General features: G+C 39.3%; 7 protein-coding genes across 9 annotated transcripts; 4 read left to right on the top strand and 3 right to left on the bottom strand.

Moving 5' to 3' along the window:
- Nucleotides 1-10,398: 10,398 nt before the first annotated feature.
- On the bottom strand, nucleotides 10,399-13,970 carry blcap (bladder cancer associated protein). 2 transcript variants are annotated; one of them, XM_079241888.1, is made up of 2 exons: nucleotides 13,886-13,970; nucleotides 10,399-12,299 (listed from the first exon to the last, which is right to left on the bottom strand). In XM_079241888.1, exon 2 carries the CDS (start codon nucleotides 12,072-12,074, stop codon nucleotides 11,811-11,813), a length of 264 nt encoding a protein of 87 aa, XP_079098014.1. In that variant the 5' UTR covers nucleotides 12,075-12,299; nucleotides 13,886-13,970; the 3' UTR covers nucleotides 10,399-11,810. The 2 variants fall into 2 exon arrangements, with proteins under 2 accessions (XP_079098014.1, XP_079098015.1); XM_079241889.1 differs by having other exon boundaries at nucleotides 13,893-13,968.
- Nucleotides 13,971-20,026: 6,056 nt separating this feature from the next.
- On the bottom strand, nucleotides 20,027-40,599 carry podxl2 (podocalyxin-like 2; the record flags this gene model as incomplete). Its single annotated transcript, XM_079241980.1, is given in 15 exon segments — nucleotides 20,027-20,086; nucleotides 20,224-20,385; nucleotides 23,394-23,573; nucleotides 23,987-24,048; nucleotides 26,051-26,207; nucleotides 28,587-28,676; nucleotides 28,678-28,693; nucleotides 28,695-28,798; nucleotides 28,800-28,926; nucleotides 29,010-29,178; nucleotides 29,301-29,514; nucleotides 30,908-31,017; nucleotides 31,767-32,121; nucleotides 32,224-32,567; nucleotides 40,569-40,599. Coding segments are annotated over 15 exon segments (2,181 nt in total).
- Nucleotides 40,600-42,182: 1,583 nt separating this feature from the next.
- mcm2 (minichromosome maintenance complex component 2) lies at nucleotides 42,183-51,613 on the bottom strand (the record flags this gene model as incomplete). Its single annotated transcript, XM_079241979.1, has 20 exons — nucleotides 42,183-42,293; nucleotides 42,425-42,580; nucleotides 42,777-42,959; nucleotides 43,078-43,152; nucleotides 43,232-43,396; nucleotides 44,376-44,488; nucleotides 44,607-44,733; nucleotides 44,814-44,985; nucleotides 45,217-45,295; nucleotides 46,212-46,305; nucleotides 46,711-46,902; nucleotides 47,237-47,371; nucleotides 47,534-47,741; nucleotides 47,869-47,990; nucleotides 48,643-48,740; nucleotides 48,828-48,966; nucleotides 49,042-49,172; nucleotides 49,422-49,594; nucleotides 49,669-49,862; nucleotides 51,608-51,613. The coding sequence occupies 20 exons, from the start codon at nucleotides 51,611-51,613 to the stop codon at nucleotides 42,183-42,185; spliced, it is 2,673 nt and encodes an 890-aa protein (XP_079098105.1).
- Nucleotides 51,614-53,663: 2,050 nt separating this feature from the next.
- On the top strand, nucleotides 53,664-69,680 carry lmcd1 (LIM and cysteine-rich domains 1). The gene is made up of 7 exons (XM_079241883.1): nucleotides 53,664-53,782; nucleotides 60,895-61,001; nucleotides 62,541-62,796; nucleotides 66,445-66,594; nucleotides 66,804-67,046; nucleotides 68,646-68,864; nucleotides 69,321-69,680. The coding sequence occupies exons 1-7, from the start codon at nucleotides 53,756-53,758 to the stop codon at nucleotides 69,429-69,431; spliced, it is 1,113 nt and encodes a 370-aa protein (XP_079098009.1). The 5' UTR covers nucleotides 53,664-53,755; the 3' UTR covers nucleotides 69,432-69,680.
- Nucleotides 69,681-73,847: 4,167 nt separating this feature from the next.
- On the top strand, nucleotides 73,848-88,710 carry abhd6a (abhydrolase domain containing 6, acylglycerol lipase a). The gene is made up of 9 exons (XM_079241885.1): nucleotides 73,848-73,893; nucleotides 75,701-75,831; nucleotides 80,082-80,241; nucleotides 80,490-80,603; nucleotides 85,947-86,079; nucleotides 86,158-86,318; nucleotides 86,410-86,464; nucleotides 86,938-87,038; nucleotides 88,170-88,710. Exons 2-9 carry the CDS (start codon nucleotides 75,713-75,715, stop codon nucleotides 88,347-88,349), a joined length of 1,023 nt encoding a protein of 340 aa, XP_079098011.1. The 5' UTR covers nucleotides 73,848-73,893; nucleotides 75,701-75,712; the 3' UTR covers nucleotides 88,350-88,710.
- An 874-nt stretch (nucleotides 88,711-89,584) lies between these two features.
- On the top strand, nucleotides 89,585-94,384 carry rpp14 (ribonuclease P/MRP 14 subunit). Of its 2 annotated transcripts, XM_079241887.1 has the most exons (6): nucleotides 89,585-89,679; nucleotides 91,213-91,305; nucleotides 91,452-91,536; nucleotides 92,463-92,539; nucleotides 92,622-92,700; nucleotides 93,614-93,795. In XM_079241887.1, exons 2-6 carry the CDS (start codon nucleotides 91,214-91,216, stop codon nucleotides 93,668-93,670), a joined length of 390 nt encoding a protein of 129 aa, XP_079098013.1. In that variant the 5' UTR covers nucleotides 89,585-89,679; nucleotide 91,213; the 3' UTR covers nucleotides 93,671-93,795. The 2 variants fall into 2 exon arrangements, with proteins under 2 accessions (XP_079098013.1, XP_079098012.1); XM_079241886.1 differs by lacking the exons at nucleotides 89,585-89,679; nucleotides 91,213-91,305; nucleotides 91,452-91,536; nucleotides 92,463-92,539 and having other exon boundaries at nucleotides 92,626-92,700; nucleotides 93,614-94,384.
- Nucleotides 94,385-95,836: 1,452 nt separating this feature from the next.
- pxk (PX domain containing serine/threonine kinase) lies at nucleotides 95,837-121,529 on the top strand (the record flags this gene model as incomplete). Its single annotated transcript, XM_079241978.1, is given in 19 exon segments — nucleotides 95,837-95,938; nucleotides 98,869-98,919; nucleotides 99,563-99,610; nucleotides 105,498-105,684; nucleotides 106,211-106,288; nucleotides 107,142-107,215; nucleotides 107,614-107,688; nucleotides 108,673-108,777; nucleotides 111,316-111,417; nucleotides 111,506-111,667; nucleotides 112,291-112,408; nucleotides 112,537-112,615; nucleotides 113,377-113,425; nucleotides 113,511-113,588; nucleotides 113,767-113,853; nucleotides 113,972-114,035; nucleotides 115,976-116,019; nucleotides 116,021-116,036; nucleotides 121,333-121,529. Coding segments are annotated over 19 exon segments (1,716 nt in total).
- Between the last annotated feature and the right edge of the window lie 1,699 nt (nucleotides 121,530-123,228).

Below are 123,228 nucleotides of genomic sequence, written 5' to 3'. Positions count from 1 at the left end.
ACCACCAGATGTGATGATAATGCAAAGTTTAGCAGCCAACAATGCCAAAGAAAGCAGTGGTGTAGTGGTCCCCCAAGAAGTAGGTATTCTCTTAATTTGTTGCCCTTTTTAAAAAAAAACAGAAAAAAAAAAAAAGTAGACCAGAAAAATGTTGTTTCTGAAAGTGACATGTAAGACTACTCTATTTAATTTTCCCCAAAAATCCATCAGTATTTTTGCTCATTGTCACATAATATCTGCTCTTCTGTTTAAGGGAGGAAAAGTTATGAAATGACTAAACCAATACTGGCACACAGACTAGTAAGAGACAAGCTTATAGACATATATACATATATCTTTATTATGTCTGTGTTCAGGCTAAAGTTAACTTTGATGGCTAACTGCACCAGTATAGGATAGCTAACCTTAGTAAAGCTACTGGGTGACACAGGTACATGTGGAGGGATGTTTATTGTAAAAGCAGCATCACATGGGGTTTGGAATTGGGTATGCCAACGCTGGCTGAAAAAGAAGTAGGTATAGTCCACGTATACCCACCTATACCCCGGACTGTACCATTGAAAGAAACATTGATAAAACTTGTGATTTGATGAACTAATTAAATTTTGCTTAACTTTTTACATCAGGTGGCAATGTTATTGTAATAATCAGTCAATTATTTTCTAAATCCCAGACCATTTTTGTTTAAATAAAAGAAAAAAAACAATACCTTATCTTTGTTTCCACTCACAGCTTTCTAGAAAAGGTTCAATACTTTCAATCCTTCTTTTCACTACATTCATCTGCATAATCAGAGTTGTGCCAATAGGTTTTTTTTTCACAAGCATATTAAAAGGTGATTTCATATGTTTTTACATGACTTGATTCCTTCCTTTCCTATATCCTTAATTCAGTTATTTTATATTTTATTATGCTAATGCACAACAATGCTTACAACTAAGTTTGCGCAGCTGCATCACAGCTGGTCGCTGATTCGATGGACTGGCGACCTGTCCAGGGTGTACCCTACTTCTCTCCTGCTAATTGCTGGGACATGCTCCAGCTAAGTAGTACTAAAAATAAATAATTAAAACAAAGTCATCCCAAGTTTCTTCACAGAGTCCAATTCAACACAATTCATTGGGTTGAAGTTATAATCCATCTACATTAATCCAGTTTATAATTACTGTGTTTGTGTAACTTCATTTATAAAACAAAAATAATTGCCAGCTTAGAAGAAAACTAAATTCAGGTTTATGGAGCGGAAGTTTATCAGCAGAAGAAAGCCCACCTTGCCCATCAGAGATACAAACAATGTCCTCTAAAGCCAGAGTTCCCATGCATGCAGCGTCCGTGTCTATGCTGAAGTTTGAATCGAAAATCTTGTTGCTAAGACATAACAGTGCTTACCACCTGATTACTGTGCTGCAGCATAACAAGACATACAGTGTATATAAAATCTACATACTTCAGAAAAAGAATTGAATGATGATCTAAATCTATTGGTCTCTTTAATTACTTTAGGAAGTATGTTTTACAAAACCACAAAACTCATCTGTCAACTAATATAGTTATTGTCATGTATGCAACCAATTTATATGGATATGACTACATGCTAGATAAAAATAAAATCAAATGAAATTAAACGAAAAACACTTTACTGATTTGGAGACACGCTGTGGAAAAAAATAAAGAGTAAAAGGATGAGGAGTCTGGACTGGCGTGAACAAAATTAACAAAGTTTTTTGAACAGAGAAGAAAAGGAACAAAGAGTTACAAATTGCAACTGTCCAGAAGTCTTATAGAGCACAAGTCTGGAGGAGTTCTGAAGAGATATGAACCTCTTTTAAGCCGCAGTGAGAAAGACATCAGCAGGTCGTCATAAATCTATGATTTCCACACCAATGTATGGAAGTTTTCATCCAAGGTTGACACTTCAGACTCTCTGGCATCTCTCATCTCATAGAGGGCCCCTCTTCAGATTGAAGAGGTTACACTCCTTATACATAAACAGTCTCTATCTGTATAGATTAAGGCTAGTTGCTTACTATCTAAAGTTCACGTATGCTTTACGTCAGGGAGGAGGATCAAACAGATAACTGATAGACATAGTGTTCATCTAAAAAATACTGCGGTCGACCTGACCTTTGCGTAGGGATGCACTCAAACAAAGGCTTTTATCTTGAGCAATAAAACAACACATAAAGATTCATATTACCATATAGGATAACACATGTGACTGTAAATAACATGAAATACAATAAAATACTATATAAAATTTTCACTACAGACACTCCAGGGTATGCGGAAAGTAAACAAAGAAGGATAACTTTTCTATGTGACTTAATATGTGACTTCAATTTGTATAATGATGTGAGATTACAACACACATGTGTAAATGTACATGTACGTATATTTATCATAACTTCTAGAGATTAAAAAGATTACTCTAATCATAAGGTAAAATAATGGATTTTTTACTTTCAGAAACCTTTTATAGATCCACAATGATCTGGAAGCTGTATGAATGTGTAAATATGTAAATTTAATCAAATATATTTTTTTTTCAAAAATAAAGTGAAAAGGTTTATCTAAAAATATAAAAGTAATGTATACAACAGAATATATGTTATGTATCTGAAGTTAAGCGAATTTAAGTAAATATTAAATTGCTTAATTTATTAATACATTCTAAATTTTAAAAAAATAAGAATTTGTATACATTTGCATATATATGTCATAAAAATATGAAAATGTATTGGATTTAATAGGTTTATATAGAGAATTTATGGTTATGAAATAAAAGAAAATAAAAATAAAACATGTAAGTAAATACAATGACATAAGTGTGTAATTTCAGGCTGTTAATAAAGGATTGAAAAACGGTGGAGATTTCATCATTTATTAGTGATCATGCTTTTCTTTTTTACTGGTCTGACCCTCTGGAGATCAGTTTGCACTGCATGTGGCCTTTCGACTAAAATGCAAATTGACATAACAGATACTTGGTTCAGAAATTATTATACAGGGGTCCATTGCTGAAAAATAGATCAGAACCCCTTGTGTAGAGGATGTAAAAAAAACATCCAATATCTTCAGCAGCTTGTGCAGCATTCTTCTCTGGACAATCAGTTCCAGCAGCTCTGAACCAGCCGCCTTGATCTGCTTTTTAAACCTTTAAGTCTATAGTGCTGCTGCCCCAGCAGATGCTGCAAAGCTGATTGCACTTTCCAGAGCAGACTCGAAGATATAAAACGGTGCAAACTTTGAAAGTTCTCAAGTTCCTTGAGAAGTAGCATCTGCTCTGTTATTTAATCTAGAGGCTTCTGTGTTGCATTTCCAGTCTAGTCTTTTGACTAGTTGAACTCCAAAGTATTTTTATTCCTTCGCTACCTCAACCTCTTTTCCCAGGATGTCAATCATCTTTTTTGTGCTCAAGATGAGTTGATTGTTTCTGCACCATCTCATAAACTGATCTGACCCTGTACTCTGCTTTATCCCACACCTGCAGAGTATTTCTGAATATGACAGAACTCAGAGTTGTAATGTATCAGTTGTAAAATAGGAGTTAAAGATTTTAAGCCATATTCACAGCCAAAGAAAAAAGATATTTACAAATTTATACAAACCCTGCATGTAAACCTGACTGAAAAGAGAATTGGAAAAAAAACTTCTAAATGTTAATACAAAAACATAAAAATCTGTTACCATATTTCAATTTTGGCTTTAGCAAATTATTGAAGTGTGTTAAACTTTTTATGAAATGAAAGAACATCCTGTGTATGTACCCATTTCACTCTGCAGAGAGAAATAAGTCTTAAATATTTTTACTCTTGACCTATTTAAACCAGAGCTTTATATGGGGGAAATGATTGAGTAATATTCTGCACAGTAAACTAAATTAACTAAGCCTGAGACTTTAGGTGATGCACCTGAAACGGGCTTGAAGAGAAAGGCTTAATTATAATTGCAAAAATAATGATGAAATTATTGCAGTGCATAAGTTTCCTGCTTTTCTTGGACGTTCTGATGAAATGGCACCACAAACACTAAAATATTCTGGTGTACAGATTAATGATTGGAGAGGTTTGTATACTGTGTTCTAAAAATAAAACATGATTAACTAGTTGCAATTTATGAGTGTTGCAAACGTCAGAAGTCTGTAAAAATGGCTGTGAAACATTTCAGCTCAGACTTTTTCTGCTGTGTAAAAATAAGATTGCTCACTCCTATAATGCAAACAACATATTTCAATGTCATGAAAATTATCTCATGGCTTTCTGTGTGTTGGCTAAATAGCAAAAAGGGTCCTTTAAAAGTTGCTCTACACAGAGTTAAAAGAGTGGGCCTGCTCTGTGTGCTCCTGCTTCTCATAGGGGGGAAATCTGCTGCAGTCGAGAAAGCGTGTGTGTTCCATCACTGCCTGCCTCCATCTCAGCCACGTCGTTGCTGTTGGGAAGCATAAAAAAGGGCTAAGAGACACTCTTCCTGTAGGGGGATCCAGCCCATCCAAACACAACAGCTAAATGTGTGGTGGACAGAATTTGCATGGAAAGATATCCTGAGATTCTTCACAACCCCAAAGATCAAAGGGTCCCAAAGCAACAGAACTGAGCTTAGTCGCTGTTGGAGAATGTGTGGTAAAACATCAGCTGGCTACTTCCACATTTTCTGGGAGTGTCCTACAGTTACTGTGTTTTGGGGAGATGTCATTAAAGAAATCAAATTGATTGTAGGCTCAGAAATAGACTGTTTTTACTGTATTTTATACCTGAGGAATCTGCCAGCCAATTTAAAGAAACAAGACAAATACCTATTACTGAGTTTATCAGTCAGTTGCAAAAAAGCAATAATTAGAAAACGGCTGATTAAAGAGCCTCCATCTATCTTAGAATGGAAAGAGATCATAGGGGACATAGGTGTGATGGAGTGTCTGAACTTCTCTCTGAGCTATGCAAGAATTAAGTTTGAGAGATGTTGGAAACTCTGGACAGCCTATATGAACTCAAAGTAGCGAGTGTGCTCGTTCTAACCCATGCAGTTGTTTTACTTTGAACTTTGAGAATTGAAATCTTCCCTTCTGCTGCTGCCAAGATCCTCTCTGGATAGGATGTACAAATTACTGTATTGCAGCCATGCAGCCTTTGATCTACAACTTCATCATCATCATCATCTTCTGCTGCTTATCCGGGGTCAGGTCGCAGGGGCAGCAGCCTAAGCAGGGAAGCCCAGACTTCCCTCTCCCCAGCCACATTTGCCAACTCTGCGGGGGGGATCCCAAGGCGTTCCCAGGTCAGCCGAGAGATATAATCCCTCCAGCGTGTCCTGGGTCTTCCCCGGGGTCTCCTCCCAGAGGGACGTGCCTGGAACACCTCACCAGGGAGGCGTCCAGGAGGCATCCTGACCAGATGCCCGAGCCACCTCAACTGGTTCCTCTACAGAGGAGCAGCGGCTCTACTCTGAGCCCCTCCCGGATGACCGAGCTCCTCACCCTATCTCTAAGGGTGAGCCTGGCCACCCTGCAGAGGAAACCCATTTCAGCCGCCTGTATACAAGATCTCGTTCTTTCGGTCACGACCCACAGCTCATGACCATAGGTGAGGGTAAGAACGTAGATCGACTGGTAAATCGAGAGCTTTGCCTTCTGGCTCAGCTCCTTCTTCACCACGACAGACCGGCACAGAGTCCGCATTACTGCAGATGCTGCACCGATCCGTCTGTCGATCTCGCGCTCCATCCTTCCCTCACTCGTGAACAAGACCCCGAGATATTTAAACTCCTCCACTTGAGGCAGGACCTCACTCCCGACCCGGAGAGGGCAATCCACCCTATTCCGGCTGAGGACCATGGTCTCAGATTTGGAGGTGTTGATTCTCATCCCAGCCACTTCACACTCGGCAGCGAATCGCTCAAGCAAGAGCTGGAGATCACGACCAGATGAAACCAACAGGACCACGTCATCTACAAAAAGCAGGGACCCAATCCTGAGGACACCAAGTCGGATCCCCTCGAATCCGACTTACTACCAGCAATGCGGACCAAACTCTGACACCTGTCGTACAGGGACCGGACAGCTCGTATAAGGGGGTCCGGTACCCCATACTCCCGGAGTACCCCCCACAGGAGCCCCCGGGGGACACGGTCGAATGCCTTCTCCAGGTCCACAAAGCACATGTAGACTGGTTGGGCAAACTCCCATGCCCCCTCCAGGACCCCAAAGAGGGTATAGAGCTGGTCCACTGTTCCGCGACCAGGACGAAAACCACACTGCTCCTCCTCAATCCGGGATTCGACTATCCGGCAGACCCTCCTCTCCAGGACCCCTGAATAGACCTTAACAGGGAGGCTGAGGAGTGTGATTCCCCTGTAATTGGAACACACCCTCCGGTCCCCCTTCTTAAAAAGGGGGACCACCACCCCAGTCTGCCAATCCAGCGGTACTGTCCCCAATGTCCACGCGATGCTGCAGAGGCGTGTCAGCCAGGACAGCCCCACAGCATCCACAGCCTTAAGGAACTCCGGGCGGATCTCATCCACCCCAGGGCCTTGCCGCCAAGGAGCTTTTTGACCACCTCAGCGACTTCAGCCCCAGAGATAGGAGAGTCCACCCCTGAGTCCACCAGCTCTGCTTCCTCATCGGAAGACGTGTTGGTAGGATTGAGGAGGTCTTAGAAGTTTTCCTTCCACCGACCCACTAAGTCCCGAGTTGAGGTCAGCAGCTCCCCACCTCCACTGTACACAGTATTGATGGAGCACTGCTTCCCCCTCCTAAGACGCCGGATGGTGGACCAGAATTTCCTCGAAGCCATCCGGAAGTCTTTCTCCATGGCCTCGCCAAACTCCTCCCATGCCCGAGTTTTTGCCTCGGCAACGGCCGAAGCCGCATGCCGCTTAGCCCGTCGGTACCCATCAGCTGCCTCCAGAGTCCCACAGGCCAAGAAGGCCCGATAGGACTCCTTCTTCAGCTTGACGGCATCCCTCACTGCTGGTGTCCACCAACGAGTCCTGGGATTACCGCCACGACAGGCACCAACGACCTTACAGCCACAGCTCCGGCTGGCCGCATCAGCAATAGAGGCACGGAATACAGCCCATTCGGACTCAATGTCCCCCGCCTCACTCGGGACATGTTTGAAGCTCTGCTGAAGGTGGGAGTTGAAGCTCACTCTGACAGGGGACTCAGCCAGACGTTCCCAGCAGACCCTTACAACACGTTTGGGCCTGCCAGATCTGACCGGCTTCCTCCCCCACCATCTGAGCCAACTCACCACCAGGTGGTGATCAGTTGACAGCTCCACCCCCTCTTCACCCGAGTGTCCAAGGCATGTGGCCGCAGGTTCGACTACAAAATCGATCATCGAACTGCGGCCCAGGGAATCCTGATGCCAGGTGTACATATGGACACTCTTATGTTGGAACATGGTGTTCATTATGGACAATCCATGACGAGCACAGAAGTCCAATAACAAAACACCATTTGGGTGTGCAATCAGGTGCAATGTGAGCTGGGCGGCAGCAAGAGGCGGGGACCCTGGCGGTCCAATCCCCAGCTGCAGAAGCTGGCTCTAGGGATGTGGAACGTCAACTCTCTGGTGGGGAAGGAGCCTGAGCTTGTGCGCGAGGTTGAGCAGTTCCGGCTAGATATAGTTGGACTCACCTCGACGCATGGCTTAGGCTCTGGAACCAGTACCCTCGAAAGGGGCTGGACTTTCTTCCACTCTGGAGTTGCTCATGGCGAGAGGCGCCGAGCAGGTGTGCGCATTCTCATCAGCCCCCAGCTTGGTCCCTGCACGTTGGGGTTTCCCTCCGCCTCCGGGTGGGGGGACGGGGCCTGACTGTTGTCTATGCTTATGCATCGAACAACAGTTCTTTCTGGAGTCCTTGGAGGGAGTGTTGGAGGGCGCTCCTTCTGGGGACTCCATTGTTCTGCTGGGGGACTTCAATGCTCACATAGGCAATGACAGTGAGACCTGGAGGGGATTGATTGGGAGGCATGGTCCACCCCCTCTGATCTACAGCTTCATGATTTTATTCATGTCAAACCTGTACGGACTCCGTCTATTACTGCTATTCTTATACGTCTAACAAAGCATAATAAGAAATACTGTATTTTGAGGTTCAAGATACAATTTGTACGTTGTGATGTGTGTAAATAATAAAGTGAGGCAAAACACTTGAAACTGTGATCACTTTTCTGAAGAAATCTAAACTTGTTCATACACTACTCACAAAAAGTTAGGGATATTTGGCTTTCAGGTGAAATTTATGGAAAGTGCAATATGTTCATGCTACAGTGATATAATATCATAAAAGTAAGACATTTAAGTAGAAGGATGCACTACTGATTTCCTCATCTCAAAAAATTCATTCAACACAAAAGGTAACAACAATGGTAGTTACACCACAACAAAAAATTTGAACGTCTCAATATCTCGTCATGTGCCCTTGAGCATCAATTACAGCTTGACAACGACGTCTCAAGCTGTTCACAAGGCAACTTATTGCCTGCTGAGGCATGGCATCCCTCTCTTCTTGAAGGGCAGCCCTCAGGTCATTGAGGTTCTGGGGTGCAGGGTTTCGAGCCTCTACACGACGGCTCAGCTGATCCCACAGGTTTTCAATGGGATTCAGGTCTGGAGAGAGTGCAGGCCATTCCATTTGAGGTACACCAGTCTCCAACAGCCGTTCCTTGATGATGCGGCCTCGATGAGCAGGAAGATGAAGATGAAATTAGGCCTGTGCTGTTCATGTAGGGGCACAATCACTGGATTAATGATGTTATTCAGGTAGTATGGGCTTGTCACTGTACCATTCACAAAGTGTAGGGCAGTTCTGTACCAAGTGGACACCCCTGCCCACACTGTAACACCGCCACCACCAAAAGCTCACCTGGTGACAACAGTGGCTGATGCATAGCGCTCTCCCTGACGTCTCCAACATCGTTGCCGACCATCATTTCTGCTCAGTGTGAATAGTCTTTCATCAGAGAACAGCACTGAGGCCCACTGGTTCCTCGTCCAGCGTAAATGCTCCCTGGCCCATGCAAGACGATGATGCCTGTGCCTGGTGGTGTGGTCAGGTACCCGTGCAGGTCGTCTAGCATGCAGACCACGCTGATGGAAACGGTTTCGAATGGTCTGACATGACACTTGGGTGCCTCTCACCTCTCTTAAACGTGCCTGGAGTTGAGTGGCATTCATCATCCGGTTTCTCAGGGCAGCATTTACAATGTAGCGGTTATCAGCACGGGATGTGGCCAAAGGACGTCCACTTCTAGGCCTTTCTGTGACTCTTCCAGTCTCTCGATATCTCTGTTGCAACCTGCTGATGACACTCTGTGACACTCCAAGCTCAGTGGCCACTTCTGTCTGAGAACGTCCTGTTTGAAGCATCGCAATGGCAAGGGACTGTTGTTCCATTGTTAGGTGTCGTCTTGGTCTCATGATGTCAAAATGTGAACAGCATGATGAGGACAACTGTTTAAACACCAGCTCTAATTGAACCAGGACATTTATTGGTCAATTCAAGGATCACACACCTGCCGTGATTTTTGCCGTTAAGCTCCTTGTTAGACAACAGCAACTTGTGCAAAATTTATTGAAACATATAAGTTGGACATGTGCATTTAAAAGCTTAGAGAAGATCACATTAAGTTCACCTGTACAGGTTTGAATGCATTTTAGGCTTGTTAAATTTCACCCAAAAGCTAAATATCCCTAACTTTTTGTGAATAGCGTATATGCATTTTTATTCAATGAAAATCTCTTGAAAGAGCACTTTGGATTGAAACAAAGAGAGAAATGTGGATTTTTATTATTTATAGGTTATAATGTTTTTTTTTTTACTGTCTGGTCCAATAATTAATAAAATTGCGCAGTATGTGGCCCTTAAATATATTAAAGTGTATAATTATCCAGGTGCATTTTGAATTAAAAGGTAGGGCAGGAAATGTTTTGCATGAGTATTTTATTTGACTACACTGAGAGTGAAGAAAGGACTTTGGACTCTTGAATTGTATATTTTCAAGTGGAGCTTGTTCAAACGCCCTGCGATGGACTGGCGAGCTGGCCAGGGTGTACCCTGCCTGTCGCCCAAAGCCGGCTGGGATAGGCTCCAGCTTCCCCGCGACCCTGAATTGGAATAAGCGGTTCGGAAAATGAATGAATGAATGAGCTTGTTCAAACAGTTTTTCCAGACTCTCCTACCTACCTTTAGGATGTAAAAAAAAATGTAGTAGTGCATCTGCAGTGTATCCAAAAAGTCCTAGGTAACATTTTTTACTACCTGTAGAGTTCTGAAGAAATAAACAAACAATCTGTGAACAAAACAAAAAATCTGCAGGAAAATAAAATCTGAAATTTCACTATTTAGAAAGAATTTAATCACAAAAAATTGAAGTCAAGTTAAACATTTAGAGGAAAAACTTTATTTAAATTAAAACCAAAGCAATCATGTTGCAGTAAACATGTTCAATACTGCAACAGGAGGCTGCTACACACACACACACACACACACACACACACACACACACACACACACACACACACACACACACACACACACACACACACACACACACACACACACACACACACACACAGTTCTCATACATGCCCATAGTTACACACTATAAACATCTCAGGGTGTCTCTGACAGCAAAACATTGTATAATACTAAGAGCATTGAAACAAGGAAACATGATTAACTGGTAAACATCGTGCTGCGAGTGAAAATCTGACACCACTTCTTTGACCAGCTCTCCGTATTGCTTACTGTTGTTACGCTGATCATCTCCTGTTTGTTTCCTTTAGTTTCACAACTATGAAACTTCTCAGCATGTCAAGATCACAAAAAAAAAAAAAAAAAAGAAAAAAAGATGCACGCCTATCGCACATTACAGAAAAACCTTTCATTCAACCGACACACATCCACGCATCCTGGATTTTCTACCCTTTGGAAACTTTCAGCATTTTGTTTAAATTCATTAAAACATGTTTGTGAACTTAATGCTTGATAAAGAAAGATAAAGACACACCATGCACAGAAAATGAATTTAAAGAAAAAAAAAAAAAGGGGGGGGGGGATTTAAAGTTGGGATCACAGGGTGGTTGGGGACTTTCAGAGGGGTGAGGAGGAACGGGAAGCTGTGGAGCACAGTGGGTAGCAACAATGTCACAGTTCCTCAGCATTATTATAGCTGTGTGAGGCGTTTGTGTCGAGATGTGGGGAAAGGGAGGGGGGGGGGTTCACAGCATGGTTACTGATTGTCCAGTGTCAGTGTGCTCTCCTTGTTGAGGGGTGGCATGTGCAGAGCTAAAGAGGCGACCGAGATTTGGACTATCGCTACCGAAGGGTTCATGTTTGTCCAGCCTGTGTGCTCAGTGTGATTGTTTCAGGAATAAAATATTTTCTTTCTAAAAAGATGAACAACAATGAAACGTATCGTATACTGTATGTGGTTTTATCTGCTTGTCATTCAAATGCTGGAATCAAAGTTGCTTGGAATTGACATTGGAAAAGTCTCTTCTCAGCGCCGGGTTCACACTTATCCTTCCCTTTGCATCGAGTTTGGATGTCCAGTCTTTCCCGCATGTTACATTACAGCACACGCCTGCTTAAAGTCATCTTTGCAGTGTCCTCATTCTTCCAGAACTGGCTGGACTCCTGAGCATTCGTGTTATTCTGCTCCAGCATTGTTTCAGCACTGCCTCTTCAATACTCCACCTTTATAGTGTGGTCCAACTCCCTCTTAACAGCATGGCAGCATCATTCTACAGCAATCAGTCTCCACACCTCCTCCTCCTCCTCTCCGGTGTACCCCTCATCCTCTCCTAGGTCCCAACTATCGCCGGGTTGTGTGCAGCATCCGGCAGTACAGCATCCTGGCAGTGATAAAGGAAGCAGTTGCCCCAGCAGCTATAGCAGATGAGGAAGAGGGCAGCCAGGAAGACCAAGGCACAGATGGTGCAGGGTTTCCTTTCCAGCAGGAAGCTGAGCAGGTAGAAGCCCATGAACATGGAATGGTTGAACCACAGAGCTGGGTTCAGCGGCTTGGGAATGAGCAGCACAGGGAGTAGCCACTGTAGACAATACATTGTCACTTTTGTTTTTGATGTTTTAGAAGGGGCTTGGCAGAGGACTTTGATGTGACTGAGGCCGTACAGTCCTGAGTTGACAGAGGCCTGCGGAGGGAAAAAAAAAAAAAAATCAAGAGTCCTGAGCAGATGATTGAGATGTAAAAGGAGCTGGTCTATCCAACTGAGCTGGGATGATGCAGGAAGAGATCAGAGCAGCCTGATGTTTTAGTTGTCAGGTCATACCTGGAAAAAACAAAAGGATGGAAAGAGATGATTTCACATTCTGAGTAATGTCTGGTCAAATCAGAGCTAAAATGAACTATTATACTCATAATATTATAATAATATATCATTATTATTGCCACTATGACTAAAAACAAAAAGAAGAAGCCAAGCTTAAAAAAGGAGGATGATTTTTTTAAAAAAAAAAAAAACTACTTACAAATCCAGAATAATAAAAACAACTGTGGGGTAACAGTGTGTCATGTAAAACATCTTATCTTCCACTGACAGTACCATTTCAGATCAAACATCCCTTAATTCAGCAGTACTACTGCTGAACAGAAATTACTTCTGCATGCATACAATGAACTAAGAGGCCTTCCACAGACAGCACATCTTAATCCAGTTACATATTTTAAAATAGCTGCACAGTAGAAATAGGCTGGTGTGCAATCTCCCGTGCACTCCAGTCACTCCTATAATAGTTACATAAAATTGCATCATAAAAAATAACCATTGATTTGATAACTGATTATAGTGTGTTATTAAAAAATAGGAGTGGCTGAGTAAACAACATTGTCCCACACTGAAACTCAGTTTAAACTCATAACTTTGGGTGTTGTTCATGACTTCCTAAAGTAAACATTTAACCAGTTAGCTACCAGGAACGTCCTCGGATGGGCCTGATATTAACTCACTTAGCTAACGCTGACTAGCTGCCCTGTTTCTCCAACATATCTAACCCGATCAACAAGACTTACTCCACCCGAATATATCCAAATAAACTTGTACTTAGATCACAATCTGGGTGTCTGGTTTCAAAAGGGAAACAGGATGCTAATGGCAGGAGGACAAAGACTGAGTTATTAGTGTCAGAAGCAGCTGCTGGCTTTTCCTGACGGCCACATGACCACCTAACCTGAAATACACCCCAGTGGACCAATCTGGCGTGCACCAGTGCCAACTGGTCAGCCAGCTTGCTGGGTAAACGACAAAGTGTAGACTAGTTTAATTTAACAGTGGATGTAACCAGAGTTACATTAAAAACAGTAATGCCCTGCTTTATTTCTCCCCGGACAAGATGACATGACTGACTAATCGAGCCTAGTTATTTGTAAAGACTTCTTAATACAGAAGACTGAAGACTGAAAACTACTATTCCAGAATAAACCGATCTAATGTTACCAGCTTTTCAGGTGAAAACAATGCATGATTAACTATCTGGCAGTCAGTTTTGGTAGACTGTGTAAACACGCGTTGTTTATAAAGGTCTCTGCTCATTTAAAACATTGCCTTCTTTAAAGATACATCACAGTGGGCTGTAACAAAGGTTGTCTAAGTACGGTTCTCTCTAATAGAGCTTGTAATGGTGACTTAAAGTGCCACATTTAAGCACAGGTGTACATCAGGTCTGAAAGCTGAAGGCTTGTAGGCCACTTCATCAACATCGTCAAACGAAACAACAGCATGTAGCGGAGGCTAACTGGTTAGCTTAGCTTAATAAACAAAAGATTTCTCGAATTTACTACCTGAATAAAAACACGGCACCTAATGTTTGTAACGGTCCGAGTGTGCCTCGATGAAATACTAAAGGAATATGAACAAACCTGGCACCTTTACGGTTCATTCTCAGCGAAGACGAAACATCCAGGAAGAAATGTGTCATCTGCTGACTGCGTACGTAGCCGCGAGCTAACAGGCTAACATCGGCTTTGGTTTGATGGAAGGACCCATGCTGCAAAGCCGAGCAAGATCTAGGTGTTTGTGCTCTGCCTGAATCCAATTAGCCTCACTTTAAAGAGGTTTTTTTAGTGCTACCATAATGGGGGGGGGGGGGGGGGGGGGGGGGGGAATCATCTGTTTGTTTTTGTTTAGTTTGTTTTTTTAACCTTGTTTACATTTTCAACCTTGTCCCCTTTATTTAAAACATTAGTTTAGTAATTATACTGCCTTCAGAACTTGTTTCTAGTGTAACACAAGGAGGTTGATAGTATAATGACACAATAGTCAGGCAATATTTAATCATTTTTGCAATACTGCCAAACAAACTGAGTCCTTCAAGTCCATTTTTGACAACTTGAATTATTAGATACTTAGTAATAATTTTAGCCCATATATTTATCATTCCAAAAGAAATATAGAAGCTATACTGCTGATAAGGTCATTAAATAAATTTTATGCATCAGAATCCAACAATACATCCAATATTCAATATTTATATTATTCTGAAGTTGTTCCATTTTGAAAAAAGACTAACCCAAAGAACATTATGTTAAAGCCACAATAAGTAATTATCTAACTTTAAAACCCTTTGATTATCCTTCATTGTGATGGCAAACTGACATCTATTGTGCAAATTTCTGGAGCCATCGTAGGCCTACTGCATCCCGAGGCTAGGAAACCACACTTTTCAACTTCTGTTTTTTCCAGCCAGAGTATCACTCAGCAGCTGCAATTGGTTTTACAGCACTGTAACTGTGTTACACGTCAACAACTGCATGTCAACACACTGATTGTTAACGCCCACCACTGCTGATTGAGCAAAGAAATGGAAGATATTACTGGAGGGAGCAAGAAAATGAAGTATAACAGATGAGATAGAACAAAAATAAATATTGGACTGAGCTTTAGTGGCTGGAGAGAGTCCTGAAAACAGGATGTAAGATGGATGCTTAATCCTAACCTTAACCATTCCTTATGGGGCACAAACATGAGAAAATCTGTCAAAGTACAGTATTGGGGCTTCAAAAGACACTGTTTGAGTACAAATGCAATCCTTTTATTTTTTAAGCTAGTTCCAACTAAAGAAAAAAATTAAGCCATAACATTCACCCCAGATGAATTAAGACAGTTTGCCTGTTGTGCTGTTTACAGACCAGTGAAGGGTCTTTTTGTTATGTCCGTTCAGACACTTCATCCACAGTAACAGTGACACATCAGCTGCAGAAATGTTTTATCTGGACTAAAATACAAAGGTTTGCTTTGTGTATAGAACCTAATGGTCTGTTGACATGTCTTCATCCCTTTTGGTTCATGTTGTGCCTGTGACGGTTAAGTCACGCAAGCTTTTTCTTTTTGGTGGGGTTTTGATGTAGTTTCAGATCTGCACTGGGCTTCCATTTTCTATGCTATTCTATTGCTGCAAGATGTTTTACTGATGACTGTTTTGTTTTGAGTTAAAAGCTAATATTGTAGTCCTTATTTAAACACAGTCTCTGAGAGACATCTGACTTTACCTTGTCTTAACTCTGTTTAAACTGTAGTTCTTCTCTCATTGTATTGCAGGGTTGATGTGGGTGGCCTGGAGGAAGCTGGTAGTGGAGCTGTTCCCTGTGGTTGCGGTCCCACCTGTTTACTTTGTAATCAGGTGGAACAGCAGTAGCTGTTGCATTATTTACTTTATGCATACACTTGCCACTGGAAAATATAAATCTTAAATAGAAATGTGCTCAAAAGGCTTATTAAAGGACAAAGGACTATTAAAAACACTCACTAAAGTGAAAGAAAATAACCAAAAAACTAATAAACACAAGTTAATGTTTGAATAATAATTCAAAAACTATAAATAGTAAATAATATAAATAACAAACAAGATAAAAATATAAAATTGTAACACAAACACTCCCTTTATTTTTCCTGCAGTTAAATGACCAGTGATTCCTACTGGAGCAAACGTCCAGTAGCTTTCCATAAAAGGAACAAGTCACAATATAGTTTCCATCAAAGGCTTTTAATAATCAAATAAAGCAACATTAGCTGTATGTTTTGTTATTTTGGTATTCGCTGCAATGCTGAAAGCTGCATGCTCATCTGATCTGTGTCCCTGCAGATAATAAGGGGGGCTGTCTCTGCTATGTCTTGTGCTCTAAAAACAGACATCTAAGCTAGTCATTTCAATTAGTCATGATACATAGTTCTCAGTCCTTATGAACCCCTAGCAAATGCTGTTAAGCAATCAGGATAGTTCATAGTGAAGCCATAAGCATTGTTGAGAAGTCAAAAGACTAAAGTACAGGCAACATCTTGATGAAATGTAGATGGGCACACTACCTGCAACAGGACTGGCATAAACAACTGCAGCATTTAAGTCATCATCAAGAAAACCAAACACAAAACCATGTTCTGCTCTTTTCTAATCTGACAGTAACAGTGCGTGTCACTGTCATGTCTGAATGAACATCCTGCTGCTCTAAATATTGTAATTTTACTCCATGAGTTAATAACATGAGCAATTTCTCTTTTGCAGTGTAATTCAACAGATTATACCTTTTCCTACTACATGATTTTCTTCATCTATTTTTATGTAACTACAAACGTGTTCACAGCAATTAAGTCAAATGAACATGTTAAAACCTCTGATGTTGCAGTTTCTCTTTAACACACATTGGACAGTAGACAAGTAGAGTATCTTCAGATGCAGTTATTGGTGATTTTCCTCCAGAGTATGTAGTCAATCAGAGTTTTTGTTTACTGCTGCTGAGTATGCGTAAACATGTAGAAATAAATATGTCAGCTGCCCTCATCTATGGCTGGTATGTCTCACACAACCCCAAAATATTTGGTATGTTAACATGCAAGTTTTCATTAGTCACTAGAACGTTACTGTAATGAACAGGGGACATATACTGCACCTTTTAAACACTCCAGTTAATCCAATGTCATGACAACAATTCGGACCATAGACTGTACGTAAGAGGTGAACGATATCGCATGTTGGTTTGTTAGTAAGATCAGCATCATCTGGAGGGTGTGATAAAACAAGTAGGGAATCTGACAGGATTGACAACCAAAACTTTGCTCTACGTAAAAAGATGCCTCGTTTTTATCCTCTATTGTAATCTGATTAGTTTTAAATTTTACTGTATGCACATCATGAGATCCTTCCCCAAGTAGAGGAGTTCAGGTGTCTCAGGGTCTTGTTCACGAGTGTGGGAAGAACAAAGTAGAAAAAGTCAGATTGGTGCTGCGTCCACAGTGACCTGGACTCTGTATCGTTCTGTTGTGGTGAAGAGGGAACTGCGTTGGGAAGTGAAACTTTCGATTTACTGGCTGATACATGTGCCTACCCTCATCTGGTTAGGATGTTTCTTGGACGCATCCCTGGGAAGGTGCTCTGTGCATGTCCCACCAAGTGGAAGCCCCAGAGATGACCGAGGACATGCTGAAGGGAATACATCTCTCACCTGGGAACGCCTTAGGATTCCCCAAACAGGCTGGAAGAAATGGCCATGGAAAAAGTCTGGGCTTTCTTTGCTTAAGCTGGATGGATGGATGGATCAATTGAGACCCATTAAAAAGTCTAAGATATTAAAAAATATATCCTAAAGCTTTGCTGTTTTAGTGGCATTTTCTTATAAATTTGATCAAATTGCTCAGAGATTTCAAGTGAAAAGTGTCCTTCACATTATTCCTACTGCAGCCTAAAGTCTTGAGAAAATCATGAAAATAAATTAGTTAACTTGCAAGTTAAAACCACAGTAAAACAGATCCCAGCTGAATGGAGGAAGTTTGCTGCAGCTGCATCACATAAACAAATTATGCTTTAGAATGTGACTGCTGTGAAACAAAATCTCAATTTATAAGTCTGACTTGTGATTGCAGCTTCCGCTCCGTAATTCTTTAGCATGCCCAGACAGTACTGGGTACTATCAAACAAGGCCATTTTGGTGGATAAAATATCAGCATGGTTCTTTGTTAAGTTTGTTTATCAATATAGTAGAAACACAGAGGAATGGGAAAGGGAGTCTCAGTGTCCCAAAAGTCTCAGGATAATGTTCCTGCAATTAAAGCACACCTATAGAACCAGATGAATTGCCCATTAAAGAAAATGCAAGCTTACTATTAATTTCATGTGGGCTTCACTTCCCACATGCAGGCGCTCCATTCATCTTTCCTATACTGTCTATGACACACACATTGTTGCTGCAACAAAGCTTTGAATATCATTATGACTTGTTGACAATGATTTGTGAAACAAATATCTTTGCTGACTCAGCTATGACCACAGTGAATGTCACTGAAATTGCTCAGAAATGAATGGCTTCTAACTGCAGCCCCAGACATATTCATAGCGATTAGTCCTCTTCATTCTGACTCCTGCAGGTTCGCGAACTCAAACACAATCATAGTGAAATGACAAATATTCATACATGACCAAAATGTTCCCTGTACCTCTGACTTTTATACTAAAACACTTAAATAGTAGAAACTTGGGGCTCGACTTGGACCGGGCTTTGGTGACTCGACCTTAACACTATACGTATATATTCATGCTTTTTTTTTTTTTTTAGTTTTGAATGTTGCCCACGTGTCATAGCCTCAAGATTCAGCCAGGAGCAAACAGCAGCCATTCCAGCACTATTCAAGAAAGTCACATTAGGCTAACAGCGCACAATTTTAGCTTCACATGATGTGTTGAAGAGTTCACAGTAAACATCCTCAGCAGTTACAACCACTACTAAAAGCAAAATAGAGATAGCTCAGTCACTGTATGTAATACATTTAACAGGATGCAGCATTTCAGTGATAGTCACCATTTCCAAAGGGAATCAATAAAGTGCCAAAACTTTACTTTCACAGTTGCTACAGGCGATACTTTCTATTCAGTTTGTTGGAGGAGTCGCTGCTGTCAGTGTCATCACATAAATAGATAAAACTATGGACAATAAAAGGCTGTAAAATCTATCAGGATAGTTTTGATTAGACATTGTTGCTGCTAAATGCAACACTCTGGTGCAGCTGCAAGTCTTATATGTAAGACTGCACAGCAGTGGTACATTATAAATAATGCTCAATTACAAAATTAACTTCAGGGTTTTACTAAAGTGACTGAGGTTTTAGAAAAAATACTGAATTATTGTGAATAAAGTTATTTTTTTCATGGTGGAAAAAGCATGTGAGGATAATTTCTCCTTTACTAATTGCAAAGGTGATTAATTTTAGCAATTAGCAAAGTTAGCAAAACTAGTTGGTTTAGCTAATTTCCTTGTTTTGTTTATACCCACTGGCTTTTATATGAGCCAGACCAGACGTTAAGGAGGGTCATCTGGGATTGTTACTTGGTTTAAGTTGTTGTGTTAATTATTGTTGCTTTATAAAAGGTTGGGTATCAATAATAGGCTAGTAGATGATGATATTGTGTTTTGTGAGATTGTTGTGTTTATATGTAAAACACAGATCTCTAACAATACAGTATGCTTAGATATATTTCCTCTCTGGTAATAAAAATAAAACATGTCCACGTAAATATTTGCTGCAGAAATTGTTTGTCTCCAAGGTCTGATCTTTTGTCAAATTAGTTTTGACCCAAAATGACAAGAAAACTGTGAAAACGTTTTCACATTCAAATGTTAAAAGTCTACAAAGATGCTTCAAGCTATCATTTGTCGCTTGTATTTAACTGTCTCGTGCCGCCTCAGTACAAAGCTGAGATCATAAGGAACACTAAACAGAGGTGTCCTGGTGCGATGGTGACACTCTGTAACTTCAAGTAGGGTTTTCAGATGCATTTCTCAGCTTTGTGTCTACATCTCAAGATAAAGTTCAGTTTCTCATGTTTACCCTGGTTGCTAATCACAAAGATGACATCAATGACTCCTCCAGCTAAGCCCCTCCTGTTCTTCACTAGTTGCACTATAACTGCACATGGCATCTGACATTTCGCTCTCCTCGTTTTCCTCTCTGGCATCAATTATCTTCCTGTTTTCTCCAAACTCCTCTCATAATCTTATAAGACACCCCTTCATCAATCAGAGATGTGTGTCCTGCTCCTCTTCGTCGTCCTCAGTCGCTGCTTGATTGACAAACACCTAAAAAAACAAAGTGGAAAAAGAATTGCTCTTAATAAAACAAGCAGTTTCTGAATGTCATGTATGCCAAGGTCACTCAGTCAACATTCATCTGTTTATCCTTTTCTCTCGTTCTTAAATATAAACCATCTAATCACCTGCCAGCGACTGCTGTCCTCCCCGCCTCCTTCTCCCACCCCTGTGAGTCCATTGGTACTTGGTTTCTTCTCTCGCATCTCAGCCTGGCTGTCATTGGTCACATCCAGCGTGGGGTTGTCATGGTACCCATTCTCCACAGAGTGAAGCTCCTCAGCCCGGTACTGAAATATGAAATATGTTGAAGAACTCTTTAGGAGATTAGCAGTCAGCAAAATAATTAATATGAGAGCAAGTGAGGAAAAATCCTATGTGATTATCTTGAGCTATGCGCATTAGGGCTGTGACGATATGTTTTTGTCCCGATTTAATTAGATTCTGATTTTTTGGGTGCCGATTTGATAAAAATTGCAGTTCTCACAATTCTTCAATATTGCAGATTTTTGTAGATTAAAAACAGAAAAAAAAGTCCTTTTTCTTTATATAAATTCGGAAAAAAACAACACAGTAGCCAGACCATCATTCTGCTGCTATAATGTCCAAAAAGACAAGTAAAAATATCAATAAAACAATAAAAATGTCAAAAATTTTATAATAGATTATTTTTATTTAGTTTGAAAAAATCGATTTTTTTTTACCAAAAAAATTTTTTAAATTGTGATGCAAAAAATCCCGATATTCGATTTTTCAATTTGATTTTCCCACCTCTAATATGTATGGTCTGACTGTCCCATCTCTGCTAAACATGTAAACAAGGCCAGCAATTTCCCATCAGTATCAACCCCCAGTTATTTTACTTCCGTTGAGAACACAATTATTCCCTCCCTTAGCCAACAGATCTAAAAAGTTTCATCATTAAGGTCCATAAATAGACACTTTATGACAACTTTAAAAAGACCCATCTCTTTTTAATGGCATTTAGTTCGACTGCTCTCATCGACAGAATCAGCTCCCAGTTTGTGTTCAGGAAGCAGATACCTTCAGTACCAGGGGTGTCAAGCTCCAGTCCTCGAGGGCCAGTTTCCGGCTGGTTTTTGTTGTTTCTCTCTACCAACACAGTTGATTCAAATCAAATGGATCCAGCAGCTTCTTGTCAACCTATTTATTAATTTCAGTCAGGTGTGTTGGAGCATGGAGACAACAAAAACCTGCAGGAAACCGACTCTCGAGGACTGGAGTCTGACACCTGTGAGATTAGGCTTCAAAATTTTCTGATATATCTTATACTTGGGTTTGGCTTGTTTTTGTTTTTTTGTTTTGTTTGTTTTTTACACTAGATAATGACACTGTTATTGACTCTGACTCATGTTTCTCTTTTCTTTTTTCTGCACTCAGTAGACATCCCTGGCTTAGAGTTATGGCGTTTGTTAACTCCGCTCTCCTGTCCTCTCCACTCCCAACTGGTCCAGATAGATAACTACTTTTCCTAGTTCTGGATCTGCTTCCAATTAAAAGGAAGGTTTTCCTCTCCACCGTCACCTCGTGCAGTAGGCCAGAAGTTCAGAGCATATGTAGAATGTATCAGAGTGTGTGTGGCCAGTATCATTTTGACTTTCTGAAAAATGCCTTATGCTTGCATTACTAGGCTGTTATAATGAATCAACTAATGAAACCGATAGAAGTTATATCAGGGTTTTCATGTAGCCATAATAAAGAGAGAACAAGCCAAAGATGGGATGGAAAGATGTAAAGAAAAGGGGGCTTGTGACTCTTTCATTTGGATTAAAAAAGCAGAGTTTAATCATGTCCGAGTTTGCAGTGATTACTTGGTTTAAGGTTCTTAAATAATTTCACCTCAGTTGGTGTGATGGCCAGACCAATGGCCACACATATAAAGGCGGTAAAAGCACCACATTGTTAGTTTTCTTTATATTTAAACTTAGTTTAAATGCTTTGGTTCCTTTTGTTAGCATGCACATTAAGGACCCACTGTATTTTCAATTGTTTGCGTTTTGGTTAATCTTGTTTCTTACTGGTGCTGAAGGGATTAGCTTGGGCATTGGGGGGCAGGAGTGTGCACAGGTGGGAAGCCAGTGAACAGGAAGTGCCACGGGCCTTTGGGAAGACCTCATCTTCAGAGGGGGAGATTAAAAGTTTAGTTTAGTTTCTTCAAATGTTTATTCATTTTCTTTCCCACTTTTGAGTAGTTTGGGTTTACCTTTTGTTAGTTTAATTATTCTTAAATAAACTACTAACAGTTAGGTTCTGTTTCTTTGTCTAGTTTGTTAGTATGTTTAATGTGTTACCCCATATGTTTTGTAACTGGTCTGATCAGCCAGTATTTAAGTTCTCCTTTGTTTGTTGTTTGTCAGGTCAGTATGTTTTTGTGTTGATTATGTTCTCTAATCTGTTAGTTTAGTTATTTTCAGATTTTGATTTAGGTTTTGCTTAGTTGACCTCTTTTAAAGGCCTAATTCATTTATATTGTTTGGGCAAATAAAACCCTTTTCTTTTGAAGCCACCTGTGTTCCTCTTCCTTCGCCAGCTTGGTCCCTCACAGTTGGTTTGAGTCCTTCTCTGTTCGCTTCTGCTATGCTGTTGCCTGAATAAATCAAAGCTTTATGGGGAGGAAACGCTGCGTTGTCAAGATGGTAGTTGACGATCTATGACAAATAACTGTTTTTATCTTAATTACCAGGATGTCTGAGAACTCATCAGGATGAAGATGACTACAACAGACTGAAACAGTCGGTCATAGTTTGTAAATAACCAAATACAATGACACTTTAAAAGACTCCTAAATGTGAACTTACTGAGCAGGAACAATGTTTAATTTGTCGTGAAGGGTTTTGATCCTAAAGGCTGTCCTCCATGCACACACGAAAATGTTACAAGCTTCCCAAGCTTTCCCATGATTTCATTTGCTTGGCTGTGCAGACGCTTGTCCGAAGAAGGAGATTCAACAGATATCGGGGAACTTGACTAATGTTTAAGCAGCTAAACCAGCTTTTTCATTACACAACACAGTAGACTCTCATCTAAATGTTAAAATACTCTGACAATGTTTCCTCTCTTCCTTGCATATCAGTTGTTTGACCACCTGTTCAAGACCATGGACATACAAAAGTCATTAGAGACATTGATGGTGTGTTTAAGAGCAGGTGGATGTGTTTTCCTGGGATCGGAAAATAATCTGTGGAAGTAGTGATACACCATTCTGATCCAATAATATAACATTGTGTATGGATGTAATGTGTGCATTTCAGATGAGTGTGTGTGAGTGTTTATCTACCATGGTCTTGGTTGCGGGCAGTCGTCTCTGCCAGCAGATGTAAATGACTCCAGAGGTGATGATGACCATGCAGATGGAGCCAATGATGACTAGAACCACAAACAGTTTGCCGTAGTCGCTGCGTGTTTTGCTGGGCCGAGACTGACAGCTGCTGGCTGCACTGTAGTTCTGGATGCCCACCTGACACACACAAACAGACTTACATATTAAACTTCACAACAGAACAAACACTGCGATACTGTTCAATGAGCAACAACTGGAAAAAGGCTCAAGATAATCTTACAGAAAGTCTCAGACTAAGTTTTTTTTTCTGCAAAACCCATTGCATAGCGTATGTCATTAGCAGGTGTTTTAACACTTTCTACATGCTTTGCATGTGATTCTTTATCTGTTGAAGTATTGGCAACACATCAGGGAGGCTCGTAGTTTAGAGACAGCAGTAGATGCTACTACTGTTGCCTCATAATGAAGACGGCAGGACGAGTGGACGTTTATATAAAACATTTAGATTTGTAACATTAAAGGATTAATTCATTTGATGTGTTTCAGAAGATGTTTTTATTTCCACTTGAAATTATCTGAATGTGGCGCACCTTACTGAGGCTTTTCCTAATTTCTCCCAGCATGTCCAACACATCTTGGGTAGCGATAACTCCTGCAAGACAAGATGTGTTCAACAATGTTTGCAAAAGTCAAACATTACCAGTGTCTCTGCATGTTTGAAGAATGTATGTGTGGATGTTTTGTTGTGTGTGTGTGTGTGTGTGTGTGTGTGTGTGTGTGTGTGTGTGTGTGTGTGTGTGTGTTGTGTGTGAAGAGATTAGTATGTGTTTGTTTTTAAATTAATTCTTTGGTGTGTGAAGGCTTTGTTTTAATATCCAGAAATCTTTTTTATTGTGTAAAGCACTTTGTGTTGGTGGCTGCATGAAAAGTGCTTTATAAATAAAGTTTGATTTGATTTGATTTGATTTGATTTGATTTGATTTGATTTGATTTGATACCAGGAAGAATTTGGCACAATATTTAGGACTTTTTTAGGACATTTTTTTTAGTCTGACAGTGAAGCTGGTATTTTTTTTTGGCTTTAAGCAATTAACGGTTTTCGGATTTTCCATGAAGATGCATTGACACAACTTCTGTCCATTTCCTGAAGGGAAGCAACTGCAAGCATTAAGTTTTATCAAACATACAAGGTGTGTCATAGACACACACAATCCTATGATATCACCCGTCATGTGACATCACAACCTATCTGTGCTTCATAGAGACATACACCCTTCTTGTTCTGTTATGTAGACATACTGTAAACCCTACCTGTGATGTCATGTAGACACCTCTCCCCAGCAATATGCTCTCATTAAGACACACCTCCTCCTGTAACATACTACAACAGACCACTTCAATGATATCAGAGGCGTGCACCTGCCTGTCATATCATAGACACACATATACTGTGTTGGGAGTAACAACGTTTAAGTGTAATGACATCACTAGATGGGTCATTTTTTATGGCAACAGAGCACTCTAATTACATTTGCCATTGTTGCAACGTTGTTGCCATTACTAAGAATATAAAGTGTCGCGTTACTATAATGTGGGTGAATCTAGGTTTCTGGCAGCCACACATCAGCTGCGAGGACAGCAGGAGTCTGTGATGATTGATGACACCCTTACAAATGCAATGATGACTGGCTGGGTGGGCGGATACCAAGAGTGCTCTGCTTAGGCTGGCTGGTTCTCTGCACGCTACAAACACAAAGAAACAGCGACAATGGCGACATTCCAGGGAGATTCCAAAGTAGCTAAACTTAAACTTAGAAAACTTCACTTCCCCTGTTACAACCAGTGGTTTAGACATAAGACGAGGAGTGAATCATCCAATGAGAACAAACAATGTGTTTTAATACACATTTAAGAGTTGGATAGTGCTCTGTTAATTGTGCATTATTACATTTACGGGCACAGTGGAATAGTGGTTAGCACTGTGGCCTCACAGCAAGAAGGTCACTGGTTCAATCCTTGGCTGGGGAGGGGTTCAGTCAGTGGCCTTTCTGTGTGGAGTTTGCATGTTCTCCCTGTGTATGCGTGGGTTCTCTCTGGGTACTCCGGCTTCCTCCCACCATCCAAAGACATGCATGTTAGGTTAATTGATTACTCTAAATTGCCCCTAGGAGTGAGTGTGAGTGGTTGTTTGTCTCTGTGTGGCCCTGCGATGGCGTGGCAAGCTGTCCAGGGTGTACCCTGCCTTTTGCCTAAAGCCAGCTGGGATAGGCTCCAGCTTCCCCACAACCCTGAATTGGATTAAGCGGTTTAGAAAATGAATGAATGAATATTACATTTACAGAGATTTGTACTACTTAATGACCAGATGTGCCTTTGATTCTTTTGACCCAGGTTTACATTTGTGTGTATTAGTTTTTTACTTCAATGCAAAGTGTGAGGATATTACATTGTTTTCTATATTTAATTTGGTTACCTTCCAGAATATTTAATAGTAGGATAGTGTTGAGTTCATTTGAGTAGTATTACTAATAAACAGTTAAAAGGGTATGATGAGTAAGCAGAATGAATGTATCTTTTCTGTTCGTAAACTGGAGAAATATAGACAGTGTGTGTATGGTGTGTTCATGTGTTTGTGTGTGTTTGTGTGTGTTTACCGTGTCCAGATGCCACATTCATCAGAAGCTGATGTTCCTGGTGTGTAGGTTTGCTGAGATAGATGACCCATGTTCCTTCAGGGCTGTTCATTCTTCGAGCAAACACTCGTTCGATGATCTTCAACAACCGTACACCCTGCCATGCACGAAACTCCTCCTGTTTCACACCCAAACACACACACACACACACACACACACACACACACACACACACACACACACACACACATTTTTCCTCCTGATTTCCTTCCAGAACAGCATGATCATGTGTATCATGTTGCTGTGACAACCAGTGACTTCCTGCAGAAGAGCTGAAGGTTTGTGTTGCTGCTATGACGACAGATGCCGCAATAAGGATCCTTCCTCACACACACAAGAAAACACACACACACACACACACACACACAGGCAGTCTCCTGTAGCTCCTTATCCAGACCTCAGCAGGAGTCCTACATCTCTTCCTGACAGACAAAAGTCTGCCTTTTATTTGTGAGGAAACTGCCTGAAGGACCGGATGATGGATGTTGATTTTAGGAGAATAAATGGATAGCGAATCATTTCTATTTGAGGATGTTGTCACACCTGAGCTCTTTGTTTCGTTTCAGACGCACTCTAGTTTTGACAATCCTGACAGCTGTGTTTTGCATTTTGCTGCAGACTGAGCAGAACCTCCTGAGACGGAGGGTCTGGCTCTGCCTGCAAACACACTGAGCTTCACTGCTGTGTGAAACTAAAGCAGGGCAACCACTGGACTGTATGACAGCGTTGCCCTGATTGTTTAGCCAGAACTGAGCTTCAACCTCTTACGGTTTTCATTCAGTTTCATGTGATGACAATGTTTGAGTCTCTGTTGTTAAACCTGTACACTGTGGTTTTGTACTGTCACAGAAGAGTATCTGTTTAGTGACATAACTGGGACAGATATGATTCCTTTGTTAGAACAATTCTTGCATTTTGGCCTTTAAAGTGGATTACATTACATGATTCTCACAATCCATGTGTGTTAATACATTTATTTAGTGCAATAAGGGGCCTTTTCTTCATGTAGGTGGCTCAACTCTCTGCATGGCAGAATAACCTCCGGGCTAGGAAAAAACTTACCAGCCTTCATCTGATACTCCTGATCTCTTTTTTTTTTTTTTTTTTTTTTTTTTTTGCAGAAACCATAACATAAATATCTATCCATCCATTTTTTAAACATTTAGTCCAATTAAGGGCCACAAAATTACTAAGAATAAAATATTACATGGCAGAAACTTCTACTGACATTTTTGATAATGATATTTAAATTAGTTTCCATAATGAAATAAATAAACTGCAACCAAAAAGCAAGTCCGCCGGGTGAAGGTGGATATGAACCATCGATGATTGGCTTTATTTTTTACAACCTCAAAAGTTGAAACACCAGATTATAATGATTTGTAAAACTCGTAAACTCATTTTTATTTCCAACAGAACATAAAAAACATGCCAGATGATGAAAGTGAAACATTTTACCATTTCATGGAAAATATTCGCTCATTTTGAACTTTAAGGCACCATCACACCTCCAAGAAGCTGGGACAGGTTCAACAAAAGGCTGTAAAGTAAGTTGGCACAAATAAACAGCTGGAAGACCAATTTACAATTAATTGGCTTAATTGGCAAAATGTCAGTAACATGACGCATGGGAGGTTAGGGTTAGACAGATCTGAGTCAAACTGTATCAGAAAATCATGGAAAAACTTCAGAAAAATATGTTATTAATCATAAATTGCAAAGACTTTAAAGATCCCACAGTCTGCAGTGTTTAATATCAAAAGATTCAGTATTGCATTGAAACCAGACATAATTCTCTACTGGAAAACATTGCATGGGCTCAGGAAGATTTCCAAAAATCACTGTGTGTGAACAAGTTCACCATGACATCTACAAATGCAGGTTTAAGATCTACAAGACAAAGAAGAAGCCTGGATATGATCCAGAAACAACTGAAAATGGTCTGAGGCAAAGTGGAAAGTCTGTTCAGTGTCCTGCAGACAGCGTGACCATCCAGCTCGTTATCAGCAGCTAGAATCCTGCATGAGACCAGAATGGGACAAAGTTCTCACCTCCCAGATGTTTGCAAACAGTCTTTATAGATGTGATGCTTCGCTCACATTCAGAATGAGCCAATATTTTCCATGGAATGATAAAATGTCTCCGTTTCAACATCTGATGTTTTTATGTTTGATTAGGAAACAAAATATGCGTTTATAAGATATTTTAAACAACTGACAGTCTGCACATTTGAATGCACTGCGACAGATCCGGGTCTGACTGATTTGACTGGACGTCAGAGTTATTCTGATGAAAATAAACTTATTTCTAAAAATGTTGGATCTTCATATGACTGGAAGATTCATGAGTCAATAAACATCTGAATAAATATCATCAGGTGGTCTTCCTTTTTTACATCAATGTAAAGTTTGTTTAATTGATTAATCCATTGTGGTTTGTTATTCTAATCCTGATTAAAACAAAAAACAGCTTGTTAATATCGAGTCTTTGTACTCACGCAGTTTAAGTTTTGTGTCATGTTGAGAATGACATAACCACGTCCAGCCAGCTCGCTCCAGTTTAAACACACCACCTGAAACATTCCCCGTTAGGAAACAATGATCACATGATTCTCGCTAAACTATTTAATTTATTCTGAGTTTTACAGTGATGTTCCACAAAGTTCTTGTTCATATACCTGTCGCGGCTCCTCCAGGTTAGGTTCCAGCTCCGGCTCAGTGAAACCGATGGTGGGCGACGGATCTGTGGTGAGTGGGATGATGTGTCTGAGTTTTGTTTCCTCTCTTTCTGTCTTTCTCCATTTCTCTTCCTCTACTTCTTCGCTTTTGTCTTCCAGACTGAAACCTTGAGTGAAGCCAGAAAGTTTACAGTAAGTTTATAGTAAAAACCTACAAACTCTTTATGGGCTTACAATGATTACTGCGCACCTTTTAGGTTGTGTTTGCCCTGTTCCAGCTGGTCCCCTTCCTCCACACCGGGCTGCAGAGGCTGTCTGCTGGGAGCCATGCCAATCTCTGGTGCAGTGGGATTCTGGGTGAATACACTAATCTGCGTCAGCTCTCCGTCTTCCTCCTCATTTTCTGCCTCATCTGCAAAAACAAAATCAGAAATAAAGCAAAAATAGCAGAAATGATCAGTCTTTGGTTCAGATTGTAGCTTTTAATAGCTGTGTTTTGTGCATCTTCAGCAAATATTCTTAGGCAGGTAATACATTTTGAGTTCTTAAAGCACTTGTTGCTACCTTTTGTAAAACTTCCCAACAGCCCAAAATCTGTTCCTGTGTCAGTCTCTGGTGTGGCCGTTCCCACAGCAGCATCGGCTGTAGTAGGAGTCGTAGTGACAGAGGAAAGAAAAGCTCCATAGCCACTGGACTGGACACCATCCTCCTTCTCTGCCTCCCACAGGTCTCTTCCTAAAGGACCCATCTGCAAGAGAAACACCAAGTAAAACACAGATGATGCACGGCTGTTAGTTAACATTTTAAAAATCCTGCTTTCTACAAAGTATGTCTTAATAATACCAGGGAGGTCATTAAAAATCCTTATAGGTAATTAAAAAAAAAAAAGAGTATTTTTTTTCCTCTAAACTTGTGTAAAGCTCAACATTTGTCATTAAGACTCTTCTGTTTCTGCAGTTTTTAGGCAAGAAATGAGATGCTGATGAACCAGAACCGTAGGATGTGTCATCAGATACAGTTTGTCTTTAACAATTCTACACAGTAAATTTGTCACTGTATGTTCACTATAAAACAAAGAATTAAAATCTAGTACATGGTTCAACAAAGTTTACATGAAAGTTTTTAACCCTTTAAGATCCTGGTTTACCATTTGGTAGAGGTAAAATTGTCGGGACTATGATGAATTTCCTTATGATATTATGGAAATAAACCTGCCTGAGCCATCTCTACAAATTATTTTCTTTGTGTAAAACCAAAACTAATGACTTCTTTTAACACTACTGTTTCAAAATGTGACCATTTCATTGTTGTTATGTTCTTATTAACTTTCATCTCAACCATTTGCTAAAAAAAAAAAAAAAAAAACATTTATTCTGTTTATTTTTGTCAGTGGGAAGTTACAGGTTTAGCACTCTTAGTGGCCAAAAGTTACACGGTATCTATTTAATGAAAGTCCAACTGCAAATGATTCTCCTACATTGATTTCTTGATGAATAGTGTCTCAGCAAAGTTTTTGTATTTTTTTACGAACAACAAACACGTTGAAATTCAGAACAAAGTAACGTTAGATATTTTCTGGCTGATAGATAAACACATGACAAGTGGAAAACTTGTGGGGAATGTATCAACAACTCACTACAACATGCAACAATTTGTTATATTGCCTTAAATAGTAGATTTATTTCTGAGTAGCAGAGCAAAATATATTATGATTTCATTATAGTTTAAATTGAGACTAGCCCCAAGTTGGACATATAGTGTTATGACTTGTATTTGCAGTTCATCTATTCAAATTTTATTGAATAGATGAGTATTTTCTATGATTTTTTAATAAACACTCATGAACCATGTAATGTTTTTGGCGTATTGTTATTTCATATCTTTTATAAGATTTGGTTGTTTTTTTGTTTGTTGTTTTTCTATAAACTGAACAATTCTATAGCTGAATCTGTAAATTAAGTAATACATACACACACACACACACACACATATATATATATATATATATATATATATATATATATATATATATATATATATATATATATATATATAAAACAGTGACATTTTAATAAGCAATGAGGGCATCATAAAAAAGATTGACATTTGGGGAATACAGCAATTAAATTCTTTGTCCTCACCTCCAGGACTGGGGGTCCACGGTGCTCTCTTAGCCTGGAATCATGTCCCTGATCGTGGGATGAGTTGCTGGGCTCCATGGAGCTGGAAGGATGGAATGATGAAGAATAACCTGTGTAAAACAAATAAGCATGTCAAAAACATGTATTTGTATGGGTTTATCTAATGCTAATGAACATTTCTGTCAAAATAAGTAAAAGACAATCGTATCTGGTCAGATGGAGAAAAACCACGGTCCTCCAAAAAGTCTATAAATGCGTTGCTAGTCTCCATGTTAATAAAGCTATAGGGTCTGAACGTTAAGTCTGGTGCCAAAATCGGCAAGCTGCCAAGACTCATGGTGTCGGTCTCTTCTCTTTGTGCAATACTACCAGTTGTAACTTTATTTTTCACAGTGTGATGAAACAAATTTCTGGCCAAAAAGTGTCAAATGTATAAATATCACACTGAATGTTTGAGGCCTGAGAGTCCTGTAAATGTCTGAACTCAATTACTACACGCACAATAAGAAATTTGACATGTAAAAAGTTGCATCGTTACAAGAATCCTTAAAATCTGTGCCACTTAATAGCTGTTGAGGTATTTCAGCCTGAACTGAATGAATGGATCGATACAGATCAGACAACCTACACCCACATGGAGGGCTTGTTATTACTTTTTCTCCCATCCAGTGATTCAGCAGAAGACTGTGTCCTCTCACAGACACAGAAACATTCTCTTAGAAAAGTGCATAAGCACACTCAGTAGAAAAGTTAGATGAAAAACTATATTTGGGAGGGCACATATGGGACCAACATGGTTACCTACATGGTTACCTAAAGGTATGTTTTGTTTCAAAAAGGGGAAATGATTTCTACAAACCAATCAGAGCATCCAGATCTGGTGTTGTGTGGTTGACCTCTAAAGAGTCTCTGTCTTCTTGTCCAAATGTCCCTCTTGCTTTTTCATCTCCCTTTTCTTTTGTATCTCCCTCCCTTCTGTCTCTGTCATCCCCTATGTCTCTCTCCCATTCCTCCTCTCCCCCTCTTCTCTCCTGGTCCTCTCCTCCCTCTTCTCCTCTGTCTCTGTCCTCCATGTCCATTCCATAAAAGCCAGAAGCCTCCTGGGATGCATCGCCAGCTCTTGGCCCACCAATAAGCTCTGGCTCCGGGTCAGTGGATTCTGAATGTGCCCTGTAGCCTGCTGCATCCTGAGGGATTGCCATGTGAACCATACGCTGAAAGTGGAAAGATATTCTGGTCAGCTATACAGGCACATCCACACTGCTGAGTCTAACACACAACCAGTCAAATGCAGAATGAATCATCATGTTCCTCACCTCCATTTCATCCTCCACATCCAGACTTTCATCCTCAGCAGCGTGGGTCCTGGCTGCATCCTGGTCAGCAGAAGGTGGTGCATTTAAATGAGAGGAGTTAGCTGACTCCATCTTGGCCTGTGCACGGGACGTTTCGTGTATCTCCGGCCAACCCATGTCATGAACCAAATGTGGTTGAGCGCGTACTAACTCACTGACCGCATGGCGTTTGGTTCTGACTAATTCCTGAATGAAATAAGATTGGGCTTTTCCTTCATCCTGGAAAAGAGGAGCCACTGGAGGACTGAGGGGGATCACCCGCTGGGACGAACCCAGTGTGAGAGCTTCACAGCTGGTCAGTAGAGCTGTGGAAAAAAGGGGAAAGTCTTTCTTAAGACAATACAAAAAAACCAAAGTGTGTACAACATTAGTTATGTCATGATGTGTGTTTTGTATTTTTAGTTCTGGTTTCCAGTTTTGGTTTGTAGTCTTCCCTGTTTAGTTTACTGGTGTCTTGTTTCTTGTGTCGCCTTTTTTCCTGTTAGTTAGATTCACCTGGTCTTGTTAGTTTTATCCATTTCACCCGTGTCTTGTTTGGTTCCCCTGTATTTATACCCCTTGGTTTGTGTTCCCAGTGCTGGTCCATTGTGTGTGTCTGCTTCCTGTGTTCACATGTCAAGTTTTTCTGAATAAAAAGTCTAGATTCTGCATCTCTGGCTTCTATTCCTGCATGTGGGTCCTCACCTCCACCACAACCTTGACAAGGTAGATCATTCAAGCACATTATTCAGTCTAAAAAAAAATTCTGTTAATGACTCAAAGAAATTTAGAATCCCATGTAGGAAAAAATGCTTAAAAAAGTCTGAAAGGATGTAAATCAGATTATAATATCTTAATTATATTATACTTAATATATTATATTATACTTAATTATATTATTAAGTAATTATCTTAATAATTTAATCAGTTTTATTTTTATTTTAGTTTATCAGAGGTTTTTTAGCAGGCAGTTCAAGCTTTTTAGAGTAGAAATCTAAATATTTTGCTTTATTGGTGAATTTGTAAGTATTTAGTTGCCAGTATGTAAAATATTTTAATGTAGTAGTACTTGACAATGTACTTCATTAAAACACATAATGAGGTAACACATTTGTGCTAACATAAAACATGTCCACAAAGGATATAAAAAATGTCTAGGTCATATTGCTATGTTACAGAATGTTCTAAAACCATCAAGTGGTCATCAGTGGTCAGGAAGGTCCATCTCTTAAAACTCTGCAAACAAGCAGACCTTGAATGATCTGATGTCAGTAAACAACCAACAGCCTAAAACAAAACTTATACAGTCAAGCAGACTTAAATGAACTGACAGAGAAACATACTTATGAGATTTAAAGTTTTTTTTGTCTTGCTACTCGGGGAAGAGTTTATATAAATAAAAAAAATCAATTTTCTGCATTTTATATGAAAAGTTTCCATTTACTATTAAATGGAAGGCATGTGGGATATGAATGTGAGAGAAAGAAGACAGTACTTAGTATATAACCACAGTGCGAGATGAGAGTGTGTGTGCGTGTAATTGCGTGAATTGTGACAAAGTGCTTTGAGTGGTCAACATGACTGTAAAAGCACCATATTAGTACGTCCACTTACCATCTCTGGTTCTCTTTCGCATTCATGTGTCCACTGATTCATGCACAGCCTACATTGTTTACCAAAATAACACCCCATTTATAAATTTATAAATGGTCTACAATCATTTAATAATCAGTTAATAAACTATGAAACTGTAAAAACAGATGAAATTAGGATCCAAATACAGGACTCGTGACAGTTGAAACCAAAAAGGCTCATATATAAGCAAACTGGAGGTCAAAACCAGGTAATCAATCAACAATACAGTAATGTGAGCGAGACAAAAGAACCAAGAACAAGAAGAAGTTACACACTTACTGGAAGAAGTTACCCACTTACTGGGGACAATATGGAGAAAAAGTGGTGAGCTAGTTGTAATGAAAGGAACAAACTGGGAAGAACATACGCCTGAGAAGTGGCGAGTCACAGCAGACAGGTGTGTACTCTATGAAAAAAAAGTCATGGTGTGATCAGAAGAACTTATAACACATGCAGGTGAAAGCAGGAAGAGGACAAAAAAACTGACTGAAATGAGAGAAATTAGAGGATTTTCTAAACCAGAATTGATTCTCATTTATGGCGGATCTGATGCATTGACCAGGAATGGGTCTGAGCATGTTGGCTCATTAACAATCACTCATTAATTCAGTCATCCCTTCTTTCATCTAAATTAAGTTCTAAAAAAGTTTGTCCAGCCAAGTCATTATTGATCTACCCCGTAGTTCATCCATCACTAATCCCCCCACAGAGCCAGACCTGTCTTTATGTGGTCACGTATCCTATGACGCTCTGTCTGGGACCCCAGATGGCTGTCTGACCTCAAAGGCTAACTGAGCAGATTATCATATCATGTTCAACAGGTCTGAAACACGCCTAAAGCATGTTAAGCTCTGCAGCCCAACACAACAACCCCCACAGGCAAAGGAGACTCAGATCTATCGTTTCCACTCCTGACCACGAGCATCTTTAAACGTTAGTTTATTCAGTCTCACCAGAAATGATGACGAAGAGGTGTGTGTACTCATGTCAAATAAATCCTAAATTTTACTGTTCAGGCATAAAATTCATGGGATGAAAAAATTTGGGTAGACAGTTGTGTAATTCATCTCCCAAACCTCTACATGCAGTCACAGATTGAACCGAGTGACACAGCAGCTTTTGATACACTTGCATTTTGGGGGAAGAGGGTGTGGGGAAGCAAATAAGCAAGCTGACAGTAAAAACTGATCAAATATATTGTTTAGGATGCAGAAGAAACTAAACGATACGCGCCAGACCTCCTGAAAAGGAAAACTCAGGGCACCTTCACCAAGTTCATCCTCATAATGTGTTTCAAAGGAAAATCAGAGGCCTAAAAAATATCCTTCTAGCTCAGAATCACTGATCCAGGGAGCAACTCCAAGGACAGAGACAGAAGATATGTGAGAGAAGATGGAGGTGTGGAAGGAGGAACAGGAAGAGAGAAGGATAAGAAATTCATCACCCGGCGGAGGAGAGCTCTGATTGTGTTGTTTTAATCCCTCCCTTCCTCCTAAAGCCCTGAGTCAACACTGTACTGAATCCACAGATATGTCCCTGCTCTAATTTTAGTCCTGGAGAAGATAAAAAACCAGAGCGTAGACATCAGACTACCTCATTTGTTTCTTATTGGCATTTGAATGCTTGTCTGAATCAGTAAAATCACAGCTTAGATTCTAGACGTATCTGTTTTTATTCATTCATTTAGGAAAAAGCCGTCAGTGGAGATTAAATGCATCTTGTTTTCTGTCTTCTTGTAGATAGACTGGCCTCGAGGTAAGAGGGACACTGCTGAACCGCACCATGTTATCCATTTAGACACCTGGTTTTTAATTTAACACTTTTGTTTGGCACCAATAGAAATTTAAATGTTTGTTAAAGATGTTTTTATTCCTCCTTTAAATTGAAGTTTTTTAAGGTCTTGCTTCACTTTCGTCCACAAGAGTAAAGATCGGGCAACTACAAAATGTCCAAACCAAACCAAACCAAAGTTTGCTAACATTTAGATAACATTAGCTTGTTTACTCAACCAGAAAGGGGTGAAATGTCCTCTCTGGGTCGGGAGTGAGGTCCCGTCCCAAGTAGAGGAGTTCAAGTATCTCATGGTATTCTTCATGACTGAGCGAAGGAAGGAAAGTGAGAGCGACAGCAGGATCGGTGCAACGTCTACAGTCAGTTGTGGTGAAAAAGAAGCTGAGCCAAAAGGCTAAGCTCTCGATTTACGATCAAAGTTCCTACCCTCACCTATGGTCCCGAGATGTGGGTAGTGACCAAAAGAACCAGAATGTGAATATAAGCGGTTAAAATGAGTTTCTTCTGCAGGGTGGCTGGGCTCTCCCGTAGAGATAGGGTGAGAAGCTCGATGCAAAAGGGCTCAGTATAGAGTTGCTGATCCATTCACATAGACAGGAGCCAGATGAGGTGGCCCGGCCATCTGGTTAGGATGCCTGCTAAACACCTCCTCTGAGAAATTAAATATGTTATTTGTTTATTTGTATCCAGGATCCCCATTAGATGCAGCTAAGGCAGCAGCTAGTCTTCCTGGGGTCCCCACATAAAACAAAATTCACAAAATACATGAATTAACGTGTTCCAGGCACATCCCTCTGGGAAGATATCTGAGGAGGACCCAGGACCGATGGAGGGATTACATCTCTTGACTGGCCGGGGAACCCCTCAGGATCCCCCAGGAAGAGTCGGCAAATATGGCCATGGAGAGGGAAGTCTGGGCTTCCCTGCTTAGGCTGCTGCCCCCGTGACACGACCCCGTATAAGCGGCAGAAAATGGATGATGGATAGACTGTTTTTCCAAAAGTCATTGAGCGGCATGAGCGAGGGCCAAGGCATCTCCACAATCACTTTCACATCTCCATCTTTGGCGAGAAAATACCTTTGGATGAGCAGCTCCAAGATGTGGCGGGATCATAGGGTTTACATGTGTGCTGAGATGGGGAGACTGGTCACCTAAGGACAAATAAGATCTGCAAATGACTAAGCTAAATATTTTGGGGTTCCGTCATGTAAAAAAACACAGCCTGTGCTCATTTTCTGGTCAGAAGATAAAGTCAAAAAACAAATAAAGGACGTCTGCCGTAATGTGGAGATCTTAAAACACAGAGCGAAGCCGGACCTGCAGCACACAACCATGGACCTTCAGGATATTGCACCTGATGGACACCATTATTTTCATCAACTGTTTCGAGCCAATTCATAGCAAAAGCTATCATAAAGTTTCACTGTGTAACTTTCTAACCTTAAAAATATGCATTTTTGACTTGCTTTGTGGCACACTGACATTCATTATGAACATTGTTATGAATGCAGACATACAACCATCGGAAGGGGCAAAGAAGAAGAAGCTGGTGTGTATAAAATGGCCACATAGACAGGCTACTGTGCTGCCTATTTTTTTACATGTCTTTTTTGAGAATGTATGTGATCTCTGCCATTATCACCATGTTTGCTTTTATCTGCAGCAGATGTTAGATGATGGAGGTGAACTCTGAACTCTCCTCTGCCCTCTAGTGGATGTGTGTCATAACAGCCATGCAAACATAGAGGACGTATGGGAGGGAGTATGTGGACAGGGATGTTTGACGGCGTTTGACATAGACGTACTTACTTAGGTACATAAAGGGACATAGATGACCCTTAAATGTATCAAATACTATATTCTCATGTACATGAGGTGACAATAAGAGTTAAACTCCATTTAAACACAAATAAGCCTCTGACACAACCTGATGCAGAAGCGGACCAATCTGCATCAACCAAGGCATTGTCCAGACAAGGAAGTTCTAGTTCCACGACACGATGGACATGTTGGACATTATCAACAACCATCAGAAACTGGAACAGCTCAAAACCACATGGCTCCAGTGTCAGACTAAAAAGTATCTGACGATATCTGATGATATCTGACAATCTCATTCAATCTCATTCCACAGCACTGAATCTGATGAATTCTTCTTTCGCTGTGTTGCTTCTGAACAACTCCGCAAACTCTTGAGGAAGATGAAGTGGAGACATCACTTCAAATGGTGGTTCTGTTCCATGACACAGTAAAACCAAGAAGACCCGCCTGCTAATATTCATCTCCTTGGCAACTGCCAGGATGTGGAGACACAATTGCACCATTGACACACCTCTCCTGGAAGCATGTTGTTGAAGCACCGTCAAGCACCCATCTGTGAACTAGTTCCGCCATCTTTGGCCATCTTGCTTTCTGTCAGTGTTGAGCTTTGTTGTTTTCTTCACAGAAGCAGCCTCTGCTTGTTGCCAGTCACGTACAACTTTTCCCAAAACTTTCTTGCTGCTGTTCGATTACCGTTTTCTGCTGCATATTTTACAATCTGCAGTTAATAAGATTTTCTTTTTTTGGGGGGGGGGCATTTTGTTTCTGTTCAGTCTTTCTCAGTTGTCTTTAAGTTCATGTATCAGGCTGTTTTTCAGTGGTACAGAAGCAGCATATAGTTGTCACCCGCCTCCAGCGCCCTCTCGCAACACTCCAGACCAAGATATTTTGTTACAAGTCTCACCTGACTAGAAGTCGCAGGACCTGCCAAACTTAATTAAAAAAGTTCGACCTCTAGTCAGGAAAATACTGAAACAGTTTCAGACCTGTTCAAGAAATTCAATTAATTTACTAAAAGTAATTAAACCCTCAAAACTGATAAGAGACCAGTCTAGTTTGTGCAGACAGGTTGGTGGCTTGCTTGGAAACTGGGCAACTGGTCATGGAAATAATTACAAGGACATACAGTATCTGCTGCAACACCTTATTCCCTCTAGTCAGCTTCGATGAAACATTTAAATTAAATTAGATTGTTTCCCATACAACAAACTGTAGCAGCCATTCTGATTTTAATAATTACTGGAAAAGAGTCATTTTGACTTTCTTCTCAGAAACTGCCTTATCCTTTTTAAACAAATGTATTATTTTTCATACTTTTAATAACAACAATATGAGATATCAGCAGTTTCATAACTACAATCAAGCATTTAATTCTGCATTTTTAAACCCTATATTTACTTCCTACATTGAGTACACATTTATTTTCAGCTCACATGGCTCAAACATTCATTCATTCATGCAGTTGTTCACTTATTTTCTTTCCCACTTTATCCAGTTCAGAGTCATGGATAAACTGGAGCCTATCCCAGCAGTTAGCAGGCGAGAGGCAGAGTATCTGCCGTCAGTCCATCACAGTGGCTGAAACATGACGGGTCATTTTACACTCAACTGAGCATTGTGTTTTAGGGGGAGTGGGGAGGTCAGCCTTAACATTCTACCTCATCTTCATGCTGTAACACCTCTCAGATCAGATTATAAAAAGCTTCAATCCTCCCCTAAATCCCCCTCGACCCCCCAGAGGGACGCAGGAAGATTCTTTACCCAATTATCTCTTCCCTTCTCTAATTAGACCCCCAAACGTTCCAAAATTTGTCGTTTTTCATCTCGAGAATTTGAGACTAAATTAACTTTTTAATAATAAGAAAAAATTAGCTTTGAAAAAAAACAAACATTTTAATGTGAATTTGGCTTCATACTTTAAAGATTTGAAAGATAAAAATCCATATTTGTGCAAAAAACAACATGAATGTGTCTTCAGACAAAAGATTAAACTTATTATAGTCTAGTCTAGAAACTGCTAGATGTTCATACAGGAGCAAATTCTGCTGCTGGCCTTTTTAAAGTAAGACCAAAATTTCCTTTCAATGGAAATATTGCCATAAAATTCATTAAAAACTATGATAAATATCATGTTGTACTAGAATTCATTGACTAAATAAGCCAGATGTTCTGAAGATTATTTGCAGCAAAAGCTGAAAATATCAAGTGTTTCTGACATTTTCTGGATCAAATGATGAACCAACAGAGTAATCAAGATGAAAAACTGTTCTGCAGCCTAATTATCCAAATGTTAGTCTCATGTACCTCCTGTTTCTTTGAGCCTGACTGAGTATTTGGAGGACATTTTGAGTTGTTTATTTATGTTTTTTGTTTCAAAAATCATTCTACAACCAACACATTGCTGTTTTTTTATTGGTTCATCACAGGGCAAAAATTACCTTTTAATTAAAAAAAAAAAAAAAAAAGCTGAACTATTATTCTCTAAAAACATAAATAAAAGATAACTCATAAATAAAATACACTGTTTTGGTTCATAATTTCTTCATAAAATTTTCCATTTCCTATCGATGTTGATGTGGGACTACTGATGGCTTCTATGAGTAGCTAATTTATTTCTTGTAGGTATTTATGATGAAGATGCTGCCTTTTGACTGCTGTGGGTATGTGTGTCAGACACTGCAGTGTGTGTCTGCTGACAGCCCTCACACTGGCCTCCTGCATCAACTTTGCTTCATTAAAACACTGCATGCAGGCTGCTGGCTACACCCTGATTTATAACTGTTATTAGCTACAGCAGTGGTCGACTGCAGCACAGCATGGCCAAAAATAAAATGAAAAAAAACTAATTTCTGTCTGGAGTTTCAACTTGCATTTGGTGCTCTGTAGTGAGTTTACCTTCCTGTCTGGTGTTTTTCAAAGTCTCCAAAGATTTTTCAGCTTCATTATATCTGGATGTTTGTAGTTTTCTTGTTTAAAAAAATAAAAAACATGTTCCCTCTTCAAAGTATCGTCTAGCTGCTGCTCTGTGTGGTCAGGGCAGGGTGAAATGAAAACATGGTCATATTAAAGACAGACTTACCCGTCAGTGTGATGAGGAGCAGGCCCGGCATGTCTACTGCAGTGTTCCCCACCTCCGCTCTCTGCTCGCACAGTTATCAGCTGCAGATGCTCTCTGGATGTCTGACAGGAAAACGCCGCCTTCACGGCCGCCTCATGTCCCGGAGGTGTGCGTGTTCACCAGCTAACAGTCTGCGGAGTCCGAACAGACAGACACACAGACGGACTGACAGGCTGTGTGCGGGGGGAGAGCTGCGGGTGGTCCTCTCCTCACCGCTGCCGCAGCACCGACGCTGGAAAGAAACGGGGTTGCGGCTTCCTGCGCTTCCCGCTGCTGACCACTAGATGTCGCAGCAATGACCGTGTTCAGATCTGCTTTACTGCCGCGTTCAAGTGCTGCTCGTAAAGTGCAGCTACTTTAATGTACCCTACCAATTAAAAGAAATCGATTGTTCTGAATAAATTAATCAAATAATTTAAAAAAAATTTACTTTTTGGCCACGTTGAATTTAAAATAGCATTTTAAATGGCACATTGTTTATTGAAATGCTTGAACTGAAATCTAAATCTAATATATTGCATAAAGCATTAAAAGGCTGTCAATTGGTTGGGGATGATTTAAGTAAAAATAAAAAAATAAAGTGCTTAAATTTAGCTAATTGATATCTTAATATGCTTCACAGAGGTGATAAATATGTGAATTAGTGACAAGCACAAGTTCTTCTTTCTCAGTCAGCTATACTTACCAAAATACCAAATCAAATATTTCATTAACCAATCAATATTTCATTAACCAATCACATAATGGATCCATGGCCATCTGTTTCCACCAAATCATGACCCTATCTGAATGCGGCTCTGAAATTGAGTCTTATTGACTAAACTAAGCAACATAAAGGAGTGAAAAATCCCAGTAAACCAGGTCTATGAAATACTCATCTATTCCACAATCAAAAATTACTTAATAACCTTTCTTCTTGATTCTGATGTAAGCTTCAGCAAGTTAGCTCGATGTCTAGGTAGCTAAATTCATTGGGATGCTGCCATGTGACTGGCTGGTAAGTTATTTGCAATGACAGATGGATCCCATAGTCACCAGTAAGTGTAAACAGCTTGGAGACACTTCTTACAGGATGTACATGAACTAAGTAAATTTAATAAAGATTTACACAAAATGAGTGAATTCCTTGTTTAATATCAGGTCATAGCAAAAATCCAACATGAAGAAAACAGTAACAGTTTATTTTAACCTCTTTAAAATTGTTATTTAATTATCAGGCATGGACCTCAGAGGCTTCAGCTACAAAATCCAACAAGCAGAAAAGCTGCAAATATAACATCTACAGTCAGACATGAAGCATCAAGTCACAACCTTCAACAACATGTACATTTATTTACAATCGGCTACAAGCCTGAGCATAAGAAAACACCCCGTCTGGGCTTGTTCACCGCCACTGACTATGCAGTTTCTTCTCAAACATTTAACTCTGATCAGATGAACTGAGCATTTAAAACTACAGCAACCACCATCTTGAAAATAAGAAGCTCTTTACACGTCCAGCATGCTGGGCTCTCAAAACACCACCCACCATGGAGGCTAAATGGTTGTGTTTGGGGAGGGAGAGGAGAAGTGGGCTCAGAACTGCTGCAGGATCAGTTTCTTCTTGCCGTCGTGGTTGAACTTGTTGGATCGGAAAAGGTCGCTGTCGTAGAAGGCCGACAGGTTGTGGATGTTGATCTGTCGAGCCTGGAAGAGGAGGCAAATACAGAAACACAGAGATCAGGTTTTAATTATCTTTAAAAACAAACTGAACAATTTCACCATAGGTAGAAGCACAACTGGAAACATAGATGCTGAATGTCATATTTTCTCAGCACCTTATCTTGCAGATCCTTCTCAGGGATCTCAATGGTGTCGTTCTGGACTCCGTATCTGTTCCTCTGGTAAGCCACCTGCTCGGCCACCAGCTGTTTAAGGATGAAGAGCAGCAGCTCGTTGTTGTCCCTGCGGAACGCCAGGTAGCGGGCAAACGTCTGAACACAAACAAAATCAGGACAAGTTTTAAATGTGTGAACTTTAAGGTGTTCACAGTTCTGAAGGAGGAGCTGCAGACAGTATCATCATTCAGGGAAACGTAAGAAGTAAAACCTGCTTGACCCCAGAAAACCGATTTTAATGAGAATCTTCACCATGAGACATTCTTTGTGTTTGATGTTTTCAGTCACACACCTTCCTCATGCTCCTCATGACGCTGAACTTCTGCGTGTCGATGAAGCTCTCCAGCATCACTCTGATGGCCATGTTGACATCATCCTCCAGGACGTAGTCCCTCAGATGCATCTTGGCGTGGGCCTCCGCCATGCGGATCATTGACTCGATGTGGCGAACAGTGATAGGGATGCTGCCTGTAGCCTATTGAGACGACAAAACCAGCATGAATAAATCTATTGAACACTAATATGTTGCTTTGTGAAAAGTTGAAAGCTTCTTCAAATATAAATAAAAAGGTGCATCAGTTGTGAAGACTCACCATGGACTCTCTGCGCAGGTCGCTGTAGATGCGAGCCACCTTGTCCTGATCCATCTGGTTCAGTTTTGGGTGAACCTGGGATTTAAAATAAAAGGGTTAAAGATGCTGTCGAAATTACAGATAGTGAGGATTTGTGCGACCGAAGAGGCTTTACCCGTTCTTTGGCGTAGATGATGTACTTCCTCAGGAGCTCCTGAGGAATTGGCGGCACGTCAGACGAATTGGGCAGAACCATCTCTTCTAAAGCAGCACCCCCTTCCTTGCTGCTAGGGTGATGCTTGATGTGGGAACCAACCACAAAGCGAGCCAACATCTCATCCTGGTGGTGAAGAAAGACCAGATCACTGAATTCATTCCTCATGTTAGTTGATAACGTGCCTAACTGACAGCTTCAAGCAGTCAAACATCAAAATATTGGTTTTTTTGGGTTTTTTTTTTTTTTAAATAAATTTATTTATTGAGGACATACAATAGTAACAAACGTCGAGTTTCAACTTATCCTTGATACATTTTTCTTTCTTTTTTTCCCTTCAAAATGATAGACCTATATTACACATTGAATCAGTCAACAGACATAAAATTAAGGCCATTGTAGCCGATTGCTTCAATACTGGATAAACAAAAAAAAAAAGTTTAAAAAATAAAATAAAATAAAGGTAACTTAGAACAAAATAATAATAATGGTAATAACAATAAGTAAATATAATTAGAACAACAGCAGCAACAACAAAAAAGGTAGGGCAAGGTAAGTGGGTGGGGGGTGGATTAAATATTGTATATTTAATCCAACACAGAATGCCACTAATCAGTTTTTTATTATTGTTAGAAATACGTCCTATTTTTTATATTTTCTTATGGCTTAATTTTAGTTTAACAAAAACTGATATTCAATTTCTCTTCTTTTTAAATCTGATTTAAATACATTTAGAAGCCGGTTAGTGTAAAATATGTTTCGTATTGGAAACATGCCTCAATCGTATCGCCTCCATGTCGTCCATTAATTTCTGATAAATGGACACGTCGCCGGGCTCTCTTATTTCAGTTTCTTAAGCTGCACATTTAAAATTAAACTACTTAAAATGACATTTTACAGATGGAAATAATTTTTGATCAACATAATCAGATTAACGTATTTCCTCTAAATGACCAGATTTCCTGCACACTACATGAAAGTGCTGGTTTCAATTTAAAGCTTTTGGATTAAAGTGGAATCAGACAAAAATCAACTATAATGCAGGAAACGACTTGTAAATCGAATCTGATAAATATCTTAAACATCAGTGATTACAAGTGTGTACCTGCACAGGGTCGACAGTATCCCGGACAACGCACAGCACGTCAAAACGAGACACGATGGGCTCCGTCAGGTCCACATTCTCAGCAAAAGTTAGAGACGGGTCATACCTGCCGCCTGCAACCAAACCAGAGAGGACGCAGTGAAACAAATGCTACGGAAAGGCAAACAAAGCAGATGACCACAGCACCTCACATTCATTTACAAATAAGCTATATGTTTTTGTTCGACGTACCGATGGGGTTGGCAGCGGCCATGACAGTGCATCTGGCCTGCAGCGATGTGACGATGCCGGCTTTAGAGATGGAGATGCTCTGCTGCTCCATGGCCTCGTGGATACTTGTCCTGTCTGCATCGTTCATCTGGAGGAAAAAGTCCACAGTTGCATTTAACAGAGGAAAACTACTTTGACTCATGAAGATCCAGTCGGGTCTCGGCTCACCTTGTCGAACTCATCGATCAGACAGACTCCTCGGTCAGCCAGCACCAGCGCTCCGGCCTCCAGCGTCCACTCACGGCTCACCGGGTGTCTCTGCACGTAGGCGGTCAGACCGACAGCAGAGGCTCCCTGACCAGTGGTGAACACAGCACGGCTCGCCACCTTCTCCACATACCTGCAGAGGAAAAACACCTCAACCATCTGTGTTTCTGACCATTACTAGATGTGAATATTGTCATATGGTTTATATTTTTTATTCTTCTTTCATATCTATTAAAAGTGCATAGAATTGTTGTGCCTCCTTGAAAGCTTGATTTGCTGACTTGACAGTAAATTCAAGGAGAATTTAAGTCCTAATTTTATTTGAATAAATGCAGTGATATCTTTGAAGGGCTTGGGCTCATACTTGAGGAACTGGGACTTGGCGGTTCCAGGGTCTCCACACAGCAGCACATTAATGTCCCCACGCACCTTATGCTTTCCACCTGCAGGAGAAACAGTGAGTTAATGAAGCACAGAGTGAAAACAGAACAGACTCTGCTCACACACAGACAAGTTTAGGCGATTATGCAAAGTTGTGTATCAATTGTACATTTTATCCACATTAAACTGGCAATTTCAGGGTAAAAAAATGTCCACACACGCTGCATTGCAGTGTTACTAAGAACAAGTAATAAATAATCTTCAGAAAGTAAAGAAGGAATACATGACCATCCTTCCAACTACTGCACAGCCACCATCGCAGCTATAACCAGAAAAATTGAGCAAGTTCCTCATTCCCCACCTGGTCTTCCACAGAAGATGACAGGAGAACGACTACGGACTACCAGTCAGTAACAAAGTTCAGCTCGGCTAATTCATGTCGATCAAACACTGGTTCACTGTAAACACAAATGCCACTTTGTTGCTTGGCAACCAATTTAACTTTCAGTAGGTTTATGTTAGCTTCTGTTGGCATCCTAACATCTCACTAAATTCACTCAGTTGTCTAACTATATTTGTTTTTGTTTTTTTTAGGAAACCGGAGGATATAATGAGGACTGATCACTTCATCATAAACTTTCAGGACCAAATCTCCAAGATGTTTGTTTACTTCCACAGAGTAAAGTCCTCCCATGCTGGTTCTGGTAAAACTGGTGTGATTGTGGAGGCAGTTCACCAGTCTGAGCTCTGGGGTTCCAAGACTCCCGAATGAGGTCAGTGCCAGAACGGTGTCTGTGTGAAAGCACTTGTGCCGACCCTCCCTCTTCTTCTGCTGCTTCTTTTTTGCCAGTGATTTACATCTGTGCTACACACCTCTCTGGACAAGCTGCCATGTGAACAAGAAAGCCTTTTCTTTTTCATTTCAAAAGTTGGTGTGGAAGTAGCCACACAAGAAGAGTCACAATTAACCAAGTTTACCTGGATTTTTGGGCTCGCCTCCGAACAGCGACAGAGCCAGCGCTCTCTTGATGTCCTCATGACCGTAGATTGACGGTGCAATGCTGGCGAATATCTGAAAAAGGGCGAGCCAGAAAAATAGCAATGAAGAGATCAAAAGATTCAGGACCAGAGAAGGAAATAAGAGATCCAAGCAATTTGATCAAGGTTAAACCACTTGATCTTGCTGCAGTTTATGAGCTCACTGGCTGCCACAGATGTCTTTTGCATATGAAAAGCCAATTAGGCCAGGCGTGAGTCGAAACGTCTCCAAAATGCACCACCCGAGCATACACCCAATATGTTGTGAATGTACTCTGAGAGCACAGCCCAAAGACCCCCCAACACATGCACTGGGTCAAATCGGCCTCCCACATTCTGGGGCTACCTGGCAGCCAATGAGTTAATCTTGTTCCAGACCAGCCACTGTGTGATCACAGTATCTGAGTGTGTTTCAGTATTCTGATGCTTTATAACTCACCCTCTCTCCAATGCGCTCATCCTTCGACAGGGCAACGATGGCCTTGATGTCTTCATCTGTCAGCTCGGCTACAGCAACACCTTCATCCCTGCGGGTGATGTGATTGGCCAGGATGACCGTGGCAAATACTGGGAAGCCATTTGCTGTGTTTAAAGAGCCGTCATAGTTATTGTGGTAGATGCCCGTCAGCTCCTGAGGAGGGGCAGAAAAAAAAAAAACCTCTTAGAAATGAAAAAGGTTGGTGTTATTTAACTGTGTCAACATCCTTTAAGATTTCAGAGATGCTGCAAAAGTTACACACAGGAACTATTAGTGTGGATTTTATGAGTTTGCTCAGCTTGCTGTCAGTTTCTGCATCCTTCACAAGCGCTCATCTGGAGAGCATTTCTGGCTAAGTTTTGATGAGAAGTTAAGAAATTTACAGATTTTTTTTTTTTTTTAATTAATGTAAAATTTGACAGATTTATGCTCAGCCTCCTAATCTTCGGTGGTTTGATGATGCGTGTGAGACGCACGGACGACTCACAATTTCGTCTCCAGGTTTGCAGCTGTCCACCAGGTCTGCGAGCAGGATGGCATCTTTAGAGCGAGGGAGGCGTCCAGCTGCCACTTTACCAGGACTTTCCTGGATGGTGATCCTCTGGTAGTTCTGGTACACCGTCTGTTGGAGGGAGACGACTAGTCAGTCAGCTTACATAGTAACCTGGTAGCTATGGTAACATGCTAAAAGGCACTAATTAAAGCTCAAATGTGAAACCCCTTTGTGTGTCCTTTCAAAGAAAACCCACTGCGGGTTTGACTCCTAAACTAAACCATTTCTCACCTCCTCCATGTTGATCTCAAAAGGCCCTTGGGACTGACACTCTGGACAGGAGCCCGGCTTCACCTCCTGGTTCTGGGACTGGAAGAAGGGTCCCAGCACAAAGTTACACTTGTTACAGTTGTACTTGACCATGTCGAGCTGAGGGAGGACACCGGTGCAGCTGCTCACTACGCCACTGGTCCGGATCAGCTGGTTCAGATGGAGCTGCCTGAAGAGAACAAAAGAAAAAAAACAGGTGTAACAAACTTTCACAGGTGAACGATGTTCTCTTCTCATGAATAAAGTCTCTGTCGTCCGCTTCATATGGGATCAGTGAGTGATGAACACGGTGATACCTGAGCGATCGGATCTCCTCCACCAGTGGCAGGTTACAGATGCGGACGTGGATCTCATGAGCAATGCGGTCGTATTTCGGGTACATGGCGAGGACAACTTCTTTAGCTGCTTCATCAAAAACCTTAAAAAGAACAATGGTTGGTCACAACACATTCATGTTTGTTCTTTTAGATATTTTTCCTCAATATTTGGCCGTGTTACCCCATATGGGATAACTATAAGAAAGCGTTACTCCTGAACTTTAAAATTCCAATTTTCTTAAAGGTCAGCAGGACACCAGAGATAAATTTACCACCCTTTCTGTTTATTAGGATGATAAGAGTAGCCTCCATAAATCTAATATATAAAAAGATGTCAGTTGTCAGATTATGTGGCTAAAATTATGTAAAATTAGTAAATCAATAAATATTGTACCATAAAGGTCAATAAGGACAACAAAACACAATTTATGACTAACAAAACTTTGCAGAAATAACACACAGAACAGTGACCAAGCCTTTCAGAGGAAAATGATCCTTTTCTCCACATAGCAACAAATCCTTTAAAGAATTCCTGTATCCAGGCGGTGATCTGAATCACCCCAAAACTAACTGGTTGTCCCTTTATCCATTTCTAAGATTTCCTAAAAATTCAATCAAAATTCATCTCTAACTTTTTGTGATATGTTGCTGACCAGAAAGGGTAATAAACTGAAGCAACCCACAAGGTTTAAAGCGCCTTTTCTTTTTAAATAATGTCAGAGTTTGACTTCCTTCAGTGTTGCATATACTTACCTTCAACATCTCAGTCGGAGCCTCTGGCAGGAAATAAGCCAAAACATGCTCTCTGGCTGCGAGATCCTCATAGTTTACAACCAGACTCTCCTTATTCTCTGAAGTCACAGGATCATACAGGTTCATTCATTTACAGCTGACAACAGTTCACATCAAAGAGGTTCATTAAGAGAAAACTAGACTACCTTTGCACATGTCGCTGATCTTCTCTTTGAAGACGTTGTGTCCGTTTTCATCTACATGGGTTCGCAGGAAGTTCTTAAAGCGATTGTAGATCTCCAGTCGGGGAGCCGCCATGGACACCCATTCCCTCACGGTGTGGCCCTGAACGTCAGAAAGCAGTTACACATGATAAGCTGCACAAAAAGGCTTTCAGACGTCTGTGAATGCTTCACAAACCTTCATGTCTTCCAGGTTCTCAATGCTCTCGATCATCTCCTCTTCATCACCATCTGTGATCCCCTCTGCTGCACGTTCAGCTAAGCGCCTTCGTCGAGCAGCGGGGCGCTCGTCATCCTCATCTTCGCTGTCTAAAAGACAGAAATTACTCATTTATTGCACTCTGCTACCGATTCAGAGCAATCAGTGTCTGATACCAACGCTGAAGGACCTGTTTCAGTCAGTTACAGCACCTAACAGCAGATACTGATTCACAATCCGTCACATCATAAGCTGAACTTTTTATGAGGTAATCTGATTGTGCTTCAGATTTCTAATCAGATCCCTTTAAGTAAACCTACAACAGGCTGCAAAGAATTATCCAAACATCTACTCCTCACCGTAGAGCAGTCCCCTCCTGAGCCGTCCACTGAGCCCCTGCTCCCTGTCCCTCCTCCTCATCGCCTCCTCAGCAGCAGCTCGGGCTCCAGGAGACATCTCTGACAGATCCTCGTCATCCAAGTCCAGACCCTCTGCCTCATACTGATCCAGAGCTGGGATGGCACGGTAATCCCTGAACACAGAGAAGGACTTGTTATTAAGCTCTGAAACACATCTTGCATTCTGGTATCCAAAACTGGGCCTTACCTCTCCATCCCATCCCCAATCAGCTCCTCCCCATCGCCATCTTCTTCCTCCTCTTCAGGCAAGGGTCCTTCTCCCAGCAGACCCTCAGACTCATCCTCAAAGGGAGGCAGGTCTCGTCCAGGGCTGGAAGTCAGGTCTCCTCTCCTGGAGGCTCGGCTGGGGCTTGTGGCCATGTGGAATGACTCGGAGGAATCCTGCAACACCAGGAAAAGGCCAAATTAATTTAATCTTTAACCAAAACCAGCATATTTCTTTACTGATCTACTCTCTTGATTATTTGCCCCATTTCTTAATTCCATTTGACTTAGCAAACACTGCAAGTCCACCCAAATAATTCAATTATCTGAATTTATTTAATGAAAAGCCACTTTGCTGTTAGTCTGAAAACAAGTAGAGCAAACTGCTACTGCAGATGAAACTCTCCACAAATGTAGACACTTAAATCAAGGTTAAAAACTTATTTTCTCATGCTTATGTATGAAATCTGCACAGTAACTTTTAACCGATATTGCTTTTAACTAGCCGCCTGTATACGAGATCTTGTTCTTTCTCGTATACAGGCGGCTGAAATGAGTTTCCTCCGCAGGGTGGCCGGGCTCTCCCTTAGAAATAGGGTGAGGAGCTCAGTCATCCGAGAGGGGCTCAGAGTAGAGTCGCTGCTCCTTCGCATCGAGAGGAACCAGTTGAGGTGGCTTGGGCATCTGGTCAGGATGCCTCCTGGACGCCTCCCTGGTGAGGTGTTCCAGGCACGTCCCTCTGGGAGGAGACCCCGGGGAAGACCCAGGACACGCTGGAGGGATTACATCTCTCGGCTGGCCTGGGAATGCCTCGGGATCCCCCCCGCAGAGTTGGCAAATGTGGCTGGAGAGGGAAGTCTGGGCTTCCCTGCTTAGGCTGCTGCCCCCACGACCCGACCCCAGATAAGCGGCAGAAGATGGATGGATGGATGGATGCTTTTAACTATTTTGATTTATCGTTTTATAGCCAGTAAGTCTTTTATGCTTCATTACACAATCTTTGCTGCTTTTAATGTTTTATGTAAAGAACTTTGAATTGTTTTGCACATGAAAGGTGCAATACAAATGAACTTGCCATTACCTTAAAAAAAAACAACAAAAAAAAACTTAAGAACACACATTTTTCATGGCAATGTTCCACATTTAAAGCCCTTTCTGTTCTTGCATTGTAACTGGGAAAGATCTTATTTGTACTTATAACAAGTACTGGTTTCAAATGCAGTTGTGTAAATGTAACATATGTGATTGGAATACACCGAAAATCCCACATCATAATTTTATTTATTTAAGTGGTGGCATTGTTTCTGGGGGTGGGGATGTGTAATTATTTATTGCTTTAACTTACCTAACTCCACTTCTGATAACAAATATAGAGGATTAAGGCGTATTTTCTCCATAAAAAGGATTTACAACCATAAAGATTAAAGTGGTTTTAATAATGCAGTCAGTAGGTTGTATCACCGACAGTAGCATTCAAATAAGATGTATAAGAGATTGAAAAAATCCTGCAGGGATCGCCTGGGGCGGACTAAAATAATATAAATACAATATGCTAGGATAAATTATAGGATAGCAACTAAAGTTACACATGGCAATATACTGCCTTAAAGACAAAACGATGCTCAGCAGCCACATGGCATCTCTCCTCAACGATATAAGTCAACAAACGTTTACATATCATTATATAAGTAAGCCCACAAGTGTCATCTGACAATCCTTTTGGTCCTTAGGTCAATTAAACTAAGTTGTGGATTAATTTGTTACTGTTGTGACGGATGGACTTTAATGACTACTAATAAAAAGTAGTTAAAACTTAGACAACAACAACAAAATACGTTTTAATAAACTTCTTCTTTTATACGTTTACAGTCAAAATCCCCCCATGAAGCGTTTGTTTTTTGTTTTAACCCGTTTTTACTCACCGCCATTGTTATGCTGCTGTCTGTCTGCCTGTCTGAAGACGTTTCTTCTTCTTCCTGCCGGGACTCACTTTTCGCGCGAATGGACCACGTGACTGACAAAGCCCGCGAAAATATATGAATATTCACAAAACTGACTGACGTCTGGTTTTCTGACTGGTAGATTTGCTGCAAAGAGGCGGGATCTTCATTCTGGGTGAGTTCGCTTTCCTAAAGAGGAATAAGTAAATCGGTAAATCCTGATGTCTAGTATGGGGACAAATGTGTTCGATGAAAACGGTGCAAGCTGCAGAACAAAACCAACTCACCTTTTTTTCTTGCCGGGACGTCAGCATGACGCAACATTTTTCCCGGGAACATTTGGGCCGTCAATTCAATTTTTTCATTACACTTGACCAAATTGAATGTCCAAAGAAAGAAACGTGGTGTATTTTTCTCCTCTGTATATAGTAGCATCAGTAAACAAGAAAAAATTAAACATTTTCTGTTCAAGTTTCATGAAACAATATTAGTTATGGGGACTACCTTTTTTACAGTAGCTCTCTCGTTTTCCATATATCTTCACACACACACACACACACACACACACACACACACACACACACACACACACACATATATATATATATATATATATATATATATATATATATATATATATATATATATATATATACATATATATACATATATGTATGTATATATATATATATATATATATATAGATAGATAGATAGATAGATAGATAGATGGATATAGATATATATATATATATATATTTGAGGGTTTTTTTTAATGTATATGTTTGCATTCCTGCAATGGACTGGTGAGCTGTCCAGGGTGAACCCTGCCTTTCGTCCAAAAACTGCTGGGATAGGCTCCAGCTTCCCCACGACCCTTCCTCGGACTAAGCAGTTAGGATAATGAATGAATGATTGTCACTCTCCTATCTTCCTTCCCCCTTCCTTTCTTCCTGGTCCCTCAATTATTTGCATCTTGATTTTATTCCCTATGTTTTTCATCACTGCCTGATTATAGTCAGGGTGAGAAAGACCTTCATAGATCAGGAATCTCTGGTAGAAGGCAGCAGATGAGACTCAAGAGGCATTAATTTCCAAATGTTGAAAAAAATGGATGAAAGTGTCATAAAAACAGAAAAATCTTGAAAAACAATATTATTAAATCATATTTAATGCAGATCAGTTGTCAACCTACAAAGGTTGCCATTGTTTTCCAAACCTGTGTCATGTGCTCATCATTATTATCCCCTGGCTTTACAGCCAGGTGTCTCACTACGGTCGATGTCCTTCTGAGCCAGAGACCAACACTGCAGACTGGGAGGAGGAGGAGGAAATTCTGATCTTATTGGATGTGGAGCTTTTCAGGTTTACGCTGATTGGCTGGAAGAGTGTATGCAGGGAAATCCTTGGTACCCCCCCCCCCCCCCCCCCCCCCCCCCCCCCCCCCCCCCTCTCTCTCTCTCTCTCTCGTTTTCTCTGTCTTTGTATGCTCCAGCCTCACTGATCCAGGTAGTCCTATAATCCAGGCCAGGACTGATCCAACAGCCTGCACTGGAAACAGTACAGCTGTTGTTTCTAAGACCTTAACCCTCACTGATTAGTGCCTATCTGTTGATGCATGGTTTTCAGATGTAACTTTGCAAGTAACCCCTGTATTTAAAGAGCAGAGATGATCTCACTGCTTAGCAGAGAGTGAAACTTGTGTTTGGCAACAAACCAGTTTCCTTTCAGCAACATGTTGCAGCAAAATCTGAAGGTGAAGGAACCTCCTCAGTTCATGTTGCAGAGGGTGGAGAAGTGCTGGCATCCAGACAAATCAAATTGGGGAAAAAAAACTACAAAAGAGAGCAAAAGGAGAAGACAGCATGTTTAATTTTTGCTGTTAGTTTTAAAAAACAGATAGAGATGATTGAGAGCAAGAAGAGAGGACAAAAGAGAAAGAGGTGAATGAATGTGTAGACTGCTGAAGCACTGAGGGCAGCGGGGAGGCAGTGGAGCGACTGTGGGCGGGAAGAGAGGAAGTGTGGTCGACAGGAGAGGAATTTTAACCCAAGTCTCATTGTTCTGAGAGAGGAGAGGCAGAGGGAGCCGAGGAGCAGAGGAGTCGATCTGCTGACAGACGTCGGACAACATGGACGTGAGCTCAGCCATGGAGAAGGTAGAAACATCTGCATGTGTGTACAGACTTACAGATGTTGAGGTCAAAAGGCCAGAGGTTTTTTTTTTTTCAATCTGATATGATGTAGCACCTCTTCCTGTTGGTGGAGGTCTAGGAAAACCTGTTGCGAAACAAGGAGCCTTAAATTAAATCAAGTTCAATTTAGTGACTTTTTATTTACATGCTCAGACAACAAGTGTAACTAATGTTGATTAAATGGGAGGGGCTTATGTGAATTTAACTACTTCATGGTGCATCTGTATGGAAGTAACTTTAAAATGATACTTTAAAATAAAAAAAAATCAATCAAATCCAGAAAATATTCACCTTAAAAAACATGGAATACGTACATTAAATAAATCATCAACCTGAAAAACAGATTTATTTCCTTTTTTTTTTTTTACAAGAATTTTACAGTTTGTTTCACATTGAGACTTACTAAGCTGCTAAATCTTGTCAGTGACTCCAATTTAACACAAAGTCTGTGAAGTACAAATATAAGGCAACATAATGCCTACAACCCTGTGATGTTCAGAGGAAGAGGAGACCTGTCAGGGATGACAGGTCTTCAGCCGACTGAGATAAATATTTAAGGCTACTCAAGCATATTTATTTAAAGTACTGAACAAACACATCATTCTTCATCCAAATCCAATTCTTATGATTAGTTTTGTTTCTGAATGAGATAAGCATGTCTAAAAGTCGACTGTGAGGAATTGAACTTGCATACACCGGGGACTGGGAGACAAAGATGCAGACATGCACTACACACAAGACACAAGTTTTCAGCATGAGTTTTGTCACATGGGGAATATTCATTGGCTGACTTCATTGAGATTTTCTTAACATGGAGTATTTTTGTAGACAAAGAAGTGACAAGACATGCTTCTTATCATTAATATTTTCTGAATTGGAGGAAAAGAGTTCATACAAGTGGTCCCAACTCATCATGTTTATGAAAAAAAATATCCTCATTGCTTAAGGATTCATTGCCAGACACAGGTAAATGTGTTTCTCTGTTAGAGAGTCGCTTGCTTTTTAGACAGGATTTAAAGAAAAAAGAGCCTTCATTTGTCTACAGGAAAAAAATGCACTATGTCAGGGTGAAAGACGATCCCAACACCTCCCCTTCACTTGACCTCATCTTTTGTTTGTGAAAGATAAGCAGTCCTTTTTAGAGATAAAAGCGCAATGGTCATCTGGTAGACTTTACGGGATATTTGAATTCGTAGATAAACACTTTCTTTTCTGTCATCCTTAAGTGAGCCAACAACTGTTGGCCCCTCATCCATGATATATTTGCTCCCCAACCTGCTGACTGAGACTTGAAGTTTTGCAGTCAAAGATATTTAGAAATCAGGCAATCTTTTATTCAGTCAGTTATAAATGACTGACATGTTTACATTGTTTATCAAACAGAAGACGTTCCCCTTACTGTCTGTGATGGCACGGACCTGATCCGCCTGTAGGATCTGTTCTGGCAGCATATTGCCTCCCACAGATCCTGCTGTAATTTAGCTGGATGTCCCTCCAGAGGTCACATTAGACCAAGACTGATAACCTGACAGATCAGTGCCACCTGTTGAGGGTTTGATCCCTGCAGTAATGCCACCAAGCTGGAAAAAGTTCCATCACCAGGGTGAAAATAACTCAACACACACAAACACACTCGTACATACATATACATATACATATACATATACATATACATATACATATACATATACATATACATATAAATATACATTTAAATAATTACAGTGTATAGAGGCCCCTCTATGACCAAAATACAAAACAAAAGTTCAGGTTAAAACAGTTTACAAACAACTAAGAATTATCTTCATCATTAATCAACCATTCATTAATTGTTTCAGTTAATTAACCCCAGTCTCCAGTGCTTTTTTTCTGAGAAAGCTGGCATTTATTTAGCAAAACAGTTCATTTCTTGACAAAACTTTTAAGTCCTTTTTAAAAAGAAAGAAAAATGTTTTGTGTGTGTGTGTGTGTGTTAAAGAATGTAGAAAAAACACTTCAGGAGAATAAACTTGAAGAGGACTGGTTTTAGCTGAAGATATACCAGGGATGAATGTCATGAAATGCTGTTAAAAAGCAACTAATACAGCAAATGTCTGCTTTTCTTTCCCTTGTCTTGTAGCTGCACAAATGTCTAACATCATCTACACATTTGCTGCAATAGCAACCATTTTAGAGCAGTTCATATGCCTCAGGCTAACTTCTTGAGTGGTTGTACAATAGTAATGTTTTGTTGTGTCTGGTGTCAAAACAAAGACAAAGAGGTTTCTAGTGCATGTGTTTGCTGTTTCAGTGAACAATCAGTTTGACCTGAAAGCATCAAATATGTTCTGTGTGAATCTAACCAACCAAAACCAGTGAGACTTTAAGTGACCATCAGAGCAGGAAGAATAGAATAATAGAGGGTGTAATGCCCCAGCTAAGAAGATACAATAAAGCCACGGATTATGACACATTTGATATTTTTGGATTTTGGACTCAATGATCATTTGTCCATTAATTCCCCCAACAGATTATCAGACAAATGCAACTGTATAAAATACCAAACTCATGGCAACTCTTAATACGTTGTAGAGATGTTTTTGACTATTTAAATGATAATTAAAATAAGAATTAAATAGATACAGTCATAGCATGAGAAATTTCAGTGAAGTTGTTCGACTTTGTCTGGATTTATTCTAAAAGCAGGCCAAAAGAAAATGTGGAGGATGGCATGAGTCACAGTTTCTTGCTTGGACTCAGACTCAGAACCGTAATCAAAACTTGTTGAATTATGTCCTGCGACCTCCAGCCTCTTATCTTACAGCGTTTCCTGCACTTTGCATTTCACATAGCTGACATATTCTAAATAACTTGGCGGGACTTCGACCAGTTCCGATCCACCTACAACATACTCGCCTTATCGGACTCCTAAATATAGAGATGTTGTGCATTTTCCTCAGAAAGAGGGTTTTCTTCTGTGCATTGTTGTGTTTAAAACCCTCATTCAGAGTGGCTTCTAACACTGTTTGTTGCTGTTGTGTTTTTTTACTGTGAAAAAAGAGATGGAAAAAAAAGCTGCCTGATGTGTCATAAAAAGAATTTAAAAGCTGGAAATGTCAACCCAATAATAACTTGTTTTAATTCAGTCTAGAAAAGGGTAATTAGTTGAATAAATTAAGTGATTAATCAGTGATTTTCTACATTTTAATCCGCTGATAATAAAAATAAGACCTTATTGCAGCCTTACATCAAAACAGCTCAGTATTATCACAATGAAGACACACTTCCTGTCAGTCGATGTCTGACTCCAGATATTCCTTAGTCTATCCTTTTCTAGCTATCATCACTCTGACCTTATTAACACAGGCTGATCAGAAGTCCTGCTGTTGTCACACGCTCTTGCTTCAAACCTATAATACACTCATCTGTCAACTGTCATTGTAATGACACTTGTGTGTGTCTTTTTATAACTTTTCATCTGTCACGCTGGCTCATAATTAAACCCTTTAGTAACATGAGGAATGAAAACAACATCACAAGGCAACAAGTTTGTTTTACAGTCTGGAGCCTGTCATTCCAGCAGTGGAGGAGAAGAGTAAAGGAAAATATTGTTGCTGCATTTTTACAGTTTAAAAAGAGGGGAACAAAAAGCCTGACTTTGCCTTCAGCTGATAGGACACTTTACACACTCACTTTACACACTCAACATCTTTTGTTTTTTTTTCATTGTTGTTTTTAAGGTTTATTTTTGATGTAAGTAACTAACCACTTGATGGTGTACAGAAACCTGCAAAGACTGAAAAAACAAACTTGCTTTTCCAGACCAAGACATGTTGATTTTATACTTGTACAGATTAACCTTTTAAAACCTGAGCTTCTCCGACGAGGAGACTTTGAAAACAGGAGGCCCAACTCTGCACAAATGGCCATGCAGAGACATGCTACTAAATCTTCTTTAACTTTGTTCTATTTTACTTTATTAGAGTTTGCAGAGATAATTTTCACATATTGCACTATGATCTGCTAGAGGTTTAATACTGTAGCTGCATCAGTCCAAAAGATTTTTCACTGCTATTATGAAAGTGATTGTTGTTTAAGTTAGCAACTTTTTTTATTCACGCTGTGTGCCATCTTCACTTATTCTTCAACATATGCTAATATTTACACAGCTTGAAAGATTTTACAAATCAACTTTAAAAAGGAGATAAATACCTTGTGTTTGCAGAGATACACACATTATATTATTAGCATGTAATTTTCAAGCAGCGGTCTAAAAGACAGCCTGAAAAGGTTAAAACAAAGATAATTATGTTGAATGATTATATCTAAGGCTTTGTCCACTCTGAACACCCCATTCAGGGTAGGAATACCAGAAAAATACAATCTGTTCTTACTCCATTAACATTATTTTTTGGGTGTTTTGTCAGCACACTCTAAGCAAAAACTAAGATACAAGGTAAATGTTTGCATCTGCTTTCTAAGTGCCAGGTAAACATAATGTTACATCATTAGAACATTGAGTTGATTTAATAGAGTAGTGTGTTTTACATCTCATAACTGTCTTTCTAAACCTGACTAAGTGTATTTAGTTCCTAAACTCTACAATTATATTGTACAAACCTAATAAAACAGAGAGTGAAACTGAAAATAAATAGAAAAATAATTGGGAAATTGCTTTTTAAAATGTATATATATATATATATATATATATATAGATATAGATAGATAGATAGATAGATAGATAGATAGATAGATAGATAGATAGACAGATATAGATATAGATATATAATCTCACATTTTGACTTTACCCGGCCAACATTCCAGCTAACAAGTATCTTTGTATGAGTTTATTAATTAACACTACAAAAGGAAAGATGGAAGGACATTTATTTATGTTGCACTTTTCACAGATAAAAACCTCAAAGTGTTTTACAATTGGAATAATAAAAATAAAGACATTAAAAAAAACATAAAGACAATAAGAAGACCAACAAGAACACATACACACAGTCATAAAAACACTTTTTAATTAAAAGCCAGCTTAAATAAAAATGTTGTCAGCTACAACAGAATTAGTTGTCTGCATCGAACAGGGCAGTCTCTCAAAGGGAAATACTCAGGAGTGGCGCCATTGAACAGGATGGAACATATACTGTAGAAATCATTGTTTTGTTTACAGCTTGTCTAAATGGCAGATGAGGCCCTCTAGGAAGTGTAAATCACAAGTTTGAGTACATTATCTATTTACATAAGCTGAATGGATAATAATTTAATGTTTGTCAATATGATAAATTAAATAGTAACTACAATGCAACTTGATTTATAGCCATGCCAGTGTCATTGGAAGGAGTAAATAAATAAAATGTCTAATTTCTGTGGTTGCCGATTATGAAATGGCCTTTTTGACTATAACCTTGTGTCAGCTCTCTTCTTGTCTTCGCGTGGATTTTTTCCCAGAAACATAGACCTGTTTTCCCTATCCTGATGAATGCTTTCCAGTTTTAAATTTGGAATAAAAGCAAATCTGGTTTAGCATTCATAATCTACTGTTACATAAAAGCACATGCCTCTCTCTGTAAGTAAAACGTGTATGAATACCCCTAGCATCACCCCCACCAGCAGGTATGGCCTTGTTAATACCTGGTGACAGATGGACAGCTGGACAGTCTGTCAAAGAGCTGTAGGTTATTGTAGCTGTCACATATCCTGCCAAAGGCTTAAAAAAGCCATTTGTCATCTCATTTGTCAACACATTTTCTTCTAGGGTTGTGTTGACAAAATGCAACAACAAAACCCTTCCTGCCACCTTAAAGATAACAAATTACTCCTGACCTGTACTCGAAAATCACGTGTGAACCCTAAAACCACTGTTAGGGTGTAACAGAAACTAACAGCCTGCCAAAAAAGCACTCATTCCTACATTTCAGCTCTGCAAATATGTGTATAAATGTAGCTGTCAAGATGCTTTATTCTCACCGTTACTACTGTATGATGTGTTTGAGTTAAAGCTCCAGAAATGGACAGAAAATGGACCTAAACTTAAAACTAGTTCCTGAAGTTCAGTAACTGTAAATTTCCAGTTACTGATGATTTATCATTGAGACAAAAACATAAATTCATCAGAGTAAACAGTTTAAAGTGCAGCTGAGTTTAAGCGGAGTTTGTAAAGACGGTGATGATGATGATGCAATAGGGAGGGACGGTGAGATCATCTTTGTTGCTTGTGTGTGTGTCTGTGTGTGTAATGCCTTCTCATCCTTCCACACCCATTGAGAAATGGTCAAAAACAACTTTTCTTGTTCATCCAAATATGTCAGCACACAATGTAGTCCTTAATACCATGTCAGCTTGTCAGTATACTATTCTCCTTATCCTCTCCACTTAACTCTAAAAGCTTTGAATGACTTTGTACTGTTGCAGGTGATGCAATGTTTTCATTAAACCAAATGCTGCCATGATTTTTCAGTATAGTATTTTTCTGTGATGTTTTTGTTAACTTCATGCTACAAACTAACTTTTTTGCAAAGTTTTAATCAACAAATCACAGTACTACTCATCATGGCAGAAGATAGTTAAAATAAAAACAGCAATGATTATTGTCAGACTAATTTTTGCTTGGCCTGTTATTGTACTTTTTTAATGTCGACTCATTATAGATAATCTTCTTGCTTCATAAAGAACATTATTTATAAGTTATTAATATTCAGGGTTTTTCATACATTTCATTATCTCAAGTTAAACGAGGAAGCAGGCTCTGATCTGTGTTCAATCCAGTTAACCCCCAAAAGCTAAAAATACAAAAGATAAGTCGCTGTGGAATATTTATAACTAATAGCTGTCAAAATACAAAGATTTAATGGCTTGTTGGCAATAAAGAAGTCATTAAGAGGCAGAAAGAAAAGCAAGCAAACAACCTCTTTATCTTGACGCTAACAGCTCTCTGAGAGCTAGCTATGACAGTTAGCAAGCTACTAGCTTGTTGCTAGCAGCAATCTGAGCTTCTCAATAGTTTTTTGAGCAGTAAGAAGGCTCTCTAAATAAGACTTTTATAAAAGCATGCATCCGTTATTTTGCTATTTTACTGTGTTTCCTCACAGATGTCTATAAGAGCGACTGCAGTTGGTGCTGGGGGAAGAGGAGGAGGTGTACCAGTATGTCTCATGTGTAAGGAGAGCTGCTCTGGATATCAACCACATTCTTGGAGGTATGGCTGTTTTTTTTTTGTTTGTTTGTTTGTTTTTTTTATTTTTTTTTTAATCTTTTCTCTGTCTAAAAACAAAAGCAAAATAAATTAAAAGTTCCTGTGGTTTCACCAGTTTTCCTTCTCTTCTCACAAATCTTGCTCAAAAAGAACGTAGTTGTGTTTCTGGAACATCAGATGGTTATTCATTAGCTGACAGTGCAACTTGCTTATAAATTATATGGTAAAGAATGAACATAGCTATTGTGAAAATGACCCACAATTTCAGCATCTGTAGTCTTTAAGCAGGTCTCTGATGCAAACACATTTTGATTATTCCTTTCCATGTGGCTACATTAAAAAAGTCTGTCTTGTTGACATTGTAATTGATATTTTTTTGAAAGGTCAATGAATTTAAACCAGGGGTGTCAAACTCCAGGCCTCAAGTGTCGGTATCCTGCAGGTTTTTGTTGGCTCTATGCTCCAACACACCTGACCGAAAATTATAAATAGGTTGATAAGAAGCTTCTGGATCCATTTGATTTGAATCAGCTGTGTTGGTGCAGGGAAACATCAAAAACCTGCCGGATACCGGTCCTCAAGGACTGGAGTTTGACACCCCTGATTTAAACACACTAAAGCAGAGGTCCTCGGGGCCGGTGTCCTGCAGGTTTTAGAGCAAGGGGTGGACAACTCTGATCTTTGAGGGCAGTTCTGCAAGTGTTAGGAGTTTCCTTTGCTGCAGCACACCTGACTCAAATCAATGGGTAATTCGCAGACCAGTGCAGTCTTAAGTATGCTAATTAAGTCTGTATGGTCTGAAATAAAAACAAGACTTATGAAGAATCCTTTGAAGCTTCTTTAACACAAAATACACAAAGTACTTCATTTTTAGTTTTATTTGAGAGCCTTTTTTTAATGGAAAATATAATAATAGCGAAAAGGAAAGCTAATAGCGCACTATTACTAGTACTTTGGGGAAAAGAGTTGAAGTAACATTTTGAAAAAAAAAAAACCATCAATAAAATATGACCATTTAAATGTTTCTCAATAGATTTGTTAAGGCTGTACATGTAACAACCGTTATTAGATGTCATGAATTATAATCCTCTCACTTTGGTTGCAAAACCAGACATAAGCATAGCGTCAAGACAGAAGCTCTTAAAGGGTTGACCTGTAAGTCTCGCTTTACAGACCACATAATAATCTCTTTCACTCATGCATGAGCACCACCCCCTTCCCCCTTTCTATTCTAAACAGACATGAATTTCCATCCTTAGGTACTGCTTTTTAACTAAATGTAGACTTTAAATAGAAATAAAAATAACCATCTGGCTACTCTTGTCTTAGCAGTCTTACTTCATATTTACAGTATTTTGGTGCAAATGAAGACAAACTGAACTGCATTACAGTTGTTCTGCAAAGGACTTTTTAAAAAGAAAAAGTTATTATTACAAACTCTTGCACAAATAAATAAGAAACACCCTTTAGTAAGATAGTAAAAAACATGACCTGACAGCCTCTAACTCTTCTGTCATCCCTCTTGGGCTGTCTTATGTGCAGGAAAGCTTGCATGGCGTGCGGCTGCAGCACTTGCGACCATGCTCCTGGAGACGACCTGGAGGATGATCAACGAATGGGACGCCTGCTTGCTGACTCACCCAGCTCTCACTTGACAGCAAAGGTCAAAGGAGGTGGAGGCCTTCGTATGTATAAGAGAAACCGGATGATCGTGACAAATCCGGTAGTGTCACGCAAAGATCCAACCTTCAACACCACGACATATGACTGGGCGCCAGCCGGCCTCAGCCAGAAACTGGTGAGGATCTGTGTGGGGAGCAGGAAAGTGCTGCTGTTCTTCTTACTGTAGACAAGAAAGCAAGAAGATAAAGTTGTTTTTTTGTTGTTACTTTAAACTGAACTGTCAAGCTGTAAAAGAAAAAGAAAGATTGATCAGAAAATGAGAACGCGGGGGTCATGTTTCTATTTTTAAAACTATGAAGATAGAATATTGTCCATATATAGTGTGATTTAGTTTAGTTTAAATTCAGTACAGCCTGTGCAGGCTTTGTTGTGCCAATCAGTTTGAACTGTCTGGTCTCCATTAAAAACAGGCTTGAATATGTTTCAGGCTCTACAACCTATAATTATAATGATGACAGACATAACTGTGGCGAAGCTTGTAGAGACAGATCCAAATCCAACAGAGACCATTCTCCACATGTGCCTCAAAAAAATTTTAGCATCTTGGTTGTTTCAGTCAAGACTTTGTTTGCCTGAGTTTGCTAAAGCAGCTCCAGACAGTTAGTCACTGTCTCTCCGCTATTAGTAATCTGACAACGCAGAGATGTGTCACTGAAAACACCTGGACACTGTGACAGCAGAACTCGATGCTCAGGTTTCAGGTGGTGGGAACTCAAAGTGTCAAAATGATAGAGAAACACTGCAGAGACCATGACACTCTTAGAAAAATTCTAGAGATGTCAGTATATGTATATGAAATTATTTTACTATTAAAAATATGACTAACTAACAATAAAAGATTAAACAAGTACAAAACAAAAATCTTTGCATTTAAGTACATTGAGGTGAATTATGCTCCACATATGGGTATTTTTTGTAAACTGTCATTCAGTAAGTCAATGAAAGAGGTTTTATAATATGTTGTAAATGTTTAAAATCTATTTTATGGTAAATGTTTGCTTTTCATGACTGATTTAAGTGTAACTTGGAGTTTCTGCATTGTGCAGTTGCTGTAACACAGCAAGATCTCTCAGAGAAACAGTCAGTTTTTTTGCTCAGAGGAGCAAAGAAAAATAAAAAACCACCTGCTTGTTCCAGTTCCTATACATATAAGACAGAAACTAAATTTAATTTTGGAACAGTGAACTCCAAAACAGTAAGAAACACATGTTTTGATGATAGAAATAAAAGTTCATACAAAAAGTACAAGAAAACAACAGGATGAAATGGTAAAAAGAGATGATTAAATGATGATGGCACAAACCTCTCCTGCAGGAGAAATACACAAAAGAGAAGGGAAACAGGGGTCTAAGGAATTTAGAAGGGGGTCAAAGGCAAAGAAAATAGGTAGAAGGGGCTTATAAATTTAGTGAAATGCAGTGATTTCTAGCAATTTCTTCAGGTATGTTAACACACAGCTTTAGTGTAAAACCAATGTTATCCAGATGGACCCTAATGCAATTTCATTTTTATTATTCAATATTTATATATAAGTACTTAAAATATGTGGTTTATGTGAAAGAATGAAACCATTCAAGTCCTATTACAGAATCACAGGAGGGACAAACTAAACATGGCTTGAAAGAGGATAGTTGAAAGTTTTGTCTTTATAATGACAATTACAGTATTTCCTACATGTTTAAGTCAGATTTAAACTAATTTATTAATACCAGAGAAATATTAATGTTCCCCCCTAACCTGCTGTACTAAATCTTATTGTGTTATGTAATAGAAAGCACTGTGACAGGAGGAATAAAGGACTTTAGGAGTACTTCATGATGTTGGCAGTGGAAGAGCTGGATTGACTGCAGTTTTTACTTTATTATGCTAGATTACATAAAAATTAAATACATACTGCAATGATATGGTAACTGTTTGTTTACATAAAAATCTTACTAATTGTTTAGAAGATAAGGTCTTGTTCTGAAGGATGATGGTTACTGGCACAAATGATCTCCAGTGCCTTTCTGTCTTGTATTGAACTTGAAGAAGTCTCTCAATAAACACAGTAATTCCTCAATGGGCTGTGTAGAGTATGTGAAGACATATCCATTATTTTCAGCAGCTTATGCAGCACTTTTCTCTGGACAATCAGCTTCAGCAACTCTAGTTTTATCTTTGCAAATGCAAAACAGACTTATAGACAATATGAAACATCTCGATGCAGATGGTGAAAGATCTTGTCTTCCTTAAAAAGTAGAATCTGCATTGTTTGTTCTTAGATGCTTCTCTGCTGCATTTCCAATCCAATCTGTTGTCATTGTTGGCCTATTTGTATTCCTCCACCAGCTTCACCTCTTCTACTGGGATGTAAACAATGTTTAGTTTATGCTTGTTTCTCTTGAAGTCAACAATCATCTCTTGTGTTTTGTTTGTATATAGTTTTGAAGTGAATATAACTTCACCATCTCACAAACTGTCCACCAGTTCTCTGTACTCCTCGCTTCTATTCTTGTTCATCACTGATACACATCTACAAAGTAATCAGAGTATTCCTGCAGATGACAGAAAACAGAGTTTTATTAGAAGTTTGAGGTGTACAATGTGACGAGTAGCCCCTTGTGGTGCTGTTACTGAATACCAGAGGAATAGCTGGTTTTGATTCCGATGGGATTTTCTTCTGAATAACAGTTGAGAGCAGCCCAAACACTATAATTTCAAGGCCCCTAACATTTTGTTTTGAGTGATGTTTCTGGTAATTATTCCTTTTGGACAGCTTGAAAAGTATTCTGAGACTCTTCATTCCTATTTGTTTCTCTGATTTTCTTCTACATGGAAAAAGAATTAATAAAGAAGTGTCTCAGGGCACTAATGAGACCTAATACCTCAGCAGAAAAGTTGACTTTTCAAAGTTGTAAGTAGGAGTTTATCAATCTCAGAGGTACATGATGAGCTGAAGTTGTAGATTGGAAGAAATTTACAATTGATGACAGCTCTGATCGTTGCATCCCCTTTTGCATTTTAATGGAACGTTTCACTCAAAATTTTCATCACATGGACATTAGTGCTATTTCCTTAAACATATTTTACTGTTTATTGAGGTCAACTTTCCTTCTAAACAGCTCGATAAGTTTTTTTGGTCAGTTCCAATGATCTGATCAGGTGCTGCTGATTATTTCTTATTCCTGTGTTCATTCCCTGTACTGATCTGTACCTGAGTTTCTCTTCTTGGTTTTCTCTGGGTCTAATTTCCTGTTTTTAGTTTGTAGTTCATCCCCCTTGTATATTACGCTCTGTTTTACTTCTTGTTCTTTAGCACACCTGGTTTGATTTGCTTCCCCTTGTCCTTATTAGTTGTTCTCAGCAGACACTTCTCTTTATTGGATAGTTTTTTGTGTTTTCATTTTTTCTCTGTGCAAGCATGTTTGCTGAAGTTGTTGCCTGGACTAAACTTGTGGCTTCCTCATCCACCTGCTTCATGTGACCCTGCCTGGCTTTGCTAACTGCTTCCTCCAAAACACATTTCAGCAAATTATTTTAGTTTTGCTCTCTAAGATTTAAGACACTCTAAAAGCACTGAAACTGGATAGTTTTCATTTTTCTTATGCTCTTCTTGTGATTCTTTGGACATGGAAGGTTGGAAGGTTTAGCAAGGGAAAGCACTTAGGATACATCAGTTTATCATATCAAAGAGAAAGTCCAGTACAAATATGTGTAAGCTGTGTCTTTCACTGTACAATTATTAACAGAACCAACCAGAACTAAAGTTCCCCTGATCCTTTAGGCCATGCAGTACATGGAGCTCCTCCCAGAGAGTGAACGCCCCGTCTCAGGTACTGATGGAGCGCTGGAGCGTCGCAGGCAGCTCCTCAGCCAGCTCCCCATCTACGATCAAGATCCTATGAAATGCCAGAGCCTGGCCAGTGAGGAGGAGGTGAATTGTTTTGCCAGAACCTGATTATCAACAAGACAAACATTGTTTAAGTCTATGCAACATGCAAGTTGCTCAATACATCCATGTGGCTGCCTAAGGTCACTGGTTAAACTTGCACAATGAACTGAACTGAACAACCTATAAATATGAATAATCAATAAATAATTGTAATGAATAAAACTGACGCTGTCTTCAACTTCTCCACCTAGATTTCCTCCATGTTGCTCTTTGTGAAGCACTACAAACAGGAGGTGCTGGGGGTGGGTGAGGTGGCCTTGCCTGGTGAGGCTGGAGCTCTGAGGGAAGCCGCCATCCAGAGGACAGCGAAGGAGGCAAAGGATCGCAGTGACAAGAGGGATGCTGTGCAGCAGCAGGAGCTCACATCCACCTACAGCAGCCTCACCACCTCTGCTTCCAGCACCACGAACGGAACAGATGACAATACTGAATATGTAAGTTCAATATATGATTAGAAGATCCGCTCCACTTCTACTGGTGCTTTCATGCAAGTAAAAAAAGGATCTTTATTTCCAAAACTTTTTTACGGCAGTCTTATTTAAAAAAAAACGACGCCCTAAAATGTGAAAATACAAAGCAAGAGTCAACATACAACCCCTCTTTAAAATCTGTTAAATAGGAATCCTGGGTGCCACTACAGGTTTAAATAAAGTTTTATAAAGAGTGAAAGGTGGAAAAGATTTTATTTAAATATTTGATGTCTGCAACCTCCTGCTCTCTTTGGTGTGTGTCATGCCGCTGACTCACTGAAACACAATAAATGTGCTGTACAATATTTAAAAATTAATTAATTAATTAATAAACAAAAGAAATATTAAGGCTAACAATAGTAATTTTTCACAATATTTAAAAGTAATTTTAAAAAATATGTGAATATTTGCCAGACTTAAGTAAATAAGTTGTTTCTAGTCAAGAGTTCAACTTTATCTGCAGAGGGTCAACATAATGAGGAAATCACAATAAGCAAGTCTGTCTGATCTTTTAATGCAGGATTTCCAGAGTTTTAAAGCGGCTCATGAGAAAGCTAATGTGCCCAAAATTCCTTTCTGGATCTGGGAAATATTGACAGCAATCTAGAGTGGAGTAAAACTTTAGATCTTAGCGGTTGGGGTTAGCTCATATGTTTTTGCTTTAAGTTATGAGATTTTGGAAGCTATCTCTGGTTTGAGATAAATCATTCCTCTTTAGGTAAACTCATCGACAAATGGCGTACATTTCTCCGAACATGTTTCACTCTGAATGTTCTGCATGTGACGCAGTCACTGAGTCGTCCTGCAGGTTTATTCTCTAATAGCAGCCAGTTTTCTTTCTGTGTTTTTAATCTATTTTTAGTTTCTGGGGCTCTTGACAGTTGTTGGGTTTGCTGTTGGGGGACCATGAATCTGCGTGGCTTATATGTGTTTATTTGTGTGTGTATTTGTATGTACATGTGTACATATGTATGTGGGTGGATGTGGATGTATATATGCATGTATGTGCGTATGTACTGTATGTATGTTTTTTTTTCTTTCTCTCTCTGTCTCTCTCCACAATGTGGTTTCTCTGTCTCCTCCCTACTCTCTGTCTGCTGTCTTCTATTTTTCTTCTATTTTTTTTTTTTTTTTTACTATTTATGTGTTTTGTTTCTTCTTTTCCTTTCCCTGTTCCCTTTTCTTTCCCCGCCGGCCTGGTCCAGCAGTACTATACAAACTCTGTAATACAAAAATTTATGACAAATAAATAGATCAATAAATTAAGAATTTAGAATATCAAAGAGATCATTACATCTATAAAGCAAAGTAAATTTGTTCAGATGATCACAGAATCCAGACGATCATTCAGTTTGCTTTAATGCTGGACATGACAAAACAAAAAATGGTGTAAATTTAAATGAGCTTAGAAGTAGCTAAATATGATATATACAGAAGTTTCCAACAATCCTAAAATAACCCATCAAGATGTATAGGTCACTGTGCATCAGAACGACATACACTAACTTGCTTTTAACTTGCCCCATGTTGATCATAATGCTGCTTTGTTTTTCTGTCCTCTAGCATTGTACTGGTTGCCATGGCAAGGTTGCCAAGGAGAACCCAGCGGTTTATGCTGAACGAGCAGGTTACCATGACGCCCTGTGGCATCCCACATGCTTTGTCTGCTCAGAGTGTGGGCAGGGCTTGGTGGACCTGGTCTACTTCTGGTCCAATCAGAAGCTGCTCTGCGGGCGTCACTACTGTCAGTCGGTGTGGCCGCGATGTTCAGGCTGCGATGAGGTTTTTCTCTTTCTTTCATCGTTAAAATGTTTTTTTTACTTTCAAAATCATCTCATTTAATTACCTCAAATAAATGCCAAGTTAATAAGATTAAACAGAAGTAAATATTTATGAAATGTACGTACGAAATGGTCTTCATGATGCATTTCATCCAAATCAAATAGCCAAAGTAAATGAGGGCTGTGTTTTTTTTAGTCTATGAAACTAGTTTCACTTCAACAGTGTTGAAGTGAAACTAGTTGTTTTGCAAAGACACCTTATAAGTACAGAGGATAACCATTTGGGACAGGAAGTTAGAAACGAGAGATTACTCTATCTGTAAAATCTGCATTTATCTGATCTCTACAGCTGTTCATTTTCTACGTATTTTTTAAACGAGTACTTTAATCTCCTGTTGCTTCCTCTTTAAATCCCCCCTTCCCCCCCACCCATCACCACACTTCTTTTGCTTTTCAGCTCATCTTCTCCAAATCTTTCCTCACGCCGAAAGATGGACAGACATGGCATCCTCAACATTACTGCTGCTGGAAATGTGGACAAACTTTGGATACTCCATGTCAGCACTGACAGACAAAAGCTATGCTGATATTACAAGATTCCATATCATAAAACAACATAAGAAGCAGTGCTGAATAAAGATATTGCCTCACTCGTGATAAACAATAATAAAATATATTAATGGAAAATGAGACAAGCTGAGTCTTTGGACTGTTTCTAGCTGACATTTGAGTATATGAAATATTTCATTACAGACGAAATGATCAAATGATTTATCTTGTTTGAAATACTTAATAGGACATGAAGCTGAAGCACTTACAGACCGAACAGATGTAGCAAAGTGCAAAGTTGACATGAATTTGTTTTGTTGACCTATTAGCTCTTAAACTTCTGACAGTGACAGAGGCCAGATGTCCTGGTTTCACCGTGCAGCTTTGTACGGAAGCCCATATGTGACAATTTAGAAGATGTAATTAAATTAAATAATTTGAGTAACTAATTCACCTAAAGAAGGATAAAAATGAAAGTTTTCAAAAAATTATTAAAATGATTAAACAAATGTTTAGCTTTGGAAGAAAAATTATAACATTTACTCAAAAGATTTCCAGTTCAGTGGCAACAAAGTGGATGAATTCTGATAAATGATTTTTTAATAGAATAATCTTTATGTGCCTCTTTTATGTTTAAACTTTTTGTAAGAACTCATTTTTCTCTGCCTCTTGCCCATTCATTGTTAGGATAGGCTCCAGCTTCCCCATAAACAGTTGAGTGAATGAATGAATGAATGAATGAATGAACGAATAAATTAATGAATGAGGACTCATTTTAATTCCTATCATTTGACAATAATCATAAATTGTGAATCAGCCAACATCTTCGTATTCAGGAGTTTGTATTTTCAAAAAACAAAGAATCTCTCTTAAAATTTAATTTAGAAAGATTTGTTTCAAATCTGTCAACTTCAGATAAAAAAATGCTTTTAATATTCTATGAGCAATGTTTTGTTAGATATTTTCCTAAAGTGTTTGTTATGATTTTTTTCCATTGCTATTAAGAGAAAAACTACAAATCATATCAGATAAATTAAATAATTCAGCCGAGGAGTAAGTTAAGTAAGTTAATGCTTTTCAGAAATTGTGAGAGTTTGTGCTTATGTTAAATGTTCTGGATAGAAAATTTATCCTGATCTTTTAAGTTTTAATTTTTGAATATTTCATATATTGACATTTCTTTTAGGTCAAAATGTTTTTATGTGGTGAGTGGACCTGGTAAAACTGGAGTGAAGATGGACTGAATACTTTAGTTTTCTTTGGTAGTTTTTATTAATTATAAGTCACCAATCCTTTTGTTTTGTTAAGGACTTATATCAACATTTAACTTGTGTGACTAAGACTTGTATGTCATTTCTGTTCATAAAGTATATTTTCTGTTCAGTTTAATTCAACAAACATTAAAACTACAAATATATTCTTTCATGAACACCTGTTTCTGCTGTTTTACTGTCAGCTTTTAATTAAATCTGTATATTGATGGTGATCGTGAATTGAGCTGAGACATTATAAACTTACACTCTGTAAGTTTATAATAAAAGACTCATTGTTTGAAAAGCTAATTAATCAAACATGAATAAATATCATTTTAGAAATAACAGTGAAGTCAATGTTCAGAAAGAGTGGAGCTCATTTTGATCCTTCAGGTCGTTCTAAAATCAGTATTTATTGTAGAATATCCATCAAAGAATGACATCCATTATTTAGTAATAAATCTAATTTACTGCAGGCTTCAGAGAAGGAAATCAGATGGTCACATTTCAAACAAATCCATCTGACTGGAGTAAAATATTCCACGGCTTTAAAGCAGAGCTCCACATTCAGAAAAACCAGGGATCAGGTAGGCTTGCATGGCTGCAGCGCTGTGTGTGTAAGCTGACCTACGTGCTGCAGGAATGTGAGGTATTCCTGTGGTTTCTGGGACGACGTTCCGGGGCACTCACGTCACCCAGCTGATCGTCTGACAGCCGCTTCCTGAGCCATGAAAGAAAACCAGATCAGGATATTTTTAGGCCAAAAATGAGACAATTAAATTTGATCGGCAGTTGTATTGCCTTTAATAGAGTGTTGTGTATGGGTTCAGAATGGGTTCACAAATTTGAACATAGTACTCTTACTTCTTTTGCCGCTACACACACATTATCCACCATGATTTTGGACTAATATGGTTAAAACACTTTGTTGCACATTCAAAGTTTCCTCCAGAATCATAAATATATCCAGCTCACATTTTGACATTTACAGCATCTTTACATCTTTCGTAATCCACCAACCGAATCAAATTACCTTACTTTAGGTTTGTTTATGCAGCATTTACTCTTTTATTAAAAAACAGAGCAAAACACTTCATGGTTGTTGTTACTGACAGGTTATTTAACACTAAGGAAACTCAAGGTGTTGGAAAGCTCCATATTGACATGACAACATCTCACCGTTGCTGTGAGTTTTGTTGGCCAATGAGAATCTCCCATTCCCTAACTGTGGAAAGGGATGGTGCACTATGGTTATTAAGAGGTGAACATAGTCAGCAGCAATACTTAGGTGGCTCATGGTGTTTAAACAATGTGTACCAATGAAATACTCACCTATTTACACAATCAGTAGAAGCTTGAAGTCTGAGTACAAGACAGGATGAGTCCATGCTTTCTTGTTGTTTCCACCGAATCCAGACCCAACTGAATGTGAAGATTAAATGGAGACTCAACAGACCAGACAACATTTTTCCATTTTCTGTTGTTCTGGTTTAGTAAGCTACGATGGCCTGGCAACCTGTCCAGGGTGAACCATCCAGGTATCTGTTGGAGCCCCTTCTCCAGCATAAGGGGACACGGCCACTAGTGCTCTGATGACTTTGGGTACTACTGTTGCTTTCACCCTCCAGGCCTCCTCCAGTTCTTCCTTGAGGCCTTGGTACTTCTCCAGTTTCTCATGCTCCTTTTTCCTGATATAACAATCATTGTGGATGGATATATGTCGATCAATATGGCCTTCATCTGCTGCTTATCCATGATCACTATGTCCGGCTGGTTGGCCATGGATCCTAGCCGTGACATTCTCCACCACCTTGGGGGGTGTCTCCCATTGGGACTTGGGGGTCTCCAGTCCATATTCTGCACAGATGTTCTTGTACACTATGCTACTTGGTAATGGCGCTCCGTGTATTCTTCGCCTGCCAGTATCTTGCACCCTGCTATAAGGTGCTGGATTGTTTCAGGGCTTCCTTTGCACAGTCTTCATCTGGAGTCCTGCCTGGTGTAGTAGATCTAAGCCTGCTCTGGTACTCAAGGCTTGCTCTTGTGTTGCCATGATCAGCTCCTCTGTGCTGTCCTTCAGTCCAGCCCTCTCTAGCCATTGGTAGGACTTGTTCATATCCGCCACTTTAGCGATCTGTCGGTCGTACATCCCATGCAGAGGCTGTTCCTTCCTTCCATGATGGTTGTCAAGGAAATGTCCGAGTGGTCATCTTTGTTTATAGACCAGCTTCGGAGGAGCTCTGGGATCTGGAGGTCGCGCGAGAGCTGGGGAGGAGACGTACGTTGCTAGGGACGCGGACGATGTTCAAGCGACTTCGTGTTGTATTATTGGCTGCTCCATAGTCAATAAAGGCTTTACTTATATGAACGGCTCATCATTGTGACAATGGTTCCTCTAATTTCTCCTACAGGTTCCAATGCCTGAGACATTCACTACATGCTTCATCTCTCTGGGCCTTCTTCCTGAATGATGTCAGAACGTACCTAAAAGATAATATAGCCTTTACAGGTGAATTTGAGTTTAAGATCTAAACTTTGAATAACTATGCACAGATATTTCAACATGTTCACCACTTAGATATGCTATGCTGCTCTGAAACAAGATCATTAACTACAAAAATGTACAAAAGTAGTGTTTCAACCTTGAACCAATCACTATTTGCTCAATGACAGTTTGTTTTCAAGCAGTCATCATAGTGTTAATTTTTGTATTTATGAGACCATAAGACCAAGATGACGCCTAGCAACACAACGCATGTCAAGACATTGAGGCATTGACATTTTTATGTTGTGGTATAGAAATACGTTATTCTGTTTAAATGTCCTACATTACAATCATGATATAATATTGTTTGACTCTAAACTTTTTTTTATACTTTCTTCTGGTACAAAACTGTCAATCAAACAGGTTTTTTTTAGAAATGTAACAAAAAAAGTGGCTTTTTTTTTTCTTTTTTTTTTTTTTTTTTTAGATAGACGTGTGTCCAGATGTTTGTGGTTTATAATTGGAAATACGGAGAGGTGGCGCCCTCGTGTGGACAAACTGAGCTTTATTTTAATTTCAAACAGAACCACCTCTGATATTTCCACCGGTCCCTGAAAGCAGCGCTGTTGTTTCCCTTTAAATCCGGATGAAACGCTGTTGTGTAATTTGGGTGAAAGAGGAGGAGGAGGAGCAGACTGAATGGAGAGCAACCCGTGGTGACAGATCGAAGAGGACCCGGACAGGTACGACACTGCGCCTGGACAGATGCTTATTAAAATGTTTTACAGACAGGATTGAAGAAATACCATCTTCAGCATCTGACTGCATCCTTCAGTCTCTTCATTTACGTTAATACATTATTCATAGAGTTAGCATGTTTAGGTTTGATGTTTCCAGTGTGTCAGTGACACTGGCAGAACATTATCCGCTTTACACGCGTGGGACTGAAAAGAAATCCCCTTTAATTTGCAGCTCGGACGTTAAACAATGGAAAATGTAAATGATCTCGTGTGACGTTCAGGAACCCTGTCTGTGACATGTCGCTGAAAGCGGAGGGCTGTTTGATCTTTTCCTCATAAACTTATTTTACTGTCCTCTTAGTTTTATGCTGAATCATAACTTTGTGCAGCTTTACGTAATTTCACCACAGCAAACGTAAGGTGTCAAGGTAAGTTTCTTTTCGTTTAGAATAAACTTAGAAACCAACCTGTTGTCTTGAAGCGTCACCTTCATATCAGGTTTTGTTCATGGATGAAGTTAACAAGGACATTTGTTCAGATACACATGGTCTTATCTGTAATTTAAGGCCAGGCATGTTTGTAGAGTATTTTATTTGAAATGCAGATTTTAATAAAGAGTGGTATGAATCAGAGCAATATAAAGTCTTAAGCTGCTTTTCCACCAAAAAAAAAACAAACAAAAAAAAAAAAACCTTTCCCTGGGAACTAAATACTTTTTGTGAAAAGAATTTAAGTTTTCAGGGGACACTTTCTTTTTTATTTATAGTTATATTAAATGCTTTTGAACAACAAGAACATTTTCATAGATCTTCTAACCATGCATCTATTATTTACATATATGATGCATGTAAGCAAGGATCTCCATGTGGCTCATAATTTGATTCAGTTGTAATTTATTGCTGAAATAAGGATATATGATGATTTCTTTTTCCATACAAAACTTGTTTTTCTCACAGTGTGACTACTTGATCATTTCAAAGTAACATATCTTTTATAAATTAAACACATAAAAGAGTCAACTGGAAGGTTTGGCAAAATATTTCCCAGTGTGGCAAAAAAAAAAAAAAAAAAAAAGTAAAAGAAAGATGTCTGTTGCATCCAACTTGCTGTAAATAGTACAGATGTCAGTATATTCTGAATTAATAAGGACAACACAGCTAATACCAATATATTTACTCATTCATTGCACTTTTCTCTGTGGGAAACGTGTAATACGGATTCTCATGTTTCCCAAAATATATTTTAGTTCAACTTGAAATGATAAAAGTTCATTTTTAAAGCTCTTACGTTGCCCCTAATGCAGAGTTTTCATTTAAATATTAGATTTATCGAAATGAATTGAATTTCTTCACCCCCCTCCACACATCCTACTGTGGCCTGATGGGGATGAAGGAACAGTGTGGCAGGCGATCCACAAACAAGCCTTAAGTTTGACACGTTGTTTTGAAAGTTTTTCTCCACTTCTCTGTCTTTATTTAAGTTTACTTGCTGCTTGATAAGGTTTACAATTAAACTACCTGCTTATAATGCACCGCTTCATCGTGTTAATGTTAAAAGTGTGTGTTGTGGAAGACACAAATGCAAAATGGCAAAAAAAAAAAAAAAGAAAAACAACAACTTATATTAACAAACCTAACGTGAACTCAGCAAAATGCAGAAGGAGGTGAAACAGGAAATGAGGTTAACCGAGATGCAGGGCAACTAATGACAGCAGCTACACGGAAATACAGAACAACACATACTAAAACAACAGAAACACATTTATTCATTTTTATTTATTTGAATAAAGTTGTTTGTTTTGTTTTTGAAGGAATTGGCTGCGATGGAGTTAAGCGTGGCTAAAACTGTGATGCTAACAGGAGGGATTCTGGTTCTGCCCGTCCTCGCCTTCGTCACTTCTTTCCTGTTCTGGCCTGGAGTTCTTCTTAAGGCATACAACTGGTAAAAACACAACACACTCACAGAAAAAAAAGAAAACACACTCCCTTGGGTTTATTAGCATTTATCTTTTGCCACCAAACTTTATTAAACTGCAGACATGAAAACATGCATATTGTAGTGCAAATAGCTTCACTGCACCTGTAGACTCTCATCTAGAGCTTCAAGAAGTCTTTGCATCTGACTAACACACTGATTTGAATTTGTTAGCCTGCGGGAGTCCTTTGACACTGCTCATTTCTAGCTTGTGTGTGTTTTCTGTGACCTGTTTTGTAGATCTAAGAGCATCAAACTGGGAGTGGTCATCAGTGACACAGATAAGAGGGAGAGTAGAGTGTAGCCAAGAACCTCGCATTGCCTGTGTATCATCTGACATGGCAAGGGTTTCTGCGGTCATCTGATTCTTTTGGATTTCCAAAACACGGGGTGGATAACACTCCAGTTTTCCAGAGCAGTGAAAGCACCACCCTTTGTGCAGTACCTCTATCTGGAAGATTGTGCAGTGAGCTATCACTGAGGACGACTAAACTCAAATTATCATTGTCGCCCGAATGTTGGAAATGAAGTGTGACCTTCTCTGGCTTGATTTTGTTCACTTCTTGTATGGACTGAATGGGGGCTTTTTTAAAAAGTTGGATGTCAGGCTACATGTACCAAACATAACAATCTGGTCTTGTTCTTTTGGCAACCCACAAACTCTGTCCTACGTTGGATCTAAGTTGCTCTGTCTCTGTATTGTCTTGAGGGGCATCTCTGTACAGCTCATGCTGCCTGTAAAAGGTTGTAGCTTGTCAATGTAACAGTGCAGATGCACCTGTGCAATACCACCCACAGTAACGGTGTCCATCCCCCCATGAGAAACCCCCATGTTTTTCCACATCCCACATGATGACATTAGCTACAAGGTGCTCTAACGTGCCAGCAGCCCTGTGATCTCAGCCAGACTGTTCATTTTACCAATCAAACAGGATTGACTTGGTAGCCTTTATCACCGGTGTTCAGCAGCTGTTCTTTGACCTTGTTGTACCAGTAGAGGGAAGCGTCTGCAAGTCCATACACACCGGGTTTAGGAGGGGGACAAATGTAAATGTCTCTTAAGAGTTGTGTCCTGCAAAGAGGCAGATTTCGTGTCCATAGAAACCACTTTCCACTTGTTTAGACAGATCCAAGCAGCAGCCCGAGTGGCTGATGTACATGTAGGAGAGTCAACACAAAGGAGGCTTCTAGGACAATATCGTTAGCATTTTCTTTCAGTTTACAAACCTAACACTTTTCCGACCCTCATCTGTGACCTCTTTATAAACATCATTATATTACCGGATTTCAAACTCCTGCTGTTCAGCAGCATCAAAAGAGATGCGTTTGGTAATAAGTACATCTGCATCTGTTATCAACCTGAGATGTAGCCAAAGCTTGTTTTTGTCCCTCACTGCCACCAGGGTTAAGATACTGCTCATTGTCCCAGTTTTTATATTGCCCCTTGGCTTTTCCCTCTCAGCCGAAGTCTGGCTGTGTGCTGAACACCATCATCTCTGTCTGTAAGTGTGATCATCTGATCTGTTCTCAGTTTTACACCAAGTGTAGGCACAGTATTTCCCACATCACCCTCTGATCCAGAAGCCAGATTCTCAGGTCACATCTCTCTTCACAGTCAGCTCGTCTTCTTTACTATTAACAGGAACGCTAGGTAGCATGAGTTTAGCCTCGTCCTGTGTTTTCACTTTACTCAACCTGGACTGGTTTGCTCTGATCAGAATTCCACCATGACTTATGAACACCAAAGCTCCAGTGTCTGCTGATTTGTAGTACACCCCGTCTCCTGTAGGGATGTTCCAACTCACTGTTTCCGGTTCATGTGTTGGCAGCTGGCACAGAGGATTGCACTTTAACTGTTGCAAATAAAGTCTAACGGGAGTAAATAAGCGTGACTGACTTTCTTCAGTGAGACACAACATGGTTGAGATTGGACGTGCTCTCTTGTGAAACAAAGTGACGCGTTGATTTTAATTACCTTATGCGTGTCATATCTTTGAAACAGCTTCATTGTTAAAGTGCCGCAGTGTTACGTTGAACTTGCCCCTGGACTTTGACTAGCTGTTTAAAAACAGAGCATGCCTGTAGGTTCCCTGCAGGATTATCTTTGCTGCTTCATTTTCCCACAAACGCACCCACAGCGACTCAGCTCTCTCTTGTTATAGCGTCTTTCTTCTTCAGCAGCAGTGTTATGTATGTATGACTTGACTAAATTCCTCAGCAGTGCAGAAGAAAGATCAAACATTAGATATGATGTTGAAGTTGCCCGATCACATCCTTCAACCTTTGATCTCAGATTTTAATCACACAACCTTCAGGTCGGTCAAGTTTATCAGCTCATTAAACAGCAGTAATGCAAGACCTCCTGCCTCAGGAGGCAGAAGTACAAACCTTTTTGTTAAGTCATAAATCTGCTGCTACTTTATAACTTTGATCTAATTTGATTAAAAATTTAAAAGAAAAAAAAAATCGTAATATCCCATAACAATGCTAAAAAATGCTCAATTCTTTTAACTCCACTTAAATAACAAAGACCTCGTGACACAACAAAGTCTGTCGAGTCAGGACGTAAAGATGTGTGGAAGTTTCCAGCGCTTTGCACGAACACGTTCAAACTAAAAGTGCTCAACAATTTTTGGAAGCATAGGATAAAACATGTGACTTTACTTTCCAATCATAACTTTCATGATATTATCTAATTGATTATGTACTGTTAATATATTTCAACTATTTATGTACACCCATAGACATTCATCAAGTCTATGAGAACAGATAGATGAAAAATTTAAGGATCCCAAAGACAATCTGGGATCACAGCAGCATAAACAATAATCCAGAGGTCAACATAAATAATAAAAATAAATTTTAAATTAAATGTAGTGGACTGAAATAAAAAGATGTCAGGTAAAAAAAATAAGTATGACATGTCGTGGATTGTTTTTAAGGTACACAAAGGAAATGAACTGTCATGATGTGACATTTCATGTGTTTTCTAAGTTCTGGTTTCCTATTTTATTTTGTAGTTTTCCCTGTTTAGTTCCCTTGGGTCTTGTTCAAGCAGCAACCTCCGGTGGTTAAAAGTGAAGCATATGCAGAAGTGCATAAAACTGCAGTTCCCCCTTCATCCGCTAGGGGCTGGCTGCAAATCAGAGTGAATCCCCATAGACTCCTATGTTAAAAAGGGCAACTTCACAGCAGAAATAAACATGCTTACAGCCTGGTTCAAAAATCCAAGACATAAGGCAACTAAACAAGGAAAACTACAAAATAAAACAGGAATCCGGAACTAAAAAGACACAAAAAGTCCAAGCCATGACAAGAACTGGTCAAGAGCCGATGAACATGAAGAAAAGAGGAATCAATAATTTTAGATGATGTCAAAAGAGAAAGTTGATGCACATAGGAATGAAATGAAGCATCGTATTTACTACTTTACAGAAAAACAGACAACAGTGCATGTGAAACTTGATGGAGCGGAAACATAAAAAGGAGAGCTCATTTAAAGAAAAGGAAAAAACACAAATATAAATATAAAACTGTAGCAATGTATGTATGTATGTAACGTAGCATATTTCTTTGCAGGAAAACAAGCAAAAAGATCAAGAATCACACTAAAACACAGCCAAAAATAAAAACTAATTCCTCATGAATAAAGTAGAGAGTGAGATAAATGGTGAGGCAACAAACATGCAGGAGAAATGTGTAGAAATAATGTTTTTGTGTGAGACACACAAACAAGAAGGAAAAAGGAGGAACGATCAAGATGGGAATAACAGGTGGTCAGCCATGTACTCCATGTTGTTTTTATCAGAAGGCAGAGTCTTTAAGACTTTTTGTACAATCTTGTTGATTTCGCCGCATGTTTAATTTCACAAGGACTTCTTTCTTGTCTCGTTTCATTATATCACTCCTGAAGAATGCACATTTTGACATCCAGAAATATTCAGCAGCTGAATGCCGAAACGAATGACAAAATCAATTTCATATAATCATTCGTGTCTGGAAAATTTCTGTGATTTTACACTTTTCTTGTAACTTCCTTACACAAATATAAACCGAGCTTTGTGCAGCATGAGGTTTGATAAGGCGTTTCTTCTGGGGGGACGTAACCGTTTAACTGTGGATCTTTTGTGACAGATGTCCAGTTCACTTCATTTAAAACTTTACAGACAAACTCAGATGATGTGCAGACATAACAGCTGACGCTTCGGCCTCCTCAGGTACTGGCGTCGTAAACTGGGACTGGTGGTTCGTTATTCCCACAGTGGAAGTTACCGCTTCTGTTATTCCAGTCGTGGGACGCCAGACGAGGCCTCGCCATCACTGCTGCTGCTGCACGGCTTCTCTGCAACCAAGGACATGTGGCTGCTCGTCATAAACGTACCACAATACACACATATGTAGCTTATATCACACACGCTTGATAGCAGAGATTAAGGAAGCAAGAGAAGGAAGTTTACAGCCATAGTCGGCACATTTCTTCTTCCTGCATTCTTGGAGAAAATGTTGACAGTATGCAGTTAGTTTTTGTTCCCACTTCTTGCTAACACTTTTCCAGTTTAAACAAATCAAATTGAAAGCCCGCTCTGCATGTTTTAAGTCCTGGGTTTGTGTGTTTTGTTGTCCAGTACCTCCCCAGAGAGCAGCATGTGGTGTGCGTGGATATGCCGGGACATGAGGGAACAAGTCGCACCGGTGCCGAGGATTACAGCATCCTGGGTCAGGTCAATCGAATCCACCAGGTGAGTCAAAGTCATTTAAAAAAAAAATCAAATATGATTATTTTCATCTGGTTTTTTTCTTTTGGTCTGATTTTTTTTAAATAGTATTTAATATTAAAAGGTTTTTAATAGTAATGGATTCTGACGCTGTAAGCATTAAAGGTACACTTTGTAACTAATGTAGCTTTTTATTAGCAAAAATAAAGTATTGCTTTTTATAAATACCTATTTTACTAAGTTCAAATCACAATCGCATCCAAAGCGTTCTCATAGGTTAAAATGAGTTATTTATAAATACACAGGTGGTGGCGCACCCAACAGAAGGCTACCATGATGCATTGCCATCTCAGAATAATGTAGCTGAAAGGGGACAAACTGTTAGGGTTACACGTTTTAGAGTCTACCTTGGTGTAGCATTTACCAGATTCATGAGGGACAGAGACTTCAAAACTGACAAGCAGGTTTCATCTGGACAGGTAAACTAATTCAGTCTAACAGTGAAGTTTATTTTGGCGTTATGTTAGAAACAGAGCAGATAGTCCAGCAACTGCTTTATCCTCCTGTTTGTTCAGATCATTTACTGTTCATTTCTGTATAAAACAGCAGAGATGGCTGATTTGTTAGTTAGCCTACAATGAATCGACTAATTTTTCAGCACCATCTGGATTCTTATCAGAGTCCCAAGTGAATTTACCAACCGTACAGGTAATTCTAGACCAGGGGTCTCAAACTCCGGTCCTCGAGTGCCACAGTCCTGCAAATGTTAGGAGTTTCCCTGCTGCAACAAACCTGGCACACATCAGACCTAATCAGCAGACTTGTGCAGAGCTTGACATCAGACTCTGCACAAGTCTGCTAATTAGCCATTGATTTGAATCAGGTGTGTTGTAGCAGGGAAACTCCTAACATTTGCAGGACTGTGGCACTCGAGGACCGGAGTTGCCTACCCCTGTTCTAGACTAATTACCCGCTGCAACACACCTGACCCAAATCAATAGTTCATTAACAGGCAGATGCAGAAGATGACAAGTTGTTGGAGAAAGTTTTCATTTAAATCAAGTGTGTTTGACTAGGGAAACACCAAAACCTGCAGGACGGTAGCTCACGAGGACCGAAGTTGGAGACCCCTGTTGTAGATTACCTGGAACAGGTGCACTATGCATGTCTTTAAATTACTGTAATTCTGCACATATTTACATATTTGATAAATGATGCTGGCAGATTTACAATATTATAACATTTAAAGATTCAAAAAGGTCTCTGTATACAAGAAATGCTACTGAAAACCAGAGCCATCTGTTTTTTTTAACCGTGCTCACGCACAGATCTGTATTTATTTTGGGCGTGAGAACCTTTTTTCATAAGGTGTGGAATTGACCATCTTGTACTTAGAAATGTAAATCAGAATCTGCGCGTGAATGTAGAGGTAGATCAGGAAAACTGCATTATTTTTGCAGGCGTTGCGCCATCTCAACATCTATATGCATTCTGATTTTTGTATAAATTATCACTCAGTAATCTTGAAATACATAAACAGATGAGTAGCTTCATTGGTGTAGCTTCAGTTTTCAACATAAAACTAAAATAAATTAGGAATGACATTGGAAATGTGTGTATACATTATTCCAGTCAAGTCTCTACAGAACATGTAAAACTAACTGCTTGACCAAAGAGCTTCTAAGCCTGAAATGAAAACATCCAAAGGTGGAAGTTTTGGTGGGTTCTGCACCCCAGGTGCTGATACGTCTCATCTGTGTGCTGTAACACTTTGTAAAAGATTTTTCTATTGAAGACTGAATAGAATTTTTTATTTATTTTAACATATTTTAACCTCAATCCCAAATCATTTGATGCAGCCCTTTCTCTTTGCAGCTTTTATTTACTTATTTTAATCTAACTTTTTTCAGGGACCATATGCTTTCAGATGATTAAGTACTTTTTATCTCCTGCTCTTTAACTTTTGCAAGTATGTTTTAAATAAATATTAACTGAACTTGAATAGCTAATCGGAGATGTTTGGTTGGTTTAAAACTATTTCCATCACTCTGAGGAGAAACACAAATCATTTCCATGTGGCTTCTAAAGGGATGTATTGTCACCATTTATGGTCATTTTAAGGCAAATGTGCAAATGACTGTTTGTTTATTTGTATCAAGGATCTGCAGTCTGCTGCCAAGGCAGCAACTAGTCTTCCTGGGGTCCAAATATATCTAAAATGACCTTCAAACAAGTTGCTAATTATACAATTTAACGCCCACAATGCAAAAACCCTCCCTCTCTTTTCACACCTAAACGATAAGAAATAAAATACAATAAAACAAAAAAAAGTGTAATTAACAATACCGAAATACGAAATCAAGCCCTAACAGCAAGAGCGCTGTGCTGAACTTTGGTAAACTGAAGTAAATACTGTAGCATGGATACAGCAAGCAGTATCCAGGATAACAGTTGATCACTTCATGCACAAATTAAGTAAAACAAAACCCTGCCATACGAAAAAAAATAAATTAATGATGCAAGATCCATACCCACTGATGCCTTCCAGTTTAAGATGGACTGAGGAAAAGTGGACAACCATCCTGTGATCTGACGAACGTTAAAATTCTTGCTGCAATTATCCACACCGCGTCCTCCAGGCTAAAGAAGAGTCACGGTTTAAAGGCCTCTCTAATGGAACCGAGGGGTATTAACGCTCATTCGGTGAGTAAGTGGCATCACCTGTGATGACTTTGGAGCAACATTGACTAGCATCCACACACCCGTCACCCTGTTGCTGATGCATTAACAATTTGTGCTTGTAAAAATTATTTATGCAACTTTTCTGTCTCATAAGCTGCTATTCATAAGAACATACACCGCGTTTATTCTTCAGACCACGTGGAGGGCAAGTTAGGCTTTATGTGGTGGGGTGGAAACAGGAAGGTATTCAGTATAATCTAACATGAAAATAATAGGCCATTTCACGGAGTCTACTCAGTATGATAGTAGTTTTATTTGCCTCATACTGTTATTTAGTCTTGTGACGGACCAGAGGAAAAGCTCCATCCTGCTATTAAATCAAAAGCCCATTTTGACTTAATGACAACATTCATTTGTCTTAGTTATACACCAGCCATTAAATTAAAAAGACGGTAATTAACCAGAAATGAAGATCGGCTGTCCTTGTAAGACTTTTCTCTATATTTATTCAGTTTCCTGCTATAGCAGAAGTTGTGCTTTAAAGGGATCTTCCAAAGCATCAAAGGGAATAATTGTTTAAAGGTATCAGTCAGGAGAAATGTGCAAAAAAATTGAAAAAAGCACTCCTCCGCCAAGCAGAATCCTTTTAAAAGTTCCCGTGTCCACAAATCCTTCCAGATCACTCTCAAACATCTAATTGAATCTAAGTTAAACCATGATGCTTTCTGAGAAGAAAAATCACAAAAATCCACACGGTAGTTTTTGCGTAAATTTGCTAACAGACAAGCAGATAAATGTGTCTTTGACTGGGGTAAGAATCAACAACCTTTAATATAGCATGGAATGCAGTGAAGACATTAAATAAAAGTTTTAGAAAGCATAGGGCAACAAAGACACTGGAAAGACCTGGATGTCCGCCTACGGGTGACAACAGTTCTTCATGTCTTGAACTATGATGAGGCAGGATTCCAATTAAAAAGTGTGAAAAGTTTAATGAAAGCTTAAGCTTCACTGGAAGTTTGCTATACTCATTTGAAGCCCCCTAAATATCTGGGGAAAATGTCTTCTGGTCTGATCAGACTAAGGTTAAACTTTTGGTCACAATTTCGAAAAAGAAAAAAACAACTTTAATTGTGAAACATTATTCCTACAGTAAAGCATGGTGGTGGCAATATCATGCTATGGGATTCCTTTTTGTGAGCTGGAACTGAGGCTTCAGCTGTGGTGGAGGAAGTTACCATCTCCTCCAAATTCCAGTCACTTTTGGACCATCTGCTAGAAAGCTGACGGTGAAGACGAAGATCAACTTCAAACTATAGCCCAGTCGGAGCGCAGAACCTGAATGCAACAGGAAATGTGTGACCTGAAGAGGGCTGTGAAAATGCTGTGCCCACAAAACCTGACATATTTGGAGCAAGCTTGCAAGAAGGAAGGGAAATATTGCCAAGTCAAGATGTGCCATGCAGGTAGACTTCTAGCCAAAGAGACTGACCACTGGGATTCAACAAAGTTTTAGTTTGTGGATGTCCACATTTACAAAAACAGTTTCTTGGATTTTTTTCTAATATTTTTTATTAATTTGTTTTTAGGTTATAGGTCACATTGAAGGAGAGAAGTTCTGAAATTTATTCTAGTTTTATCTTTTAAAACCAGAAAAACCTGGATTTTAAGAAGGGTTAGCAAACTTTTCTATTTCCATTGTAAATATTGTGCAGAAATTAAATGACCTGTTAATCCATCTTTTAGCGAAAACCAAGTTTTCTGGCAAAAGATGTCGATGCGTTGCTTTGAGTTTCCACAGATTGCTGCTGTCTCTGCTTCCTTTTAATAAATTTATTATTCAGTTTTTCTCATTACAAAAATACTAAATAAAGATGTGTAACAACAAGAACAGGACATCCTTTCAGACAGAAGTAATCTCTCATCCAGCATCACATCCAGCAAGTTTATGGTTTTACAAATGAACTGTCCATATTCCCACGAAGCTCAGTTCTAATTTAACAGAGATAAGGGTTTACAAAACGGAGTTTTCTTCACTCCTCAGGTCCATGCTTCCCTTTCAGTTTAGAGATTAGTTTCTCTGATGGAAAATGTATATTAACATTCGATGTTCCATTCATTGTGTTATACTTTTTAGTCCTTTTCTTGAGTAAACCAATTAAACTAAGCAAACATGCAAATGACACATATCCAACATCCTTTCAGTTTTTACAAAGTTGTGGCCTGTATGGTAAGGCCTGACAATAAAAAAAAAAAAAAAAAAAAACTTGGCGTCCATTGGGATTTCCTTGGAGATCATCTTTGAAAAAGTATTAAATAATTATTAAATATTAAATAAATATCTGATAAATTTTCATAAAATTCAGTGCTTCTGCTTTCTCCCCAAAATGTATACTTTCCCTGTTAGGATCTGAGTTTACAGGTTCTGGTTCTGTTCCTTTTTTTTTTTTTTTTTTGCTGTTTTTGTTTATGGAATTTAGGCTGTAGACCATTTTTCTACTTCACCGTTGAGTATCTCTTGTTCACGTTTGATAAAATTCACTATTAAACCTGTTTGCTGTGTCAGCACATTTTTACACACAGTGGTTTGTTTGGGGAATCTCTGCTCATGGCTAAAGATGGGAGGGGGAATCTGGTATGTGCACATGCAAGTGAAAACATCTATTAGCTCATCTATCCGTACAGTTTGTGCAGAGCATCGGTCTGGATAAAAGACCTTTCCACCTGGTCGGCACGTCGATGGGTGGGAACGTTGCTGGAGTGTACGCTGCCTGCTTTCCCTCTGACCTGTCCAGTGTCACCTTGGTGTGTCCAGCAGGTAAACTTATCACACATCTAACAGTTGTGTGATGAAGCAGAGTTACATATCCTCCTCCTCCTCTTCTTTCTCCTGCAGGCCTTGTTTATCCCACAGACTCTGAGTTCATCAGCCGGCTAAGAGAGCTGGAGAATGGAGGTGCACAGAACGAGTCCATCCCCCTCATCCCCACCACTCCTCAGGAGTTAGACGACATGCTCAGGCTCTGCTGTTACAACCCCCCCAACCTTCCCCGACAGGTACAGAGATGGTAAAAACCTCTGATGGAAGGGTTTTGTTGTGTCAATTTCTGAACTGTTTGTGTGTCTGTGTGTGTGTGTGTGCTGTAAGGTGCTACGTGGTCTCCTTGCCAACCGGATCCCAAACAACGTTTTTTACAAAGAAGGTCAGTCCTCAACACTCTTCCTGCATCATTCCTAAAACTCTCTAAAAATATTCAGAAGATGATACTGCAGAGTATTTGATGACCTTTAAGAAAGTTATCAGTTTTTAGTGAAATATTTTGCATTAAGATAATAGTCATTACTTAAAAATCTAATGTTTCATTTTGCTTTTAAAATGTAATTTATTCAGTCCTGACCATATTTATGACTGAACATAGGAACACTAAGACTTTTATATTAGCATAAAATTACCAATAGATAAGATTTTTTCTAAAAAATACTGCTATATTAATTTCTTGTATTGAGGATTATGTAAAAATGTGCTCTATTCTGACTTTCGGTTGGTGCTTCTGACCAGGTCAGGAGCAGCCAGCACAAGATCAGGATCAGAGTCTCTCTCTGCATCTGAAGTCGTAGCTTTTTCTGCATGGCCTCAGTTGATTTTAATGTGAGTGCACATCGTGTGTGTTTGTAGTGTTTATGGAGATCGTTGGGGAGAAGTCCCGTCATTCACTGCAGGAACACCTGCATCTAATCACAGCACCTCTGCAGGTCGTCTGGGGAAAGGAAGACCAGGTAAATAAATGATCAAATGAATGAGTCATTGTGCATAGGCTGTTAGACCAGATTCATTTGATTCAAGTGTGTTGAAGCAGGGATACATGGAAAACCTGCTGGATTGCGTCTCTTGTAGGAGCAGAAAGAGTAACACTAATATAGCACGACTGATAGAAGTGCATGATATGCCAAGTTCACTTGCGCTTAGGCATCTGAGGTAAAGGTAAAGGTTTCTAAGCAGTTGTTACAATTTCATAGTCTGTGGGGCCAGTCGGAGTGGAACTCCACCCCAGACCACCCCTCTGGCCCTGCTTATGTAGGGGCTTCTTCCATGTTTAATTGTATCAACAGGCAGTGTGTCAGGGCTTTATACAAGTATCTCCATCAGGGTTGGACAACTCCGGTCCTGAAGGGCCACAGTCCTGCAAGTGTTAGGTTTCATGCTGCAACACACCTGATTCAAATCAATGAGTAATTAGCAGACTAGTGTAGAGTTTAATGTCAAGCTCTGCAGCAGTCTGCTAATTAAGTCTGATGTGTGTCAGGTGTGTTGCAGCAGGGAAAATCTAAACACTTTCAGGACTGCGACTCGGGATGGCATGAGTTACCCACCCCTGATCTACATCACATATCTCCAAACCAAAATGTACTTGGATGCGTTTCAGTCATGTTCTTAATGCAAATTCATGTGTGAAAACAAGGAATGGAAAAGTAGCAGCTGATTTGTTTTGCCCAGTGTTTTTCATGTGTTTTATTCTTTGTATAAAGATTTTATTTGTGAAACTAAAGAATACTCGGATTTATCTGGTCACTATTAATCAGTACATGAACAAATAAGCTAAAACCAGTTAAACTTCCCACTTTGAGGCAGTATAAGGCTGCTGCATTTAGTTGTTTTCTGATTTTTTTTGCCTGAAAATGTAATACATTCAAATCTGTCAGAAGTTTTAAAGCTCAAAGTTTTTACAGTTTGTTCAGTTTGGGGGCAAAACAAATTTGGCAACAAATTTCATAACAATCTAAACAAAAGCTGTAGAGATATTGAACTGAAATAAGCAGAGAAAAAGGTCCATGAGTATGTTTTTTAGAGGAAAGTACACTGATTAACCTGCAGAGTTATGCTGCTCACTCACCTGTCTGCTCTCTCAGGTGCTAGATGTGTCAGGCGCTGCCGTGATTCAGGGGGTGCTGCCTCACTGCCAGGTGGACGTGTTGGAAAGCTGTGGTCACTCTGTGGCTTTGGAGAGGCCCAGAAAAATCGCCAAACTCATCATGGACTTCCTGTCTGCACAGGATGTTGGTGATGCAAACTCAAAGAAACTTTCCTGAAGAAAAACCCTTTTGCATGAGAGCGTGGATAGGTTGAGTGAGGACCATGGAGTTTAATGAATATTCAGATGATTTTATCTATAAAGAAAATGTAAATGATGATGCTAATTTATAGTTTCATAAAGAGTTTACTATGAAAGTTAAACACACGCACAAAAGTCTTTTTATGAAACTAATTTAAAGTTTAAAAAAAAAGAGTTTTCTATGAGAGTTAAACACACAAAAGTATGACTTACTGTATTTATGTGCTTGGTTCTGATGGGAGTCTCATCTCTGTTATAAATGCATATAAAATTATTCCATGTGATGAATTTACACATTTATCATGTTCAGTTTCCTGTTGTCTTCAGTGGCTCTTTGTCTCCTCCTGTAAACCGGCTACGTATTTATGTTCAGTTGAAAACTGAAAACCACAAAGCATCTTGTACTGTTGAAAAATCGTGTGGATTTTATCTTGTATGTTTGTTTATAAACTGAAGACAACTTTTATAAAGTAGGTGATTTAATTATTTTGATTCTTACTCAGATGTTCTTTATGGACCACAATATTAAATCTGGCATGAATGAAATCTTGGTCTAATTGAAACCTTTGATGGACTGGCGGCCTGTCCTGGGATTACCCTGCCTCTCACTTGATGATTGCAAGAATAGGTTCCTACTAACCTTAACTGGACTAAGCAGTAGCAGAAAATGAATGAGTGAATGGACTGAAACTTCTTTTTGGTAAATTTATGTTTTTATTGCCACCAAGGGGTAACAAAAAGCCAGGTTTATCAAGGCTGTCAAAGGTAAGATATGTTATGAAGATGTCCCACTCTGTGCGCCACAACCATACAATCATGGCCGCAACACAACCTACTTCAAGTAGGTAATAAGGAAAATTAGAAGACGCAATACCTAAGTTTACACACAGCCCAATTCAGTCTTGATAACTGATTGTATAATTATTATAAAGATGGCACCTTGTTCTCCTATGTGAAATGGGTTTATTTGATTGAGACGAGTCAACGTTTAATAAATAATTAATAATTATTACCTGTTTTGAGATATGTTGGTTTTCATGAAGTGATACTATGTTTTATTCTACTACTGTTATGTCAGGCTTTTATTTGATTTTTAAAATTATCACAAACGCGAAGAGACTTTGATGTTACATATGGGTGACAGAGTGATACCTCTTAATATTTCATACCTCTTTGGTTCCGTTGCGCATGCGCTCGTTTGACGTGCCGCTTCAAAATTTTCATGGCGTGGGAGCTCAATACAACACGCCGATGCCACGGGTCCACGTTGGTGTAGCCGGTGAGGGAAACGATTACATGATTTAAAGGTAATAGATTATTAACTAAACCCAATTTATTTACTGCTGCCTGTTTAATTGATGGTGTTGCTGCTAACAGCTCGCTTAGTTTAAGCTAACAAGTTAACCTTCATTCTGGCTGACCTTCTTTAAGCTAGTTTCACAAGGTTTAATATTTAACAACAGAAATTCATCTTTAACGTTGTCTAGCATGCGTTTTGTTTACATATAACTATTTCCAGAGGAGAAAAATGTTCACTCGAAAGACTTTGACAGAACTGATTTACTCCTGTAACTTTTAGTTCTAACCTGTGGTGTAAAAATCTCGAACCACCTATTAAACACACAGACACACACACACACACATACATACATACATACATACATACATACATATATGTATGTATGTATGTATGTATATGTATGTATGTATGTGTGTATATATATATATATATATATATACACACACACACACACATACACACACACACACAGTTGTGGTCATACCCTTTCATTAAAGAAGGACAAAAACAGTTGCCTGTAAAATAAGCTGAAATTGTCTAAAGTAATAATGAATAAAAATTTTATGAAAATCACTACTACACTAAAATCATTTTCCAATTCTGGTTCAGTAGAAATATTTATTTGAAAAAGCAAACAAATAATTTATTACATATTACATCACTCATAAACTAATATTTGGATGAACAATCCTTTAATTTTTCCGCTACAGTCAGGTGTTTTCGGTTCCTCTCTGCACCTGTTGACAGGTATTTTGTCCCACTGTTCATCAGAAAAATGCTCCAATTTGTCCAGGCCCAATTTGTTTGTTTGTTTTTTCTTTCTTCAGCTCAATTAAATGAAAAAACTGTCTTATATTACTAAATTATATTTTTGTTCATTTTTAGTTATTGTTCCTTTTTAAGTCTCCAATAATTTGAGTGAGTGCTGTACATTCAGCCTTTTCTTTAATGAAAGGGTATGAATACATATGAGCACAACTGTGTGTGTATATGTATGTATATATATATATATATAAGTGGGTGTAGTGCCATATCAAAACACGTGTAAACTTTTATTGAGTGAGTATATTATTAAGTGAGGCTTTGCTGCAGAAATCTTTTCTGTCAGTCAAAATTTATCTGTTATATTTGGTGTTTTGTTTTTTATTTTCTTTTGTTTTGTTTTTTTGGAGATTATTTATGACTGGCTGCTTAAAAACCAAAAAAGATTGGTTTGTCTCTAAGTTGTCTGAGATGTTTACACAACACAGATTCATTTCTTGCTTAGGAGCCTTGATGCTTGAATGATTCGTAAATCAATGTTACCTGGCTTGCACAAAAGGTCAGATACACAGACTCGATTGGTGCCCAGAGAAAAATATTCAAAGACCTTCAGAAATTCTGTAAAGAAAAGAAAAACAAAAAATCTGCCCTCTTAGAAGCAAAATATGAAGGCGAAGGTCTGGATATTTGCACAGTGCTGGAGTAACAGACATTTAGGTATTCCATATCATTATGTCTTTATGCCTATTTATTGGTGGTTTGTTTTTTGTTTTAATAGAATGAAAGGCGCTGAAGAGCAGGAAGAATCCTCATCTTACCAACGGGTTGTGTTGAAGAATGCTTCCCCGTGCCACTACATGAAAGTCCACCTGTATGTCACCGTTTGGTTTGTTTTAGTATTGGATAAGTTGTTGAACAAGAACTGATGGTTTTAATCTTTTCGTATAACTTTATTTAACACAAACATTGCTGAAAGAAGTTCATAACACGTATCCAGTTATATTTTGTGCGTTTTAGAGTGCTAGAAGATGAGTCCATCAGACTAAGTGCAGTGGAACTGAAGCACTTCATCATCACAGGCCTGAATAATCTATTTGGAGAGGTGAGACCTTCAGCATGACCTTAAAAAGATAGGTGAACAGTAGGGGTAGGGAATCGAATCAAAGAAATTGAAAATCTGGAGTTTTTGTTTTACTATTTTAAAATTGATGTTTTAGTTAAAAAATTATTTTTTTCCAAGTAAATAAAAATGATCCATTATGAAAAATTTGTCATTTTTTATTGTTTTTATCGATCTTTTTACTTGTCTTCTTGGGTATTACAGCAGCAGAATGATGGTCTGACTTCAGTGTTATTTTTTCCTGCTTGAAATTAAGACAATTGACTCGCAAAAACAGTTTTGTACATGTCGCAATTTGAACCCAATTGGCCCTAATTTCTCAGTTCTTTCTACATTATAGAAGAATGAAGTTACTTGGGAAATTACCACCTTTTATTACTTAAGTATAATGATTATGAATTGTAAATCTGAATCGAGAATAGATTCTTATCAAATCGTCACCCCAAAAATCTGAATCAAATTGAACTGTGAGTTGTTGTTAGATTCACATCCTTATTGAACAGATAATACTTCAAATTAGAATGATACACAGTTTTTTTTTCCAGCCTGGTTAATGAATGATACCAGATGCTGTTTTAAGAATCTGGCCAGAAGCTATGAGAGAAACTAAATCAAATTTGTACTAAAACTTTCACTTTGCAGTAAACATGGAGCTGAGCAGTTCAAAGAGAGCCGAACAGTGTCGTGATATTGAACAGTCTTGAAGTCATGCTTCAAACTGATGTCATATAGTCTGACACAGATAGACCAAAAACATCTTATCACATTCGTCTCACACAGTTACCGTGGCGCTGTGGGCTTCTTGCTGCTCTGTTGTTTTCATCTGTTTCTAATGACTTACACAAAGTTTTCTCACTTGAAGTTATTATTTTTATTTCTCCTCATGGATTTGTGTAAACCGACTCCAGGTGGGCGCAGCGTTGACCTTCGACGTGTTAAAGTATGAGGAAGACACCTTGACAGCTCTTCTTCGTGTTTCCAGCAAGTAAGTTTCAGCAGCTGAATAAGACCAACTTGGGTTTTTTTTTTCTTTTTTGTTCATTTGTTTGTTTTTTATGTGTTTTCAGGGGTTTGGTGAAGCTGTGGAGCTCCCTGACTCTGCTGGGCTTCTATAAGAGCCAGGCGTGTGCCTTCAGAGTGCTGCAGGTCAGCAGATCTCATTGTTAAATATTAGATTAAATCTTAAATGGCATCAGAAATTTTTTTTTTGCTGATTTCCTTTGAGTTCTCTCTGACGAATGATGTAAATTGACAGTGTCCTGAGTTGTGCTTGTTTGACTTGTGATGAATTAAGAATGACTGTGTTTCTAAAAAAACTACTGACAGAAATTATTCTAAATTTTGATTTGATCCAGATCAAATCAACCATCGTATTATTATTGTGGCTGGAACATTTCCTGCAAGATCATTTTGTGTTCCTTAAACCAATTTGTCGAAAGCAAAGATTATTCATCCACACTCCTTCCAACAGGAGCAGTAGCCATCCCAAACGTGACGGTGGGCTCAAGTGTTTTCTCGCCATGTTTTTGTGGCATATATTAGAGCGTCTATCAGTTTTTTTTTATTTTTAAATTTGGATTTTATTTGATTTTATATATGAATTTTCACATCCCTTCATTCAGCTGTTAGAGCTTCATTGTGCAGAATGAAGTCTGCGATGTTTTTCATGTTCTCACTGAAACTCCACAAGATATGAACCAGTTGTCTTTATTTCTTTATGAAGCTACATCCATCAAAATCTTCTTATTTATTTTGTTTATTTATTTCATTGGGAGGGTGATGGTTCACGATAATCTGGTATCATGTTTTCCACATGAGCGTACTGGGTGAAGAAATTCACAGAAATCATCAAATCCAAATTGAACAACATTCTGTGTAGGATCAGCTGATTTGACCACTTATTTCTGTTGATGTTGCATGTAGTACATGTCGTAAATTAGCCCTCCGTGACCCTAAATAAGGTTAAACTGTATGGAAAATAAATAAAGGAATATGTCAGGATTTTTCCTTTTGATGTTATCATTAAAGCCCACCTCTCCTTTTCACATGTTGCCTTCAGGTGTCTCCGTTCCTGCTGGCACTGACAGGAAACAGTCGTGAACTGCAGCTCGACTGAAGGCGTATTTTTTTTCTTCACAATGAGTTTTCTATGGAGGAGCGTCTTTACGAGACTCCGCCCTCCCTCCATCGCGGCTGCTCCTCCCCTCAACCGCCTGCTCCATGTTGGCCAGCGAGCCTCCCTCACCAAAGCTTTCTCCTCCCGCGACGTGGAGCATTTCGCCGAGCTGACCGGCGACACTAATCCTCTCCACCTGGACCCGGCCTACGCCAGCACCACCTCCTTTGAAACGCCAATTGTGCACGGTGTCCTCATCAACGGACTGATCTCAGCCGTGCTCGGCACCAAGATGCCCGGACCCGGCTGCGTCTTCTTATACCAGGAGATCCGTTTCCCGGCGCCGCTCTACGTGGGAGAGGAGGTGCTGGCTGAAGCTGAAGTGCGTAAAGTGAAGATGTCGTTCGCCTTCATCGCTGTGACCTGCTCTGTCAAGGACAAAGTGGTGATGGAGGGGGAAGTGATGGTGATGATGCCTGTAGAGCAGCAAGAAAGATGAAGGATGATGGGAGTGAGATCATTTTGTTTTGGATCAGCTTATCTACATGCTGGTTTTTATTTGTTCTACATGACAAGAAATGATCAGAGATGCAGCAGATGTGTCTAGAAACTGATGAGTTATCGTGCAGTTTTTTGCTTTTTAATTCCATTACCTAATGATAAACTTTGTTTTCAAGTGTGAAATCTTTTGTGGAATAAAAGTGCATATTTGTCCACTAATTGGTCTTGTCTATGTTGAGGATGATGAGGTAATGAGTATTTGGTGGAGGTATAGTAACTGTGTGGGGTGGCACCTTCCTCACTGGAAAAATTAATTTTGGAATTAGTCCTTTTTTTTTTTTTATAGTTGCAACCCACATACTCGTCACTCCCACTTATTCCAATGCAATTTCTTTTCTAATGTGGCTCCATTTAGATGGGGAAATAATCCAGCATCCACCAAACCTTAGTTTCCTCACTTTTTGTCTTTATATATTGTATATAACCCCATACATACTTGAACTTATTTCTTTGTCGTCTTTGGTTGTCCTGCAGGTTTCTTTTTTTAACTGGCTCCAGATTTTAGACAACTGTCTGGGAAGAACAAACCTCCTTTCTTGCCTTTTGTCGATTTGTTTTGAACTACTTTTTTAAATAAGTTTAATGATCCCTTTTCACATTTCAATTGACACCTTTCTTCTTTAGACCAGTCTTTTTCAACCTTTTTGAGCCAAGGCACCCTTTTTTCACAGAAAAATCACAAGGCACACCACAAACCAAAATGTTTTAAAAAAAAAAAGGTCCATATTATTAATATAAAGTCCATCTCGTCAAAGCCTCTTGAATAGAAATCAGATAAACACAAGAAGAAGGAATTTTATTGTCTTTCACTGGGGCCTGTTTGGATGAACAGAGCTGCTTTTTAGACCAATTAGGTGAAAACTGGGTGATTTCTCAGGGCACACCTGATAATCTCTTACGGCACACTAGTGTTCCACAGTACAGTGGTTGAAAAACACTGCTTTAGACCATTTTTCCATCAGTAGGTGCAGCAGATTATTACAGTCTGCAAGTTCTCTCTTCACTGCAAACTTTAATGCACTTTTAGATCTACAAGTATGTAATAACATTTCAAAAATTACATTTTTAATTTTAAGGTGTTTGTTACAACAGACATCAACTCATGTTTCCATGAGAAGGTGCAGCCGATTATAAGAGTGCAAGTTCTCTCTTCACTGCAGACTTTAGTGAACTTTTAGATCTACAAGTATGAAATAACATGAAAAATTACTTTTTTTTATTTTTATTTTAATGTGTTGTAACATATATTAACTTATTCTACGGATAATTTTTTTCGTTTACACTGGTTTTTTTTTTGTTTTTTGTTTTTTTAAATTTAGTTTTTTATTTTATTTATTGGTGTTTTGGTTTTTTATCGAGTCATTTTCCCCATTTCCTGCAAGTAGTTTCTCCTCCTGACCAGCAGAGGGCGCATACGTTCACTCACGTGGTTTCCTAGCATCCAATTATTGACAAATCAGCGCTTCCTGGTTACAGTAAATCCAGCTAACACTTAGCCAGTTCATTCCGCCCTCGTCGATGCTCACCTTGCACTCAGTGAGGCTCCGTCCCGGTGTCGCTGACAGACGGACATTTACATCAGACCTTCGCCGTTAATCTTCCGGGATGTCTATCCGGGAGAAGCCGCCCCCCGGCAGGCTGCTGCTGGACGACACCGTCCCCCTGACGGCGGTGATCGAAGCCAGCCAGAACCTGCAGTCCCACACGGTGAGTGTTGAGTTAAAATCACCTGAGAGCAAAGTCTCTGTTTTACTGTGACTTTTTCCATGAATGCTCCTCTTTCTCTCAGGCACATGCATCCGTGCTGATGAGTCCTGAACCTGGCAAAGTTTTTAGAGAGGGGGCGTTTTTTGCGTCCTTAGTTCAATTATCGGACAAGGCTTTTCTCCCACTTTAACCCGCTGTTTAACCACAAACTCCTCTGATCACGTATCGATGTAGCCGTGAAAACCCACCAAAGGCATTCAGGGTGATCGTTTTTTTTTTATTTTTTTATTTTATTCACAAAAGGTAAATCATTCGACATGGCTCTTAACCTTATTACCAGACATCTGACCTAGGTTTTGTGTTGCTGCCATTGATTTCGTAAAATCCTGAAAGCCATTCAGCAAACTGCTGATATTAAGGCTCGAAAAGCCCCGAGTCCCGGTGTTTCATCACAATGGAAAAAAACAACACCTTTATCTGTTGTTGACAGATCCTGCTTTAGGTTTTGTCTTTATTTGATTAATTCAAATGTTTGCAAATAAGGTTGCTGTTGAAAACACAATGGAGTTGAATTGCGTTTTAATTTGATCAGATCTCACTTGAGATTTAATCACCCTTTAAATTATCAAAGAGAGTAAATGTTAAACTCTGAGATATTAAACTCTGCTTTATTGTGTTAAGTATTAAAACCCCTTGGTGAATATTTATTATCTATTGCAAGATTTTGGCCTTAAAACAGGTCATCATAAACTGCTTCATTTGCATGGGAGGCACAAAGTCGGTCGTCTGTCCGATAATGGGCTCACGGTGCTGTTTGTTGTTGACAGTCCTGCTGGGAATCAGCTGAGCTAACCAGTCAGCTTAGCATGCCCATGAACCTCACTTCATGGGCATGCTGCACGAATGCACACGCAATAACATCTCAACAAAGAATAATAAAACCGGATAGTTAACTTCTGTTTGTATTCTAACTTTCTTTATCACTCCTTTGTAAATAAACACAATTAAATGCCTATAATGTTGCATAAAACAGTTCTTTCAGAAAAATGACCAGAATTTCTCAACTTAAAGTTTCCCTTAAAGGTGGAGTATGTAAGATTTTAAATATTTTCAAAATAAATTAACTTGTAAAATAACTACAACCATAATTAGATAGTTTTTTGAACATGTAGGTTCCAGTCTGTCCATATTTGATGCGTTATTAAATTACAAGTTTAATTAATGACAAATGACAAAAAGCACTCCTGTTTTTTTCTTTTTTTTTTCTTATTTTTTTACTGGTAGGCAAACATTTAAGAAGGGTCTTTGTCATTAATTAAACTTGTAATTTAATAACATCAAATATGGACAGACTGGAACCTACATGTTTAAAAAAAAAACTATCTAATTATGATTGTAGTTATTTTTTTTAGTTGATTTATTTTGAAAATATTGAAAATCTTACATACTCCACCTTTAAATCACTATTTATAAACCAGTGATCAGAATAGGCAGATTTACAGAACATGGGAAAATTAATCACAAACGTTTGATGGATGTGCATTGTGTTTAACAAAGCTGGGTACATTTATTTTCCCCTCCCCTGTTTTGCACTGATAACTTGCTTATCTAATACCACATTTCGGATTGGTACCTTTCTCTAAATCTAACTCATTTAGATCATTTACATAACAAATTACTTATTGCAACAGATTACTGGTAAATTGGAAACTGAACCAGCAGCTGAAGCATGACATTTTCCAAAGGGAAGCAGATAAGTCCCATCCAAACTGTATAACATCTCGGAGGAGGCAAAAAGTGAGAAAATAAAAATCAGTGAAAGCTGATACTTAATGACTTTCTCTCTCTGAAAGATCATTTTACAACAGGAAGTGATTTCAGCTCTTTTGCATCAGTTCGCATGAATGACCACAGAATTACAGCAGTAGTGTGAAAGCAAGAATTAGCGCATAAGAGCTGTGAGAGGATTTGATGAACAGAAAATGCTTATTCTTGTTTTCATAAGTGTGCCCATTGTTCCAGTAGGTTGTTCGAATGTGGGACTCAGAGGTTTTGTGGTGGAGATGTTGGAACAGGAAGGCATGAACAGACAGATCCTCACTTAACTTTGTCATTTTTAATTATTTTTGAAGAAATGAAACCACAAGCATGTCTGAGGAGTGCATAAGCCTCTTTGCTTTGTGGTTCAGCTGGGCTGTAATGCTGCTCAATCTATTACTATTAGCAAAAAATGCTATTAGTATTTATCCTTTTAGGATTCTTGTCAGATGTATGATAGACATTAATCCAGTGTTTCAGAGCGACCTGTTGTACATTTTAATGTTTTGTTTAACTGTTGAGTTCCCTTTAATATTTAACATGGATGTTGTAGCTGGATTTCTATTTTAACCTAAGTCTCACATTTCATTAAAAGACTTGTAGTTCAGTGAGAATAAAGTTATAAAGAAACATGATGAGACATTTTTATTTTATGAGAAAATGGTAAATAAAATCTTATCAGATTAAACATTTCATGTTGCACAAACTGCTTGTTTTTAGTGTTTTCCTAAGGGAACTAAATAAATCAAATCAGCTGATTTAAGTAAAGTTCTATAAAACTGTCATTGTATTTACTGTATTTATACCTTGCTTCTCAAAGTGAATCTAGATGCAGATCAGAGTTGTTGTTGGCTTTCTCGTACAATGAAAACAAGTAACTGCTTTAATCATTTTCTTTGTCTGACAAAGAGATGATGAATTGATTTTTTTTTTTTTTTTTTTTTTTATAAATGGATCATTTTTTAATATGGTGATGATTAAAAAATAAATGCAAGCAGTAAAATCAGTGGATCACATGGTGGTGTTGAAAATATGTTCATTGCTACTGGTTAAATAGTTGAATCTAGTTTAAAATGCCCTGTTTTCATGGTGGGATTGTCTCTGTCCTGCAGGAGTACATCATCCGAGTCCAGAGGGGGGTTTCTTCAAATGACAGCTGGCAGGTAAACGCACATATAATCAGCGAAGACTCACTAATCACAGCAGAAATATTGACCTAAGAGAAAAGGGACTTTAAGGTGACTGAGTGCAGTGCTTCATAGATCTGGTGAATGATGGATCTGGTGAATCTCATTGGGCTTGCAGCTGCATTGCAGGGTCACATTACACTACATTAAATCCTCTCTTCTGTCTCATAACAGTACAGTTTTAAATAAAACAAAACGCATGTGCAAAAAAACTTAAGTGTTATTTAATCTGGTAGCTCCTCAAGATCAACAGCTATTGTGTTTATTCATGTACATAAAGTTTTCTTTAAAACTGGACGGTCGATCAGCTCACTTTGACTTTTAACTAGTTTAAAGATCAATTTAAATTATCTGAACTAAACTATTTGTTGATAGCACAAAACTGTGAATTGTGTAAAAAAAAAAAAAAAAAAAGCACCATTTTCCTTTCTGAAGGGGTTGCACAGATCAACAGCTATGGCTTTAAATTCAGCATGTAGTAGGATGTTTCAACAAGGTAGCAGTTTTAGATAGAACACCGACCTTTTGAGATTTTGAGCCAAAAGAGCCGAATCTTTTTAAAGAGGTGAATTTCCCCATCGTAATCTAAAAGCACTGACTGTATGTTTGTGTTTCACAGGTGATTCGTCGCTACAGTGACTTTGACATTCTCAACAGCAGCTTGATGGTGAGTTTTACAGGTTTTAGTCACAAATCACACAACAGCAATGATGCATTTATGGTTTTTAAACTTTTACAAACAGCAGAGCAACAGTCTGGTATCTAGGCGCCAAGCTCAATCTTTCCACACACATGGTTTTTGTCTTTGCCAGTTTCCTTCCTGGTTGAGAAAGCTCTGTGACGGGTGATTGTTTCAGTTTCCCAGAAGCCTCGGCTGCTCCAGTGACAGCCAGGGATCATCTGTGAGCCGTTCAGCAGTTATTTTTGGACTTGATCACGCTGTCTTAATCTCAGTTCTGTGTTGTAGAAGATACTGTGATTCCATTTCCATTTTCCCACCATTCCACAGTGTAATGCTACATAGAAAGAAATAATATTTGTTCTATCTAAGCACATGCTGATGTTGAGCCATGTTCAGTTTCTCAGTTTACCAAGTCAGTCTGCTAAAAATACTGGAAGCATGCAGCTCTTTGGAGGACCACAGGATCAGCAGCCCTTTATCGCTACAGCACGGATCCCACAGTGAGCTGCAAAGGCAGGAAGTTAGAATGAAACAGTCTGTGAGTCCTTTATGACACCATTTTTACCACTCCCTGAGGGAGAATGTTGATATCCTAGATTATCAGTGAAATTTGATCTATTGAACACAGGTCTCAAATTTGTAAGATTTAAAGATGAATTTCTTTATGAATAATTGTCAGCACTTTTCAAACACTCATGACATTAAAGCCAAGACCCACCGGTTCCCTTTTATATTACCCTGCCTTGAATGCCAGTTTAGTTTTATACAATTAATGGATTCAAGGTTCACGTGGATGTGATGGTAATGCATGGATGTGATTTTTTTTTTTTTTTTAAAGAGAAAAGAAGTCACAGACTGGGACACAGACTGACCACTAGATTTTTCTCTCCACACCCTCAGAGCTTGGTATCTCAGGATCTGTCCTCTCGTGGTTCAAATCTTGCCTCACAGGAAGATCCTTCAGAGTATCATGGCAAGGCTGCGTGTCCTGATTGTGTGGGTTGAAAACAGGGATGCCTCAGGGCTCGCTGTTCGGCCCTCTTCTCTTTTCATGATACACCTCCTCTCTCAGTGCAGTCATATAGCTTCTCCTACCACTGATATGCAGATGACGCTCAGCTTTTCCTTTCCTTCCCACCTGAAGATACAACCATCTCAATGAGAATATCAGCTTAACTTGCTGAAATCTCTGCATGGATGAAAAATCAGAAAAATCTGTCCAAGACCAAGCTTATTGTCTATCCAGTCACTCCTTCTTTACTTCTACACCATTACATTTACATTCTACACCATGAGCATGCAAGTCGACTCTTTCACACTTGTGCCTACGTCTCCTACCAGGAATCTTGGTGTGATGATGGACAACCAGCTGACCTTTTAGGTCCATGTCACCTCAGTTGCCCGGCCTTGCCTGTTTGCTCTTTACAATATCAGAAGCATCAGAAGCTACCTGACAGAACACATGGCAATGCTGTTGGTTCAGGCTCGGGTTATTTCAGGCCTTGACTACTGCAGTTCCCTAACTGGCAGGTCTGTCTGCATGCTCGGTCAAACCTCTGCAGATGATTCAGAATGCAGCAACACACCTGGTCTTCAACCAGCCCAAAAGAGCTCAAGTCACTCCGCTGCTAAACACGCTTCACTGGCTTCCAGTTGCAGCGGGCATCAAGCTCAAAGCAATGTTTCTGGCTGACAAACCATTAACACAATAGGGTTCTGTCAGCCTTAATCCAGAGCTACACTCCCTCTCAACAGCTGCAATTTACCAATGAAAGGCGCCTAACACTCTCAGCAAAATGTGGCACAATTTCAGTAACTCGACCATTTTCCTCTGATGTTCCCTGGTGGTTCGGTAGAACAATCTATAGCTTAATAAGCTTAATAGTTACGACAGCAAAGTTTTTGCAAGCAGCCTGCAGCTCTTGTTTGTGGAGAGAACTGCACCATTGAGGATCATTATGACTTGTTTAAAGAGCATTTTCCTGATACTGGTCCTGAAAAGGCGTTTACTTGTTGAGGTGACACAGTAAGAGTCTTTCCAAGACTTTTATGATGTGAGATGTCAGGGCAACTGGTCTGTAGTCACTTGGTTGGTTTTGTTTTTTTTAGGCACTGGAACAAAGCAGGAGGTTTTTCACAGCACTGGGACTCTATTTTGTCTCAGACTGGTGTTGAAAAGGTGCTGGAGAATCGGACATAGTTGTTTTGAGCAGTTCTTGAGAACTCTGGGACTGCAGTCCCACTGCTCTGGGACTGACACCATCTGGACCTGCAGCCTTGTTCTGGTTCAGTTTCTCAAGTTGCTTCTTGACCTGATTGTAGGAGACAAACAAGGTGGAGGTCTCAGGATGTCCTGATGTGGAGGGAGATGAAGCTGTGTTCTGGTCCATGACTGAGCTGCAGGGTGACAGGTGTGACAGGAAAGCAGTGGGCTTATGGAGAGTGTGTGGTCTGTTGGGCTGGAGGTAGTGGGTAAACTGAACCTGTTGAAGAATACGTTCAGCTCATTAACTCTGTCCAAACCTCCATCAGGCTGGTTCCCCTTTAACTTGAAGCCGGTGATCTTCTTCATTCCAGACCATACATCCCTCATGTTATTCTGCTGGAGTTGACTTTCTAACTTCTTCCTGTAGTCCTCCTTGCACTTCTTAGTTTGTGTTTTAACTTGTTTTTGTATTGCCCTCAATAACTCCATGTCTCCATCCATGAAGACTTTCTTTTTGATGTTCAGCAGCTTTTTCAGGTCACTGGTGATCCAGGGTTTGTTATTGGGGAAGCACCTCACTGTTGTTTGGACGATGCTGTCCACACAGAAGTTTATGTAATCTGTCACACACTCAGTCATGGCGTTGATGTCGTCTCCATGAGGTTCACAGAGGACGTTCCAGTCTGTAGCCTCAAAGCCTCCTCTAAGAGCATCTTCAGCTTCAGCAGACCAGATTTTGATAGTCTTTGTGATGACTGGTTGCTGCTGAACGATGGGCTTGTCGGTGGAGGTGAGAAGAACCAGATTATGATCAGATCTTCCTAATGGAGGCAGGGCAAAACAACTGCATCCATTATTCATATTTGCGTAAAATAAGCTCAACATCTTATTTTCTCTGTTGGAGCAGCTGACAAACTGCTGGAATGTTGGTGGAGTTGCAAAGAGGGAGAAGTTCTTGAAGTCTCCAGAGATTGGCATGAATGAGTTTGGATGCTGCGTTTGTAGCCGAGCAACAAACGAGCTGATGACATTATAGACTGTGTCTGGTGCAGTACCAGGTATTATCTAAACCGCTACCAGAATAACACAGGTAAACTCTCTGGGTAAATAATATGGACAGAAGCTCACAGCTAACAGTTCGATGTCCCTTGTGCATATGTTCTCCTTGATAGTCAAATATCCAGGATGACACCAACGCTGGTTAATCAGCACTGCAATTCCACCACCCTTTAGCTTTCCACTGTGTTGTCTACTGCGGTCTGCACGGACCGTTTTAAAGCCCGGTACAAACACATTACAGTCAGGGATGTGTTCATGCAGCTATGTCTTGGTGAAGTACATAATACGCACTCTGTATTCTTTCTGAGACCTTGTTAGCATCTCAAGCTTGTCGGTTTTGTTAGCTAGCGATCTCACGTTACCCATCACAACAATTGGAAGAAATGGTTTAAATCTCCATCACTTTCTCCTCTGCCTCACTCCCGCTCTGCATCCTCTTCTCTTTCTTTTCAACTCCATTGGGATTTGATGTGTTGTTTTGCTGATCATCCTGATTTGGGAGAGTTTAATAATTTGATCCCAATTGTAAACAAGTCTTTTGTTGCCATGGAGAGTCATCATAACAATTCAATTCAATTCAATTTAGCTTTATTTGTATCGTGCCACTTCACAACAATGTTGTCACAAGGCACTTTACATACACAAATCAACATACACATCATTTAAAGCCTTCATTTCAACAAGTCTTGAGAGAGCCAAAAATATGCAGAAAAATCTCCCTTGCCACACACCCTCCGAACCGGCATGAAATCCTCAGGGGAAAAAAAAGACATAATTTGAGCTAATATCAATATGAGAAGAGTTTGTACTTTTAAAAAATCAAAATAGCTAGTCAGAGCTACAACAATTTGCTGTCATCAGACGGCGCAGTCTAGAATGGAATGTCTTAATTATGATGTCCCTGCTGTTTTATTCTTGCTTGTCACTCAAATGTGTGTTGCTTTAGAGAAAAACATCTGTTAAATGACTGTAAAATAGAAAAGTTGTGTTCTGTTTATCTTATTTCAGCCGTATTTGAAGTTTGTGTCTCATTCTAAAGTTTAATTTAAAGGTGTTGCAGGAAATGGAAGAAGGAACATCTCATTTAAACTTGTTGGTGCAACCTCAATTCAAATCTAGCAAAATAGCCAGCTCTAAGGGGAAAAATGTCTGCATGATTCATAGATTTTTTCACATTTGTACTTTGAACATAATATAGTCTGCAAAATAACTGTGGTATTACGTCATCTCATTCAGTCACAGTTTTAATCTTTAAAGGGGTGCTATTATGGTATTTTGAGTTTTCTGAGCTTTCTACAGTGTTACAGTGTTGAATCCTCATCAGACATGTGAACGGCACCATTTTTTATCACCTGTTTGAGTTTGAGTTCCAGCACGCTCTCCGTTCGGTTTCCATGGCGACGAAAAACGCGTCGTTTTAGAGAGTTTTTTCTACTTGGAAATCCTTGTGACGTCCCGGGGAATAAGGTTCGGTGATTGGTTACCTTCTACTGGTTAACAAGGGCATGTACAAATACATCAGGCGGGTGGAAAACGTCGGATAAAGTTATTTCCAACAATGGCTGGTGAGTTTACCAAAGAGAGACATCCTGCTGCATTCGTTGCTGTGGGTTGCTGTTTTCCACTTTGTTTTCAGATCTGATTCAGGTTCCAACATGTAGAGATGTATGCCATGTGTTGACATTGTATTTTGTTTTTTTTATTGAGTTCATATTAAGCCTAATCCTTCTGTTTATGAGATGTTACAATGACGGCGAAAGCAGATGCGGTGCGCACTCCCGATGTAGCGCGGTGGCGGGAGGCTTAATGCGGAAGAGTCTCAATCCACTCGTTTTGCCCGCAGGCTGATCTGACAGCCTATGGAGAGGGTCGGTCTGAAGTAAATAAAGCGATTTGTGACAATAACTCGATCAATCCCAACCCTTCTGGTCTCAGAAATAAATAAAAAAATTAGCCTGAAATGCACATAATAGTTCCACTTTAAACATTGTGTAGAAACCTGCTCTTTTCCTGGTAGTTTTAAATTCCTGTGTACACATGATCTGGCCATGGCCTCATAACAGCCACGTTTATCTACATGACATTAAATCTAGAGCTATTTGAAATTTAGAAAGTCTGCTCAGAATTGCTGAACAACAATGTGTGATCAGGATGCCAGGTCACAACATCACTCTTAAGAGTATTAAATAGCTTTTTATGTGCTCAAAGAATCAAATTTAGTTGCAGTCGAGTCCTGAACACTCCTAACTTTTTTTTTGGTTTTTTTTTTGTTTTGAGGGATGTGGCACAACCAGCGGGGCTGTGTTTCATCAGGCTGCAGTGGTGCAGTTGTTGATCCTTTGGAGACTTGTCTTTAAGTTGTGATAACAGGAAGTTGGCAGTTTTTCTGCTAAGGCTTTGCTGGCTTGTTTCCTTTTGGGGGTCTCACTTTGACCTCCGACATCCCCCATTAGTCTGTGATCAGCAGAATGGTGGAAGATCTGCAGTCTGTGTAGGTTTGCTTTTACTGTGAAATGAGTTTATTGAAAAATGTGTCATTGAGTAGAAAAAGTTTTTGTGTTGATTTTTAAAAGAACAAAAAATATGAACATGTTTCCATCTCTTCAGGTGTGTGGTATCAGCCTCCCTCTCCCTCCAAAGAAACTCATCGGAAACATGGATAGAGAATTCATAGCAGAGAGGCAGAGAGGGTTGCAGACCTATCTGGACGCCATTACCCAGCATCCCTTGCTCTCCTCTTCCCTGACCGTCAAAAAGTTCCTGGACCCCAACAACTACTCTGCTAATTACACAGGTTTGTTCAAACATTTCTCTGAACTTTGTTCTTCCTTGCTATTCCCTTCAAAGTTGTTTTGTTTTGTTTTTTTTGTCACTGAAAGTGTCGTAAAAAGTCATGATTTTTATTCTTTTTAACAAAGTCCTGTTTTTTCCTCTTCTAAAAAAAAGAATGATTAAAGTGGTGTTTTTTGTTATATAATATGTAGCATTGTGTATATTAGTCATTCATATATTTTTATTCAAGCATGTTGAATAACGCTAATTAAACTAAAAAAAGTCATGTTGGAAACATGTTGAAGGGGATGAGAAGAAACTCAAGCTTTTTCCTCTCCTTTCTCCCCAAGCAGTTAATCAGTCAGCCAGCCCCCATTTACACCCAGTGATATATACATTACATTATGCATAAACAATAAAAACAAGTACACAGTGGGAACCATTAGTGTGACTTTTCTTGCAGCCTTGCTAACCTTTTCTCCATTAAGTTAAATTTGACTTTGTTTTGAAGTCACTTATAGCAAACCTTCTCATTTTGTGTCTGCCAGAGATCGCTCTGCAGCAGGTCTCCATGTTCTTTAGGTCGGACCCAAAGTGGGAAGTTCTCGAGCCTCTCAAAGACATGGGTAAGATTCGCTGATGCCTCATGTGGTATTGCACATTGGGCTAATGCTAAATGCTAGCACTAATTAGATAGCATACTGTTATGAGTGCATGTGCGAGGAGGTAACAATGCAAATGGTAAAGTAAGGGATCAGAAACAGTAAATTATTGCTCATTTTTATTTTTTTTTATTATTAATATTAAAATAGAAAAAATGGTGAATTATGAATATTAAACATAATTATTATGGCTACTTGCACTGGCCAGATAACTAGTGCTCTTAAAACAGTCCTCCTTGCTCTGGAAGTGATATCTAGAGGAAATCCTCTTAACAACATTCCTCCATACAGAAAGTAAAGTTAACGTCCTGATTTGCTGTGTTTAGATACCATATTGTGTTCTGGCTTTCTCTGAAGTTGTTTTGGATCCTACTAGTTACTTCAGACTTTCTCCCTTTTCTTTTAAATGATGAGATTTGTTGTTTTTGTTTTCTTTACTTTTTCTTCCTGTCTCTTTTGATTATAATACCAGCCTTTCTCTGAACAAATTTAAGGGGGAAAAAAAACTTTAAAGTAATCTGAGAAACAATCATTTATCCTGTTTAACAACGCACAGCTGATATACACTAAATGTTAAAGTTGCATCAGTCTGGACAGAAATTACTCAACTATATCCTACATAATCTAAAACAAACACCCAGGTTAATAAAGTAAAACTATGAAAATGTCTGCATGCATTGTTTATATGACTTATCAAAAATGTATTGACTTGCCGATGAAACGTCTGAAGGAAGACTGTGTCAAAAGGCAAACGGTAAATCTTGAATAATGTACATTTTATCCTGGCCGAGTTTCAAAAATCTTGTTTGTTTTTCAGGTTGGAGGATCAGGAAGAAATATTTTCAAATCAAAAACAAAGAACAGCCCAAAGAGCGGTATCTGCTGAGCTGGGTGAGTAAAGCAAAATACAATACACGTGAGACTCGAGTCAGTAAGTCCAAAAAGTATGCACAAAGAGGTGAAGTTATGTGTTTGGGACAGAGGAGAGTTTCTTTTCCTCACATGTTGTGTTGGATATAAACAGAAAAATGACAAATCACTGTAAAATTTAAAATGTCCCTTTTAAAGTGGTATTTAATTCCCTTTCAGGATTACATGAAGTCATTTTTTTGTTGTTTTTTTTTAATTGCATGACTTGAATCAGGTGTTTATCCTGAGTAGCTGAATATATATATATATATATATATATATATATATATATATATATATAAAAACCCATGAAAACAACGATAGCTCCTGCATCACAGCTGGCTGACACATCAAGTCTGTGTGTGTTTGTGTGTGCGTAGGTGGATCTGGGTCCTGATAAATTCCTGTCAGACAAAGACCTCCAGTCGGCCATGAAACTGCTAACCAGCCTCTCTGTACGTACTCACTGTGTGTACTTGTGCTGTACACATGAAGATAAACAAAAACAATGACCACGCTCTTGTCCAGAGTCACGCTTGTGGTTATCATGCTGTGCAAAGTCCTCTGTGGATTGTAAAATATCAGCTGCAACAGCCGATGAGATCGTTACACAGGTTCAGTTTGTCATTCTGTTGTTTGTTTTTAAAAGATAAATATTTAATAAGTTAAGGTTTTTGTACATGCAGTTCAATCCTGAGTTACTGTGGCCATTATCAGGAGAGCCTGAAAGGACCGTCTCTCTGCTTGTCTGAAAGTTACAGAAAGTCTTGGGAGGCCAGGACATTTAAAAACATGCAGAACCTTTCAGGTGAAATAATCTAGGACGCGTCCTTTAGTGTTATTTTGCTGTGCAGTAGAGAAGCTGGTACAGCACCACGGTGTACTGTGACTGTCTGATCAGATGTCTGGAGGTCCCTGCGGGAAAGCTGCAAACAAACGGATTTGTCGTTGTGAGATTCCTGTCAGATGATGATAAGAGGGATTCCAAAAAATCTGCTTTTAGGCTCCTTATTCATGTGTGGACAGGAAACTTGTCAGCAGTATATGTGTGAAAACCTCTCTGATCGAAAGCTAGCTGAACTAAATCCTCCTGAACTTCATTGTTTTTGTCTTTTTTTTTTTAGCTGAAACACCAAGTTAATTTAAATCCAGGTTAAAGAGCCACCTGCTCTCAGCTGCATTTAAATAAATTTTATTTAAAAAGTCCAAATCTGCCCTGATTGTATAAAGCTCGAACTCTCAAACTTGATCATGTTTTTATATAATTATCTTTTTTTTTTTTCCTTTTTAAATGTTAAACTATGCTTCTTATTTTTTTAGTGTTTCAAGCATTTTGAATCACCCTGTCATTGTATTGGGTTATACAAATGAACTTGTCTTTATGTCACACGTTTAGCTGAGTGATGACTGTCCACTGATAATGTCCTCCCCCTTCGCAGACTCCGTATCTCTGTCCGTTGTTGTTCTCCAGCATCAGTGAGTCTTCGGCTCTACAAATCCGGCCCTTCAGTGAAAAAGGCTCTCTGAGAGACCACATTTGCAAGGTACAGTGTCTGTACAGCATCTAGTTTCAAACGTAACCAGACCTCTTTATTCACCATGAAGATCTTTTATTAGAAAAAATTGTCATTTTAATTCTTAAACCAGAGTTTCTTTTTCTCCCTTTTCCTAAAACATTTTATTTTCTTGTATACCACCTTTCATACCTGAAGCAGTGCAAAGTGCTTTACATATATTAATAAACAACAAATAATACAAATATGTGGACACGCCTGATCCTTCACACACAAATAGACACTCTCCAAATCCCATAAGCATCACTGTCCTCAATCAATGAGTGCATGCATAAAGAAATAAATAAATGAACATCTGGCTCGGCACACAGGAAGGAAATGGTGTCCTAGGAATCCTTTCTCACCAGGACTCAGCCCACCCATGACCACAGAGGATGTCACCATAAATAAAATGAAAATAAAAACAAACATTAAAAACTACTTAAGTGTGTGGTATTTAAATTATCTAAGTAATTACATATTTAAATAATGAAGTGACAAAATATGGTTAAAAATAAAAGGGTGAATAAAAATATTATGGTAATAACAACAATAATCCTGACATAATGAAATGAACTAAAACCAACTGCAGAGGTCAACCTTCACCTTTTTACTGTTTTTTTCTTATTAATTACCAAACATTCTTATTGTTTTGGTTCTTATTTGTTCATATATTTATAAACATTTAACCCAACAAGTATATGTAGAACAATTGACAAGATAAAGAATTGCTGAAGTTGTCAGAATGATCCCAAAGAGCAGGCAGCATCGAACCATTTTCAGCTCCTTAAATGCTGTCTTTTAGTATGAAGACCACATTACAGTAGTTTGGTCATGGCAGTTTATTATAAAATAATTTAAAAAAAAAAAAACTTTCTATATTAAAATGTGTTTAAAAGAACACCAAAGTGATTTTCTATCTTTATCAGCATTGTAAAATCAAAACATGAGCTGTGTAGTTATACAGAAAGCACTGAATAAAACAAGTACCATAGTCCTCTTCACAGAGAGGAAAAGGCTGAATGGTGTCATCTTATCTGGAGTGAGAAAGTCCCGGAGTGTCTGCAAGTTTAACCACATAGTTGTAAAACGGGATGCTCTCTTTCCTACTTCCTCTTTCATTCAACATCAAGATGGTGATTTTTTTTGCCAGAATGTTATGTGTGTTGTTTGTTCACCTTATAGTGAGTTTATTCATGGTCTCTGTTTGCCTTTGTTGTAAAGTTAATACAGAGAAACACATTCAGGATAATAAGTCTGATTATTTTTTTCCAGTTATTATTACATTTTCCAGCCACTTTATCAAATCCACCTTTCTAGTACCGGGTTGGCCTTTTTTTTTTTTTTTTTTTTTTTTTTTTGTCGTCGTCTTTTTGAATTGCCTTAATTCTTGGTGTCGTAGATTCATAGAGTGTTAAAAATATTCCCCAGAGATTTTTCTCGATATTGAGGTGATTATATGGTTGATGCAGACTTGATGGTTGCACATACCAAAGGAGCTCCACTGGGAGTAAATCTCATGACTGTGGAGGTCATTGGATGTTCAAGAACGCAGTTGGCGACTATGTGAGCTTTGTGACATGGTGCATTATTCTGCTAGAAGTATCCGTCAGAAGATGCTGCACTGTGGTTACAAAGAAATGAACATGGTCGGCAACATTACTCAGAGTTGCTATGGTGCACCAACCATATTAAACTGATATTAAGGGGTCCAGAATGTACCAAGAAGTATATTTTACACCATTTACACTAAGTTGATACAAGACTGCATGGATCCATGTTTTATGTGGATTCCTACCCCACCATCTTAATGTGGAACTGAGATGGAGACTCATCGGACCAGGCAACATTTTTCCATCTTCTGTTGTCCAGATTTGGGGAGTCTGTGTGAGTTGTAGCCTCAGTTTCCTGTCTTAGCTAACAGGAATGGCAGCTATTGTGGTCTTGTGCAGCTGTAGCCCATCTGCTTTAATGTGTTCTGTGTTCAGAGATGCTTCTCTGCAGATCTTGATTGGAACAAGTGGTTATTTGAGTTCCTGTTGTCTTTCTTTCAACTCCAACCAGTCTTCCCATTCTCCTCTGATGTCAGACATTACAAAGGCATTTTAGCCCTGACAGCTGCTGCTTACTGGATATTTTCTCTTTCTCAGACCATTCTCTGTAAACCCCTTGAGATGGTAGTGTGTGAAAATCCCAGTAATCACCAGTTTCTACTCAGACCAGCCTGTCATCCTGCACCAACAAGAATGCCACTTTGCATCCTCTTTCTTCCTCATTGTGATGCCAAGTTTGAATTTCATTCAGTCATCTTGATCATGTCTACATGACTAAAGTATTGAGTTTCTGCCATGTGATTGGCTGATTAGAGAACTGTGTTGACAAGCAGCTGAGCAGGTGGACCTGATGGAGTTGGTTGCAGATTTTGCATCCTGCCTAAATCTAAAACACCAGACCTACTGGTGGAATTGTTTCTCTTTTCTCTGATGAAAATGGTGAAAAGTATGACAAGTCTCCGCTTTGCATGTTCAGGTGAAGCCCAGGGAGGGATACTTGAAGAAGTACTGCAACCCGAAGAAGAGTCAAGGTCTAGAGCTGGTGCAGATCCAACTGTACGGCCGTCAGATCCTGGAGGTATTCACACACCCGTCTGGTTTGTGGATCTTCACTACAAGCTAACCTCGACTGTAACCGTGTTACTTACTTCACTGTTCTTGCTCAGGGCCTGAAGCTTCTCCATGACAGCGGCATATTTTTTGGTCACCTACACACATCTAATGTCATTTTGGACGATGACGTGTGTCGACTGGTTGATGTAGAGAACGGCATGCTGGGAGTTCCCTCGATGCTGCGACCAGCCTTCTCCCGATTCAGGAAGATCAACGTAAGTGAACTGGATTTAATTCGCTCGAATTTTGCTGAGCCTGACTAAACTACGAATCAACTGAAACATATTTTTTATCTGGATCCTAAAGCAACATCCTCTGATGTTTTCATCCATAGATACGGCGACACGTTTTATCATTCTGAAGTGCGATGACTAGGGCTGTGATGATACACTTTTGTCCCGATTCGATTCCGTTCCGATTTTTTTGGATGCCGATTCGATTTAAATTGCGATTCTCACAATTATTCAATATTGCTGATTTTTGTAGATTATTAACAAAAAAAAAATGTATGAAACTTTTTTTTTTTTACTCGTCATATTTCTTGATTTCAATGAGGAAAAAACAACCCAGTAGCCAGACCATCATTCTGCTGCTATAATGGCCAAGAAAAGAAGTAAAAAGATCAATAAAAACAATTAAAAAAAATTTTTTTTAAATGTAGATTATTTTTACTTATTTAAAAATTTTATTTATTTATTTATTTATTTTTTTAAACAAAAAAAAACGATTTTTAAAATTGTGAAGCAAAAAAAAAAACAGATTTTCAATTTTCCGATTCGATTTTCCCACCCCTAGTGATGACACAAGCCGGGTGTTTTTATGTTGCGTTTGTTTGCAGACCACACAGAGCATTGATGTGTTCTGCTTCGGACTTTTACTGTACGAGATGACGTACGGCCGACCGCCTGACAGCGTCCCAGTTGATCAGTACGCCACCGCCCCTTCTACAACTGTGGGTCTGTATACACACAAACTCCTGACGTACATGTGTGCATCACGCTTCCTCTTCATAGCTCTGGATGCGAACCGTATCTGTGCAGTTTGATTCTTTTTGTGTTTATCCTGCGTGTCTGCTTTTGTTCAGTGTCGGTGCTGCAGTCCATTCTGTCCACAGAAGCCTGCAAGAGTGGGATGCCAACAGTGTCGGCTCTCATCCAGACCCCGTGAGTTCAGCCGGTTTATCTCCAATCACACACTGTAGCTTACAGCCAGAAGCCTGCAGTCATCATATCCAGTGTAGCTTCTGGTTATCCACCTTAACTATCCCTAACTATGGAGTTCATGTTGCCATGGTGGTTATGAACTCATTCCGTTGTCTGGATATGTGCTCATGAATATAAAATGTATTTCTAACCAAATGTGTTCATCGTAGGCTTCAAAACCACATTGCTTTTTTAACTGGAACTGCAGAATTACAAAATGCTTCACAGAATAACACAAAGTAAAAGCAGCAGTGAATGAATAGTCATGAAGTGGTGCTTTTAAAGGTGTTGATCTGAGATTTATATTTATTAGACAAAGTTATTTTGTCGACAACCCAGCATGAAGTTCACCATGTTTGTGACACTGAAAGGTCAACATTAAACCTGAACTTTTCCGATCTAATTCTGATTTATTGTAAAGGCCACAGTGTCAGCATTGAGCCATGCTGAGTTCAAAACACCTTGAAGTACATATTTTTATCTGCTAATGATGCAATCCATCCAACAAAAGCTGCACAAGTGTTTTGAGGACAGAGTGAGGATTAAGGTGTAATATCTATCAGATTTGGCTTCAAACACAACATGTCCGTGCCATGCCTCTGTAGCAGACAGTTGTCAGGTTAATTTCTGTCTCTTTTTGTCAAAATGAAATGGAAGACTTGCTGAAAATAGGAGAAAATCTTTTTGGGGCGTTTTGCTGAGTCATATTTTGTTTCTTGCAGGCTCTTCCGTGACGTCCAGCTCAAACACTCAGAAAAACTCCAGATCAAGGTGAGGAATTCATCTCGATGTTATCTCCGAAGGAATGTCAACAACAGGGATGAAGAACAATGTCAAATGTGAACTCTGTCTGCAGGTTCCCAGCAGGCTGAAAGAGGCACTGAGGGTGGCAAAGGAGAGTCTGGAGAAGAGGCTGCATGAGGAGCAGAGACTGGTGGGTCATTGTCATGTATATTTTGAGTATAATCCAAAAGGTTTTTATTTTTGTTTGTTTATTTTTACTTTCATTTGAAAGAAAAATCACATTTAGTTTGTGTTTTGTTGGTTATAAACTGCACAATCAGTGTGGCCTGAAACAGTGGATAATGTTTTGCATTAATGTCCGATTGTAGCTCCACCAGCACCGAAGGCTGACCCGAGCGCAGTCTCACTACGGCTCAGAGGAGGAAAAGAAGAGGAGAAAGATTCTGGCGAGGAAGGTCGGCAGAAAATGCCCAACACGACACACCAAACACTCAGATCAATCCGTAACAAAAACATGTTATTTAAACATGTTGCGAAGGCATCAGACCTCAACCGTACGAACTGTATTTTCAGAAGTCCAGACAGTCGACTTATGAAAATGAAGAAGACATCTCTGTCAGAAACAACAATAACTCCGGTAAGTAGGGATCTGTAGAAGTTTCCACTTATCTGAGAAACAGCTGAAAATGTATTCATGGTTGTGCTGGTAGCAGAGAGGCCCAGTTCTTCTTTACTCCTTTCTAACCACAGCGCTCTATGTTGCTCCTGGGCTGGTTTAAAACTGGTTTTAATTTGGTTCCATGCAAAACCATCTTAGGGCTAACTCCACAGACATGCATCACTGCATTTCTTTGAATGCATCCCTGTTCAAATTTGAACCTCCCTCTTATTGTACCGATTTTCTATCGGACAGCAGTTCACGGGAACTGTTCAATCCCAGATAAAAGCGTTTCCTGCAATCTAATGGCTTAATATTACCAATGTGAATTACCAATGTGAATTATACGTACCGCTGTGAGTAGTGCTTGTCGTACAATTGCTAAGCACTTCTTTGAAGCAACGCTGTGAACTGTGTTTATATATCTTGTTTCAAAAGAGATCTATAAACACTAAACAACCTTGAATTTCCCTTGGGGATAAATAAAGTATATTTTGATCTTTTTATCTTAAACTGATTGTAAAACTTCGTAAACTTTTTAAAAAGTTGCTGATTTTATCAGTTGAGTTGAAAAGAACTTATGAACTCAGCTCGTTGCTGCGCTTTGGACAGCGCTAGCTAACATGACGAAGTTCATGTCCTTTCACTGCTTCTTTGCTTTACATTCAAGCTAAAATTTTTGTTCCCCCATTGTCTCAAACTGGTTGCTATATTGACTCAGGATTTTAGTTGACACAGGTGTCAAACTCCAGTCCTCGAGGGCTGGCATCCTGCTGGTTTTTATTGTCTCCACGCTCTCAACACACCTGACCAAAATAAATTAAATAAATGTTGACAAGAAGCTGCTGGATCCATGTGATTTGAATCAGGTGTGTTTGAGCCGGGAATCAACTAAAACCTGCTGGATACCAGCCCTCGAGGACTGGAGTTTGACACCCCTGGTCTAGTTGGTAACCATCGCCAGTGTTGGTGCCAGTCTTAGCCGTTTCCTCACGGTTGGAGCTTTTAGTACTGCTCTTAAAGGCGCTTTCGCACCAGCCTTTTTTTTTTCATTCTTCAAATCCTAGTTTGGAAATTCAACTTTGTTCAGGGAATTGTGAATAAACGGTGATTCAGATCAAAGAAGCGGACTCGGTCTGCCAACAACCACAAGTCTGCTTCCAGCGTAGCAAAATCCCAGCAAAGTGTGTTTTAGTTTCAGCGCACGCCATTGTGAGTAAACACAACCAAAACATGTGGGACAATAGGTGGCTTTGGATGGGAAAAAATGGCTTGCTGTTAGATGTGAAAGAGCTTCTGATTGAAATATGATCCATCCAGGACCACAGGGATGTGATGCAGCGTCATATTTTTCCATTTTGTACAGGAAATTGAAGTTGTTCTACATTAACAAATAGATTAAGTTTCTTTTTCACTGCGTCATTTCTTAAATGCAGCAACTGAACTATCTAGTTAAACATTTGACTTTCTACACAAAAATGTGGGGGGAAAAAAAAAAGTTGAGTATTTGTTGTGCATCAAGGACCATTAGAGTCAAATTCAGAGATCCTGGTCCTCGAGGGCAGGGGTCCTGCAGGGTTTCCAAGTGTCCCTGCTGCAACGCACCTGACTCGGACTCAGACAAACTCTGCATGTTTGCTAAATACACATCGATTTGAAGCAGTCAACCTTCTGTAAGTGCTGTAAGACAACAGTCTCCGACTCAGAAGGTTTCTTTTCATGGTGCACTGCTGTTACTACAGCGGTGTATGTTGTAACTGAAACACGTTCAGATCATCATCCACGTCGCCTGGAAACGAAAACATGTCAGGAGATGTTAATATGATCACTAACCAGCTTTAACTCTTTATTTTATTTCATTTCTTTAGATTAAATTGTGACTGACATGATTTGATGTGTATTTTTCTGCCCTTCAACAGGTTCTGGAGCCAGTTCACCTCCCACATGCCCCTCCTCCCCCACCCCCCCCATCCACTACAGGTACACTTCTCCGTCTTTTTCTTGTTTGGCTGTCTGCTTTGCCGTATTTCCTCCCATGTGTCTCTTTTTTTGTCTGTTTGCCCATCTTTTTATCTGGGAGAGTAATGGACAGGCCTTGTAGTGCCCCCCTGTGGTGAGAACTCACCTAGCATGTGCTGTGACTCAGCACACTTCTCTTGGTCAATAACACACACACACACACACACACACACACACACACACACACACCTTGAGGTTCTGCTGTTGCTTTGGAAATGTGCATGTGTGGTTGAAGATTTGTTTTTAACTTGTCTGCCTCTGTCTCTGTCTCTTCACCTTGTCTCTCATCATGTGGTTTCAGACAGGTATCTGACCCTGCTGTTGCAATGTGTCTGTTAACGTTGTCGTGTCTCCAGGTAGCCGGATGCAGGGTGGGAAACAGAGACGCTTTTGTTCTGATCATTTCTACCTGACAGAACATAATGCATCATCAGTTTCCAACCCTGCTTTAGTCTGTCCTCTCCTCTCCTTCCTGGTGACTCAATAAATGCTGATTGGTCCACTGAACAGATAACTCCTCTCCCTCTCTCTCTCTCTCTTCTTCCTGTGCTGTCTCCACCATAGAGCATGCACCATTCTGAGCGTGTCTTTGGGTAAAGTAAAAGAATCATGATGTTAATTCTGATGCTAATGATGATGATTAAAATAGCTGGTGGTCTACTTAAAGGTGTCGTACACCCAGGCGTCTCAGCAAGCACCCAACCAGAATCTGATCGGTTAACATGTGAACTGGACACAGAGTAAAGAATCGAGCCTTTTTTTGTTGAGCTAACTTTGACTTTTGATGAAGTACTTCTAAATTTCTGGAGCACACTGGCATCAGCTCACCTTTTCCCCTAATTTGTTTTAAAACCTGACTATTTCTGACTGTTCTGGTTTTCCCCGTTGATCCAGCATTCGGGTTTAGAGTCTTGATCCAGTCCTCATTTCTTCACCAGTGTCCAGTCTTTGCTGTAATCTGTTAACGTGATCGTCATCAACAGTTCTCCAGCTTTATGAAAGTCTTTTTAAAATTTCACGTTGGACATTTTCTGCTTTGTCACTCATCAGTCCAGTCCTTCTATTTGACTACTTTTAGAGAAATGTACAAACAAGAACCGGTTTTAAAAGGGATCTTTATATCCAGCAGCCTCTCAGAAAGATACCTTTTTTTTTTTTTTTTATTACTTTCATAAAGAATCCTGATTTGTGGACGTGTCCTTGACTGTATCTGAAAAACTACTAAGAAAGCACAGCCAGAAAGAAAATACTATTTTAGCAGCAACAAATTGATCACCCACCCCCTGAAAACAGGCTGTTAGCTCAAAACTTGGCATCTGTCAGCACGGTTAGACCACTGTTTTCCACTTACGGTGCTGCATCTCAACATATCTGCTGGCTTCCAACAGTCCCAGTCAGAGGTGTTCAGGTGCAGCCTCTCGTTCAGTTTCTTGAGCCGCAACGTTTCCTGAAGGGATCACGTGGTTCAGATGGTGCCAATAGCAGGTTATGTGATCAATTTATACGGGGGCTTTTACCAGCTATTCCTGTTCTTATGAAACATGATTCGAATAGTTTCTTCTGAATCAACAATTTGCTGCTTGCTGTGACGGGGTGTATGTACATCTTTATATGAACCTCACAATCTGCAATGATGTCCCTACATCACCAGTCTGACTCGTTCCTGCTGCTTCATTGGAGATTGTGATCCATCAGTTCTGTCTCTGCATGTCCGTCAGTGTCTCGTGTGTTTTTGTTTGTTCCGTCTGCTGATGTTTATTTGTTTGGGACCGGTTGTAATACGCCCCCCCTTTTTTTTTTTTTTTTTTTTTAAACATCTGTAAATCTTGGAATTGTTGGTATCTGAACTTGTTTTGTGCTGATAGCTGTGAATTTTTTTGTTATATTTGCAGCTTTTCCTCCCAGCCTTATAGCTTTGACCTAGAGCCAACCGAATGCTTCAATAAGCCAGTTTGAAGGATTTGCGTCTTTGGTTTCATCTAATATTCAGATAATTCTCTGTCTTCATAAAAAGCTTTTAGTTGTATTATTCCAAGTGTAGCATTGCACATTAGTGACGTCACTTTAATTGGATAAAACCAGCCTTAACAGGTCGGAGCTTCTTAGTGTGATGAAGCTTTGCTTCATTTAAAAAACAGAGAAAAATAAAATTTGTGTGTGAATACACACATTGTCCACTAATGAGACATGCAGAAATATTCATACTCCCATCCTCAGTCTCTCTGAGGTTGCTTTGGTCCTTGGTTTAAGTTTAATTCAGAAGTAGTTACTGACATACTCACAAATACTGCATATCAAAACACATTTTTCACACAAACATATCTCAGTCTTACAATCTTCAATTAAATTACTCATTTTTTAATGCTAATTATTTTTTTAGGGATTGAATTTTGCATTTTAAATATAAGATTCTTGATCTAAAGTTAAGACACACCCACAATCAATATTCTGTCACTTTATCATTTGTTATATAATTAGTATTACCACATCTGGCAGAAATATTTTGTGCACATAAATCAGATGTTTGGACCATGAACTTTCACATTTGATCAGAGATCTCTAGGAGAGTGTAGAACAAACCTGAATAATTATCTGAATATTGGAAGAAAAATCCCCAAAGGTTACTGTGGCTGCAAAAATATAATGGAAGTCAATGTATTCCACATCCATCCTGGAGAAAGTCTGCTGTGGTTCTGATGCTATCTAATGATTAAAATCATTTCTAATGAGCACATCACAGCCAAAAATGGAAAAAGTTACTCTTCTGATAATGTAGTCTTTGTGTGTGAGTTTTCTCCAGACAAGTGGATGTACTTTCATTATGTTGCAGTCAGCTGTGCAAGCTGCAGACTCCAGCGTTTTGCCTCTTTGCTGCAGTCCCTGCCTTTCGCTCAATTCAGGGATGCAAAATGGTGCAGCTGCAAGAGATGTGGCAGGTTTAGATTCAATTCACAATCGGTTCACTTTGTCAGGTCGCCCCCAGGAGCCAGAAGCTCATTCGGAGCAGGACAGTGACTCAAGTCCCAGAGTGCATTGTTGTTTATCATCCAATCAGAGAGCTTTAGACTGATGTTTTGGGACCGATTGAGTATTCAAGCCTCAAGATTTTATTCTATCATCCTAGAAACATCTGCTGAGACTTATTGGTACTTTAGTAGCCATCACATCATTGCCAGTAAAGCTTTTTTTAGAGTTCCCTTTTTTAAAGAATAAAAAACAAAGTGATTGCATCATTTAAAATTGAAGGATTGTATTGAACTGATGGTGGATTGAGTTCAGCCTGTGCTGCGATGTGTAGCTGCTGCTTTCACAAAGATAAAAGTTAGAAGTGGTACCACTTTGTCACAGATACACAGGAGGCAAGTGGTGAATGAAACGTAAGCTCTGCCACCTCCATGATGGAGGTAGTCCAGGCCAGATTATCCAAAGGGCATTATGGGCACGAGCCCAGGGGCCCATGCCCACATCGGGCCCATGAAACAAAATGTAAATAAAAGCCACGTAGTTACACAACAGTATCTAGTGTAATGCTGTTGGCACCACTGGCTGAGAGATGGTAGAAATGTCGTTTCACAGTGTATCATTCACAATTTTTACAATGTTGCGCTGGTAAGGGGGGCCCCTGGAATACTCTGGGCCCAGGGGCCTGAGCACTTTTAATCCGGCCCTGGAGGTAGTAAACACTAAATCACAAACTAAAAAGCTTTTTGTCATAATATTTGTTTTTAATCTCATTCTCTCCTTAAACAATGTATTTATTTAGGCTATTTCTTTTTGGCCTCTTAATAAAAATGTATTCATAAACACATGGACCATTAAAAAAAAAAAAAAAAAGTCCTTTTCTCTGGGTCTGTTACTTATAGTGATCTCTGTCTGTAGACTTACAATGTTTGACAAAACAATTGTAAAACTGAATATCTCCACTTTGCCCTTTGTCTCGCTCCCCTCCATGTTTCCTGTTTACCTGCACCACCCGGCTTCAGTATTATTCAATAACAAAACACCAAAAGGTGGTGATGATGCGTTAAATGTCCCCGAAAAGACAGGGTACAGAGGAGATGAACTTTGTAATAATCCGTGTAACCATGGCTTTTACTTATGTGGACAAGCTTAGAAAGATACACTGCACATTATCTGATGTACGCCGGAGATACCGATGCAGTCGCATTGCAAATGTCTCTCTCGGACCACTGATGCAAATCAGTGAATCTCCCCATCTCTACTGGGGAAAGTGTAGGGACCAGTTTGAGGGGATATGATTGTAATAATGAGGGAGAAGTTTCAAAGACCAGCCACGGGGGGTGGGTTTAGCAGTCTGACACACCACCTGCAATCCTGCTGTTGTAGTTTTTTCTGACTTGATGTCAAAAACAACTAAACAAAAACTTTCCTCTATTGTCACCATAATTATCGCTTTGTTTACAGCCTGCACATTCTGCATCTCTGTCCAGCAGTTAAGATCCACAGTATCAAGCATAGTAAATAAACAAGCAAGTATCTGAATAATTACACTCAGGACAGCCTTTTGCCTGGGCTAAATAGACTGACATTAAAGTTTTAATAAATTCAGTTTTAATCAGACTAACCTGGGGAATTATGTGGGGAATTTAGTGATTCCAACATCATGGTTTTTATATAATTATTTATTTACCTTTTATTTAACCAGGAAGTTTTAAGAGATCCGAAATTTATTTTACAAGGAAGGCCTGGACAAGGTAGCAGCCATACAAAGTTAAAAGTATATCAAACAAACACAGAATGAAATAGAGAGTTAAATACAAAAGAACAGAGATGACTTTTAAGAAAAACAGCGACATTCCTCCTTCGCAGCATTCTTACGTCAGTTAGAGGAAAAAACTAACGTTCAGATTGGCTTGAGTGTTATTGTTGGTCATTTGAACAAGAATAACCTTTTCCTAACACTTATATTTTCCCCCAAGTCCTTTTCTAATTCTCCATGTTCTCCATGTTTTGTTGAAAAGTGGTACCAAACTTTGTGTATTCCACCAGACTGTGGTGTTAAACTGATGATGACCAGACGTTGCGTCATCATATAGCCTCTTCTGCATGTTTACTTCTCTGCCAGCAGATTTCAGTGATGTTAAGAGTCTCCTTATGGTCAGATTGTCCACCCACCTAAATCTGATTAAACCAGTTTTAATTCGTCTTTGTGCAACCAGCTCCTGATGATATATTAAACAGCTCCTATGAACCTCTTCTCACTTTTCATCCCTTCATTCTTTTCTCCCATATGTAGGATCGCACGCAACTCCTCCTCCTCCTGCCCCTCCTCCGCCTCCTTTGCTGGACTCTTCTTCCTGTCCACCTCCTCTGCCTCCGCCTTTTGACGGAGCAGGAGGAGGCCGCACCGCCTTGCTGAGCTCCATCCAAGCCTTCAGTAAGGGCAAACTGAAAAAAGCCGAAACTGTCGACCGCAGCAAACCCATCATGTGACCTCCTGTCCACTGACACGACCCGTCCGCAACACAGACACTGTTGCTACGGCAACATGACCGAACTGCCGTCTCTGCACTGTGGTCCTTACCTCCTCCCAAGATGTGAAAGCAAATCACTAACAAACAATCAAAGTACTTTATTTTTTTCCTTTTCCTTTTTAAGTATTTTAATCCATTGCCGTGGTTGGAGAGATGAGAAGACGGGTGGGAAAGTAGTTGCTTCTGTTTGCCTTTTTTTTTTTTTTTTTCTTTTTTTTTTTTTTTAAACTCTCTGGACAATCTTGGAGGCGCCGGAAGGTTTTTGTCATCTCAGAGAAACAGCTGCTGGTCTCCAGATAAAAGCGGGAAGACTTGAACTGCATCTGGTGAGCTGTTCTTCTCCTCCATCTGCTGCTGCTTCTGGAAACACCCAACTGGCTTCATTTCTGTCCTTTTGGGCTGTAAAAGATGCAGTTGAGCAAGATGAACAAGAAATTCTTCACCTGCTGTGGATCCTAGTTTTCTGTTGAATGATAAGGATTTCCTGGATGTAGAGCTCCAAAGTTAGAGCTTTGATGGTGCCAATGCACAGAAACTGCTCCTGGTCCCAGAACAGCAGGAAACCAGCCTGAGCATCATCTTTTCCTTGTTTTTTTTTTTTTGTTTTTTTTTAAAAATCACCTCTGACCTTTTGACATGTAGCTTGCAGGCTCTGCTGAGGTTTTTACAGAAGCTGCAGTGCGAAAAAAGTCTCAGTGGGTTATTTCTGCCTGTAATTAAGTTCCAGATATTCTGTACTTTGACTAATCATAAAATAAGTTTCAGTTTCTGATGTTGAAACTAAAGAACTGCAGCAGGTTGTTTCACTAGAAGCAAACGAATGAATCTTGCTCCTAGGACTTCAAAGTTGATTTGCATGGCGTCCTATGGAACTGCAGGTTATTTAGACTTGTCTTATAACTCAAACTGCAGACATTTGACTCCACAGGAGTCATTTGTTACAGCATGTGTGTGTCAACGCAGCATTGGCCTCAGTCAAGGTGGGAGCACACCTGCTGCTGGGTCTTTTCATCTGTTTTTCATTTAACTGAGTTAAAGACATGAAGAAATAGCTGAATTCTTCACTCCATTTTATTTTTCTCTTTCTGTTCCAAAAAGGATCTGAGTGAACAGTTTGCATGATTAATATCATGAGCAGCACATAATTCCACAAAGCAGCTAAGCAGAAAGCTGCAAACGACAACAACTAATCATCCACCAGTTTGTTTGCACATAAAGAAAAACTGAGTGGTTCTGTTGTCTAAAACAAAAGAAAACAATTTACTCATAAAATGCTAAATATGACCAAGTGCAATTTAAAAATACTTAATAAATAAATTATAACTCGTATGACGTGTATGATGGAAGTAATCTGGAAATCTTTCCTCGAGTGAATACAGCTGAGGTTTAACCCGAGCTTTAACCATGTCTTGTTTTATCCTCTTTTATTTCTATGACACCCGACTGGAGAAGAAACTTCCATCAACCTTATAAATATTCACGTTTTGGATGGTAACACTTTTTATGAAGTTTTGTTCAAATCTGCACTACAGTCGAACCGGAGCCTGAATGAGGGACGCAAACAATCTGTGTGAATGTCCTCCCCCTTTGTGGAGAGTAAAATGTTGGGACTCAGGAGATACAAAACTTTCATTAGTTTCGCTGAAAAACACAGAAGC

The sequence above is a fragment of the Telmatherina bonti genome (genome assembly GCF_933228915.1).
Source record: "Telmatherina bonti genome assembly, chromosome: 6".
Lineage (NCBI taxonomy): Eukaryota > Metazoa > Chordata > Actinopteri > Atheriniformes > Telmatherinidae > Telmatherina > Telmatherina bonti.
Note: the sequence above shows the minus strand (reverse complement) of the source record. Positions and strands in the feature narration are given on the sequence as shown.

Bases quoted from the DNA above. Each gene is read 5' to 3' on its own strand.
- lmcd1 (XM_079241883.1), top strand. From the start codon at position 53,756: ATGGACGTGAGCTCAGCCATGGAGAAG. The intron at 62,797-66,444 runs GTGAGGATCTGT...CTGATCCTTTAG, and splicing joins CCGGCCTCAGCCAGAAACTG to GCCATGCAGTACATGGAGCT. The intron at 68,865-69,320 runs GTTTTTCTCTTT...TTTGCTTTTCAG, and splicing joins GATGTTCAGGCTGCGATGAG to CTCATCTTCTCCAAATCTTT.
- blcap (XM_079241888.1), bottom strand. From the start codon at position 12,074: ATGTATTGTCTACAGTGGCTACTCCCTGTGCTGCTCATTCCCAAGCCG.
- rpp14 (XM_079241886.1), top strand. From the start codon at position 93,693: ATGAGTTTTCTATGGAGGAGCGTCTTTACGAGACTCCGCCCTCCCTCC.
- abhd6a (XM_079241885.1), top strand. From the start codon at position 75,713: ATGGAGTTAAGCGTGGCTAAAACTGTGATGCTAACAGGAGGGATTCTG. The intron at 80,242-80,489 runs GTACCACAATAC...TTTGTTGTCCAG, and splicing joins TGTGGCTGCTCGTCATAAAC to TACCTCCCCAGAGAGCAGCA. The intron at 87,039-88,169 runs GTAAATAAATGA...CTGCTCTCTCAG, and splicing joins TCTGGGGAAAGGAAGACCAG to GTGCTAGATGTGTCAGGCGC.